The following is a 144,179-nucleotide window of genomic DNA, read 5'->3' on the forward strand; positions in this document are numbered from 1 at the left end:
TGCGATTGGTTGCTCAGCAACACTATGTAGAAGAAATTGATTTCTTGGATGTCGTGCAGGTTACGAACCTTTAGTTACTGAGCTGACGGCATCTAATTGTTCTACAGATGTTTCTTGCTCGTTCACATCTTACAAAGATGGAAACACATAAAATAAACGACTTCATTATCAGCAATTAAGTATAAATGTGCCGGGGTGAAGTGGCGCCCTCCATGGGTTTTATCAAATTATGTCACATCTCTTCAATAATCCGGGGATTTTTTGACATTAGGAATAGAATTATGGTTATTTTGTAACAATCGAGGTCAATGGAATCTATTTATGTAAATATTGTACTTGTATAGCGATACAATGTAACAAATTGTGTAGGGGAGTGCAGTGCTTGGCTATGGTCGTGGTCCCATCCATGCATGTAGAGTAAGCCGATGCATTGCCATGATCAGTGGGGGTCTGTTCTAAGCGGAATACCCCTTTAATAAATCCTATTGAGCTGGACACAGGCAGCTGAGATTTAGGCTGATGTTCCAGAATCGTAATATACCACCTATACCCGTCTGATCACTGGGGGTCTCATTGGCCATCATAAGAACCGGCCCCATAGGCTTCAGCTCCATTTAGAGCAGGGGTGCTCATACTTCTTCAGCATGTGAGCTACTTCATGATCTGACCAAGGGATAAGATCTACTACCCACTTCTTGTGGGCGGGGCCAGGGCGGGCCTGTGGGCGGGGCCAGGGCGGGCCTGTGGGCGGGGTCCGGCGGAGCGTGAGAGCAGGAGACAGTGGCGTTCAGGGATCCCCGGTGTCTGCTTGTTTACAGCGCAGGCTGAGAGTTATCTCTGGACACTGGCAGGCTGGGGCTGCGCCTGCCAATGTCTGTAGACAGGGGTGAACCTGGGCTTTCTGCCGACTGAAGCGGACGTCAGAAAGCCGCCCCCCGGGGTCGCAAGAAAGGGGCGGGGTCGAGCGGAAATGGGGTGGGACCGATCTGAAAGGGGGCAGGGCCGAGCGGAGCGAGCGGCGTTCGCAGGCAAGGAGAGGACCTGCTCTCTGCCTGAGTGTGAGGGGCGGCCACTGGAGCAGCGCTGCGTCCAGCAGGGCCGCCCCAATACACCGCTCGCTTCCCGTGTCGGGCTGCAGACACGGTGACGCTAAGCCAGTCCAGGACAGCTTGTCCTGGACTGGCTTAGGTCAGCAAAAATGCCGCCCTCCCGAGGCCCTGGCATAGCGCCGCCTGAAGCGGTCGCTTCAGGCCACCTCATGGGAGGTGCGGCGCTGTCTGTAGATGTCAGGATTTGAACCTAGGGACTTCAGTGTCCCAGGCGGCAGCTCTGCAAACTGAGCTATTCAGCCTCTTTGACAGCGCCAGTGCTGATCCGAGCCTAGTTCCCGCTGGCTCTAATTCCAGTTCCTGCCTCTCTGGGTTGCTCCACCCTGTTCTCTGATTGTGCTTCCTATTTAAGTCCAGCCTTGGACTTCCTGCTTTGTGAGATTATTGTGCTCTGCATGTGATCAAGCGTCCTTACTGCCCTGCTGCTGACTCAGACGCTCATCTCATCTCATCTCGTGTACTGACTACTGGCCTGTTCCTGACCACGGTATTTGCTCTCTCCTCCAACTCTGACGCTCACCTCGTGTACCGACCTCTGGCTTTCCCTTCTGACGATTCCTTGGACTTTGATTCGGCACCTCACCGCTCGACTGTTACCGAACCCTTGGCTAGCTCCCGACCACGTTTCCAGCCTTACAAGTAAGTCTCCATCCAGGTGGTAGCAACCTTAGACTCCAAACCAGACCCAAAACCGTTACAGAAGATGACTCTCAGCCTGCGCTGTGAACAAGCAGCACCCGGCTCCCTTCATCCCTAAGAGTGGGGAGCGCGTCATCCCCCGGAGCTGCTGCTGCCCGGCCTGCAAGTGTCCGGAGATGACTCTCAGCCTGCGCTGTGAACAAGCACTCTGGACACTTGCAGGCGGGGCCTGCAGACACTGGGGATCCCTGGTTGCATCCCGCGATCGACCCATACGTCTTTCGCGATCGACGTATTGGGCACCCCTGATTTAGAGTCTATGGGACTGACAAAGCTAGTCTGACCATGAGTGATCGGAGTGACTTTGGATAGGTGATACGTTACCATATTGGGAAACCCTTTCAACAAAATAACGGCAATGATTCAGTCAATGAGACCTTTACCATTAGCTTTAGCAATGCAAACAGCAGCCTGGATCTCAGCTTCCAATGGATAGAGGGCAATAATAAACATGTCATAGGAATATCATCGAATAATCGGAGCTCTTTCCCCTTGTACCGATGACCCTGATTGTATTTTATAGTCCATCATGTTTTAATCGCCTTCTATCCACTTGCTTAGAGCGGCCATTCCTGTAATAAATCGTAGAGTCTGAAGGTTGCGGCAATTACGTCTCATCACAGCCGGAGGTCACAAGATCTAATTAAACCGCGAGGTGTATAATACGCCGCGGCCGCCCCATCTCATTGACTGCTGATCTAAAGCGTCACGTGCCAGGTATACTGATCATTCCCTCAACCACATTATACAATCCTGTCGCGTCCCTTGGCACCGTACGCAGATTTACGTGGATCTCTATCACCAATCCACCATAAGAACGTAATATGGAGCCGGATTATTGTATAGAAAATGTTACAAATATCAGATACATTTCAGATTACAGGTTGGTTACATTGTACTGAATATCGACACTTGGATGTTGCAAATTTGTTGCCCAATTTTCAGGATATAAAGTATATAGTCCCCTGTATGGACGAGACAATGGTGCGTCATATAATGGACAGCGACGGTCCCGAGGGGCCCCATTGACTATAATGATGTCCATCATGGCTGATCTTGTAGGACTTTTTGGAACTCTGACGCAGATGTGAACATAGAGGGGCTATCCCTTTATGGACACTTATTACCTATCCACAGGCGATAAATGACCGATCACTGGGGGACTCCTAACCAGTGATCCATTCACTGCTATGGAGCTGCTGGGATTGTATTCTACATAGAAGTGGATGGAGCATCAGTCACACAACTGCAATGGTGCTCCATTCTCAAGGACTTTCAGTACCCCATCCTTCTGATCATTGGGAAACCCAGCAATTGGACCCCCTGTGATCGGATACTTATCCTGTGGGTAGATGTGTCTATAATGGGACCACCCCTTTAAGTAAATTAAAGGGGGTCTTCCGAGACTTAAATAATAATGACCTATCCTTAGAATAGGTCATGAATGTCTGATCAGTGAGGGTCCAATGCTCGGGACTCCCTGCAGATCATCTATATGGGTAAGTGTTACTGCCTCTTCACCAAATACCAATCATAGGTGTCACTTCTGCTTCAGGTGTCAGTAACATAGTGTTCATCCATCATATGGCCAATGTGCAACAATCCCATACAGGTGAACGGGACTGAGCTGCAATACCAAGCACTGCCACTATACAATGTGTGGCGCTGTGCTTGGTATTGCAGCTCATCCCTATTCACTGCAACCAAAAAACCTGCATTTCTGCTACGTGCGGCCTCATTCTTAAAGGGGATTTTCCCCAATTAACATCACCCGTCCACAGGATAGGTGTCTGGGACTCCTCATTAATCAGGGGTTCCCAGTGCATCTTTGTGGTCAGGAGGGGGCGCTGTTTTGTATGGCCCTTACGTGTCCTCCAGATCGAGGTCATGGCATAGACAACATGTGAATGCGTTTATACAATGTGTATACAATAATGGTTTAATATACAGAATAATAAGATCATTATCACAAGCAACGCAGCAAAGTAGCATGACAAAGAAATCAAAGAAAACGGAGTACTAATGGTCCAAGGCGGCGAATACAGAAAGCGCCCTCGTGTCCAGGGTAGACATTCATCTGCTCGGATAACTCTTCCAGGTAATTGTCCTTGTGGCTTCTCATAGACTTGGCCCTGAACAGTTCACTATTCAAGTTATTCATTGGATCAATTCCTTGCAGCCTGACAGATTGCATATATCTGTAATGTATGTACAATATACATATATATAGAGGTATATACAAAGATTACAAAAATACATTTCAGGTATGTACATATATAAGACTTCTATACATGGCAAAATACGTCTTAAAGGGGATGTGTTGCCTCTCCGGACATGTCTGTTTCTGTAAAGGTTTGTATTCCCCATGAAATAAGAATTCTGGAGAAGCCACCGTTCCTCTGTTATTCCTCCGTGAAATGTATAACTAAACTGACAACTGGGTGTTACCAAATTTCCTTGCCAAGGGGGTGTGTCCCTACACAGTCCGCACCCACGACTAGTAACACCCACTTGTCAATACAGAATTGGGATTTCATGGGGATACAGGTCAGGAGAGGGACAAGTCCTGCTTACAATGAACAAACAAGGATATGTCATCGATACTGTTTGCAGCTATTTGGTAATATCGCCAGTCAGGTCAAAATTTGCATTAGTGCATGCAGAAAATAAATGTACCAAAAAAATACAAAAAATTCAGTGATTTTGCAAAACAAAGATAATAAAGTATTGGAGTCAGGTATAAAGGGTCAGGGGTATAGTATTTATACAGGTGGTTGCGGTCAATGTGAATAGGATGCTATGGAGGTTGGATGATCTCATATGGACCCAACTATGGCTCCTGGAGACTGCTATGGGGTCAGTGGAGATCGGGGCCCAACCCTAACAGGTTTCATCAATTGTAATAGATAAGAGAAAACAAGGACAAGGAAAGGTTACTGTCACCAGAACCTGCACATCACCCCAGCCCTGCAGATAGATAGGTTACTGTCACCAGAACCAGCATATCACCCCAGCCCTGCAGATAGATAGGTTACTGTCACCAGAACCAGCATATCACCCCAGTCCTGCAGATAGATAGGTTACTGTCACCAGAACCAGCATATCACCCCAGCCCTGCAGATAGATAGGTTACTGTCACCAGAACCAGCATATCACCCCAGCCCTGCAGATAGATAGGTTACTGTCACCAGAACCAGCATATCACCCCAGCCCTGCAGATAGATAGGTTACTGTCACCAGACCGAGCATATCACCCAGTCCTGCAGATAGATAGGTTACTGTCACCAGAACCAGCATATCACCCCAGTCCTGCAGATAGATAGGTTACTGTCACCAGAACCAGCATATCACCCCAGCCCTGCAGATAGATAGGTTACTGTCACCAGACCCAGTATATCACCCCAGCCCTGCAGATAGATAGGTTACTGTCACCAGAACCAGCATATCACCCCAGCCCTGCAGATAGATAGGTTACTGTCACCAGATCCAGCATATCACCCCAGCCCTGCAGATAGATAGGTTACTGTCACCAGATCCAGCATATCACCCCAGTCCTGCAGATAGATAGGTTACTGTCACCAGACCCAGCATATCACCCCAGCCTTGCAGATAGATAGGTTACTGTCACCAGAACCAGCATATCACCCCAGCCCTGCAGATAGATAGGTTACTGTCACCAGACCCAGTATATCACCCCAGCCCTGCAGATAGATAGGTTACTGTCACCAGAACCAGCATATCACCCCAGCCCTGCAGTGTCACCTGACTTATACAATGTTTTCCCCTTGTGAGTCACTGGCTGGACTATATATTATATATACAATGGCGCATCTTCATTAGGAAGGCCAGGAGGTTAGACAATGAAATGGCCATATACAGAAACCACAGTATCGCTTTTTGTTGTGTGTAATGTATCCAGATTGAATAATCCTTGTTTTGCATGACCAAAGGCGTTCATTCTAAAGTCCTTACTGTATGTACACCTTAAATAAAGAGCGAGCTGTATATATAATAGGGTTCTATCTCCGAGCATTCCTCGCCTGGATAGTAGACCTTCATTAGTTCTAGCGGCTCTTTGGCTCTCTGTTTCATGGCTTAGCATTATTTCTTACTAAATAATAGAAATCTCAGGCAGACAGAGGCTTGTTTGTACGGCCGGCTAGAGATCGGGTTATAAGCCAAATTTACTCAAGGTTCTCAGTTTACCTGCTTCGGCCGAGCGCCAGCCTGAGAAACCTTTCAATGTCGAGAGGAATGGCTGCTCACTCAGTGAAACGTTTCACAGACCGGACCACAAGCTAGGATTGCATTACAATGTATTGATTTTATAGGGGTTGTTTTTTAGGGGTTGGGGGTTGGTTATAATAGCCTTATATGACCTTAGACCTACAAGCATGGGAAGACTGGTAGAGAATGAAGGCGTGAAGAACTACTTTAACCCATTCTATATGGATAGTGGATGTGCTTGGGAATCCCTTTTAGGAGTCAAATTTGAGAGAAGCTAACAAAAGGCGGCTCCTGCTCTGGTATAGATGACATGGCCAGCCATAGAGTCAAAGCCAGAGTTGGATCCATTCACCGGGGAAGTCTGAAATCAGAGCCATAGTGACCTTTCACCACCTCCCCCAACTCCAACTCTCTGCATCCTTCCATAGTCGCCGTTCCACTGATTCCAGAACAGTTGGAATTTTTTCTCTAGCCCCCACCATTCCTGAGCAACCATCACTGTTAATTTCTACTGTCAAGTGGGCGGTCCTGGGGTAGAGCAAACAAACAGGGACCGCCCTCCTAACAGTAGAGAGCCTGATTAGCATATTGTGTGCTGTAACTAAAAGTCCCAAATTCTAAGGAACAGTGGGGGCTACCGAAAAAATTCCAACTGTGCCGGAATCAGGGGAGTAGTGTTTATTAAACAAGGCAAAGAGTTGGAGTTGGTGGTGAAAGGTCCTCTTACTACGTTACAGTATTTTGATGCATTGACAACAGGACACGCCATCTAGAGGGGCTGTGGAGGACTGTAGCAGGATCTTTAGAACGGAGCTGTCAATCACCTTGACTAGAGGACAGTCCCGCCCACGAGGAGCTGCTCAGAGCCATAGACAGCAAAACAACTGCCCTGCCCATCTTGGACAATCCACACTGAAGGTCAGGTCCATCGATTAGGAATAATACTGGTATATTTTGCCAACATAACAAAAAGTAGTTGATCAGTTTGGTGTTGAGGTCGATAGAAAAATGATTTAATAATTTACATTTATAAATAAAAATCAAGGTATTAGTAAGAGATCGTTCATTGTCCTCATCCAATCCAATAAAAATATCATAAAATCCCAGGTAAGTTCTTATTTATTTAGGCACTGTTACCATAACTCAACAACATAGCAATGGCTGGCACTGGCGCGCACCGATCCTCGAAGTCCTCACACCTGGAACTCAAACATGTCTGTCTGTTTTTTCGCCAGTTTAGCGACTTCTTCCCTTATGGCTTTAACCAGTGCAGCTGTGGATAGGTTGGTGATGGAGGCGTCCGGAGTGTCGGTGTCTGCGAGACTTTGTTGTGAAGCTCCAATGGATGGTCCGGTGGCATGGTCGAGGCTTGGATGTAAGTTGACTGGCTGGCCAAACTGCCTGGGAAGTCGGGAAGGAGAGTTCTGTGGGTATCTTGACCTGGGGTACGCCTCAATGTATCCTGGGAGTGGGACCTACAGTAACAAGAGATGTTTAGTAGTCAGGAAAAGCAAAAGTAACATTAAAGAGGACCTTTCACCACTTCCACCAACTCAAATTCTTTCCATCATTCAGGTTCCTATCCACTGATTCTGACATAGTTGGAATTTTTACTTTAGCCCCCACCATTCCTGAGCAATCATTTGTATCAGTTTCAGCACATGAAAGTTCTGAAGGTTGAAGGTCCCTGACTTTCTGTTCCAACCCAGGGACCGCCCACCTGACCGTAGGGAACTGTGCTCAAACTAACAGTAATGATTGCTCTGGAAAGGTGGGGCTACAGAAGAAATTCCAACTGCACCAGAGTCAGAGGAGAATGAAAAGACTTGGAGTTAGTGGAGGTGGTGCAAGGGTCCCTTTAACTACGGCTAGCCCTGTAATACTGTGAATGAGTATCTGCTACCAAAAAAATTGGGGAACTCTGCAGATAGGAATATGCAGTAGGTTTCCCCAATTACAATGATTACTGTACTTTTATTGCAGGAAAATTCCTTCCAAAATTGGTCAATTTGGGGTGTATATTATGTAAGAAGGGGCTTGCCAAAAATGTAGAATAAAATAACCCCTGCTTCTGTATATAAGGGATTAGAGACCCCAAGGCCCCATGTAATAGGATTCTCCATCCGCCATGTATAATAGTGGTGTCTTGTTCTGGGGCAAGCTGATCTTTGGGCCCCCCTCAGGCACCAGGGCCCGGGGGTGTTTGTTATTTTTAAGAACTGCAAACTCTATTTTTTTCCATATACAGGAATGAGGGTGCAAAGTCCACAAAATAGGGTGCATAGACTAAATGAATGGACATGAGGGGCCCCTATAGGTTGTAGCACCGAGAGTAAGAAGAAGAGTCTTACCGAGTCTGCCCACTGTCCCGGCAAATCATTCTCTCCCGAGTACGACATCCAGGCCTGGTTCCGGTACGAAGCGGGTGGTTGTGGAATGTAATAACCGGAGTATCCAGCTCGGTTCCCTGGTATGGCGAACACAGCAGGCATTGAGTTACCTGACAAGGCAATGTATTCATTGAGATAGAACATGACCTAGAACCGCCATGAGCTACAATGACTAATGGAATGGGCGCAAACTTGGCATGGTCTTCATGAGGTCCGGGGACTAGATGATCGTAAAGGGGTTTCCCCTCTATCAGATTGGAGGGGTCCAACAACCAGAACCCCCACCGATCAGCTGCTTGAGATGGCAATGGTGCATGAACAAGACCCCCCTTCTCCCTTCACGTATCGATATAACTTTGTTTATAAACCCGTCTGCTCCCGATTGCTGCCAACCTGGTATGTATATAACATTCTCCTCACCGTATACCTCCTGTTCCATCCAATCCACAGCGGCTTTGTATGTACACACGCTACATTGTGACATATGGGTCACGCCGTCATTGGGCCGTGTAGGTTACTGTTATCATCTGCTACAAATGGAAGCGCGGCAGATGAGCCGTCATGGAGCAGACTGAGTCTAGATCTCTTGGGGGGACTTGGGATTGGAACAAACATAGAATTAAAGTCAGAGGCGAGCCTTAAAGGCCTCTTCCTAATGCACGGTATACATGTATTTAGGGAGGACCTGGCACCTCCTGACCTGTCTGTTTTAGTAAGTACTTGTATTCCTCGGTATTGAGACGGATTCTGAGCTAAAGACGCAGCCCACATTGACCAATGACAGCTCCTATCATTATTAGTGTCAAATTCCTACATTGTATAACCCCCTAGGGGTATGTTCACACAGAGTGTTCTTGTAGAGGATATAATCTGCTGCTGACGTCCATTGAACTGATTGATAGAATTGGGGGGTGGATTCCCCGGCCCCCCAGACGCTGTCAGACCCCCCCATGCTCACCTGGGCCTTGCTCATTTCCGCCGGGCTCTGGCATCCGGCTCTTGTTGGCCATATCCGATGTAGACCTGTATACGATAATACAGAAAAAACGCATCACTAGATTACTGAAATATCACTAATGCAATTCCTAAAATACTCAGAGAGATTTCAAGTATTTATTGTTTATTTCATTTTTTTAAAATTTTTTTTATTCCTTTGGTGTCAAAAATTATGACCGTCTGCCGATCCGAACATCTAACCCAGCGCTCACATCCCATCCGGCACATTTAAAGGGAACGGATCGCCAATTTATTTTTCATTCATTTTTACAAAAAAACACTTTTCTCTGTTTAGATTTTGTAATTGCAAATTTTTTATTCTATTTCCTGTCCAGGATTATAGGGGCGGCCATCTTGTCTCAGCTCCCCCTCTGTTCTGTTAACAGCATTTAGTGATCTGCTTTACAGCACAGTCACGGCCATAGGCAGCAATACATTCCCTTTAAGGGGACAATACTTGAAACAAGTCGTGGCTGCAAAATATTTTTACACTTGCAAACATGCAACATCATTGATGGCCACTGGGTGGCGCTATACAAAAATTTTCCAGCCGATCCCGATTGCTGAACCCTCGTTATTTGGGCTCTCCCGTCCTGACAGATAGAACACAATGGCTCAGACTGGCAGTAAAAGGGGCGATAACCATTGGCTATCATGACAGGTTCCCTTTAAGGGTACGTGCACACAATCAGGATCCCACACGGGAAAAAAATCTGCATCATGTGCATGAGACGTAGAATTTACTAATAATTACATTGCAAATTTTTCACATTGAAATCCGCCCCACAGTTCATATACTAAAATCTAGAAATCACGGACGGTAACCCTATCGACCACTAGGTGGCAGAATTACCCAAGGAAAAGAAGCGTATTGATTCGCGGCTGGTGGAACCGGCAATTAAAATGCAGAAAAACCGCTGTTGCTATTGCTGCAGAGATTGGCGCGCGTCACGTGACTAATGCAGATGTTCCCTGCTTAATGTATGTGGGAATTTCTCCATCGAGTCATTCGGAGGTTGTTAAAAATGAGTATCGCGTCCTGAACCCGGAAGAACCGCCATGAAGACATACAAGCGTCATGGAGATGCTGTGTGGGGATAAATCGTACCCCAGGGATGCCATGAAGCAGTGTTATAGAGGGTCCGGGGGGGTAATTCATCCGGCAGATTCTTCACGATGGACCCCAGGTCATGTGATCAGAACCAGCCCCCCCAGCCTACTGTAATAAGCCAGCCCCCATAGCAGGGGTAAATACGTGTGGGGTCAGGAGAGGAGGGGGAGGGTGGCGTGAAGAGACCTGATCTAGAAAACCCCTTTAATTTTGCAGCACGACATAACAAGGACTTTACCTTCTTAGAGAGGGGACAGCGACAGGACCTGTCCTTGGGGGCACTGGCGGTGGCGGAGAACCGATCACCATTTCCGGGAGTTGGGAAAATCTGTAATTCTGTTAAAAAAAGAAAAAAACCTTTGGAAGCCGCTCAGGTTATCAGGAGAACAAACAGAACATTCCCCGTCCTGACACTTCGCTACAATGTATCAGTGAAGGTAACACGGATCGGCATGGACTAGGTTTAGCTCACAGAGGATTTCCAAGATTTATGGGGTTGTCGGGCCCCACAAATGCAAATGCATGTTTCATAGTGAGGACCGATCCTTAGGCTAGGCCATAAATTTGCGATCACAGGGGGTCCAACGGTCAGGATCCCCACAAGCAACACTTGTGAGTGCCAAATGTTGGACTGATCACATATTGATGAACCCGTCAAAGTGATTTGGCGCACTAAACTGCCCAAATGTCGTAATGGACCAGGGATCCAGTGTCCCAAATTGCCCTGCTTTACCCCAATTCTCCAATGAAGCCAGAGGAATAAACTTCAGCTTCAATGCGCTTGCGCCAAATCTTTGGTGCATGCACAATGAATCCAAGGTGTATATCTCCGACTTCACTGAAGAACAGCGCAGGCGCCGGGAGCACCAGAGAAGAGTCCGATGAGAGTCAAGGCTTATCTCCAGGGTTAATGTGGCCGCGTTGTAAGGTACGATGTGGGACACTAAAGCTTCGGTCCTGTGGCTGGTTTAGTGTCCTAATTCGCCCTGACAGGTTCCCTTTAAGGATAGGTCACCAATATAATGTGTCCCAGAAAACCCCTTTAATGTAAATGTTATCGTACAATACAAAGTACAGGGTAGGAAGGGGTTAATCCAGAAGTGAATCTGCAGATATCGGACCTAGAACACATTACCCTGAAGATTATATGCAGGAATAGAGCAGCCCGGTAACATATCCAGCCGAGCTCGCTGTAATTAGCTGAGGGCTATAGGGCGCCTGTCACCCCAACCTGACAGTCCGGGGCTCTCCGCATCTCTGCAATGATCTTATTCTGTCACCGTTCATTTATTCCCGTCTTATAAGGGATTCTTATCTAATGTCGCTGAATAAACAGATATGAAGAATCCACAGACTGTGCGCGCCACTGTATACAGTATATCACCTATATATCTGCAGCATAGATAATAGCATCTGTACTCTATGGATTTATATATACCTAAGCAGATAAAGACAGATTTTATATATATATCTGATATACTTTCTGTGTATGTTATACTCCAGAGCTGCACTCACTATTCTGCTGGTCACTGTGTACATACATTACATTACTTATCCTGTATTATACTCCAGAGCTGCGCTCACTATTCTGCTGGTGCAGTCACTGTGTACATACATTACATTACTTATCCTGTATTATACTCCAGAGCTGCACTCACTATTCTGCTGGTCACTGTGTACATACATTACATTACTTATCCTGTATTATACTCCAGAGCTGCGCTCACTATTCTGCTGGTACAGTCACTGTGTACATACATTACATTACTTATCCTGTATTATACTCCAGAGCTGCACTCACTATTCTGCTGGTCACTGTGTACATACATTACATTACTTATCCTGTATTATACTCCAGAGCTGCGCTCACTATTCTGCTGGTGCAGTCACTGTGTACATACATTACATTACTTATCCTGTATTATACTCCAGAGCTGCACTCACTATTCTGCTGGTCACTGTGTACATACATTACATTACTTATCCTGTATTATACTCCAGAGCTGCGCTCACTATTCTGCTGGTACAGTCACTGTGTACATACATTACATTACTTATCCTGTATTATACTCCAGAGCTGCACTCACTATTCTGCTGGTCACTGTGTACATACATTACATTACTTATCCTGTATTATACTCCAGAGCTGCGCTCACTATTCTGCTGGTACAGTCACTGTGTACATACATTACATTACTTATCCTGTATTATACTCCAGAGCTGCGCTCACTATTCTGCTGGTACAGTCACTGCGTACATACATTACATTACTTATCCTGTATTATACTCCAGAGCTGCGCTCACTATTCTGCTGGTACAGTCACTGTGTACATACATTACATTACTGATCCTGTATTATACCCCAGAGCTGCGCTCACTATTCTGCTGGTGCAGTCACTGTGTACATACATTACATTACTTATCCTGTATTATACTCCAGAGCTGCGCTCACTATTCTGCTGGTGCAGTCACTGTGTACATACATTACTTATCCTGTATTATACTCCAGAGCTGCGCTCACTATTCTGCTGGTACAGTCACTGTGTACATACATTACATTACTTATCCTGTATTATACTCCAGAGCTGCGCTCACTATTCTGCTGGTGCAATCACTGTGTACATACATTACATTACTTATCCTGTATTATACTCCAGAGCTGCGCTCACTATTCTGCTGGTGCAGTCACTGCGTACATACATTACATTACTTATCCTGTATTATACTCCAGAGCTGCGCTCACTATTCTGCTGGTACAGTCACTGCGTACATACATTACATTACTTATCCTGTATTATACCCCAGAGCTGCACTCACTATTCTGCTGGTACAATCACCGTGTACATACATTACATTACTTATCCTGTATTATACTCCAGAGCTGCGCTCACTATTCTGCTGGTGCAGTCACTGTATACATACATTACATTACTTATCCTGTATTATACTCCAGAGCTGCGCTCACTATTCTGCTGGTACAGTCACTGTGTACATACATTACATTACTTATCCTGTATTATACTCCAGAGCTGCGCTCACTATTCTGCTGGTGCAGTCACTGTGTACATACATTACATTACTTATCCTGTATTATACTCCAGAGCTGCGCTCACTATTCTGCTGGTGCAGTCACTGTGTACATATATTACATTACTTATTCCGTTCTATAGACACGATAGTAACTCACCGGTCTGGGCAGACTGTACTGATACATCTCCGGCCCATAGGTCGGTACCCACTGCATCCGAGGCCGTGCCATTGTGCCAGGGGCACTGGTGACCACCTCTGAATATGGCATATGTTGAGCTGAGGCATAGGGATCCGCTTGCCGTTTGGGTCCTCCACGCCCGGCAGAGGCCAAGCTAAACGCTTCCTCCAACAACATGTGCATCTGCTGGCGGACCTCATCAATGGACGGCTGAGAGCTCAGGGTGGACGTCTCAGAGTGACCTTTAGCTTGGCGAGATTTTATATATGTCCTGGCTTGTTTAACATGATCGATATTTGTTTCCTCGATGATTTCAGGTTCCGTCTAAGAAAAAAAAAAAATCAAAAAAGTTTAAGGTGACAATTTGATAGGGAACACCGAATTTACTAAATCCAACAAGGCAGAAGCAGAGACAGATCTTCTGTACAAGTGAATAGAAGAAACTTTGTAATAGATCTTATTAGAGAAATCTGTTTCCTTCTCCACTTTATCAGGTTGGACTTTTTACATAGAAGTCTATGGAGAGGGGAGGAGGAGGATTTTGTAAAAGATACATAAAAACCTGCAGATGCTACATTGTGAGCGAGGGATAGAGAACTCTTCTGATACTGCTGTATCTTCCCCCACCCCTCTCTGTAGACTTTTGTTTCAGAGCAGAATGGAAGGGATCACCAGGGGCTCCATGGAAGCTGCAGCAGATGAGTGTGCTGACCTTACAGCAGCCAGTGACCTGATCCATAAACTAAGGAGCAGCTAAGTGCGGCAGCATAATGAGGGGTCCGTAGGGGGGAGGGGTGCTTGCAAAGCTCTGACTAGGGTCACCGAGTGTGAATAAGGTGAAAAGATAACACTAAATTAAATGTTTCCACTGCACCTAATGAGTTAATGTTTTCCATTCCAAGTTCTCTGCGGCTTTTCTCAGCCACATATTGATTTTTTGCCCACAGGGAAATTCTTACATGTCCATTTAAACAGCCCCAGCCTTCCAAGGAGGATTTATTGTGTTGCATATTCTTCCCTATTAGTGACCACTGCAATGTACAGAGCGGCATTAACATAAGAGAACCCCGGGGAGCGGCCGACACCTGCACGGTGTATACTACTAAGGGAAGGAGTATCCAGGAGGTAGTCAGAAAGATGGATGGCGATCATCATAGATAGAAAGACAGATGATGACAGATAGATAGATAGATAGATAGATAGATAGATAGGAGATAGATAGATAGATAGATAGATAGATAGATAGATAGATAGATAGATAGGAGATAGATAGGAGATAGATAGATAGATAGATAGAGAGATAGATAGATAGGAGATAAGGAGATAGATAGATAGATAGATAGATAGATAGATAGGAGATAGATAGATAGATAGATAGATAGATAGATAGATAGATAGATAGGAGATAGATAGATAGATAGATAGATAGATAGTGAAGGATACAGACACCATTTTGATGACATAGCTTTTATACTCTCCATGTAGATGTACACCTGTATAGCCGCAGATCTAATGCAAACATTATACAATGTAGAAGTGTGCACAGGTAGATAAATAACCTGGAGAGATATCTGCATGCTACACAGATCGATGCTGTTTACCGCCTGCGTCTTCATCATATAAATTGTCCAATTTCTGCAGTTCCCGGCTGTCTAAGATTAATAAGCATCAGCCTGACCTAGTTCCTCTGGCAGGTAAAGTGTAAATTGCTGGTGCAGAGCGCAGCAGAGAAGGAACGGAAAATACAATGTTATGGACAATTGGGCAACTACTGTATACATATAAAACCCACAATAATGACAGTCACTAAACGAATCGCCAGCTGCTACGCCACTGCACAAAGTCCATCCTCAAAACCACAGGCAGCACTTATATCAAATGGTCACTAATGTTTCATGTCTCATATAACAGATCATGTGTTTCTGCACCAAAATATCATTTCCTTTATTTAGAAATGTTTCTGTTTTCTGCCTGAAAAACCTCTCTAAATTTCCTGCCACTAGGTGTCTCCTGTTTAGCTGGTTTGCTGTTCACTCCCTGTTACTAGATTCCCTTATTGTGCTCAGATTTCTCTTCTTTTCTGGGTCAGGGATCTTTTTAGCTGCACCATAACCTGTATTAGCATTCCAGTGTCCCTGGATCCCCTATATTATGGTCACTTTGATATTTGACAATTACTCCTGGCAGAATTACAGTAGTAGTAATAATGGACGGGTGCTAACTGCTCTGTATTGTACATAGTCGTCATCCTCTGCACCTAAGAGACAAAAGTAAAATGTGCTGCAGCTGTAATGGGGCAATTAGCAACAAAAAACCTGATAGGAATCAATATATGAAGAATTATACAGTCAGAGAACTTGCAGATATTTCCAACCCACCTTAGAAGACTCTATGTAGATATAACAGTCTATTATGTATGTCTTATATATAGAGGACAGTACAATGCTCTCCAGCTCCCACACAGTATAATACTCTCCAGCTCACACACAGTATAATACTCTCCAGCTCCCTCACAGTATAATTCTCTCCAGCTCCCACACAATATAATACTCTCCAGCTCCCACACAGTATAATGCTCTCCAGCTCCCACACAGTATAATGCTCTCCAGCTTCCACACAGTATAATGCTCCCCAGTTCCCACACAGTATAATGCTCTCCAGCTCCCACACAGTATAATGCTCTCCAGCTCCCACACAGTATAATGCTCTCCAGCTCCCACACAATATAATACTCTCCAGCTCCCACACAGTATAATGCTCTCCAGCTCCCACACAGTATAATGCTCTCCAGCTTCCACACAGTATAATGCTCCCCAGTTCCCACACAGTATAATGCTCTCCAGCTCCCAAACAGTTTAATACTCTACAGCTTCCACACAGTATAATATTCTCCAGCTCCCACACAGTATAATGCTCCCTAGCTCCCACACAGTATAATGCTCTCCAGCTACCACACAGTATAATGCTCCCCAGCTCCCACACAGTGTAATACTCTTCAGCTCCCACACAGCATAATGCTCTCCAGCTCCCACACAGTATAATGCTCTCAAGCTCCCACACAGTATAATGCTCCCCAGCTCCCACACAGTATAATACTCTCCAGCTCCCACACAGTATAATACTCTCCAGCTCCCACACAGTATAATACTCTCCAGCTCCCACACAGTATAATGCTCCTCAGCTCCCACACAGTATAATACTCTCCAGCTCCCACACAGTATAATACTCTCCAGCTCCCACACAGTACAATACTCCCCAGCTCCCACACAGTATAATGCTCCTCAGCTCCCACACAGTATAATACTCTCCAGCTCCCACACAGTATAATGCTCCTCAGCTCCCACACAGTATAATACTCTCCAGCTCCCACACAGTATAATACTCTCCAGCTCCCACACAGTACAATACTCCTCAGCTCCCACACAGTATAATACTCTCCAGCTCCCACACAGTATAATGCTCTCAAGCTCCCACACAGTATAATGCTCCCCAGCGCCCACACAGTATAATACTCTCCAGCTCCCACACAGTACAATACTCCCCAGCTCCCACACAGTACAATACTCCCCAGCTCCCACACAGTATAATACTCTCCAGCTCCCACACAGTATAATGCTCCTCAGCTCCCACACAGTATAATACTCCCCAGCTCCCACACAGTATAATGCTCTCAAGCTCCCACACAGTACAATACTCCCCAGCTCCCACACAGTATAATGCTCCTCAGCTCCCACACAGTATAATGCTCTCAAGCTCCCACACAGTATAATGCTCCCCAGCTCCCACACAGTATAATGCTCCCCAGCTCCCACACAGTATAATGCTCCCCAGCTCCCACACAGTACAATACTCCCCAGCTCCCACACAGTATAATACTCTCCAGCTCCCACACAGTATAATGCTCCTCAGCTCCCACACAGTATAATACTCCCCAGCTCCCACACAGTATAATGCTCTCAAGCTCCCACACAGTACAATACTCCCCAGCTCCCACACAGTATAATGCTCCTCAGCTCCCACACAGTATAATGCTCTCAAGCTCCCACACAGTATAATGCTCCCCAGCTCCCACACAGTATAATGCTCTCCAGCTCCCACACAGTATAATGCTCTCCAGCTCCCACACAGTATAATACTCTCCAGCTCCCACACAATATCATGCTCTCCAGCTCCCACACAGTATAATGCTCCTCAGCTCCCACACAGTATAATACTCTCCAGCTCCCACACAGTATAATGCTCTCCAGCACCCACACAGTATAATGCTCTCCAGCTCCCACACAGTATAATGCTCTCCTTGTTTGTTTTCTGCTCCTTTTGCCCACTCACGCTACATCAGCGCACCGCTAATAAAGCAGTTCAGAACCATTTATTCTTGGTCGCACTGTAATACCATTGTGAGTTTACAGCTCTAAGTGAGAACATTATGTCTCTTTAGTGACCGACATCAAACTCTGTGTGGTCTGGTCCAGCAGTCACTGCCTATAATATGTCTCCTGCTCCTTACTCTCCTACCAGATGTATGATACTGAGAGATACCGGGGAAGGATAAAGGTATGGTGGAAGCAGGATCAGACTACACAATGGTGTATGTAGTCTGTTACCATACTGACACAAAGACACTGTACACAATATGGTTAATAACAGTATTGTTGCAGTTCTATAATGTTGTGAACCCTGTTGTGAGGACTGACGTAATGTTCGCTACTGCACAGTATGGCTTTAATGTCTTCATGTCATCTTATAGGACTCAATTATACAATGTGCGTCACTAATCTAAGGCTACTTCCCCCCTCCCCCACATGCAGGGGAATGAGAACGGCAGTCGTGGTCTTCAGATACCAACGTGTAAATCTCACTCTTGTGGTCCTCAGAGGCTTATCCATGGTGGAGATGATCGATCCACCACCGCCATTGATTTCTGCTTATGGCATAAAATACAGATAATGAAGACATATAATGGTCATGGATGGAGCTGATGGCGCAATAGACAGCCGTAATCCTTATGACGCTAAAGGAGTCTTTATGGGTCCATGTCTTGGACTGCAGGACACTAAGACATGATGAATGTGTGGTTTACTTGAAGGGGTTATCCAGGAATTGGCCTGGGGCAGATGTAACATGTCATATGCCGCGCCTCGGTCCCCAGTAACTCTACATCCCACATGACCTCCAAGACCAACGAGCAGCCTCAGGGGTCAATGGAGTCACTTACATCAATGGTCGCTCATTGGTCACATGGGGCGCATTGTTTCCAGGGGACCGAGCCATGGACAACCCTTCTCACCCTCACCTTCAAAGATCGTTGGCTATCTCAGTTTCAGACTACAGAGTCTATTGGTAGTCTGTAACTATAGAAACACATAGTTTTGCAAATAATCTGCAAATATTTTTAATGAAGACTATCTGCCAGGTTTCTTTGTCACTTAGTTTTCATATTTACACTTTAATAAAACAAATAAAACATTGAATATATTTCCTGGGAATTCTAATTTCTGATATTACACTCACATCATATCCGCTGTTCCGAATTCCACGTCTCGGTCTTTCCCGAGTCACAAGAAGATCCATTTCAGTCTCCCCGGGGCTTGGGCTATTAAGAGACTGTCGACTTCTGTACGGATGGTTCTTCATAGAGGATTGCCTACAAAAATTTTGGTAAATGGTGTCACGATGTACAAATCATACAGATACGCTATATATACAGTGTGAAAAACGTCCAATACAGGAAGGTTTGTGCAGAGAACCATAGGAGTCAACCACAAACATACAACGCTCTCATAAGGTAGAGATACTTGAGCTACATGTAGAGATACATAGATGGTCATTGTGACAATAGAGCAACAAGGGCTTTACTATTGCACCAAAGTTGTAAATGACAACAATCTCATTGCTCCAAAGAGCTCATGTGTATATTGACCAATCCACCAATACATCGGCAACGGAGACAGCCATTGACATGGGGAAAACATTTGATTCAGGTGATCCTAACCTATCTATCTGCAGGGCTGGGGTGATATGCTGGGTCTGGTGACCCTATAACCTATCTATCTGCAGGGCTGGGGTGATATGCTGGGTCTGGTGACAGTAACCTATCTATCTGCAGGACTGGGGTGATATGCTGGTTCTGGTGACAGTAACCTATCTATCTGCAGGGCTGGGGTGATATGCTGGTTCTGGTGACAGTAACCTATCTATCTGCAGGACTGGGGTGATATGCTGGTTCTGGTGACAGTAACCTATCTATCTGCAGGGCTGGGGTGATATGCTGGTTCTGGTGACAGTAACCTATCTATCTGCAGGGCTGGGGTGATATGCTGGTTCTGGTGACAGTAACCTATCTATCTGCAGGGCTGGGGTGATATGCTGGGTCTGGTGACAGTAACCTATCTATCTGCAGGGCTGGGGTGATATGCTGGTTCTGGTGACAGTAACCTATCTATCTGCAGGGCTGGGGTGATATGCTGGTTCTGGTGACAGTAACCTATCTATCTGCAGGGCTGGGGTGATATACTGGTTCTGGTGACAGTAACCTATCTATCTGCAGGGCTGGGGTGATATCCTGGTTCTGGTGACAGTAACCTATCTATCTGCAGGGCTGGGGTGATATGCTGGTTCTGGTGACAGTAACCTATCTATCTGCAGGGCTGGAGTGATATACTGGTTCTGGTGACACTAAGCTATCTATCTGCAGGGCTGGGGTGATATGCTGGTTCTGGTGACAGTAACCTATCTATCTGCAGGGCTGGGGTAGTATGCTGGTTCTGGTGACACTAAGCTATCTATCTGCAGGGTTGGGGTGATATGCTGGTTCTGGTGACAGTAACCTATCTATCTGCAGGGCTGGGGTAGTATGCTGGTTCTGGTGACAGTAACCTATCTATCCGAAGGACTGGGGTGATATGCTGGTTCTGGTGACAGTAACCTATCTATCTGCAGGGCTGGAGTGATATGCTGGTTCTGGTGACAGTAACCTATCTATCTGCAGGACTGGAGTAATATGCTGGTTCTGGTGACAGTAACCTATCTATCTGCAGGACTGGGGTGATATGCTGCTTCTGGTGACAGTAACCTATCTATCCGAAGGGCTGGGGGGATATGCTGGTTCTGGTGACAGTAACCTATCTATCTGCAGGGCTGGAGTGATATGCTGGTTCTGGTGACAGTAACCTATCTATCTGCAGGGCTGGGGTGATATGCTGGATCTGGTGACAGTAACCTATCTATCTGCAGGTCTGGGGTGATATGCTGGTTCTGGTGACAGTAACCTATCTATCTGCAGGGCTTGGGTGATATGCTGGTTCTGGTGACAGTAACCTATCTATCTGCAGGGCTGGGGTGATATGCTGGTTCTGGTGACAGTAACCTATCTATCTGCAGGGCTGGGGTGATATGCTGGTTCTGGTGGCAGTAACCTACCTATCTGCAGGGCTGGGGTGATATGCTGGGTCTGGTGACAGTAACCTATCTATCTACAGGACTGGGTGATATGCTCGGTCTGGTGACAGTAACCTATCTATCTGCAGGGCTGGGGTGATATGCTGGGTCTGGTGACAGTAACCTATCTGTCTGCAGGGCTGGGGTGATATGCTGGGTCTGGTGACAGTAACTTATCTATCTGCAGGGCTGGGGTGATATGCTGGGTCTGGTGACAGTAACTTATCTATCTGCAGGGCTGGGGTGATATGCTGGTTCTGGTGACAGTAACCTATCTATCTGCAGGACTGGGGTGATATGCTGGTTCTGGTGACAGTAACCTATCTATCTGCAGGGCTGGGGTGATATGCTGGTTCTGGTGACAGTAACCTATCTATCTGGATCCATAAAATCAAGAAGAAAGATTTACTTTACACTAGTATGTATATTACATTTGCTGCACATAGCTACGTCCATGTATACAGTAGTCTATAATGTATTGATTCTGTAAGTGATCTCTTTTCCGTCTTATATAATCAGGTTCTTCTATGATCCAGCTGTGCATTATGCTTTTAAATAATCTCAATGCAGTGTCTGAACAGCGCCCCATTGTTGCCTCCCTATGTGAGTATGTTAATTCCTATTGACAGGTTACTTAGCTATATTTCACTGTACATTGGCAGCTATGTAGCCCCGGACAGCTGCCTGCCTTTAGTCAAAGAAACTGAAATCTAGACAATGGAAAAAGCTAAAGTAGAAGGAAACAAGAAAGAAGAGAATCCATTAGTGTGAGGCTCATGTGTTCAGCTTACAATAAAGCTATTGTTCCACCTATGGAATTTACTTTACAGTTATAATGTATGTTAAATTTTACATCTTAGGCGGAAAAAAATCATAAAATAACATGTAGACACCTGATGGAGATTTTGCTGATTTGACTCACTTTTTATTTTTCTATTATGAAGTTGTATTTTCCACATATAAGCCAATGGTGGCAGAATTGTTGGTATATAGAAGGTATGTCAATTCTCATGCTCTTTGCATCCTCCAATAGCCACTGCTTCACTATTTTTGGTGCAGTTGGAATTTTTTCTCTAGACCCTTCCATTCCTGAGCAATCGCTAATACTAGTTTCAGCACCCAACATGCTAGATACGCTCCCTACTGCCAGGTGGGCGGTCCCTGTCTGCCCCGCCCTCCTATCAGTAGGGATCCTAATCAGGTGCTGAAACTATCTGCACTGATTGCTCAGGAATGGTAGGGGCTAGAGAAAAAATTCCAACTGTTCCGGAATCAGTGCAGCAGCATCTATTCAATGATCCAAAGAACTGAAGTGGTGAAAGTTCTTCTTTAATCTAAGCAAATAAAATTCATCCATCTTCCATTTTTTTCCTTTCAAACTTTTTTTACTGCCCTAGTGAGCCCAATATCGTCCTATGAATAAGATATTACTTGCATAATAAATCTTTCTCTCATTCCAAAGGCTTTGATGTAAGCTGACTGATAACACGGGTAATACACCGCTATTTAACAGTCCCCTGTGCTCATCGCTGACCTAATTGCAAACGATCGAAAAATTGAAGCCGCGCAATCTCCGACACTGTCTGTAGGAGGCTCCTCATTAGCCCAGATACACCGTGTGCACCACTAACTGGGCTTTATGTAAGATTCTGATCATGTGCTATAAAGGTCTATAGAAACAAGAGTTACAATGCACCATCTCCAACACACATCATCATTCGCCTTTGGCTACGACACCGTGCGAGGCCTCTTCACCATTCCCTTCCCGGTCGCTCCTATTTTTTTACCCATTGTGCTCGTACCGGGTGATTTACACATTTTAATAGCCTCTCATTAGCTTCTATAGTCATCGCAGAGCCGCAGTGGGCGAATAATACAATTCCATCTGGAGTAGAAGTATCCTGCCAATTCATTACACATCCTGTTCTGCCGCTGCCGCTAATTCTTAGTCATCGGTCAACCCAGACTAAATAGCATTTAACTCATTTTATAGGCCGTGAGATATTTAATAGATACTGGTGCGGAGATGATTTGTTTCCATGTAGAAGAGGAATATTGGTACAAACGTGCGTTGCATTGATAGGGTTTTTAGTTGCTAAAAATACATATTCTCCTCAATGCTCTATAGCCATAGTTGTCTGCTGTCCTAAATTTGTTGCGGCCAACCCAAATTTTCAGCAACAGATAAGACCGATGTGTAGACCCTACAGAGATCGCTGGACCCAGACCAGAGCCGTGGCCAAGGTTTGTGCGCCATATCACCATGAGGTCGGAGCAGCAAAACACTACAAGTGCGCAAGAGCAAGGAGGCTACACTGTGAGAAACAAAACGTTGCACTCAAAAACATGCAACTTGTTACATTTGAAATTCTGACAAAAGCTGAGCCCCTCCAGAAATTACCCAGGTAAACCTATGCACCAGCTTTGCAACCTTCGGTTTATACTGCACATTATTATATCAGCCATGTACCGTCAACTATTTACCTATTCTTAGGCTCCGCAAATGGAGACGAGGTATCTGTCCCAGCATCCAGCACGTTGTCGATCTCCATCTGAGTTTTGGCATAGATCTTCCTCTTCCTGTCATTGAGTGACTTGCTTTCCAAGGGAGGGAAGTCATAGTAGCCCTTCCTCTTCGCTTTCAGGCGCAGTTTGTTGCGATAGTGTTCTATGTCCGATTTCTGCTTAAGTGCTTTATTAACCTGGAGGGGGGGAAGTAAATTTAAGAAGATTGTCCATGTATTGGATGAATATTCCTATTTTAAGTACAAGCGGCAAATTGTCACAGCCAATTGCCAAAATGGGAGTGAATTGTCCCCAGTTTCCTTCCACCAAAATCTTTAAGTGGCCACCACTCCATTCAAGAACTATGGCACTGACTACGATAGTAGAGAACTGGACTCAACTCTCTCAAGTCTTATAGATGGCATGGGGCATGCTTGACTGTAACGTCATTCAACTACCCCTGGCCATGTTCCTGTGCCTTGGAAAATGGAAGACCTGGCAACTCCATGGTGGCAATCAGTGGAGGTCCCAATGGGTGAACCCTCAACGATCTTATAATATCATCTATCCAGTGGATAGGTAATGACTTAATGACCAAAATCCTCCACCAACCACTCGCCTTCCTCGACATTAGTCATGCTTTTCATGACCCTACCATTGCAGAAGGGACCACCACATGGTCTGGCCCTGTATTTACAAGTTCAAGCCCTTTCCTGAAGGTTAGAAAGACCTGATAGTGATATAAAATCTGTTATAGTATATTTCTAAGTGGTAAGAATACACATTCACTCTCCTCGCCTTACACGACAGCGTTAGAAGGAAACATCTGCCGCACATTGTGGAAGGAGCTATTTCTGGGATTACGCCACTAATTAGAGAGTCAGGCAATGCGGGCGTGCAGCTTGTTTGTTGGGTAGACAAAGACAATATACAGTATAGGCAGGAAGCAAACAAGGCGGCAAACTGTATGAGCTGTAGTGATGAACAATAACTGTGTGTGATGGATTGCCGGGGTAAGGGCTCGTGCACCTAGATTCTGACTCTGTCCAGTCAGGTGCAAGGAGATCCAACACTCAAAAACTTCTTTAAAACCCTACTTCAACTGTTTCACACGTAATAGAGCTCTATCTCCAAAATATAGTGCTATATTAAGCAACATGGCAAGTTGTAAAGTTGCCGATGGACCATAACTAGCATTGGGTTGATGGCAATATGGCAGAACCCACAAAGGCCAACTTGCCACTGTCCCTGGACTATTCCCTACTGTGAGGTGTCTGATCATCAGGTGGGCCAGCGGTGAGACCCTGACAGTCACATCCCTCGGGCCCTATCTACCACGAGAAGATGGATCCAATGTTCCCCCATTTCAATGGAGTAACATTTTCACATCCATATGGTTCCACCATCCAAAGTCTATGGTGCGGGCAAAGATTGGAGAGCATTGTCCATGACTATGACATTCCCATATAAATCTGCACTGATCTTGTATGGGTCCCAATGGTAAGACCCTCAAAAATCAGACCCTTATAGCCTATCCTGTGGATATCGCAGTTATTACGAGACAACCCCTTTAAGGCCACCTGCTGATTGGGAATATACCATTAGATTATGGTTAGAGTATGCTAACCATGGAGGCAGCCCTTACATTAGACAGTGTCGGACGCTCTAGGGACACCCCCTGACTGGTAACACCCAATTTATTAAGATATTTCCAGGAGGAATGACTGAGTTACGGCACAACACAAAGGAAAGGATTGTTATTTCATGGAGAATATCGTAAGTCCGTCTTACCTCTCCATTAATGATTGACATCTCCTGATTTCGTTCCGATATGGTAAGAGCGGGTGGTATAGGCACAGGTTTGATTGCAATAAGTTGCACTGAGCCCGAAGAAGAGTCAAAGGGGTCGGATATCATCTTGTTTTTGTCAAAGTGAATGTTGCCGTCCTCTTCATCACTTATCGGCACTAGGGAACAAAGACTCTACATTAGTTATTACTAGTTCCCCCATCTCACCCGGATGTACTATCTATAACCAGGAGGGGCGCAAAGACAGAATCTCAGCCCGGACCCTGCAAGACCCATCACCCTCCGATCTCCTACTGCAAAGAAAATGCTTAAAATATCTGAAGAAGAAAGAAGCTAACGTTTAAGAAAGAGGTGTATGGTTAAAGGTAATGTTATATTTAGAGGGTCACTGTAGGTGCCCATGTGAGTATTTTTAATAGGCAGAGAAGAAAGATCAGGACACAATAGAGCACAGCGGTGGAACGATGCGGGCAAGGCCAACTCCATCCTCAGTCCGCAGGTTCTCAGCAAAGGTCATAGCAATTTAAGAACTGGAATTCTATTGGTACGCCCCTCCGTTACTTACAGAGGGGATGTCTAAGTCATCGGTCTATTCACTGTCCTAAAAGTAACAAAACCTGAAGACAGAAATAAAAGCTGCAACATTAAAAGGAGTCTATCAGGTCCAAAATGCATCCCAAACCAATAATAGCGTCGTGGAGGGGCCTTCAATAGGAGCAAAAACATCCCCTTGTGGGCATAAACTGAGTATGCAAGGCTGAGATAATTACATTTTATGGATATGCAAATTAGCCTGCAAGTGCATTTGGGGCGGGGCCTGGTTTGGAAATGTATAGATAGATGAAAGTGCTTTGGCTCCTCTCTGCAATTATAGCCCAAATCTGCCCCGTTACCTGTGAATGGAATGATAGCATATGCACATGGCTGTATGCAGATCTTGTAACTAAGGCCCCGCCCCCAGTGTACTTGCAAGCTGATTTGCAAACCCATACCAACATGATTATTACCACATTGCTATATTGGTTTTTGGCCACAAAGGTACATTTCTGCCCTACATGGCATTATATATTAGGTTAGATGTCAGTTCAATGTATATCAGCTCTTAAGCTCCCTCTTGTGGTGACTTTAGGCAGTCAAAATTTCTATTTCTGCGTCAGGGATTTTTTTAGCTGGATTTCCTATATTATAGTCACTTGGGTTTTTCTTTTTATTTGTTTGGTATTTTACAGTTACTCCTGGCAGTAATACATGGCAATGATAGACATTTCTAATGGGCTTTTCTCACTGAGACTCGAAGCACAAGGAGCTTTATTGAGGAGGGGATTTAGTGGCTGCAATCCAGGCGCCTATCTCCAACATCTACAAGGGGCAGATGCTTGTTGGAGGAGCCAATAGGTAAATAGGGGGAGTCAATTTACCTATCAGTATATTTTTGGTATGTAGGAGGAAACTGAAAAATTCTGACAAAATGTCTTTAATACTAGAAAGTCCACACTGGATGAATAAATGATAGTCTCATGGTCTGCCGGGCACATCAATGATTAAAGATGCAGCAGGCAGCGGGTGTAATATACTTCTTATGTAGGTCAATGGTGGATTGACTGTATAAATATACACATGTGGCAAACCTGGAAGTATATTCATACCCAATGTGTAGAAGGGCTGGTGAGGCCATTACTTCTGTCAGCGAGCCAGTGCAGACTCCCTGCTCTCCTGGATTTGTCAGGTCGTGATTATTTACTGCCATTGTTAAAGGCCAAGTCATTCCTAGAAACTCCGACCGTAATTTCTCACTAACCTTGACAGCCTAAAGCAGGTTATAGCTCATAATCTGCGCCGCTTCACAGCCAATAAACCCGGCACAATTGCTTCCAACAGACTGATAAAATCTTAGCTACGGCAGTCCAGAAGCGAAGATACCTCCCAATCCAATGTAATGTCATCCTTTCCTTCTTTGTTGTCTCCTCATTCAGGGGCCTTGGGTTTCAACATATGGTGGAGCCATTCAGAAGGCAATGGGAGGCCACACCAAGGATTGATGGGGTTTAGGGTTCTCTCTTGTTCATTCATTTGCTCCTCACCTTTGCCCCTACAAAGTCATTGCGATCAATTCTTTTGATGCAACCTTCTTCTATCTACTCTTAAGAGGACCAACCTGGGACGCAGGTCTCGTCGGGGAATATGGTTGGTGGAAATTGGCAGGTCACATGACTCTAAGTGACCCTGTCGGGGGTCTGAATTTATTTAGGGGTCTGATTTCATTTGGTGGTCTGTTGGGATGTCTAGATCAATTTATATTTTAATAAAATCAAATCATCAGAAGTCGTCATATTGGTCTGGGTTAGATGGAGAAGAAAATGTCATTGGATTTAACAGTACCATAAGGACTTCCACCTCTGCTGCTAGTCCCACCTCCATTGTAAGCTCTGCCTATGAGGCTAGTTCTGCCTCAGACCCCATAGCCCTGTAGATTTTTTTGGAGAACACATTCCTCAGTATCTCTCAGTCATAGGGAAGTCCTAATGGGAGAGGTAGTTTGCAATTGCAAGCTGCCGTTGCCTCCAGATGTGTTTAGCACATACACGTATGGGTTGAGATGTTAGACCTTGGACTTCAAAATGACATCAGATAGGATATGAAGGATATGATGTTGAGTTGTGGCTTTGGAACAGTCATCCATTGAGTTACAAGTGTGTATGGACCAGGAAACCTTTCTGTGATCAACAGCAGACGTTCAACCGGGATCAACTTCTCCATGGACTGTAGTAGTTAGACAATAGAGGGGGCGATATGTTCAATGACTTAACGTTGATGCATCACTGCTGTCATGTCAGGCTGTGTGTATAACTTGGCCTACATACAGTATCTGCACTGGCCACCATATGTCAGAGGTTACTGCGTGAGCATAGTGCATATGGAGTAAAATATTAAGCCCCCCATATTAGTGGCCGCAGGCACCCAGAAGTTTATTATCCAATTGTATACCAATGCTGGGAAACTGGAACCACCGGACCGCACAAAGCTGATGGAGATGGCCTTAGCCATGTATTAACCACCTCTCCCACAAAATACACTCATCACTTACCCATGAGATAGGTTATGTATGATTGCTGGGGGTCTACTACTTGGACTGCCACCAATGACTACAACAGGGGTCCCAAGACTCCACTTCAGAAGAGTTTCAATGGTGGTCAATGGTGCTACTCCATTCAAAGACTATGGGACTGACGGAAGACAAGCTCCATAGACACTGAATGAAGAGGCAGGATATGTGACCACTGTATCATTCCCGCCCCACCGGAATGGGTGGCTCAGGTCCTCCATGTTATTGATCATGGGGGCCCCAGCGGTTGGGCTCCGGGATACATTGATTACCTATCTGGTAGGCAGGAGATGAATGTTTTCTGTGGGACAACCCCATAAGAATTAGGAAACTTTTTAATGTTAGTGACAGGAGATCAGTACACGGAAGATCTTACCAATTTTTTTGTTTCTTTTTTGTTTTGGAAAACCTAAATATTAAAAAAAAAAATATAATAAAAAAAAACATACAACTAAAAATTGTCTAGAAAACGCAACATACAGGGGTGCAAAATTGTAACGCTATACTCATCCCCTACCTCATCCATTATATTGATTAGTATTAGTTATCTAGGTTTATGGCTTCCGGTGGCAAGAATGGTTTCATCCAGTGACCGCAGGCAGAGGTCCTGGTAATGAATGGGTACTAGAGTGGTATAGAGGTGGCCGTGCCCGTGTGGCTCTCTCCATTCACCTCTATGAGAGTAAATATACACAGCCACCTCTCTATTCACAGGGCATGGCCACCTGTATTCATAAGAAAAAATGGCTGCCTTCATCACAAAAGGGCGCCACATGTTTCTACAGGTTATATGTGGTATTGCAGCTTAGGGGTATTCACTTCAATACCAGCTGACTAGGGTTGAGAGATCGGGATCGGAAAAGATCGGATCCCGATCTTTTTCCGCGGGATTGAGGTCGGAGGTTATTTCCCACAATGCTTGGCTACTGGCCAATCATTGTTAGCTTTTCCCCAAGCATTGTGGGAAATAACCTCCGACCTCGATCCCGCGGGAAAAGATCAGAATCCGATGTTTTCCTATCCCGATCACTCAACCCTACAGATGAGCTGACTTTAAGAAGCCATAGGGGAACTCTTATCATACATTGTATACCGGTTTCTGACATGAAATTTATAATCCAAGTTGCACATTTTGGCACACGCCCATTTGCAACCCAAATTTTCAATTTGGAGTGCAAATTTGACTTTTGGCAAATTTGCACCCCACAGAGGAAAAGCCAGGGCTTAATGGGAGCGGGTGTAATCTTCTACGGCCCCATAGACTCACTATAATCTATGGCAGGCGCTAGCCTCGATATTTTAAGATTCCGTCAGGCGTAGAAGAAGGGACGCGCCTACTACTTAATCTTGATAAATCTCCGCCCGTGTCTTTCTATTCCCGTACAATCCCTTTAAATCAGTTCAAGAAAGAAAAAAAAAAAATCGCATAAAATTTAATGATCCTATTAGGATTTGCGCTGCGTAAAATTTTATAGACTCTCTAACTCCGCAAAACGCAGCGGAGGGGAATGTGTAACTATTTGTGTGCCAGACTCCTGCGAGACAAAGGAACACGTGGAAAATTCCGCAAGCAGATACAAGATGAAAAAAACTGCTAAAAATGAGAATAAAACACTCCGATATGAGATGGGTGATGTATAATATAGGCAGAGGCGTAATAATGCAGCTATAATGTGAGTAGCGTGTGAGTATGGCGTATGCGCTGTGCAGCAGATGATGTAGCGCCGGCTGCAGAGCTATTAGCAGGGCGCCCTCCTCACCGTTCCGCTTGCAAGCTTCATCCTTTGTCACTCTGTGCTGAGCCATTACTTTCTGCGGAGTGCTCCTGTCTGAACTGGCCTCCTCTGATTCGTTGCTGATGACGGAACCATTTTCGCAAGGCGACCGGCTACGGGTTACCATAGCAACAGAGACAAGTGTTAGGCATCAGTTCTGAAACTCGCACAATGAAAATGTCAAGAGCTTTTGGGAGACGTGGGGGTTTCGCCAATTGTACTGGGTGTTTACTATTGAAGAGTTTTCCTTTTCAGGGATGTAGCAGAGCTGGGTTGGTCCACATTGCAAGGATGAGTTTGTCACTCGGAACGTGACGGGCCTCAAAAATGTCTGACAGTAAGGCTCCATTCACACAGAGTAACGTTGGCGTTTTTTGTGCTTATTTTGGTGGTTATTTTGGCACACAGCGCCGCGTAACACCGCGTTAACGCCGCGTATATGCCGCGTTTGCGCCGTTCAACGCGACCGCAAAATAGCGCGGCGCTATGTGCCAAAATAACCACAAAATAAGCACAAAAAACGCCAGCGTTACTCAGTTTGTCCCTCGTGGCGGAGCTTTACAGTCAAATTGCCAATTCAGCTCTGCTACATATACATATACGTTCACCTGACCTCGATACGGAATCACTACCTATCCATAGTGTCCGATCCAGGGGCAATAGGGGGTGCAGAGGTAGCAGTCACTACCGGGCCCTGGGCCTTGAGGGGCCCTGAAGACCATCTACTAGGGATGAGCCGATCTTGAGATTTCAGAATCGATTTTAAAATCCGATTTACGATCATTTTCCAGCCGTGAAATTTCCTCAATCGCCAATCGGGATCCGATCTTTCCCGATCCCAATCGCTCAACCCTACTCAATGCTTCTCTATGGGAAACGTCATTTTTAGGGTTGAGCCGATCTTGAGATTTCAAAATCCGATTTCCGATCATTTTCCAGCCAATCGCGATCGTGAAATTTGCTCGATCGCCGATCGGGATCCGATCTTTTCCGAACCCGATCGCTCAACCCTAACCACTACCACATAAAATACCCCACTAATCTAAATGAACACAAGGCAGGTAGGGGCCCCATGACAGATCTTGGATTGGGGCCCTGGAGCGTCAGCTAATCACTAGGACCCCAAATGACCATAAAATGGAGTCGTGTGAACAGAGCAGTAAGAGGCCTGCGTGACCACCATCTTATTTACTTTTAGGCTAGGGCTACACGGCGACTTTGGCCGCGACTCCTTCACCAAAGTCGCAATTACCGAACCCTCAAGCGCTCGATGTGACTCCATACACTTACATTGATGAAGGAGTCGCACAACAACATGGTGATCATTGGTCACCACCAAAGTCGCCATGTAACCCTAGTCTTAGGGCTAGTTCACACGGGGACATGGATGCTGATTTTGACAGCAGATTTTGCGGCCAAATCAGCGTCCATACAATGTCCACACTATGTGAATTGCTCCCGCTGCGACCATCGCGGTCGCGGCTTTCACCTCCGCTGTCGGCTCAAATGAATGAGCCGACATGGAGGGCGCTGCGGCTGGGCGGAAGCCGCGGCTCATCGCGAGCGGCTTCCGCCCGAAAGATAGGTCATGTCGCTTCTTTTTCTGCTAGCGAGCTAGCAGAAAAAAAAAGCGAGCAGTTCACATAGGGATACATTGTATGGACGCTGATTTGGCTGCGAAATCCGCTGTCAAAATCAGCGTCCATGTCCCCGTGTGAACTAGCCCTTATGGAGATGACAGACATTACAGAGATATTTTGGTTATTTGGGGCAGATTCATTAAACTCTCGCTCTCCATTGCCTGTAGCAACCAACCACAGCGTGGCTTTCATTTTCCAAAGGCAGAATACAAAGTGAAAGCTGCGCTGTGGTTGGTTGATAAAGGTACACCACACAGAGCTCTGCACAGTAACATACGTGACGTGTTGGACACCCGTGTGCAGCACTACTCTGCTCACATAGGGGACTCCCATCCAATCATTTTGGGGTCCCAGTGACCCCCCCAGGGATAACATATGTGTCGCCTGTCCTGTGAACGTAACAGATGAACTATAAACCCATGTGCGCCAATAGATAGGAGCTAATATGGCGCATCTTTGGCGCAAGGCCCTTTCTTGCACCAAATTTTGCCCCCAATATATTTAATTCTAAGTTATATCTGTTTCTGGGAAAGCTGGGTGACAATGGATACAATTGCGACATTCACAGGGGTCCTCTTAGGCAAGTCAAATACATCTATGGGATTAGCTGTCAATCTGGATGGTCACCCATCTTTGCTAGAAACAGATATAACTCAACAACTGTAATGGCGACCGAGATCCTTAAGAGAAGGCGCGTACACGGTCAGGATAGTACTCTGATATTTGGGGGGGGGGGATCACACCTCTTTCTATTATCTGAAGACTTGAGCATCTTCTCCGTGCTGCCGTCCTTTGTGCTGTCTCTTTCTTGGGACAGGTTGAGAGATGGCACGACGGTCTCTTGGGTAACCGGGAGCATCTCCTCGTCGCCTCCTTGCTGTCCGAGGTGCTGCTTCGCGTAGTCGAAACCCTGAACCGGCTGTAAAAAGGAAACGTGACATTTCTGATCTCTGCAATAGCTAAACGCGATGACATCATTGTGATTTCCCTTGGGATGGGGATGAGAATGGCTGAGAGCCAAAGGGGGCGCTACGTCTAAATGTCAGCCATGAGCAGGCAAGTTTATAATGATAGCGTCAGCTCGGGGGTGGGGAAGGGAGATCCGACATGAGCTAACTAACCCCTCGTGGACCACACAAAGCCGTCCGATAATATGCTTAGACATGTAGTCCTACACAGAGTCTCCGGTTTGGCAGCCTGAACAAATGGGGAACTTTTTGTTACTCCAAAAATTGTCTCTATGGAAGAGCTTTAGGGATGAAAGTGGTCAGGATCAAGGTTGGACAGAGAGACAATCAAGGCAGCTGCAATGGGGCCTATAGAGGAACGGGGCTCCTGTCCATGCCCATGAGCATGGATGGCTATATGAACAGATTTTAGAGCAACAAGTCTGCGCAAATTGGGTAAGTGTAACAAAAGCACGATGTTGCTCCATTACTGCCACTCTGGTGGAGACAGTCCTACCTTGAGGTTGGAATGGTGACGCAGAGGTCTACCAAAAAGTATAAAAGACCTGACTACGTATATCTGGGAGAGTGAATGCGGATAAGCTGCAATACCAGGCACAGCCCATGGACAAGAGGGGGGGACACACATTTCTTAAAAATTCTGGTTATAAAAATAACTATTTCCTTCTCCACTTATTTACATAGAGGTCTATGGAGAGGTGGAGAATGCTAGAAAAAACACACAAATAATTGCAGCGGCTCCACTCTGCTACACTGTGACACTGCTGTATGCCTCCTTCTCCCCACTCCATATACAGTACTTCTGTGCAAGATGAACACTTGTACAAGAAATTCTGTAATATATCTTATTAAAGAAACAACTTTCTTTCTCCATTTACCAAGCTGTGTTACTTTTTACATGGAAGTCTATGGAGAGGGGAAGGAGGGGAGGAAACGACAGAAAAATAACGGCAGCTGCTCAGTTCTGCTACAGTGAGAATCAAGTGCTGAATCAAGATAAGACTCCACCACTGCAAGGAATGAGGCAACAAATCAAAGAACAGCCTCCTCCCCCTCCCCTCTCCATAGACATCATAAATTTCTTTAAGAAGATATATTACAAAGCTTCTTCTATTCATTTCTTAACACTAGGTCCACTTTAAGACCCGGTCTCATGAAATTAACATTTCTTATCAAGATAGATCAAATCCAATTCTATATCTGCACCTCGCCGCGATTTCGGAAGCCGACATTTGGAAACACATCAAGCTATTTTGGCAGTGACAGTCAATAAACCCACAATAACATTCTGTCTGTCAATTTACATGCCATTAATAATCTCTGCCGATCTGTAAACAAGCGACGGTAGAAAAAAAAATGAACTTGAGGAGAAGGAAGCGGCGGCCGTGCCAAATCCGAGATCTGAATGTGTTATGAAAATGAATTGCTGGATGTCGTAATAGAATCTTGAAATCAATATCACAAGCATAATGTAAAAGCAGAAAGCACTGGCTGTACGGAGCGAAGTAACCAAACATGATCAGACAACAGATGGGCGCCCCAAGGAAAGAAGACGCTTCTTTGTTTCAATTACATTCCGCAGAATTGACCGATACTTCATATTAATAACCGTATAGTAAAGGAGTATATAACCCCCAGGGAGTCGTATGCAGAATGTACACCCCAGTGTCAAGATGGGCTCACCAGAAGGAGCGTTCCGTGGGGGTCTAAACAAAAAAGTGGCAGGTCCTGGCTTAAGGATTTACAAAAATTGTTGTTCAAAAGCAGGGACTAGGGTAAAATGAAAAGAAACCCCTCTTTGATCCGATGTTGCTCCATTACTGCCACTCTGGTGCTCCCTGCCAGTCTCTACTAACCTCCGGCTGTGATAATGTGCCATTCACACACACACATGTGACTACGACTAATCACTGGCCTCAATGGCGATGCCGGCAAGCTCGGCCCATGGCTGCTCAGGTCAATATAAGGCTGCAGTGGTCACATAACCTCGATGCATGAACTATACTGAGACCAGTAGGGACCACCGGAGTGGCAGTGCTGGAGCAACGGGGATTACGGTGGTAAGTATAGAGTGCAATTTTTTGTAAATTTTCTTTAATTGCATCAGAATTTTTGTTGCTACTGTTGTTCAATAAGATCCAATAGGTTATCTATAAGACGTAGATCTATGGGACAAGTCACTGGCTCAATGTCAGCTCCAACTGGGGTTGTCTTCTGCTGGACTTTTGAGAGTCCATTAGTCTAACCCTACAACCAAACGTCCATGCAAGCCACAATCATGGATCACTTCCTACATCTGAAATTTACACTTTAACACTGGACTAGACACAAGTCTACCGCTTCTATATTAGTCTTAGAATTACTGGTGACAATCTTTAACACTTGAGATACTTTATGAGACTTCAGTGACCCACATCCAACGCTGGACTGGCCCACCAGAGTAGCAGAGGACCTTTTAGGGAGCCCAGATTCTAACATGATCATAGAGCAGCGTACCTTGGTCCTGGGAGGGAGGTTGCCCATGTTGTCTGTCTTGAAGTCACTTTTGTTCTTTCGGCAGAGGACAGCGGTGATGATGATGATGATGACGGTGACCACGGCTATGGGAGCCAAAACTGCCGCGATTATCCAGAGATTGTTTGGTGGCTTTTGCACGACAGCTAAGTGATGCGAGAGAAGAAGACGCTCAGAATCAGAGGTCAGGGGTCAAGGAAGAAGACTTTAAGGTAACCTCTCCCAAACTAAATATAGAAGGCAGATTTTAGAGGTGTAACCTGAGGGGGTCGGGCCCAGGAGCCTTAGGGGGGGTCTATAAGGTGTCTCGTCTCAGGTACTATAAACAATACACTATGGGTGGATTATACTGACCTCAAAGTCACAGCTATTGAAAAAACTCAAATAGGAATATTAATATTTCTGCGTCCTTAGAGACTATTTAGTATTGGGCGACGTTCACATCTACGTCAACGCCTGTCTGAAACTGCGGAGTACAAAGTCATATTAGCGAGAATAATCGGATCCCAGACAGACCCCCATAGCAGTCAATACGAGCCCACGGGATACGATATTGTCCATTTTTAGTGTTTAGTCCGCTCTTCTGGTTCTAGGATGGACCGTAAGGCTCAGACAACGCAGATGTGAACACAGCCCTAACTAGACACTTGTAGCGTCTAACTGACTCCATTGGACTAACGTGAGAGATGAATAATATATATTATATACATCTAAATCTTCGTTGTCAGACTGGACCTGAATATTAATTTGCTTACAATTTGCTTGCACTTTCACAATATATCCCAGGGTCAGGGCCATGAACTGAGGGTCGATGGTACTCAGTTGTTTAGCAGCAACTGTGCCCAGTATCGGCTGGCCGTCCTTCAAAGCGTAGTACGTCAGTTCGGCCAGGTTGTTTGGACCGTCCAGACGTTGCATCTTCACCATCTGTATAACAAGTGATATAGGTCATGTAAGCAGTGGTACATATGGTGGACAACCAAATACTGAAGATATTAAGGGGATGCAGGAGGCTACAAATAAGGGTCCGTCTCCCCCAGATGCTACTTTTGTCTATGGGTTGTATCTGGTACGGCAGCCCTATACACTTGAATGGGGTTGAGCTGCAATACCAGATAAAGCCTACAGACAAGGGTGGCGCTGTTTCTGGGTAGAGGAAAACAGATCCTTTTTGCAAACCTTTGTATGTGAATGACTCGATGACACTTGTTTGGTTTATGCGCAGACTCGCCTGGACGGTGTAGCTTCCTACAGTGGTCGCCCTTCTGAATCTTCTAGACTGTTGACTAGAGATCTGAAAGAGATTGGCCAGTCTCTCCTCCATCTGCTGCGCAAAGCTTTGGTTGTTGGGTCCCAATAACTGGCTATCGACCCCTTGGATCACTGCGGAATAAGGAAGCGGTTTGTCAGTATCCGGTAGATTCCAGGTCTGTTGTATATTTTTATTATAATTTTGATACATTTTGGTTCCAATTCTAATCAAGTCATCTACAATATATTTGATACATTTGCTCGTCTTCCCTCATCTCTTCTTCGCCTCCACATGGCTCTCTCTTGGTCTCCTGGATGATGTCATACGCGCGGGATCACGCTTATGATGTCATGATGTCAACCGAGAGGCCGATAGAGATCACCAGATGCCGTTTGGAGGACCAACAGGGGTGAGGGAAGGCGAGTACAAATTCTTGCTATTTTTGCCCTCCCTGGGCCATCACCTAATATACTCTGAGGTCTGAAGGGACCCCACAATATAATCATTTCCCTTCCGGATCCAAGATGTAACGAATCCTCCGAGGTTCCCCCGTCTCTAGTGCCCAGGTGTCCTACAACAGTACAATGCCGAAAATACCGCTGGTCACATAAAAAAGCCCTACGAGACCTAAAGGAGTTACACAAAAACAGCAGAGTGTATCCAGAGTCCAAAGGTACAAGTTAACCTCTCGCTAGCCGTTAGTTGTCATCTGGTTTCTGAGGCAACAGATCGCAACTGTAACGCTGACATTGTTCTAGGTGCTTTCGAAATATGTTTCCTCTCGCAACGTGTAGCCAGCTTCTTGAGTACAGTAAGGAATGTTTGTATCGAGCAGCCAAGACCTTGTGATTGCTATCTGTTTACTTGAAGGAGAAATCACTCCCGTGTAGTAGAGCCGCGCAGTGGGGGGGCGACAAACCCACTGAGTGTTCTTTGTCAGGTTTACTTCATGTGAAGCGAGCGGATAATCTATCACGTCATCCGGTATATCGCCGTTACAAAAGCATTCCTGCGTCCTTTCACTATGTGTACAAAGCTTGACACCAGTCGTATTGAGTCGTAAATTCAAGATCAGAAAAAATGTAACTACTCCTTAAAACAGCGCCACACCTGTCCATGGGTGGTGGAAGGTATTGCAGGTTTGTTCCACTGAAATTTTTTGGGTTAAGCTACTACATTGCAATTTACTGGTTGACAGTGATTGGTGCCTGGGCACCCTGATGCATCCGGCGCGCCAGCTCCATCCTCTTCCATTGTCTTCTGATCTCCTGGGTCACGTCACAGGCCCTGGGGACCACTGAGCTCTGTGATTGGGTCTTATGGGGCACGCCGGCCTCTTGATACTTTGACACATGTGTGTGCCATTGGGCCCCAATAACAGATGAGAGAGGAGGCGAGTATCAATATCTAGACCTCCGCTTGTCTAAAGAGACCCCAGAGTATAATAGGGATTTGTGGGTGATAAGCCCCAAAAATCTTGGGTTCGGCTGAACCTCAGATTTTTGGAAAATTGGTAACAAAACGGTTCAGTCATCTCTAGTAATGAACATAATCCCAACGCGGGCGCCGTAAAACCTAAAAAGTTACCTGTGTACACCCAGTAGTTCATAGTGGCCGCGGACGTATCGATATTTGCATAGTACAGAGCTGAAAATGAGTCAAAGACAAAAAAAATTAGAAATTGTAATAAATTCGGCAATACATAGTAAATAATTCCAGTCCCCATGAAACACGACAATAGGTAGATGGGGGACTTACGTTCAGCAATAATGAAGGGGGGGTCTCCCAAATAGTATCCAACCACTTCTCCGGAGAGGACGTTGAGCAGGCTGCTGGCCGTCATCCCATTTAGTGCATTGCTGTTATTCTTCACCAAATAGATCATGGTCAGGATTTGGTTGTCTAAGGAGGTGCTCAAAATCTGGGAAAGGTAAGTGACATCCGATTATAAAGGACTCTATGGTCATCTGCGTTTGCTTCAGCTAAACTGTGCGGAGGGGGATGGTATCATAAGGACACTAAAGTCCACAGACCCCGCACAGATCAGCAGTGTCCGGACCTTGGAAGTGACAGCAGTGTACCGGGATCACATGAAGGCTATCCTATGCAAAAAACAAGAGCAGCAGCGCCACCCACTAATTAGTGGTGGTGACGGGAAAGTACAGCGCCATTCCTATTACTATTGCATGTACTTCCCATGCACCGCTATAGCGGCCAGCACCCGGACAAACCCTGTAAGATCGTAACATCTCACCCTTTAGTCATTCTGGAACAAAACAAGACGTCTTGTGTGCCAGAAGTGAAATCTCCATCTACATTTTCAGGCTGCATAGTCTTAATTTGCCCTGTTAGTATATGGACCATTTTGTACATTTCTACGACCACCTGATCGCCCGGTATGTTAATATGAATGGTTTGTGCAATAAAACATATATATGGTTAAGCAGACCAATAAAGGGTTAAGGCGCTCTGCCGGTACCATGTGTAGATATTACAGAGCAGAACGTCCTGCGGTCCCTGCACCTGTGTGTACTAGAAGCACGGATAGTCGCACACGCTCGAGCAGGTGCAGCGCCGCCATGACTAGCTCCATGCCAAAACCCCCACTGTCATATGGAGAAGACTACGCCAATGTCTAGTCTGATTCTCCAGTCTTTGCGGCCAGGGATGGAAATGTTTATTGAACACGTGTCATATACAGATACACATGTCATGACATAGAGCCCCGGAGGTTTTTGCTTTCTCTTTCAGGACCCCAGGGGTCACACCTATCTTTACAGTATATTAGGACCGGACCTGTTCCAGACTTTGCATTTGGATCCACTTGGACTGTTATGTTACCCCCCTGCAAGTGATCCCAATTCGGTCATTCTGAGGTAATGGAAGGTACCCCTAGCACTAAAGGGTCCAACAAAATCTGTTGAATACAGCCATAGGACATTGGAGAGATGTATAAAGACTGGAGGTTGCAATGGCAGTCTTCATATTTCCTGCACCGGTGGAGGACGTGCCTGGTTTATGAGGATGCGTACACCTCTGACGGGCCGAGCGTCTGCACAGAAATCTCCACCAACTTCACGCCCGTGTTATGATACCAATGGCCGCTCTCTGAGCTCATCACATCCCATTTTAGGAAAGTGACAAGAGTTATAAATAAGGTCGAGCCGGTCTTGAGATTTCAGGATCGTTTTTAAAATCCGATTTTCAATCATTTTCCAGCCGATCCCAATCGTGAAATTTGCTCAATTGCCGATCGGGATCTGGTCTTTCCCGATCCTGATCGCTCAACCCTACTGGCCAATGGCCAGTAGCCAAGCATTGTAGGAACTAACGTGAGACCTGGATCCCACCGAAAAAGATCGGCATTGGAATTCCGATCACGATCATGAAATTTACTGGATCGCCGATTGGAATCCGATCTTTTCCAATCCCGATCGGTTTGACACAAACTACTCTAAACACCACACACATTTTTTTCTGATGCAGTTTTAACTGCACCCAACCTGGCTGTCTGAACACACCCTAAGTAAACCCAGAGAATGAAAGTCGATCAAACCAACGAATTCCAGTCTAATAATTAACCAGTCACTGGGAAACTCTGTAAGGCCGGGGCCCCACAGGATCTAAACGCCATGGCGTTGTAGAGTGCAGGCAAAGTGGATGGGATTCATGCGAATCCCATCCCCACTTTGCAGAAAAGATCGCAACACGATGCGGACACGATGCGATTTGCAAAACCATTGCGGCATTGCAAATCGCAGCATGTCAATTATATCTACGGAAACGCCGGTGGCTTTCCCATAGATATAATGTTAAGAGAAAGTCCGCAGAGGAAAACTCCGTGAACTTTCTCTTCAAAGAACCGCAATGCGTTCACACGCTTTATTGCTGCGAATACGGCCCGTGGGGCATTAGCCTAAGATCAGCAAGTCCGGATACAATCGCCATTTATTGACTGTTCTATAATTTAAAAAAAGACGCTAAAATATTGTCACGATTTTTTACAGTTGAGCTATTATTGTAGAATGTGTGTTACATTGTAAATCCCTGACAGTAATGGTGGCCAAAAACTGCACCAACACGGTCAAAAATATCAAAAGAATTGCGCCAAACAACATGGTGGTTCAATTTCTGATAGCTCTATGGGCGGACAATATGATGACAAACAATTCATAGTGAACCGTCAGTCTTACCTGAACTGAGAGGTTGCCATTGCTCATACTGGGACTGGTCAATTCGGCCCTCTCGTACGCCGTCTGTAGTCTTTGCTCCATGTTTCGGACGTACACACACGTATGGACTTTAGCGCCTGTTCCCATCAACTTCAGCACTGCCAAAAACAGAAGGCGAGAGTAAACTCCATCTCTAAGGCTCTATTCACACAAGAACATAATGGAACCACAACGTCTACATCGGCCACTACAGCCTCTTAACTGCTTACCAAGCACAGTGCCAAACATTGTAGAGTGGCGGAGTTTGGTATTGCAGCTCAGTCCAATTCACTGGAATGGGAATCGACTGCGAATAGCCCATGTGAGTGATAAATGTGGAATTGAGGTCACCAAAGCGCCACTGTCTGTGATTGAACTTTAATTGCTGCTGATTCCTCTAAAGCTCCTCCCTCTAGGTGTCTCCCTTCTAGTTCATTTGCATTTCAGTCCCTGTGACTAGGAAAGTCTCCTCCATAGATACCATTAAAAATGCAAGACGGCTTCACAGTGAATGGAGGGCGGAGGGTCTGGTCTCTTCACACAGTCAGTGCAGAGGGGAGGAGCTGTTTATCCTCACAGCGCTGAAACTGCTTTCTCTGTACAATGGACCGAACATTCTGCACATCTCACATCTTATATTGTAAGAAAAGTTTACTTATACACTGGTTCCTACTTCTGGTTACTTATATGGTTACAAATACAGAAAACAGCTTTCCTCAAGTCCGTGTTCCGGGATCTCCTATATTCTGCTCACTTGGCTTTTTCTCACCTAATTGTTTGCCACTGTACAGTTACTCCTGGCAGAAAGACATGTAAATGAACCAGTAATAGTTATCATGGATAGGGAAGGGTCAGACTGATCCTTATTGTATACCGTATTTGCATGAAAACTCAGGTACCCTTTAATACCAAGACACCAAGGAGCCATATTTACAGCACAACAGGAACCATAATCTCAGGATCCATCATTGTACCTGCCATCATTGGTCCAGATCCAAAACAATGGCAGGTTTACAGCACTCGGGCAGTATTGTGCACCTGCAGACCTGACAATTGTCATCTATGCAATGCGAAATGCTTTGCAAAAAAAAAATGCAATAAAGTATCTGAAAAGCAACAACACGAGCTGAGTCCTGGCCGCCTGCCAAGCGCAAACAGAAAGGAAGGCGAAGCCAGAGCCCAGACATTCTCCGCAAATTGAATTGACACGTCAGATTACATAGCACAAAGAACAGATCATCTAATAACAATACATTACTAATCATTTCATTACCAATGCGGATTATTAATGAGCAATACAATGTACAGGTTATTATACACTATGGGCAGCCATTACATAATGAGATCTGTAGGTAGGAAAGCTGTGTAGCAAACAAGATCTCTAGAACTCATCTGTCTCAGGGCCCTGAAAGGCAGCGTACAGAGATAACTCATACACAGATGTCATATTACAGGGGTCACATACATTGCCGACATCCTACAGACAATACTCCTCGCTTCCTCCCCACTAAGCCTCGCTCACTTGTATATCTCCCAGCACGACTACATATAACACCCTACGATCTATACTGTTGCAGATATGGACTTACCTGTTTTTACTTGATAGCTGATATCAGGGTCAGGTTCCCAGGTTTCAGCTATCACCGGCACAGACTGGAGGACTGGAATCAGAAGTTTAAGTTCAGTAACATTGAAGACGTCATTCCCCGTAAGAACATCTACAACGGCTGACGGGATGTATATTGAGGAGTTGACCGATACAGAATATCCCACTGTCACATTGCGTGGCTGGCTCGCGGACTGTAGAGAGAAAACAGGTATCAGTTATAACCTGACATGTAAATGGTATGTATGAGCTGCAATACCAGACACACCTGTGGACAATGGTGGCGCTATTTCTGGAGAAAGGAAGCCATGTTTTTCTAATCCTGGATAATGTTGTGTCCTTTGGCTACTACATGCATTGAGATGATAGTCTATGAGTCCAGCGTATTCTCCTCACCCTGATGGCTGGTGTGTATATCTGGTGTCAGAGGTGGGACGCTGAGTGTTAACTAATAACTTCATAATATTCTGCACTTACATTTAGTGAAGTTCTGTCCACAAAGACTTGGATGGGCTGGTTGAAAGCTCGGTGCAGAGTGAGATTGAGGAAACCTTCGAAGATCTGCACAATGGCGTCTTTCTGTGTGGTTGATGGCTGATACATCAGGGTAAGAACTAAGCAATGAGATACAATCAGCAGTTAGGTTACACGTTGCTGCATATCTTATGTATAATACTGACTTAAAGCGATTCTTGGGCTTATCAATCCTTTAGGACAGGTAATCAAAGAAAGATCAGAGGGGTCTGACACCCGGAACCCAAACAGATCAGCCGTCTGATGAGCACCACTTACACTTCACAGGCCACGAGACTTAACGTTCCTCAGCCAAATAGCCTGTTCGTAAATCAGTTCCATTCAAGTGAACGGGGCTGAGTTTCAATACGAAGTACAACGTACAATGCTGCGCTTGGTTTTGTATTAAGAGGCTCCTCCAAATATTGTAGTCTCTTCAAACAGCTGATCAGCAGGGGTACCAGTTGTCAACCATCAGTTAAAGATAGGTCATTGATTGGTTAGCCTGGAAAATCCCTTTAAAAGAGATTGTCCTGCGGACAATAAACCAAGAGTTAATCCTTCATTACATCCCCCGCTGTTCCGGCACCGATCCTCGGTAGTCCCTGCTAGTCTTTGCTTACTTTTCCTGCAATGATGACATCATGTACATCCATGTGACCCCTGCAGCCAATCACTGGCCACAGCCAATCACTGACCACAGCCATGTGTCATACATACTAGCACCACTGAAGCCAGTGACTTGTACAGCACGTCATCGCTGCCCGAAACGCAAAGTCCAGGCATTGGCTCTGGAATTATCCGATGAGTAACCTTTGCTTTTTTAATTTTTTTTTAAAAAAATGGACAACCCCTTTATAAAGAGTCTCCACCAAAACCAAAAAATCCTCAATAAATACAAGTCCTTGGCTCGTTCTCCTATGTCACGTTGCTTCCTATGCTGTCAGCTATCTCTGTTTATGGGAATGCAGAATGGCGCCGCCTAATAATAATAACCGCATTGGATACCGTTATCGGGAAGCTGACGGAGACTCCAGAGCCCGGCGGCCACGTTCCTGCAGAATAACCACATTAATACTGCAAGTAGCCTCAGGCTCTTCTACCCGAGAGGCGCGATTACTTGTTGATGTATTTTATATAGGATGGAAACCGCACAATCGGTTCGTTCTTAAAAGTAGACCAAGACTTCTTGCATTTTTATGAAGTTTCAAAGTCCAACATGGCACAAGTCAGAATCCATTCCCCTACTCGTATGATCAAAGCCGTCACTTAGTACATGCAGGGGAGCCATGTCAATCCCAACAGAGAGCAGCAGTTCCAATTTGATCTGCTTGACGACTTAGCTGCTCAGATACGGGACAAAACGCAACCCAATTTGCAAAAAAATTAAGGTTCCAACTTTTTGACGCTACAAAACATTTTCGATACAACTGAACAAGAACAATCAACTTACCGGTCTTTATCATGGTTCTGGATGATAGCTGGCACTCGAATGACGCGGGTGTTGCGGTCGTACTCAATAGGGTTGTGAGAACTGTGCTGTTAGTCACCGTAGCACTTGTTGGTGGAGTCTTCGAAGCCACAGATGTCTTCAGGGTTGTTGCCATAGATGTCATTATTGATGAAGCAATGATGGGAGGAAGAACGGTTGACACTTTGGTGGACTCTGACACTGTGGTGACTGTATCTGTACTAGGTGTATGAGTAGTGGTCGTAGGGGATGATGTGACGGTCGTGGTTTGTAGTGTGGTTGGAAGAACTACTGTGGACGGTGCATGTAGCGTGTGGTTTGTTGGTGTAAAACCTGTAGTAACCACTCCTAATGTCTGCGTCGGAGGGCTCTTGGTGAACTGAGTGGACAACCATGTATAAATAATAGATGGAGACACATGAGTTGTGGGTGTTGTGAGAGTCACAGGAGAAGAAGGAGAAGGCTTTTCCATGGAAGTAAAGTTTTGTGTTGCTTTTCCTGTAGTCGAAACAGTTGATAGCTCAGCGGAAGATACCAGAGAAGAGACTGTAGAAAGAGAATCAGATATGTTTGTTGGAAAGTTTGTAGTGGTAAGAGGAGAAAATGATGAGACATGAGTAGATTGTATGGTTGTGAGTGGCAGATGGGATGTGGGGTGAAGCATGGACATTGTGGTGTCCTCTCTGTGAGTGGATTTTGCCATATCTAAGGTGGTGGTGGTGGTGACTAAAGATTCAGATAGTAAAGATGTGACAGTAGAAGGACTAATGGTGGTTCTCTGAAGAACATCTGAACTTGTCTGATTTTGAGAATTGCTCGATGCTTGTACTGTAGATAGTAATGAAGTCTCAGTAGACTGAATGCTTGATGTCATCATTGTATCATGACTTCTAGTGTTATCTGAGGCTATAGTACCCTGTCTGGCAGAAGTGGTATGGTCCATGGCACTGACACTAAGTTGCGTTACTGAAGAAGGCAATGGAGTCGTTACCGCATTGGATAAAGGCTGAAGACTTGAGATGTCCCAAGTAGTAGACATTGTCATATCTTCTGTTCTTGCAACAGTATTTGTGGACTGGGAAGACAACAATGCATTCGATGTGTTCAATGTATCAGGCAATGTGTTGGCTTGTGATTCTGTAGTTTTATCCATATTGGTAACTGCATTGGAAGAGGCTATTTCTGTAGACCTTGTTGTGGACTCCAGTGGAGATGTTTCTTCTACAACACCTTCTATGGTCGATGTACTTGGTTCCCTATTAGTATTAAAATACGTACTCAAGTTATCAACATTAGATGTAGGGAAAGTGCTTGCAAATGCGAGCTGTGTTGTCCCATAAGATGACGTGTCATTGAGTATACTCGTGGCTGTAGAGCTGGGATACGGAATAGACTCCACACTTTCTGTATTTGTACTGATTTCTGGGGACACCCAGCTGGAATTAAGGGTTTCAGAACCAGTTGTGACAAGTGACCGGGAAGAAACTACTATGGAAGATGTATCGACTTCCGATGCTGATGTGATATCAGATGTAACCAAGCTACTATCAGTCATAATTTGGGTTGTCACTACACTAAAGCCAAGACTGGACGTCGAATCAAGGGTAGTTGCCAGGGTTGACGTTGTGGCTTCTGGTAACGTCGACATTAAACTTGAGTCTTCTTGGCTGCTTGTGGCCACATGGGTGGTTTCTCCATATGTCTGTTGGATCTCAGTGTTTGCACCGGAGTCATTTGTCATTGTGACTGTCGAGATTTCCGGTGGGATTTCAGAAGCTTGAGTGACACCTGAATGTGAATAGAACATCATTGATGTCCTGGTTTCTAATGGGGTGGTAAGATTCATAATTTCATTAGAGGTCCCCAATGCCAAGTCACTCGTTGTGTCAAGTGACACCGCCAATGTTGTGGTCTCCATTGATGATGTCACTTGTGATGACCCAGTGGTGCTTACAGCAAGATCAGAAGTTGAGGGCTCAAAGGTTGACAATACAATGCTAGCAGATGAGAAAATTGTAGTGTCTACTATATGATCTGTCTGAAACATTTCCGTCATTGTATTCGTGCTATATACTGTAGTGGATGGTATATCAGAGAGAGAACTTTTTGAGGTTTCTGAAGGAACCAACGAAGTCCATGAGGTCAGGTCACCAGGTACACGTTGAGTATGCTGTTCTTCTGTCGCACTAGAAGATCTATTGGTACTTGGTACTACACTTACAGTAATTTGAGAGGCCATTGCCTCAGTATATATGTTAGACTGTGTTGGACTGGAAGTGGTGCTTAGTTCGGTCATGGTATGACCATCCAAAGTAGTAGGCAAGAGATCTGTAATATCGGACATTGTGCTCACAGTGCTATATGTTACAGTAGATGGTTTTTCAGAAGATTCTCCTAATGGGGTTTCTGAAGGAGCCATGGAAGTCATGTCACCAGGTACACTGTGAATATGGCGTTCTTCTGTAGTACTAGACGATCCACCGGCACCTGGTACTACACTTATAGGAATCTGAGAGGTCACTTCTTCAGTATATGGGTTAGACTCTATTGGGCTTACTTTATTTATCGTATGACTACGTAAAGTAGTGGTCACGAGACCTGTAATACTGGACGATGTGCTGTCAGTGTTTGTCTCAGTGTTGTATATCATGGTGGATAATCTATTAGACAGTGAAGAGCCCATTGTATTCTCAGGATTGGTGGTGTCACTAGGGTGAACAGAAATGAGTGTTGATGGGATAAGTAGAGTTGATGGGGTGACGGACAAGGTGGACATCATGTTACTAGGAGATAAAGAATGGTTTGCCTCTATGGATATTTCTTCTGAACTTGGTATTGTAGTATGAGTAAAGTAGTAGGAGCCGGATTCTACGACTCGTGTGGACGGCTGACCAGTTGGCAATGGTGATACGGATGCTCTTTCCTCTCGAGTCATAGGAACATTTATAGATGTAATAAAGTTACTACCACTTTCCATTGTTGTATGTGTCTCTACCTGCCTCGATAATAAGCTGCTAGTATCTACTGTGTCGAGAGGTATCATGAAAGTTGTGTTGGATGTGGAAGTGGATGGTGCATACGATGTAGAAAATGAGTCAACATTGGATTCGGTGCCAACATTTTCATTTGGAAGGGCAGAAGTTTCTAACGATACAGATGTTACTGCTGGTGAAGATTTCACTTTATTGTCGGATTGTCCTAAGGCATCTCCACTTGTTGCATCTAGAACCGAGTCTATTGGCCATGGTTCTAGAGTAGCTTCCAGGGATTGGTTTTCCTTTACCAAATCAGTGGCGCCATTTTTAATGGTCCCCCATGAATTGGTGGCGTGAATGGTTACACTAAAGCTGGTTGCAGTAGTACTTGGTAATACGACATCGGTAGTTGTGTCCTGAGTTACGACTTCCTCCTCAGCAACTTTATCAAAGTAAGGCACAGTGGTAGTGGAAGATACTGATAAGGAAGTCTGGTACGCTTGTGATGATGATGATGATGGTAATGAAGATGAAGGTAATGGTAATGATGATGAAATAAAACCATCTACTCCCGTAGACAATGGGTTATCTGGTTGCAAAGCCAATAAAGGCAACATGCTGGTATCATTTAGACCTGGGTCTGTAGGCTGGAACGGAGATGGCATCGGAGATTCGGAAGGACCGAGCTCAAACTGTACGGTCATAATGTCCTGAATAGAGGTGCTTGCACTTGTATCATTGAGATATTTGCTGGTGGATGTGGCATTATAAAATAAAGTAGTATTTTCCATCTCTTCTTGGTCATATAACGCGGGAATCTCACTGGCTGCAGAAGAGGATAATTCTTCAGGAGGCCACGATTCACCGGTAGAGATGGCGGCATCTGGCTGGACTGTTGAGTAACCTGAAACAATAGGCCCATATCTCTAGGTTAGTTGGTGTATATTCTGACCTTTACATTAACGTAACACTTATATATGATATAGTGATGACCATCACTTTGAGAAGACCTCATCATCCAGCCCACTTTCTCTATGATGGATTTTCAGTTTTCCATGCCAGCCATCTTCTCTGAGAAGACCACCTCTGTAGAAGGAAACTTCTTTGTGAAACTTTGGGTGGTCGTCTCAAAGTAGTTTCATGGTATAGGAAGGTGAAAATGAACAGAAATAAAAATTCAATGTTTTTGATAGGATCAGCAAAATAATCGTAGACATCTCTGTCGTCATTTCCAAAAATTATTCCTAGGCACGTCAGGACAAGATTCTGCTCTGGACACTAAGGATATGACACAAATTGGTATAGCAGCCTGAAGACTGGAAACCATAGCAGACGTTCCTTGAGGCTCATTCTGATAGCTCTTGGTTAGTCAATCCTGAACCTAAGTGTTCATGGCTGATAACCTTATACACCAATCCAAAGCACTCACAAGTATAATACAAACCCCCGATTTCACTCTAAGTCTGTCCTCTACACACATGTATGGTGCACAATGCTTGGCCATTCTGCCATCTATCCACAGTGGTGTCCGCTAACTCCACATCCTCAGTCTGTTTCATTCCTCTCCTCTATTAGGTTGCGGATCTGATCTGAGGTCTGTATAAATAAGAATCTGGTCTGGGGTCTGTATAACAGAGTCTGGTCTGGGGTCTGTATAACAGAGTCTGGTCTGGGGTCTGTATAATAGAGTCTGTTCTGGGGTCTGTATAAATACGAATCTGGTCTGGGGTCTGTATAAATACGAATCTGGTCTGGGGTCTGTATAACAGAGTCTGGTCTGGGGTCTGTATAAATAAGAGTCTGGTCTGGGGTCTGTATAACAGAGTCTGGTCTGGGGTCTGTATAATAGAGTCTGTTCTGGGGTCTGTATAAATACGAATCTGGTCTGGGGTCTGTATAACAGAGTCTGGTCTGGGGTCTGTATAAATAAGAGTCTGGTCTGGGGTCTGTATAATAGAGTCTGGTCTGGGGTCTGTATAATAGAGTCTGGTCTGGGGTCTGTATAATAGAGTCTGGTCTGGGGTCTGTATAAATAAGAGTCTGGTCTGGGGTCTGTATAATAGAGTCTGGTCTGGGGTCTGTATAATAGAGTCTGGTCTGGGGTCTGTATAATAGAGTCTGGTCTGGGGTCTGTATAAATAAGAGTCTGGTCTGGGGTCTGTATAATAGAGTCTGGTCTGGGGTCTGTATAATAGAGTCTGGTCTGGGGTCTGTATAAATAAGAGTCTGGTCTGGGGTCTGTATAACAGAGTCTGGTCTGGGGTCTGTATAATAGAGTCTGGTCTGGGGTCTGTATAATAGAGTCTGGTCTGGGGTCTGTATAATAGAGTCTGGTCTGGGGTCTGTATAATAGAGTCTGGTCTGGGGTCTGTATAATAGAGTCTGGTCTGGGGTCTGTATAAATACGAATCTGGTCTGGGGTCTGTATAAATACGAATCTGGTCTGGGGTCTGTATAATAGAGTCTGGTCTGGGGTCTGCATAATAGAGTCTGGTCTGGGGTCTGTATAATAGAGTCTGGTCTGGGGTCTGTATAATAGAGTCTGGTCTGGGGTCTGTATAATAGAGTCTGGTCTGGGGTCTGTATAATAGAGTCTGGTCTGGGGTCTGTATAATAGAGTCTGGTCTGGGGTCTGTATAATAGAGTCTGGTCTGGGGTCTGTATAATAGAGTCTGGTCTGGGGTCTGTATAAATACGAATCTGGTCTGGGGTCTGTATAATAGAGTCTGGTCTGGGGTCTGTATAATAGAGTCTGATCTGGGGTCTGTATAATAGAGTCTGGTCTGGGGTCTGTATAATAGAGTCTGGTCTGGGGTCTGTATAATAGAGTCTGGTCTGGGGTCTGTATAATAGAGTCTGGTCTGGGGTCTGTATAATAGAGTCTGGTCTGGGGTCTGTATAATAGAGTCTGGTCTGGGGTCTGTATAATAGAGTCTGGTCTGGGGTCTGTATAAATAAGAGTCTGGTCTGGGGTCTGTATAACAGAGTCTGGTCTGGGGTCTGTATAATAGAGTCTGGTCTGGGGTCTGTATAAATGAGAGTCTGGTCTGGGGTCTGTATAATAGAGTCTGGTCTGGGGTCTGTATAAATACGAATCTGGTCTGGGGTCTGTATAAATACGAATCTGGTCTGGGGTCTGTATAATAGAGTCTGGTCTGGGGTCTGTATAATAGAGTCTGGTCTGGGGTCTGTATAATAGAGTCTGGTCTGGGGTCTGTATAAATAAGAGTCTGGTCTGGGGTCTGTATAACAGAGTCTGGTCTGGGGTCTGTATAATAGAGTCTGGTCTGGGGTCTGTATAAATGAGAGTCTGGTCTGGGGTCTGTATAATAGAGTCTGGTCTGGGGTCTGTATAAATACGAATCTGGTCTGGGGTCTGTATAAATACGAATCTGGTCTGGGGTCTGTATAATAGAGTCTGGTCTGGGGTCTGTATAATAGAGTCTGGTCTGGGGTCTGTATAATAGAGTCTGGTCTGGGGTCTGTATAATAGAGTCTGGTCTGGGGTCTGTATAACAGAGTCTGGTCTGGGGTCTGTATAACAGAGTCTGGTCTGGGGTCTGTATAATAGAGTCTGGTCTGGGGTCTGTATAAATACGAATCTAGTCTGGGGTCTGTATAATAGAGTCTGGTCTGGGGTCTGTATAATAGAGTCTGGTCTGGGGTCTGTATAATAGAGTCTGGTCTGGGGTCTGTATAACAGAGTCTGGTCTGGGGTCTGTATAATAGAGTCTGGTCTGGGGTCTGTATAATAGAGTCTGGTCTGGGGTCTGTATAAATACGAATCTGGTCTGGGGCCTGTATAACAGAGTCTGGTCTGGGGTCTGTATAAATAAGAGTCTGGTCTGGGGTCTGTATAATAGAGTCTGGTCTGGGGTCTGTATAATAGAGTCTGGTCTGGGGTCTGTATAATAGAGTCTGGTCTGGGGTCTGTATAATAGAGTCTGGTCTGGGGTCTGTATAAATGAGAGTCTGGTCTGGGGTCTGTATAATAGAGTCTGGTCTGGGGTCTGTATAAATACGAATCTGGTCTGGGGTCTGTATAAATACGAATCTGGTCTGGGGTCTGTATAATAGAGTCTGGTCTGGGGTCTGTATAATAGAGTCTGGTCTGGGGTCTGTATAATAGAGTCTGGTCTGGGGTCTGTATAATAGAGTCTGGTCTGGGGTCTGTATAAATAAGAGTCTGGTCTGGGGTCTGTATAATAGAGTCTGGTCTGGGGTCTGTATAAATAAGAGTCTGGTCTGGGGTCTGTATAACAGAGTCTGGTCTGGGGTCTGTATAATAGAGTCTGGTCTGGGGTCTGTATAATAGAGTCTGGTCTGGGGTCTGTATAATAGAGTCTGGTCTGGGGTCTGTATAATAGAGTCTGGTCTGGGGTCTGTATAAATGAGAGTCTGGTCTGGGGTCTGTATAATAGAGTCTGGTCTGGGGTCTGTATAATAGAGTCTGGTCTGGGGTCTGTATAAATAAGAGTCTGGTCTGGGGTCTGTATAACAGAGTCTGGTCTGGGGTCTGTATAATAGAGTCTGGTCTGGGGTCTGTATAAATGAGAGTCTGGTCTGGGGTCTGTATAATAGAGTCTGGTCTGGGGTCTGTATAATAGAGTCTGGTCTGGGGTCTGTATAAATAAGAGTCTGGTCTGGGGTCTGTATAACAGAGTCTGGTCTGGGGTCTGTATAATAGAGTCTGGTCTGGGGTCTGTATAAATGAGAGTCTGGTCTGGGGTCTGTATAATAGAGTCTGGTCTGGGGTCTGTATAAATACGAATCTGGTCTGGGGTCTGTATAAATACGAATCTGGTCTGGGGTCTGTATAATAGAGTCTGGTCTGGGGTCTGTATAATAGAGTCTGGTCTGGGGTCTGTATAATAGAGTCTGGTCTGGGGTCTGTATAATAGAGTCTGGTCTGGGGTCTGTATAATAGAGTCTGGTCTGGGGTCTGTATAACAGAGTCTGGTCTGGGGTCTGTATAACAGAGTCTGGTCTGGGGTCTGTATAATAGAGTCTGGTCTGGGGTCTGTATAAATACGAATCTGGTCTGGGGTCTGTATAATAGAGTCTGGTCTGGGGTCTGTATAATAGAGTCTGGTCTGGGGTCTGTATAATAGAGTCTGGTCTGGGGTCTGTATAACAGAGTCTGGTCTGGGGTCTGTATAACAGAGTCTGGTCTGGGGTCTGTATAATAGAGTCTGGTCTGGGGTCTGTATAAATACGAATCTGGTCTGGGGTCTGTATAATAGAGTCTGGTCTGGGGTCTGTATAAATACGAATCTGGTCTGGGGTCTGTATAACAGAGTCTGGTCTGGGGTCTGTATAATAGAGTCTGGTCTGGGGTCTGTATAATAGAGTCTGGTCTGGGGTCTGTATAATAGAGTCTGGTCTGGGGTCTGTATAATAGAGTCTGGTCTGGGGTCTGTATAATAGAATGATTTTGTCTGTGATAGTTTTAAGGGGATGATTTGCTTTGGGGTCTCTAATATTGGGGGCTGGGGGCTGTATAAAGTGGGTATGACCTGGGGCCTGTATAAAGAGTAACCTGCATTTCTTTAGGGCTCTGGTCTGGGGTCTATATTTATTTTGGGGTCTATATCATCCTTGCCACATCTCCTTGAGGAGACATAGTGCCCCTTCTTGCCCACGTCTTAGACCTCCACCCAGCCTACCAGCCCCCGTCTTCACACTCATTAGAGGCAATAACCCCAAATCGTTCCCTTCTTCCTTATACCAGAGATATTCTGCCTTGGCTTTGTACCCACATTATGCTACGCGGGTTCAGTGATCTACACGGACCTTCCCAAAGGTGGCGCTAGAACAAATCCCCCTTTTCCCACCACTTTTTTGTCTACTCTTTTCCCGGAATTCTTAGTCTTAGCATAGTCTTACAAGTTCCTTAAGGAAACTGAGTAGCCGTCTTGACTCCTGTCTATGTTCTAGCCCAGTTCCTTGTTCTTGCAATGCTTTATAGACTTTGATATATCCGCCATGGCAGCGGTTCAGCCCCATCCCAGGGATGTCCTAACAGCGCATTAGTCAAGCAGCTTGGCTCTGCTCTCATCACAACCCGACACAAATCGCACAATGCCAGAAGCCAGGTCCGCGGATAACAGGGACCTAATATCCGGATGGAGGGCGCCGGAGACTGAGACGCTGCGATATGTTCAGCATTTGACCCGAGAGCGGCAGAAGAATAAAACCTGCGGCTTTCAATGAATAACAATATCTTTATTTCCAGCGCTTCAGTGACTCAGAGACGCGCTCGCTCATTTGTAGTTTGCAAACTTGACGGTTCTTTGAGTCATAGACAGGCAGCTTCAATTGTGTTAATTTATCAAGGACGCGGCCAACAGAGTCATTATTCACCAGTTGTCATGGAAATGAGGAGCGATATCCCTCAAAAGCCGCGATTCAGACAAAAGACGGTTTATATCTTAATTATAAGCGTTAGAAGGCGACGATTCCTCGCAATGTCCTACAGTTATTAGGTGATTTAAAGGGGAAGTATCACTTGTAGAGACTCTGAAGGTCCGGCTAGACCTACGGAGTCCGTGAGCTGGAGGCATCGCAGATTCCGTTGTATGGACTTAATCCAGTGGAAATTCTGGAGGAAAATTTGGGTCTGGGGCATAGGCAACCTGTGGAGGTCATTGCTTCAGTCATTGCTGGTCTCCAACACAGCTTGAATGCTTCAAACACTACAAAGATTAGCTTAAAGGGGTTATCCAAGGCCAAAAATTATTAGATTCATCAGCTGCAGATCGGGCAAGGCCTCAATAAGCATACCCAGGTACATCTGTCTCAGGTCGGGTGGGATCTCAATAAGTATACCCAGGTACATCAGCCTCAGGTTGGGTGAGGTCTCAATAAGTATACCCAGGTTCATCTGTCTCTTGGTCAAGGGAGGGGGGCCCTCAATAAGTATACCCAGGTTCATCTGTCTCTTGGTCAAGGGAGGGGGGCCCTCAATAAGTATACCCAGGTTCATCTGTCTCAGGTTGGGTGGGGTCTCATTAAGTATACCCAGGTTCATCAGTCTCAGATTTGGTGGGGCCTCAATAAGTATATCTAGGTACATCAGCCTTAGATTGGGCTAGACCTGAATAAGTATACCCAGGTACATCAGCTTCAGGTCAGGCGGAGTCTCAATAAGTATACCCAGGTTCATCAGTCTCAGGTCGGGTGGGACCTCAATAAGTATACCCAGGTACATCAGCCTCAGGTCCGGTGGGAGCTCAATAAGTATACCCAGGTACATTATCCTCAGGTCGGGTGGGACCTCAATAAGTATACCCAGATATATCAGTCTCAGGTCGGGTGGGATCTCAATAAGTATACCCAGGTACATCATCCTCAGATCTGGTGGGGTCTCAATAAGTATACCCAGGTACATCAGCCTCAAGTCGGGTGAGACCTCAATAAGTATACCCAGGTACATCAGCTTCAGGTCAGGCGGGGTCTCAATAAGTATACCCAGGTACATCATCCTCAGGTCAGGCGGGGTCTCAATAAGTATACCCAGGTACATCAGCCTCAGGTCGGGTGGGACCTCAATAAGTATACCCAGGTACATCAGCCTCAGGTCGGGTGGGACCTCAATAAGTATACCCAGGTACATGAGCCTCAGGTCGGGTGGAACCTCAATAAGTATACCCAGGTACATCAGTCTCAGGTCGGGCGGGACCTCGAAAAGTATATCCAGGTACATCAGCCTCAGGTCAGGTGAGACCTCAATAAGTATACACAGGTTCATCACTCTCAGGTCGGGCGGGGCCTCAACATAAATCTCCCCAAGTTCACTGTATCAGGTGGGGATCTCTCTATGTGACAAACACTTTTTGCACCATCTACAAGTCCCAGACTGAAGCAGACATGTATGTGCGGCTTCTATTTGTGTACTGTGATGTCGGCAGTATATAATGGCGCCTTGTATAGGTATCTCTTCTCCATCTGTTCTGTATAATTGCACCCGCACATTACAGACGGATCCTCCGCCAATTTATTCCAGACAGCAGTAACGCAGATTCATCAAAGTCTGTCTACTAAGTGATCTGTGCAAGCGATATAGGAAAGCAATCTATCCAGGGGCCGCACATAAGGACAGGGGCATTAAAGAACAGAAATGGTCAGGTGCGGGGGGCAGTTATAGCCCAACACATATGCTTGGTGCACAACTATGGGGGCTAGAAGGGGCGCTGATACACGTTACCGTCATTGGGCCTTGGCTGATAACCGGGAAGAACAGAGAATCCCAATGTAGATAGGACTTAGTGTGATACCGCCATATAGCCATCCTGGTCCTGAAGCGCGGAGAACATCATTCCCCGGTAATCCGAGGCCGGCGTCCCCCACCGCCGCCTCTCGTGTTCTCATTTTCATGCCAGGATTAAATTTTAGTCGGTGGAACGAAAGTAACACATTTCTGCAGATGAATGGTTTCCGGCCCAAACAAGTAAATAAGCGAATACATTGTATAACTCATCCGATTTCTCCACTGCTGATTCTATCATAATTGACTTGGACAGGGCTGCGTTGCGAACAGGTGTCAGATCTGGAATCCTCTCGGGTACCTTGGCATAATTCAGTTATTTAGCGATTAAAATCAGGTTGCGTCCAAGAAGAGTCTAATGAAATGTCAGGTTGATGAAGCCCAAAGACATAAAATGACAGCGACAATGTGTCCTCTTAGTGATTACAAACAAACATGGAGGACCCGACGTTTGTCCTTTTGCCATCTTTTGTAGGAGTCAAGGGCGGCATGACCCTCAAACCAGTTATAGCCGCCATGGAGAAAGGAAGCTGTGTACAAGCTTATACTGCTCAAATGTGGTTGGACCTGAGATGGGACCGATCTGGGACTTTATTTGGGAAGAGGGGATTAGTATAGTTAGGAGGCATCTGCGGCAGGATGGTACTGTACAAGTGGCACCAGGGGAAGAGGTCTGTGAAGATGGGGATGTACTGGAGGAACCAAAGACATCTAGGTGGCCAACTCTTTGAGGACAAGTTGTGGTCAAAATTCATCATCATGGTGGTCTGGGCCAGAAGAAGATGAAAAGGAAATAGAATAATCCAAGGAAGAGAAGATGTCATCTGAGAGTCAAAACCCGTCCCATAAATGTGTCTAAAAATGTGTCCCTCTATAGATAGAATTACGTTGTAGTGCTTGAGTGTAAGACATCAGAAGCAAAGTTCAGGAGGTGGTCACACATGAAACCTTTACATTGGACCCACCAGTATGTTACATAGTAGATGAGGATGGATGAAGACACATGTCCATGAAGTCCAACCTGTAAACCAACAATGTTGAACCAAAGAAGGTAAAAAAAAACAAACCTTGAGGTTGATGCCAAATTTCCCTTGTCAGGGAAAAAAATTCCTTCCCAATTCCAAATCCAGTAATCCACATAAAACTTTGGATCAACTTCTCTTTACCAAACCAAAAACCCACAGACCTTAAATTTTTTTTCAGCACTTTATTAGTGATAGGACAAGTGCCTGCAAAACTATGGAGATTACCATTAAATTAGATGAAGTGTAGGCCCATCTGTTGGTCCCGAAGAACCTCCAAGGAACATCAGTCTGATACTGACCACAGAAGGACACATGAACCCTATTCAGATGCTGCCTCAATGAAGTGTAAACCCAAAGCACATAGATGGAGTGTAGGCCCAGCTGATGGTCCCAAGGAACCTCCAAGGAACATCAGTTTGATACTGAACACAGAAGGACACATGAACCCTATTCAGTTGCTGCCCCAGTCAAGTGTAAAAGCCAAAGCACATAAATGGAGTGTAGGTCCATCTCATGGTCCCAAGGAACCTCCAAAGAAGATCAGTCTGATTCTAACCACTGAAGGACACATGAACCCTATTCAGATGCTGCCTCAATCAAGTGTAAACCCAAAGCTCATAGATGGAGTGAAGACCCATCTGATAGTCCCGAGGAACCTCCAAGGAATATTAGTCTGATACTGACCATAAAAGGGACACATGAACCCTATTCAGATGCTGCCTCAATCAAGTGTAAACCCAAAGCTCATAGATGGAGTGAAGGTCCACCTGATGGTCCCAAGGAACATCAGTTTGATACTGACCACAGTAGGACACATGAACCCTATTCAGTTGCTGCCCCAGTCAAGTGTAAAAGCCAAAGCACATAAATGGAGTGTAGGTCCATCTCATGGTCCCAAGGAACCTCCAAAGAAGATCAGTCTGATTCTAACAACTGAAGGACACATGAACCCTATTCAGATGCTGCCTCAATCAAGTGTAAACCCAAAGCTCATAGATGGAGTGAAGACCCATCTGATGGTCCCGAGGAACCTCCAAGGAATATTAGTCTGATACTGCCCATAAAAGGGACACATGCACCCTATTCAGATGCTACCCCAAAAAGGTGTAAACCCAAACCACCAGTGCTGCAAGCATGGGAGTTACTAGAAGCCATTGGCCCAATCAAAAAGCCCCCTACCAGATGAAAGCTGCCATCTTGTGTTCTTGCTTCAAAAAGAACACAATTCCTGCACTTCAGTGGGTGCCCTCAGAACCTCAAACCTGTTGTAACTTCTAGCGAGCTGAAATATTCGTCACCACCCCGTATCTGTCCATCGCAGACACTTCAGAGGCCAGCGATAATTAACCCTTTGTGATCTTTAACTCGATGGGATTTTTTTTTTTACTATCTTGCTCAGCCAGTTATGTTATTAAGATATGCAAATGATCTTCTTGATGTCTCAACTTCTCCAGAGGCGACTGCGATTTCCCTCCTTGATTGCTGAGGAGATAAATAAAATCATTTTGCAAGCTAGCAGCGAGAAGTCCATGTCTCATCTCTAACGGAACATAATGGATCACAGTGAGAAAAAGGGCATCAAAAAGGAACAGGGGGAAGTTCAGCAAAAGTGTGTGATCCTTGAAGAAGTCGGTATATCAAGACACCAGGTATAGTCTGGAGACACATTAAAGGAGTACTCGGGGCACTTACACCTAGATCCACAGGATATGCCATAAATGCCACATAGAGGCAGGACCCATTGCTGTCTATCCTGAGTCTCGTGGCCCCATTGAAGGGAGAGTTGGCCACCCATCTCTGATAAAAGAGTTCCAAAAACAGATAGGTTAGTATCACCAGACCAAGCATATCACCCCAGCCCTGCAGATAGATAGGTTACTGTCACCAGAACCAGCATATCACCCCAGCCCTGCAGATAGATAGGTTACTGTCACCAGAACCAGCATATCACCCCAGCCCTGCAGATAGATAGGTTACTGTCACCAGAACCAGCATATCACCCCAGCCCTGCAGATAGATAGGTTACTGTCACCAGAACCAGCATATCACCCCAGCCCTGCAGATAGATAGGTTACTGTCACCAGAACCAGCATATCACCCCAGCCCTGCAGATAGATAGGTTACTGTCACCAGAACCAGCATATCACCCCAGCCCTGCAGATAGATAGGTTACTGTCACCACACCCAGCATATCTATGACTATGACTAAGAAAGCTATGCTTTCGAAACACGTCAGTCAGGCTTAGTGCTGGTTTTTAGTTTTTTTGTTCTATACCATCTATGTCTGTGGAATGCCTTTTTAATGTGGCTATGTGCCATTTAATAAAGTAAAAGAGGAATTTTCAAGACACGCTGGACCTCCATTTTTTATTAGCAATATTGTATACAACAGCTTCTTGCCGGAGGAGCGGAAAGTCCGTGCGCCAGGTCTGCAAGCATCGGGACACCTTCAGACGGGTCAGTGATCTGATGTCATATATCACAGTAAGAAACTCATTTTGAAAAATCTGATTCAAGCGATTTTTATTAATACATGTAGTTTCATGATAACGACTGTTGGGAGGCTGTGTATCCACATTTCCCTTTCCCCAGTGTGAACAAGCTGCAGATAGATAGGTTACTGTCACCAGAACCAGCATATCACCCCAGCCCTGTAGATAGATAGGTTACTGTCACCAGACCCTGCATATCACCCCAGCCCTGCAGATAGATAGGTTACTGTCACCAGAACCAGCATATCACCCCAGTCCTGCAGATAGATAGGATAGTGTCACCAGAACCAGCATATCACCCCAGCCCTGCAGATAGATAGGTTACTGTCACCAGAACCAGCATATCACCCCAGCCCTGCAGATAGATAGGTTACTGTCACCAGAACCAGCATATCACCCCAGCCCTGCAGATAGATAGGTTACTGTCACCAGAACCCAGTATATCACCCAGCCCTGCAGATAGATAGGTTACTGTCACCAGACCCAGCATATCACCCCAGGCCCGCAGATAGATAGGTTAGTGTCACCAGATCCAGCATATCACCCCAGCCCTGCAGATAGATAGGTTACTGTCACCAGAACCAGCATATCACCCCAGCCCTGCAGATAGATAGGTTACTGTCACCAGAACCAGCATATCACCCCAGCCCTGTAGATAGATAGGTTACTGTCACCAGAACCAGCATATCACCCCAGTCCTGCAGATAGATTGGGTACTGTCACCAGAACCAGCATATCACCCCAGTCCTGCAGATAGATAGGATAGTGTCACCAGAACCAGCATATCACCCCAGCCCTGCAGATAGATAGGTTACTGTCACCAGAACCAGCATATCACCCCAGCCCTGCAGATAGATAGGTTACTGTCACCAGAACCAGCATATCACCCCAGCCCTGCAGATAGATAGGTTACTGTCACCAGAACCAGCATATCACCCCAGCCCTGCAGATAGATAGGTTACTGTCACCAGACCCCAGTATATCACCCAGCCCTGCAGATAGATAGGTTACTGTCACCAGACCCAGCATATCACCCCAGGCCCGCAGATAGATAGGTTAGTGTCACCAGATCCAGCATATCACCCCAGCCCTGCAGATAGATAGGTTACTGTCACCAGAACCAGCATATCACCCCAGCCCTGCAGATAGATAGGTTACTGTCACCAGAACCAGCATATCACCCCAGCCCTGCAGATAGATAGGTTACTGTCACCAGAACCAGTATATCTCCCCAGCCCTGCAGATAGATAGGTTACTGTCACCAGAACCAGCATATCACCCCAGCCCTGCAGATAGATAGGTTACTGTCACCAGAAGCAGCATATCACCCCAGCCCTGCAGATAGATAGGTTACTGTCACCAGAACCAGCATATCACCCCAGCCCTGCAGATAGATAGGTTACTGTCACCAGAACCAGCATATCACCCCAGCCCTGCAGATAGATAGGTTACTGTCACCAGAACCAACGTATCACCCCAGCCCTGCAGATAGATAGGTTACTGTCACCAGAACCAGCATATCACCCCAGTCCTGCAGATAGATAGGTTACTCTCACCAGAACCAGCACATCACCCCAGCCCTGCAGATAGATAGGTTACTGTCACCAGAACCAACGTATCACCCCAGCCCTGCAGATAGATAGGTTACTGTCACCAGATCCAGCATATCACTCCAGCACTGCAGATAGATAGGTTACTGTCACCAGAACCAGCATATCACCCCAGCCCTGCAGATAGATAGGTTACTGTCACCAGATCCAGCATATCACTCCAGCCCTGCAGATAAATAGGTTATTGTCACCAGAACCAGCATATCACCCCAGTCCTGCAGATAGATAGATTAGTATCACCAGAACCAGCATATCACCCCAGCCCTGCAGATAGATAGGTTACTGTCACCAGAACCAGCATATCACCCCAGCCCTGCAGATAGATAGGTTACTGTCACCAGAAGCAGCATATCACCCCAGCCCTGCAGATAGATAGGTTACTGTCACCAGAACCAGCATATCACCCCAGCCCTGCAGATAGATAGGTTACTGTCACCAGAACCAGCATATCACCCCAGCCCTGCAGATAGATAGGTTACTGTCACCAGAACCAACGTATCACCCCAGCCCTGCAGATAGATAGGTTACTGTCACCAGAACCAGCATATCACCCCAGTCCTGCAGATAGATAGGTTACTGTCACCAGAACCAGCACATCACCCCAGCCCTGCAGATAGATAGGTTACTGTCACCAGAACCAGCATATCACCCCAGCCCTGCAGATAGATAGGTTACTGTCACCAGATCCAGCATATCACTCCAGCCCTGCAGATAGATAGGTTACTGTCACCAGAACCAGCATATCACCCCAGCCCTGCAGATAGATAGGTTACTGTCACCAGACCCAGCATATCACCCCAGCCCTGCAGATAGATAGGTTACTGTCACCAGAACCAGCATATCATCTCAGTCCTGCAGATAGATAGGTTAGGGTCACCAGAACCAGCATATCATGCCAGCCCTGCAGATAGATAGGTTACAGTCACCAGAACCAGCATATCATCCCAGCCCTGCAGATAGATAGGTTACTGTTACCAGAACCAGCATATCACCCCAGCCCTGCAGATAGATAGGTTACTGTCACCAGAACCAGCATATCACCCCAGTCCTGCAGATAGATAGGTTACTCTCACCAGAACCAGCACATCACCTCAGCCCTGCAGATAGATAGGTTACTGTCACCAGAACCAACGTATCATCCCAGCCCTGCAGATAGATAGGTTACTGTCACCAGAACCAGCATATCACCCCAGCCCTGCAGATAGATAGGTTACTGTCACCAGAACCAGCATATCACCCCAGTCCTGCAGATAGATAGGTTACTCTCACCAGAACCAGCACATCACCCCAGCCCTGCAGATAGATAGGTTACTGTCACCAGAACCAACGTATCACCCCAGCCCTGCAGATAGGTTACTGTCACCAGATCCAGCATATCACCCCAGCCCTGCAGATAGATAGGTTACTGTCACCAGAACCAGCATATCACCCCAGTCCTGCAGATAGATAGGTTACTGTCACCAGAACCAGTATATCACCCCAGCCCTGCAGATAGATAGGTTACTGTCACCAGAACCAGCATATCACCCCAGTGCTGCAGATAGATAGGTTAGGATGATATTAGGCTATGTCCTATTATCTGTATCTTACTTATCTATATAGACTGGGACAGTATAAGTAGAGCAATTTCATTATCGATAGAGGGTGAGCAAATTAATGTCTCCTGGATTGTAGTTCTGTCTGTATCCATCTCTAGAAATGGGGTCATCCATGCTCGGCTCTCTCCATTCATTTCCTTGGGATCCCTCCTGCGGCACAGGAGGTCGGGAGACTCAGTTTCTGGAGATGGGTGCAGTCTGTAAGGTGGGAGCCATATCTACCAGACCCTCACAGGATATCCCGGGGATGACAATACCCCTTTACTATTTTACATGAGACAGAGGGTGCATCACCTGAATGTGAACCAGGCTTAAGTTGGTGGTGAGAGCTCCACGCATTTTATTGAAAAAAAAAATTCCTACAGTTTTCTTTTTCAACCTATGTTGTCATGGTAACTTCCGAGGTTTCATAGAAATGTCTGTTTTGTCACTTTTCTGTAGGTTGGAGGTTACCTCGGGTTGGTCGAGGCACAAAATGTAGGCAAAAAGTGTGTTTTTCAGAAACGGGGAACAACTATAGGAGTTGCAGCTACCACCAGGCCCTGGACCCGGGGGGGGGGGGGGGGGGGGGCACAGGTTGACCCTCAGCACACTGGGCCCAGATAGACTTCATTGATCTTACTGACCAGAGTCTGTGTATCATAAAATGATTCCCCCTGCCTTCTCAGGAGGTAGAGAATTTACCATACACAGCCTTCCACTTTCAGAAAGGGGAGAATTAACCTTTTGTTGCCAGATGTAGCAGATGTTCAGCAGCAAATAGTCAAAGAGAGATTGTGTGGGGGAGGCAAAAGGGGGCACCAACAGGAGATAGGAATGATGGGACGCTTGTACGTACAGACATGTTGTGAACAAGTTGTCATGGTGGTCTGGGCCGGATAGAGGAGGAAATGTGAATGTCGGTAAATGTACAGACGGCCATGAAGAGAAGGTGAAAGCTGAATTTTTGCACCAATGCCGTGAGCCCTGACTTACCCCCTCGCTCATCAGGGTGGCTCGGCTGCCTTCATTGCCTATAGTTTCCCATAAACCCCATGTTATAATTCCGCAGGGATAATAAGGATCAGGCTTTCCCACCATAAGACTGTACATGTGAATGTTACCTGACACATAAGCCTTCACTTGTATAATTCTGCAGCTTTAAGGAAACTTTATAATAAAGCCTTAACCAGAACAGAAAGGAAATAATGAGATGGAAATCACAGGCTTAGTCACCGACTAATTCACCTCGGTCAGTATCCCATTATGAAATATTCTAGTTTGGAGTTCCTTCAATTGCCAGACATTGGATTGACAGAAATAAGAACTGACATCAAAATACATATTCCATCATCATCATCATCATCATCATCATCATCGCAATATTCACTAGACAAGGGAGAGCACCTAAGAATAAATCAGAAAACATAAACCCTTAAAGGGAATGTCACCATAACCAGCCCTGCAGATAGATAGGTTAGTGTCACCAGAACCAGCATATCACCCCAGCCTGCAGATAGATAGGTTACTGTCACCAGAACCAGCATATCACCCCAGCCCTGCAGATAGATAGGTTACTGTCACCAGAGCCAGCATATCACCCCAGCCCTGCAGATAGATAGGTTACTGTCACCAGACCCAGCATATCACCCCAGCCCTGCAGATAGATAGGTTACTGTCACCAGAACCAGCATATCACCCCAGCCTGCAGATAGATAGGTTACTGTCACCAGAGCCAGCATATCACCCCAGCCCTGCAGATAGATAGGTTACTGTCACCAGAACCAGCATATCACCCCAGCCCTGCAGATAGATAGGTTACTGTCACCAGAACCAGCATATCACCCCAGCCCTGCAGATAGATAGGTTACTGTCACCAAAACCAGCATATCACCCCAGCCCTGCAGATAGATAGGTTACTGTCACCAGAACCAGCATATCACCCAGCCCTGCAGATAGATAGGTTACTGTCACCAGAACCAGCATATCTCCCCAGTCCTGCAGATAGATAGGTTACTGTCACCAGAACCATCATATCACCACAGCCCTGCAGATAGATAGGTTACTGTCACCAGAACCAGCATATCACCCCAGCCCTGCAGATAGATAGGTTAGTGTCAGCAGAACCAGCATATCACCACAGCCCTGCAGATAGATAGGTTACTGTCACCAGAACCAGCATATCACCCCAGCCCTGCAGATAGATAGGTTACTGTCACCAGACCCAGCGTATCACCCCAGCCCTGCAGATAGATAGGTTACTGTCACCAGAACCAGCATATCACCCCAGCCCTGCAGATAGATAGGTTACTGTCACCAGACCCAGCATATCACCCCAGCCCTGCAGATAGATAGGTTACTGTCACCAGACCCAGCATATCACCCCAGCCCTGCAGATAGATAGGTTACTGTCACCAGAATCAGCATATCACCCCAGCCCTGCAGATAGATAGGTTACTGTCACCAGACCCAGCATATCACCCCAGCCCTGCAGATAGATAGGTTACTGTCACCAGAACCAGCATATCACCCCAGCCTGCAGATAGATAGGTTACTGTCACCAGAACCAGCATATCACCCCAGCCCTGCAGATAGATAGGTTACTGTCACCAGAACCAGCATATCACCCCAGCCCTGCAGATAGATAGGTTACTGTCACCAGAACCAGCATATCACCCCAGTCCTGGGGCTTGCAATAGTGATTGTAATAGGGCTTGTAATAGGAACAGTATACTATATGGGGCCAATAAATGAAGCAATATATTTTATGGAACCAATAGAGGGGCAGATACTAAGTGGGGATCAGTAAAGGGAGCATTATACTGTGTGGGGAGGGGGGGGCATCTTTCCTAGTTACGTCCCTTTTACATAAAGAGTAAAGATCCATAATGTACCCATAAATGCATTATTCAGTAGCCTACTTGTTGACTGTTTCCAGGTAGCAAAAAGAAGTTTCTTTGGAAAACCATAAGGGACATAAAGAAACGCAGTTTCTGTACAAGTGGCCGGTGCGGGCGACTTCTAAACTGCAGTAGGAAAGTTGTGCTTTTTATAGACACATTTTGGGCCACATAATCATAGAGCTGTCGGGTGACGGCTCCGCTGGGTCATTTTCTTCTTACCGTGGAGGAAACAAACAAATTTGGCAGCAAAATGTCACTGAAAACGGAAAGAAATGTTGTGTCTGTGTAAACACACTGCTATACTGCTTTATCATCGTCTCATATGTGGCCTTAGAGGTAGGTAAGGGTTAACACTGATAGAAACAAATGGTATGGTAATAGAAAAGTTTTTGAAAATCTCTGACTCTAGAAAACCGCCATGTGAGTGGTACAAGTGACACCGTGCTTACCTGCCCTACTGTTCCCTATAGCTCCCTATAGCCTGCATGGACATCTCTTTGCAGCCTGTCCTCAAGCGAGCCTGAAATCGCAGATGAACTGAACGTCCGACTGAAGCACAGCACGCACAAGTAAGTCAATTCAATGGCCGCTTCACTTCTAACAGCAGTATATGGCACTATTCACACCAGAGCACTCTATGGCAATGTCCTTATGTGCACTATAAGGCACACTCATGAAACAAAAGCTATACATTTTTGAAGGTTGCCAGTTTTGTGCCTTTTAACCGTTTTCACCTCTGAGCCCTTCCAAAACCAAGTGGGCAGGACGTAAGATGAATGTGGCTGGATGGGTCCTGGAAAACCCCTTTAATGTTTAGTTATTTTATAATAATTCCATAGAGCAAGTGAAGGGAACAAACTTTGTAATGTATTTTATTAAAGAAAAATTGCCTGATTCTTCATTTATTTGTCATCGATCCAATCGGTACAATAGAAGTCTATGGAGAGGGGAAGGGAAGGGAGGACGAGCTCCTCACAACAGAGAGACATCAACACTATGGAGAGACAGTTCTTGTTCACAACACCGCTGGGTTATCGGGAATTACTATTCAGTCTTCTCCCCATGGAAATGGTTTATTTCATGCTCATATCTCTACCTCTCCTTATCCTCCTCCCCTCTCCATAGACTTCATTGTAAACTGACACTGGACTGAAATCACTCAGGTACGAAATAAAGTCAGGAGTAACTGTCTCTAATGTTCCCTTCACCTCCGCCTCACTTGTGTATACCATCCCCGATTTTCTTAATTTGCTCCCTCCCCTGAGTGGCCGCCCCTTTTCTTTGCTACATATGATGACGACTTTGATACAATTTACAATGACTGTTGCTATTGCATGTGCTGGTCTAGGTCTCCCTCGTCCCCCATGGGGCGCTGCCTCACCCTGTTCGATACTTGTCCATATTTTTGTGTTCCATTCTTGTAAGATGTTGCTTTTGCTCCTCCGGTCGGCCCCTTAGTCCTCGGGTTATCTGCTCCGTCTTGTAGACATGACTTATTCCAGTGCTTTCGCCCCGTGTAACACTCCCCGCCCTGTAAATTAACACGTCGAGCTGTGATCTCTCTGTACCGAGGAGCTCGGCCCCGTCAGGGACGTCTTCTGTAAGTTCTTCCTGTTTTATAAGTATCTCCGCTTGTAATATATTCAGCGCGCCAAAGCCTCTAAGCTTCATGGAGGGCTCGCCATGCTTACAAGGGATCCTGAGGTGCGATCGCTCTGCGTTCTGTATTGTCTGACTATGTTTACTGGGGGAACATGGAGAAATAATGTACATGGATGTAGAACAGCAAGGTAAGGGGGATGTCGAGTTTAATGGCCCATTTCCGCATGAATAGGTCATCGGGGTAGGGGTCTGCACCTGGATCCGACACAGATCAGCTTTTCCAGGTAACCTATACAGTGAATGGAGCCAGAAGCAGGAGGCTGTGTCCACTGTATAGCGCAGCTCTGCCATAGGGCTCAGCACAGGTGGAGCTTTTACTCTATGGCTACAGGGGCCTCATGACCCATGACAGGTGACGTGGCGGGGAAAGGAGCAGAAGTTGCGAATTTCAACACCTGACCTTGATTGTTTTTAGGAGAGATAAGTCGCTACCATCAGTTTGCTCCCCCTCCCCAAAAGTGCATGCCCCAATGAGCTGAGCATTCATGCATATAGAGAAGAAAAACATCAACCATAGACAGCTATCCAAGGTGTATGGGCGCCCTCTCCATAGACAGCTATCCAAGGGCGACCTCTCCATAGACAGCTATCCAAGGTGTAAGGGCGACCTCTCCATAGACAGCTATCCAAGGTGTATGAGCGCCCTCTCCATAGACAGCTATTCAAGGTGTAAGGGCGACCTCTCCATAGACATCTATCCAAGATGTATGAGTGCCCTCTCCATAGACAGCTATCCAAGGGCGACCTCTCCATAGACAGCTATCCAAGGTGTAAGGGCGACCTCTCCATAGACAGCTATCCAAGGTGTAAGGGCGACCTCTCCATAGACAGCTATCCAAGGTGTAAGGGCGACCTCTCCATAGACAGCTATCCAAGGTGTAAGGGCGACCTCTCCATAGACAGCTATTCAAGGTGTAAGGGCGACCTCTCCATAGACAGCTATCCAAGGTGTATGGGCGACCTCTCCATAGACAGCTATCCAAGGTGTATGGGCGACCTCTCCATAGACAGCTATCCAAGGTGTATGGGCGACCTCTCCATAGACAGCTATCCATGGTGTATGGGCGACCTCTCCATAGACAGCTATTCAAGGTGTAAGGGCGACCTCTCCATAGACAGCTATCCATGGTGTATGGGCGACCTCTCCATAGACAGCTATTCAAGGTGTAAGAGCGCCCTCTCCATAGACAGCTATCCAAGGTGTATGGGCGACCTCTCCATAGACAGCTATCCAAGGTGTATGGGCGACCTCTCCATAGACAGCTATCCAAGGTGTAAGGGCGACCTCTCCATAGACAGCTATCCAAAGTGTATGAGTGCCCTCTTCATAGACAGCTATCCAAGGTGTAAGGGCGACCTCTCCATAGACAGCTATCCAAGGTGTAAGGACGACGTCTCCATAGACAGCTATCCAAGGTGTAAGGGCGAACTCTCCATAGACAGCTATCCAAGGTGTAAGGGCGACCTCTCCATAGACAGCTATCCATGGTGTATGGGCGACCTCTCCATAGACAGCTATCCAAGGTGTATGGGCGACCTCTCCATAGACAGCTATCCAAGGTGTAAGGGCGACCTCTCCATAGACAGCTATCCAAAGTGTATGAGTGCCCTCTTCATAGACAGCTATCCAAGGTGTAAGGGCGACCTCTCCATAGACAGCTATCCAAGGTGTAAGGACGACGTCTCCATAGACAGCTATCCAAGGTGTAAGGGCGAACTCTCCATAGACAGCTATCCAAGGTGTAAGGGCGACCTCTCCATAGACAGCTATCCATGGTGTATGGGCGACCTCTCCATAGACAGCTATCCAAGGTGTATGGGCGACCTCTCCATAGACAGCTATCCAAGGTGTAAGGGCGCCCTCTCCATAGACAGCTATCCAAGGTGTATGGGCGACCTCTCCATAGACAGCTATCCATGGTGTATGGGCGACCTCTCCATAGACAGCTATCCATGGTGTATTGGCGCCTTTACAACACAACAGGCAGAGAATGCCTACTGAGCAAGCATCGATATGCCAAGCAGGACAGCGAACACTCAAGTCGATGCAACAAAGCTTTACTGAGACCCCTGGACACAACTGGGCAATTGGGACCTGAACTCCCCGGGCGAATTCATGTCCCACTCCAAAGTGCTTGGCCTGATAAGGGGTCTGTATGGAACGAAAATTTGCTGTGTTGTTCTTCTGGAGCTTCTGTAAAATTTTGCACAATGATTGTATCAGCTCTTGTCTGCACCGTCCTCGTTGGCCTATTCTGGATTACTTTGGGGTGCGTGACTTTAGGACCCCTTAGGCCAGGGGTCTCAAACTCGCGGCCCGCGGGCTGCATGCGACCCCCCGAACAATTTTGTGCAGCCCGCACAAGCCTAAGGACGCCGGATCCAAGTTGAATCCGGACGTTTCACCATTTTGCCCACAGGCAGTTCTATATACTGCCGGAAAGCTGACAGTGCGCTGAGTTCAGCACACTGTCGGCTTTCCCGATGTGGGCCAAGTGTGAAGAGCTTACGGTCCCGGTACCGTAGCTCTTCTATGGTCAGAAAGGCGTCTCTGACACTCAGTCAGAGACGTCCTTCTTCACAGCACAGCCAATCGCGCTGTGCTGTGAGAGCCGGGAGGAACGCCCCCCTCCCTCCCTGATAATGCTCGTCTATGGACGAGTACTGCGAGCAGATGGAGGGGGCGTTCCTCCCGGCTCTCTGTACAGCGCGATTGGCTGTGCTGTGAAGAAGGACGTCTCTGACTGAGTGTCAGAGACGCTCTTCTGACCATAGAAGAGCTACTGTACCGGGACCGTAAGCTCTTCACACCGGGCACAGATCGGGAAAGCCGACAGTGTGCTGAACTCAGCGCACTGTCAGCTTTCCGGCAGTATATAGAACTGCCTGTGGGCAAAATGGTGGAAGGTCCTCTTTAAACATTGAGGTGGAATGAAGGGGCTCATGACACTGGGGGCAGACGAAGGGAGGAGGGAGAACGGCATGACACTGGGACAGAAATGGAGGGACATGAATCTGGGGGCAGAGATGGGGGGGACATGAATCTGGGGGCAGAGATGGGGGGGACATGAATCTGGGGGCAGAAATGGAGGGACATGAATCTGGGGGCAGAGATGGGGGGACATGAATCTGGGGGCAGATGAAGGGTGTATATGTAACTGGGGGAAAGATGGACTGGGGACATATAGTTTACGGGTGACTGTAGGAGGATTATACAGTGTGGGGGCACATGAAAAATGAATGGGTGGAGTCAACATAAAAGTGGGTGGAGTTAAATTTGCCGCGGTGCGGCCCGCCGACTGGCTGGGATCTTGTTCTGCGGCCCACATGCTGAGTTGAGTTTGAGACCCCTGCCTTAGGCCCTGCACCACATAAACATTAGTACAAGGCTGGGCGGGTGCTGCCCAGTGTTGGTCTCGACAATCAGAGTAGTCGCCAATCCTCCGGCGGGCCGAGCCCTAACACAAGAAATGTCCAGCAGAAGACACAGAAGTTTGAGGAGAACAATGAACTGCTGTCTAGGGGTTGTTGGGTGGTGAACCCCAAGAATAAGACATATGCTATGATAAGTCAGCAAGCCTAGAGAAGGGAGACGTACATGTATATAGAGACCAGCAGACACATCTATGGAAGCCGAGTTATTTCAGCCCATTCACTTTACAGGAGGGGAAAACAGCCTGATACAGATGTGAACGGAGCCCAAGAAAGAACCAGAAGGTTCCCATTAGATTTCTGTAACATCCGTAATAACCGTACGACACGTTATAAACCCCAGGAGTCAATCTATATAATCAATGGTCCTGGCACATAATAGTATTTGGGGAGGGCTGGACATGGACTGAGCGGATGTGATTCCTTATCACTTCTGCAGCCTCAGTCTCGCAGACACCAGTAATTTGTGTAGCAGATCCCTGCTGTCCCCGGGGGCGAGCGCCGTTACCAATCACAATGGAAGGTGTTACGTGACCTCACTGCAGTGCGGTAAAGAAGGAAGGGGCTCCATAGACACAAGACAGGGGCAGCTCAGCACTACACAGATCAGCCCGGACGCTACAAGACGCCGCACAGTATACCGGGGTGGGCAGGGGCTGGAATAAAATGCAAAGATTCATTATTATTATATCATATTATATTGCTATTATTATTATTATTATTCTATTACTTACATTTCTTATTTCTTGCTATTATTGTTTTATTAATATTATATTATCTTATTATTTATTTTACAATTTTACATTTATTAGGATATTAACGCGATCATTGAGTTGGGACAGGACACATAGGACCCCCGTAGTATTCTGAGACGGCAGCGTCTAGTTGTGGACCCCTCCAGTATAGACATGAGGACACTGGTGCTATTTATGGGGATACTACGTTACTGATAGTGGGGTCCCTTGTACTATGTATGGCTATGCTGGGGCCGTGTGTTACTAGTTATGGGGGCGCTCTGCTATCTTTTACTCTTTTGGGACACTTCATGAGAACCCCCCTGCTCTATTTATGGGGACACTTTGGTGCTGCTTATAGGGATACTAAGGTCCGTGTGATTTTGTTAGAAGGAACACTCTTCTCATATTTATGGGGACACCGCTGTTATTAGAGGGGACGCTCTCGTCATGTCTCGGGGGTAACTTTGGGATCATTTTGGGACCCTCTGGAACAGTTCATGAGGACACACTCGCTCTACTTAAGGGGCCACTTTGGTACACATTATGTGGACATTGTGGTCAGTGTATCCGGCTCTGCTTATGTGGGCGCCCACTAGTCCTGTCTATGGGGTCACTACTTATGTGGACACTTGGACGCTCTAGTACTATTCATGGGGGCACTTGGACACCGTGGGCAGTATTTGGGTACTAGGTCTATATGCAAAAAGCCCTTCAGAGGACTCGGCAAATCCCGGACTGCAGCAACTATAAACACTAGCGCCCGCACCAGGATTTAAAGGGAATGTGTCACCAGACTTGTTATGTTAAACATATTTTTGAGGACGAGGAAGAATTTTTGATGATTATATTTTTTCATGTATTTTCCATTCCACTATCTTTATTATAAAGAAGTACAATACCCTGCAATTTTCACTCTGATCACTAAGCCTAATAATAAACAGCCACTTTTTTTTTTTTTTAAATCTTTGCAACAGTCACTTGATTTACATCACAGACGGAATTTGCAATAGAAGATATCACCTCTATAGATAACACCACTGAGCCACAATCGATGATGTCACACATTAGCTCCTCACCCTCCCTGCACCTCTCCCATAGACCTTGATGAATTGACTCCTGACTATTGCTTTCCATGGCCATGACTGTGCTGTAAAGCAGATCACTAAGTGCTGCTAACAGGGAAGAGGAGAAGCTCAGACAAGATGGCCGCCCCCGTCATCAAGGACAGAAAATAGAATTTAAAAAAAAGGTACAAATGTAGAAAAATGTGATAAATTTGGATTTCCTCAATAAATTTAAAGGGGTTTTCCAGGACATCCATATGGATAGTCTAGTCGTCACTATGTGGTTGGTGGGGTCTGACACATGGGACCCCCCACACATCAGCTATAAGCAATGTGGCTATTGTTATCTGTTAATGAATGGATAATCTGCAGCTCTGGAAATTTGCAAACTGTTCACACTAAGCAGAATGAGACGATACCAAAAGAGCAATGGAGCTGGAACGCCCCGGAGTAACCGATAGGTGAGACCTCCATGTATGTGCCCGCCGGCCGCCCATTCATTACAGACAATGCCATGTGCGGAGAATCCTGCGGCCCGGCCGCTCCGGCCACAATCACACAGATCACATTCTCTAATTATTACTTCCCTATGTAATTCTATATGGCCGCCCGGCCTCTCACATTCACCTGTATTGTATGAGTCTAGTGAATTGCGCAATTCAGTCCTTGCACAATGTTGTCTCTTACCACGATATCCATGGACGGCTCTGACTATTCGCAGACACTATGGTTAGGGGGTCTAAGTGACCGACTTTGGATGTCATTGTGGTATAACCTTTGCCCTTTGGTGCCATCCTGGAAGTGATGATATGCCGCCCCCTGATATCAACATCATCCAGTCTGTCTGGGGTGACATGAAGAGACAGACGGATTGGAGCAAGCAACACCCACCGAAGATCTGGGCTTGGTTCTCCAAGATGGCGGCGGGAACAACCTCCCTGCTCAGTTCTGCCAAATACTGTCTGCAAGTTCCGAGAACTGATGGAAGGCAAAGGGCAAAGGTCACGCCGAATATTGAGGGGATTTGCATTGACAAAAAGTAACTATTAAAGGGGTTGTCCAGGAATGGCCAAACTCCAGAGGTGTACACTTGTGACCACTGCCACTGTCTGACATACATCACCACTGCAGGAAAGGAGCCGGCAATGTATCTGAGTTATGGCCCCGGGTCCTTTCCGTCACAGACAGCGGCCGCCGAGTGCCAGGGAGACGATGATGGGTTAAACCTTCCTCCGTCTTCTCTGGGATTTGATCAGTTCCTGGACAACCCCTTTAACCCTTCTGTTTCTGAAAGCATTCCTACTTTGCAGCATTTCTTCCATACCTGCCTAGAACTTTTGCACCGTACTGTATGCCAGGTTAGCCCAATGTGATGGATTAGTGCCCCGGTGTCCTGGCACGTCTGTACCTCTATATACAGTAAGTTTCCAATAAGTAGATAGAAAGGACTCAGATCGTATATTAGAAGATTAATGATCGGTCTCTGCCGGGTAATTTGCATCACAGAACGAGAAAAAATAGATCGACCTTGGATGTGGAATTAATAAGAGGACGACGCAAAGTCCCAAAACCTCGGGAGTGCAAGAGGCGCGCACTAGTCTCAAGCTGTCCCAAGACAGGAGTGTAGCTAAAGGAGGAGCAACTGTGACGGTCACTACCGGGCCCCTGACCCCAGGGGAGACCATAGGGGCCCCATAACATATACCAAGGTGGCCCCTATGGTCCTTCAGCACCATAATATATACCAAGGGGGCCCCTATGGTCCTTCTGCCTCATATCATATATCAAGGGGGCCCCTATGGTCCTTCTGCCCCATAACATATACCAAGGTGGCCCCTATGGTCCTTCAGCCCCATAATATATACCAAGGTGGCCCCTATGGTCCTTCAGCCCCATAATATATACCAAGGGGGCCCCTATGGTCCTTCTGCCTCATATCATATATCAAGGGGGCCCCTATGGTCCTTCTGCCTCATATCATATACCAAGGGGGCCCCTATGGTCCTTCTGCCTCATAACATATACCAAGGGGGCCCCTATGGTCCTTCAGCCCCATAATATATACCAAGGGGGCCCCTATGGTCCTTCTGCCTCATATCATATATCAAGGGGGCCCCTATGGTCCTTCAGCCCCATAATATATACCAAGGGGGCCCCTATGGTCCTTCTGCCTCATAACATATACCAAGGGGGCCCCTATGGTCCTTCTGCCTCATATCATATATCAAGGGGGCCCCTATGGTCCTTCTGCCCCATAACATATACCAAGGGGGCCCCTATGGTCCTTCTGCCTCATATCATATACCAAGGGGGCCCCTATGGTCCTTCTGCCCCATAACATATACCAAGGGGGCCCCAATGGTCCTCCTGCCCTGAAAATGTGAGCACTTGTGTCTTGAGATGTTATTGCATTTACTACAACTCCCATAGGAGTGAAATTGTGACAATTCGAGCAAATTCTAACAATTCTGGTTCCGGTGTACTATTGTGCGACCATACTCGCTTCTCCACCTGCGTTTCTAAAGTGGGGTCAGGGGTGTAATAATCTAGAATGCTATAACTAAAAGGTTAGAACCAAAATCCGTCAGAGCGCGTTCACTATCAGTAGAAAGAAAACATTCGAAGTGTTGTAAATGTTTGCAGTAAATGGGCTCAGAGTCGCCAGATTCTACTTTGCAACTTTTTTAACATGAGAATTCTGAAGAGTTTGGAGTGATATCTGTCTCCGACACTATAAGGGGGACCGGGAGGACTAATAGTAAAACATTACAAGGAGCCCCTCTCACTACACCCACCTTGGATCCGGGCCCCTCTAGTTGCCAGCCCTATAGCAACAATATACAAAAACATTTACAAAATGTGGGAACAACTTTTACTTGTCTTGGTCATCACAAGCGAGTCCTGTGGCCTCATGGTTGGTTTCATAGAGTCAATGTACACAAAAGTTGGAGGTTTCCCCTATACGGCCGCAGGTAATGTGTAGGTTGCCTTGACATCTGACGACAGCCGTACCCTCGTATCCAGCTGTCACTACACAATCCGTGCCCCGGGCGTCCTTGAGGTCATTGTGTCCCATGGTCGGAGTTATGTCGTAGTACAGGTTTGCTGTGTACTCTCTTATCAAGAAGATACTTAGGTGTCACTTCCATCAGGCTTGTGTCCTCTCCTGGACATGTATGAACTTGTCAAAAAGATCCCTTGGAATCTGCACACCCGGCCTGGCCAAAGAATCTAGGAACCCAACCACTTGGTCTTACAGGATAGCAAATAAGGGTCTGACCAATGGGTCCCCCAAATATCACAAGAGCAGAGTCCCCAATATGAACCTGCATGGACACCCCTTTATAATCCCATACTAAGGGGGATCTCCGGGTATATAGTTGTGTTTATACAATGTTGCCACTGGTAGCACACGATGTTCCCCATCTGTATACACTCCTATTGTCACCAGGACACATGACTGAGGCGTAGCCATCAATTCACATAGCTTAAATATCAGAGACGTTTCGCTGACTGTTGTGTAACAACTAACGGATACTCATGTGACCCATCGTAAAAATAATGTTACATAGCGGCAACCAAGAGACTATCGGAAGAATTCACAACACTAAGACAAGTAGTCGTTACCCCACGAGTCTGAGGTCTATAAGTGCTCACTTGTACAACAGTCTTTAGATTTTATCAGTCTTTCGGAATTTCCTTGTGTGAACTGACCGGCAGAGCACTAGAGAAGAAGCTGGACAGCAGATATAACGGCAGCGCCTGCTGGAGATTCATCAGAGGTGCAGAATAGAACACAGGGATACTGTAAGGAAGTGAGATACAGATAGGATAAAGAGACAGGTTCTCATTAAAGGGGTTTTCTGGGTCTCTGATACTAATCACCTGTACTCAGGGGTGTAACTGGGAAAGACGGGGCCCCATGGCACACTTTTGACTGGGGCTCCCCACTTGGTGTAACGTCCCCTTTACTGATCCCACGACACAGTACATTGCCCCTTTATTAGCCACGATACAGTATACTGTTCCTATTACAGTCCCCCATACAGTATACTGTCCCTATTACAGTCCTCCATACAGTATACTGTCCCTATTACAGTCCTCCATACAGTATACTGTCCCTATTACAGTCCTCCATACAGTATACGGTCCCTATTACAGTCCCCCATACAGTATACTGTCCCTATTACAGTCCCCCATACAGTATACTGTCCCCATTACAGTCCCCCATACAGTATACTGTCCCTATTACAGTCCTCCATACAGTATACTGTCCCTATTACAGTCCCCCATACAGTATACTGTCCCTATTACAGTCCCCCATACAGTATACTGTTCCTATTACAGTCCCCCATACAGTATACTGTCCCTATTACAGTCCCCCATACAGTATACTGTCCCTATTACAGTCCCCCATACAGTATACTGTTCCTATTACAGTCCCCCATACAGTATACTGTTCCTATTACAGTCCCCCATACAGTATACTGTCCCCATTACAGTCCCCCATACAGTATACTGTCCCTATTACAGTCCCCCCCCTACAATGTACTGTCCCTATTACAGTCCCCCATACAGTATACTGTCCCTATTACAGTCCCCCATACAGTATACTGTCCCTATTACAGTAAGGGTCCATATTTTAGGCCCCCATACAATAAGGGACCCTGTTACACCACAAAGCTACTTAGGCCACTATTACTGGATTATTGCAGCAGGTAAGGGTTGTTTTCCCCTTCCCTATCCCGCTCCTGTCCATGGCGCCTCCATTTACGTCCTAACACTCAGCACTACAGCGTGACATTCAGGACATAATATGAGGTGCAGTGGACAGGAACGGGGATAGTGAAGTAAAAATCGCCCATTACTTGCTGGAGTTACCAGGCTGCTATGGCGGTATCATGTCCCCGGCTATGCTTAGGATGGGTCATCAGTATGATATTGGTTAAGGTTTGACATCAGACACCCCCATAGATCAGATCTTTGAAGAGACTGTAGCATTTGGCCAAGGGTCGGGGCCTCTTCACTGTTTACTAAGCACAGCGCCATCCATTGTATCGTGGCCATGCTTAGTACTGCAGCTCAGCCCCATTTACTCTACATGCGACGTAGCTGCAAACGGGCCATGTGACCAATGAACAAGATATAACAGACCTACGACAACCCTCACCCAAGCACCACAACTGCTCACTACAGCTTGGTTGTCAGACCACCGCTCTAATATTGTCCTAAGGAAAGCTCATCGATATCTCAGTCTCGGAGTAACCCTTTAAGGCCAAGGTTCCAGATTTCGTATTTCTCCAATTTCACTTTCACTCGGCCTGATCTGTAATCTGAGTAATCTCAGAGCCGTGACAATAAGATCCCCCCTCGTCTGGTCCGGGAAGGCGCTATGTACTGTCACTGACAAGGAGAAGATGGTTACAGGCCTTAAACAAACTGATTTACTTCCCTTGGCAATCTCGGCTGCGGAGCACATGGCGGATGGACTGAGCCGAGATATTACCCTCTCGCCTGATGAATTCGGGTGCCTGACCCCTCCAGCGAGCCGCTATGTCAATGTCAGGGCGGCCACGTAATGCTCCGAGCTCTGCTGCACCCAAACAAGGAAAGATCCGGGGAAGATCCGGGCACATATACATGAAGATCTGGGATTCCAAACTTAGAGGGGTTGCCCCGTTATGGACACTTATTCCCTGTCCTTGGCCAAATCTCCAGGTCGACGGGGGACTGAAAGTCCCACTAAGGCCTCTGTCCCCTCTATAGTAACACACCTGACTCCACCATCCATACTGAGGACAACTAACCACAGCTCACCGGGTAACAATGTTTGTACAGTGATCACAGTACGGCCTATAACATGGCTAGTCACGGACTATATTGAGGATGTTCCACCAATGGTTTGGCCAAAAAAACAGTTGTTACCCATTGAGGAGAGAACTGCACGAGACCTTTAAGGGGTCCTGAGCTAAGGTGTCAGCAGCAGATCCTTTCAGTTGTGAGGTGCGGCCTCCGCGGATCCACCTCCCGCAGATGGTCGACCAGGAATGTTTGGAGGCCAAGTCAATACCTTGAACTTTTTGTCATGTTCCTCAGACCATTCCTGCCACAATATCCTGCTACAAGGTCCCTGCCATTAGGGGGCACCGCTGTACAATATTTAGGTATGGGGGCACAGCAACATCCCCATCCCAGGACCCAAGACTCACTAAGACACTGCCTCAATGACTTATCTTCTTCCCATAAAGCACCATGGTGCCCCTACCAGGATATCCCACATAATGTAATAAAACACATCAGTTATCAGCCCAGGCCGCCTTCCTCCGTCGCTCCATGATCCAGTTCTGATGCTCACATTCCCATTAGTCGGGCACCGCCATGGGCACTCTAACTGCCCTGAGCTACCCCGAGTGTCCTGACATCTTTCTATCAAAACCAGCAATTTGCACTACAGTCGCTCTGCTATGGGACCGGACCAGACGGGCTAGCCTACACTCCCCACACACAACTATCCCTATGGCCCTGTCTGACCCTCCTTGGAGCACTTTCGGTAGGTGTTAACCACTACATTCTGGGAACACCCCACAAGACGTGATATTTTGGAGATGCCCTGACCCCGTCATTGATTTGGCCCAACACCCCAGATCCCTAAATCTGTCCATTTTTCTTGAACTGAACGCTCACTTACTCCCTGATATATCCCACCCCTAACATGTACCGCTGTCTCCAGATATGGCTGATCACTTTATGGTATATAGGACAGGTCATCGATGACCCCCCCCAAAATCCCCTTTGACTACTATTACTTGTTTGCGCCTCTTCTTTACGGATGTGATTGGCCGAGCCTTGCCCAATATGGCGCTGGTACGTAACGCCCGCAGACACCATGACTGGTGGGGAGAGATAGCACGGCGTAGGTGTAGGGACAACACAGCTATTAAACACTATATAGCGCCCATTATCCAGCCATGGTGGTGAGGATGGAAGATGGATACAGTGAGGAGGGAGCCCTATAGCTTAGTGATCTGGAACCTCTGGATTTTTGGAGGACGGCAGCCATGTTTATGACCAGGTGCCTCAAACTAAATATAGGGGCAGAAAACTATCTTAAAGGGTTTGTCTCACAAAGTGAAGACTGCAGGACCTCTCTCCGGCTCCACAACTTGAACGTAGTCAGACTGATTGGGACTATTGGCGGTCGGCGCTCCAATTCACTTTAAGGGGAGACCTGGAGGTGGCCGAGCGTTGTATATTGGGTATCTCCGCCGTAGGTGAATGTGGGGTGGAATAAGAGTCCTGTGCTCTTCACTGCATGGGACAAACCTTTATAGATAACTTGTCTTACCCATAACAACCAATCACAGCTCTGTACCACGCCAGAGGGAAACTACAGCAGAGAAACTGCACATGTGAACACACCCTTAAAGGAATTCTCTATATACAAGTCAGAGAAAGCTTCTGCAACAGGAACAAATCTCTCAGAATTTACACAGGAATGATCTTTGCTATGATCAGAACATTTGTGATTCATTGACTATATACAGTATATACAGACACGAGCCGATAGCTGACCTGCAGACTATATACAGTATATACCGATATGTCCAAATATCTGATCATGGCCCAAACTTTATCTATGACCAGTCACATACAAATCCGGGTTCTGTCCTCACCAGTCCCAGAGACTTCATGGCATCCTGAGTAATGTGATAGTATCAGCAGCGGCTACAAAGAATCCACATTGTATAGAGGAGATGAAGACAGAGAGCGATGACACAGATCACTGAGCAGATACATTGTGTGTGTATATATATATAATAAGATACATAGTATATAGAAATAACAGGCAGGGAAGATGTGCAGCCTGCTATATACAAACAGTATCTATCACATATCTATCTATCTATCTATCTATCTTCTATCTCCTATCTATCTATCTATCTCCTATCTATCTATCTATCTATCTATCTATCTATCTATCTATCTATCTCCTATCTATCTATCTATCTATCTCCTATCTATCTATCTATCTATCTATCTATCTATCTATCTATCTATCTCCTATCTATCTATCTCCTATCTATCTATCTATCTATCTATCTATCTATCTCCTATCTATCTACCTATCATCTATCTATCTATCTATCTATCTATCTCCTATCTATCTATCTCCTATCTATCTATCTATCTATCTATCTATCTATCTATCTATCTCCTATCTATCTACCTATCATCTATCTATCTATCTATCTATCTATCTATCTACCTATCTATCTATCTATCTATCTATCTATCTATCTATCTCCTATCTATCTATCTCCTATCTATCTATCTATCTATCTATCTATCTATCTATCTATCTATCTATCTCCTATCTATCTATCTATCTATCTATCTATCTATCTCCTATCTATCTATCTATCTATCTATCTCTTATCTATCTATCTATCTATCTCCTATCTATCTATCTATCTATCTATCTATCTCCTATCTATCTATCTATCTATCTATCTATCTATCTATCTATATCATATTTAGGCCAATATTACATCCACTATAACAGTATCTGCCCCACATGGAAACACTATACAGTAGACTGAATGCTGACCATCGGAGATGCTTTCTATAGGTGGCTGCTGCTATACCGCCATACACCTGCATGCAATCTCAGCGACACCGCCGGTTAACCCCTACCATGATGGAATCTCCATTGCACATGCATATCTACATGATCCTATCCCCTGGGTCTTGCTCCTTCCTATGTTCTGGATGCTGCAGTATGGCATCCCTATCAGATTTTGTGCCCTGGCAGCAGGCTGCACCCCTGTGTCCTCTCCCCTTACCTTGCACTGGGTGCTGCAGAGCTGAAATCAGGGCCAGGAGCAGTAGCAGCAATCCTGAACATCTGCTCCATGCTGGTCCTTGAGGTGGGCATCTGCATACAGTCCATTCCTGGGCCACCATGGGAAGGAAGCCTTGAGCTGCCCCACCAGGCCACTTCTCAGCAGGAGACATTAGTACCCAGGAGGCAGGAGAAGCAGTCACCCCTTGGATCATGAGATGTCATTGGTGCATGGGGCTCCCCTGGGTGCTTGCAGTGCTAGGTGCTCCTCATGGCAGCCCTGGTGACAGATGACCCAGGTGGACCTGCTCTGGCCAGATGGAGGTGTGCTCACAGTGTTTCTGTTGCTCTGGGGATGCAACTGTTACTGCAGCTTGGAAACGTCTTTTCATTGAGAAAGAGATCACGTAGCAACAACCAGCTAAAAAAACGCATTCACAGCAGCAGGAACCGGCAGAACCCTGGCGCCCTCTGCTGGTCAGGCTGGGGAAGGGCAGGTGCAGGACCCTGGAGATCAGACAGAGCAGCCCAGATACTGGAGGAGATGACATGTAGTGAGTGAGGGGGACAGAGCCTGAGCTGGGGAGGGGGAGGAGACCCTGGACAAACCTGCAGAGAGCCATGAACAGGGCTCAGGTGGAGACTCAGGCTGCTGCCATCTAGTGGTGGTGCTGGACCATGGCAGCCTGTCATATTGTGCACTGGCCTTAGTATAACCAGGAGTTCTAGCAATATCCTATGTGACTAATGGTCTGTGCAAAACATGTAACTAATGGTAGTGAATCCAAAAAGAACGAAAAAAAAAAACATAAAAATATTTTTAATTTTTTTTTCAAATTTTTGCAAAAAAATGTACTCATTACATAGATCTATAGGAAAAAGAAAACAGGCAGCCTCCAAAGACCAGCGAAAAACAAAAGAAATGTGGTTTATCCACCCAAAACGCTTTTCTGCTCAGTGTTAGCGCCTTGATCCTTCCTCATCCCTGAAAAATCCTCCAATGCGGAGCTAAAACGTTGCATTTTGGGCAAATAAACCACCTTTTTGTGATTTGTGCTGGTCTTTGGAGGCTGCCCATGTTCTTTCTATATTTCAGGGACTCCAGTCCGTATCCTCGGGATGTATTGTCAGGTGGGAGGTTTCTGTCGGTCTTGTACAGTCATTTGACAGAAAAGAACATAATCGTGGTGGAACGACCAGCACTGAATGCTCAGGAATGGCGGGGAAAGGAGAGAACGTTCCAACTGTGCCGGAATCAGCGGAGATTACTGAAGGATGTAAAGAGTGGGAGTTGGTGAGAAGTCGCCTCAATAGCAACGGTCCTGAATGTTGGAAGTATTGTGTGGACTGTATGATCGGAGCGGGGAGTGCCGAACTGTACAGGGTTTGTAGATTTGTAGTTGGGCCGAGCATCATGACAAGATCATCCTCTCACAGCAAGACTGATATAATCTGAGCTTTCCCCACCCCTTCCTGAGCTACAGGAAGACCTTGCTGCAATGCTCAGCCTCCCCCAGAACCCGCCTCCATTGCACTCTTAGCTTTACATAGGAATAAAAAACAGCTTTTCATTAAAATTAGGCCTTGTTCACATCTGCGTTCCGTATTCCGTACGGAGAGTCCGCATGGGGACCAAACGCAACTGCAAGCAGTTTGCAGTGAAAGCACATGGACCCCATTGTGAACTGCTTTCCTGTCTGCATGATCCCTGCGGAGATCTAGCAGCAAGCACACGGACCCCATTATAGTCTATGGGGATCCATGTGCTTTCACTGCACCAGCGCTTGCAGTTGCGTTCGGTACTCCGTTCGGAGGGGTCCTCATGCAGACTCCCCCAGGCGGATACCAACACAGATGTGAATGAGGTCTTAGACCCCTCCAGCTTTGTCCTGCAGACGTGAGCACCTTGCTGAGACCCGGTCACTGTCACGGTGCATTCTAATGATATCTGACATGATATTGACCAATGGTTGTAGCCTTCGGCCGATGGTTGTTATTTGCTTCCCGCTACGTCCTCGTGTCCTCTTCTATTGCTCCAATACATCGTAAATGAGAGACGACGCAGCGCAGGAAACCGTCTTCACGTAACGTCTCCTAACAGTTGTTCTACAGTTGTTGCAGACCTATGTGTCTCCATGATAACAGACCACAGCCTGACCCCATATAACAGCTCATTTCCAGCTACACTAGCCACCATAGACATGCCCACTCTACTTTTTATGAGCCAGACCGGCATTGTGTAGCTTTAGTAGACTTCCATGATTTGGGAGTTCTTGGCGGTCCCGGGATCTTGGGTTCTCTCTCGCTGTTCTGGATTTGTGTCTGTCGCTTTTATCCTTCGCCGCCATCGGTTTTGGTTTTCTGATTCTTTCGGACATGTTGGATCTTTGGATTGTTTTGTATAAAGGAAAAAAAAAAAAAGTTGTCCGGCCTCCTGTACAAAGCGAGAACTTTCCCTTTTATGTCAATGCCGTAACCCAGGAAGGGGAGGCGTCAGTCCTATTGTTTAGTTTGTAGAGTCAGAAGATGAAGGGGCCACGGAATATGTTGGTGCCATATGAAGATTATTATATGATTACATTATATAGGATATTCTGGTGCTTGGTGACAGATTGGATTCCATAGTCCTTTATACATGAAGGTCGTAACGTGTCTGACCTGCAACGTAGTCATAGTGTATGGGGACTAGTCCTTTATACATGAAGGTCGTAACGTGTCTGACCTGTGACCACGTCATAGTGTATGGGGACTAGTCCTTTATACATCAAGGTCGCAACTATAGATGAGCGAACACTGTTCGGATCAGCCGTTCTGAACAGCACGCTACCATAGAAATGAATGGAAGCACCTGGCACGGCGACCGGCAAAGTGTACGTGCCAGGTGCTTCCATTAATTTCTATGGGAGCGTGCGGTTCGTAACGGCTGATCCAAACAGTGTTCGCTCATCGCTAGTCGCAACGTGTCTGACCTGCAACGTAGTCATAGTGTACGGGGACTAGTCCTTTATACAACAAGGTCGCAATGTGTCTGACCTGCGCCCAAATGATAGTGTATGGAAACTAGTCCTTTATACACCAAGGTCGCAACGTGTCTGACCTGCACCCTAGTCATAGTGTACGGGGACTAGTCCTTTATACACCAAGGTCGCAACGTGTCTGACCTGTGACCAAGTCATAGTGTACGGGGACTAGTCCTTTATACACCAAGGTCGCAACGTGTCTGACCTGCACCCTAGTCATAGTGTACGGGGACTAGTCCTTTATACACCAAGGTCGCAACGTGTCTGACCTGTGACCAAGTCATAGTGTACGGGGACTAGTCCTTTATACACCAAGGTTGCAACGTGTCTGACCTGCACCCTAGTCATAGTGTACGGGGACTAGTCCTTTATACACCAAGGTCGTAACGTGTCTGACCTGCACCCTAGTCATAGTGTACGGGGACTAGTCCTTTATACACCAAGGTCGTAACGTGTCTACCTGCACCCTAGTCATAGTGTACGGGGACTAGTCCTTTATACACCAAGGTCGCAACGTGTCTGACCTGTGTCCAAGTCATAGTGTACGGGGACTAGTCCTTTATACACCAAGGTCGCAACGTGTCTGACCTGCACCCTAGTCATAGTGTACGGGGACTAGTCCTTTATACACCAAGGTTGCAACGTGTCTGACCTGCACCCCAGTCATAGTGTACGGGGACTAGTCCTTTATACACCAAGGTCGTAACGTGTCTACCTGCACCCTAGTCATAGTGTACGGGGACTAGTCCTTTATACACCAAGGTCGTAACGTGTCTACCTGCACCCTAGTCATAGTGTACGGGGACTAGTCCTTTATACACCAAGGTTGCAACGTGTCTGACCTGCACCCTAGTCATAGTGTACGGGGACTAGTCCTTTATACACCAAGGTCGCAACGTGTCTGACCTGCACCTTAGTCATAGTGTACGGGGACTAGTCCTTTATACACCAAGGTTGCAACGTGTCTGACCTGCACCCTAGTCATAGTGTACGGGGACTAGTCCTTTATACACCAAGGTCGTAACGTGTCTACCTGCACCCTAGTCATAGTGTACGGGGACTAGTCCTTTATACACCAAGGTTGCAACGTGTCTGACCTGCACCTTAGTCATAGTGTACGGGGACTAGTCCTTTATACACCAAGGTTGCAACGTGTCTGACCTGCACCCTAGTCATAGTGTACGGGGACTAGTCCTTTATACACCAAGGTTGCAACGTGTCTGACCTGCACCTTAGTCATAGTGTACGGGGACTAGTCCTTTATACACCAAGGTTGCAACGTGTCTGACCTGCGCCCTAGTCATAGTGTACGGGGACTAGTCCTTTATACACCAAGGTTGCAACGTGTCTGACCTGCACCCTAGTCATAGTGTACGGGGACTAGTCCTTTATACACCAAGGTTGCAACGTGTCTGACCTGCACCTTAGTCATAGTGTACGGGGACTAGTCCTTTATACACCAAGGTTGCAACGTGTCTGACCTGCACCCTAGTCATAGTGTACGGGGACTAGTCCTTTATACACCAAGGTCGCAACGTGTCTGACCTGCACCTTAGTCATAGTGTACGGGGACTAGTCCTTTATACACCAAGGTTGCAACGTGTCTGACCTGCACCCTAGTCATAGTGTACGGGGACTAGTCCTTTATACACCAAGGTTGCAACGTGTCTGACCTGCACCTTAGTCATAGTGTACGGGGACTAGTCCTTTATACACCAAGGTTGCAACGTGTCTGACCTGCACCCTAGTCATAGTGTACGGGGACTAGTCCTTTATACACCAAGGTCGCAACGTGTCTGACCTGCACCCTAGTCATAGTGTACGGGGCTGCAGAGATCGGACATGTCACCCACTATGCAGTGCAATCTCTGCTGTTGTTGCGTTTTCAGTTCCCGAGTCACAAGGCGGAGTCTTCAGTCCCCGATCTGACACGTACGTCATCTATAGAGAATAAAGGACACTGAAACGCCATTGGAATTGCTGCAATATATATTTTAATTCAAAGTGAATTTAGACAATAATACACCATAAATTCATATTTTTTTTGACACTCACCAAAATAGTTACCTGGAAAACCCGCTTTTTGTGACAAAGTACAGAAGCCTTGGTCACATTGAAAATCACTGAGAACTAGAGAGAAATACTATCGCAAACTGTAACAAGACATACATCCATAAAAATGTTTCCCAGTCCTCATATTAGAATATTGCACAGTGCAACTGCTACATGGCAAACTAGTGTAGCATCAAAAAGAAACGAAAAAAAGCCCAAAAAATAAAAGGAAAATTAAACCAAATAATAATAGAAAAAAAAAAAAAAAAAAATTAAAGCCACAAAAAAAAAAAAACTACCATTAGTAAAAACTCAAAACTATAGGCAAATCAGTTGGTAAACAAAAAGGAGAAAAAACACAAAAGTTGGATTTCTAAAAACAGTCCTACCACTTGCAGTAAGGGGTTAACTTTTACTTGTCGCAAGCCAAAGTAAAATCACAAGTAGAGCAGTAAATACGGAGTTAATCCAAAAAAACAAACAAACCCCAAATCTGTTAGTACAGTAGCATACATAGTAACACCCTGAATGAGATATCCTCGAAATACAGGTAATAAATAGGAAAAACCGGTTGCGGAGAAGAAGCACCTCTGCGGCCACGCAGTGTTTTATTTAAAAAGGGGGGGGGGAGAGAGGAGAGGAGACCACCGTAATACACACATAAGATAGGACTGGATGTCTGCACCATCAGGGCAACCAAAAAAAACGTGTGATCTCCGGCGATCAGCTGAGTGATGGATTACGAAACAGTGACACCGCAGGACACGTGAGGTATTACACAGATCTAACTCCGATCCAATGTAATGTACAGTCCTCCAGGGTAGTCCTGAATCAATTTGGAGAGGACACATTCGACTAGGCTGTGGAGTCGGACTCCGACCACTCTATTTATCCCCGTCTCCTCTAATTCATCAATTCCTATGACAGTAAATTCTGCAGAAAATCTGTATAGTAACAATAATTATATCATATCATTTTGTTTAAAGACGGAATCGGTAACTTTTTGGTTTTACCCAAATCTGGGCCCGACTCTGACTCCACAGCCCTGTAATAAATAGTATATAAAGGCAATCCATCCACTCCAAGACATGTATATATGTTCTTATAAGGCATGAGGTGCCTCCATATTGCTTTGACAGAGTTTTTGAGGCATTTAACAATACAGAATACGATACTGATCATTTAAAGGGAAGGATGGAATATAGGTAAGAGTTGGATCGAGGAGCAGGAATAGGAGATCCGATTCCCCGTAGGACCGCCTCGGAGCCACGTTACGTACCAGAGCGTGGTCAGGGCTATGTCCAGTTCCTGTATTACATAGTGGAGGAGGAGCAACACTGGGAAAGATACAGCAGGTGCTTGAGCTCCCTCTAGTGGGGAGATCACTGGCACTGCGGACCCAAGTGTAAGTGATTGGATACAGTTACATAGTAACATAGTAGATGAGGTTGGATACAAACACAAGTCCATCGATCCAGTAGAAGACCCCCGGCCCTGTGGCCACATTTAACCTTTTGATTGCCAAAATGGGCAGCACACAATGAAGAATGATAGAAAGAATCCGACAAAGAAAACGCCAGTGGACCCCCAAGATGCCCGATACCCGTCTAGGACAAGACGCTCAGTGACGTAACCTTCTTTTACACGGCCTGGCACATGTGGAGTGTTACAATGACATCACAATAATCGGTTTACAGCAACATCGGACACAACTTCCCTCTCTGCGACCTTCACACAAGACCACAACCAGAGCAGCCCCAAAACACAGTCAAGTACCCGCGCGGAGCCATAGAAGAGGTGCACGCCCAGCAAACTGCGCGAGACCAATGGAGAACCAATAGAAGAGATTTCCAGGAACGGTCATCGATATTAGAGCGGTGGGCGCCTCCACCGACCAGCTGATTGACGGGGACCTTGAACTCTGTACATTGTGTAATGGCAGTGCCTGGTTACCGATGTCCAGTCCAAGTGAACGGGACTAAGCTGCAGTACCACGCACGGCCACAACAAAAAGTATGGAGCTGTGCCGGGTTCCTGATCAACTGATCGGTCAGGGCTCAGGAGCCGATCCTGTACTGGTCTTCCATTTCCGCCCTTATACAGATTCGTAACTTTAAAGCCAAGGACGGAACCGTAGACGACTATCCCGCCCTTACAGGACTTGATGTTTAGCAAAGGTCTTAAGGCTACAGCGCGGACAATTTGCTGGATCCCTACACACAAATCTCAGGCCGGACGTGCTGCCCCACGAACAATGCTAGAGCGCCACCTGTGGATCCCAACAACACTACAAGCACCTGTGCATTCATTCTCATGGATTGTCAGGCTGAAAGGACAGGTACGTGACCTCTGGATAACACATGACCTTCGTATGTACAAAGAGGAGGTCGCCAGGAGGAGTTACAGAGTACCGGCTGCGTCTTGACTCAGCTTTTGTTAATAGAAGCTGTCGCTGCGTTGCGTGTAAAGTGCTGTGCACACGGTCAGAGCTATACAATTTATACACATAATACATATATACAGCTTAGTCGGGGGTAAGAGAACTCAGGGGCGAGGCCTGCTATATAAATAGGAGCACAGCAGTTCGTACAGTTCTGTTAATAAAGCACATGGCTACAGCTAGGGGGCGCAATACACCTATAGAAGATTTAAAGGGACGCTACACCTAAAGATACAAAGCTTGCAATACGTTCTGCATTGAGGCTGATACCGGCGAATAATAGATAGCCTTTAATGGTGATGGGTCCCTTTAAGTAAATTATTTTTACGGCCGCTCCTCTTTGACATACGTAAGGTCGGGTCAGAGCTCTTCAGATTTTCACACAATCCCTAAATGTGCCACAAGTAGAACCAGCACCGACAATCCTAACAACGGACGTCACAAAGTAAGATGCTGCAAAATCCCCGACAATGGTGAACTGCGGACAAGGCCCTTCCACAAGCCAGAGAGACTTCTCCAAAACCTACGTGAAAACACTTTGCGGAGTCGAGATAAACCTGTCGTGACCAAACTTGGGTGTCAACCACCAGAAGACCGACCAATACCAGTGCAAGCTGACATGTCACTACTACCACACCCGGGCAAGTGGGGGTCCACCGTCCATAGCCCGCACCGCACCCCAAACCTCCGGGGTTTAGAATAACGCAGATGTTGCAAATATTGTATCCGATGACAAGCGACAAAACCTGCACCCCTGACCCAGAACTAAACCCATCTTAGTCTGACCCGGGGCAAAGCTACAAGATGGAGGTAACAGAGTTGAGTCCACAGATCCGGAGCCTGCACCGTGTAGGCGTGCGGGTGCCCATCGCGTGGATTTCAATGGATGCCATGTAATGACTGACCATATACTATCAATAACTGTCAGCCGACAGCTATTCCTCCGGACCACCCCCATAGACATGCATGCTTGGCTCAGCCGAGCATGCATGTGTCCAGAGAGTTTCACTTCACTAACTACGTCTGGAAATTTTTTTTGCAGCTGGACCTGGGTCATGTGATCAGAACCAGCCCCTGGATCCCCCTTTTTACAGACTATAGTAAAGCCGGCCCCCATGAAAATGGGAGAGGAGAAGGAGCGACCTGGGTGCCGGAAACCTCAAGTCCAGCCTGCAAACATCCCCAGAGGAAGCAAATAAGACGAATCTCCCTGGACATCCCCTTTAACTCCAACCCCACCCTAAACATAACACGGTCCGCCGGTTCCTCCCGAGCCCTTCTGAGCAGTCCGCCCAATGAGAACACAAAACCAGCCGAGAGCGGGAAATCTGCTCCAAGAGAAGGATTAGCCAAAGCCAAAAAATTTCCGGAGGTCATTGAAAAACAGAAGCGGTGAAGGGGGATAATACGGTATATAGCGTAGAATACAAGACAGGAGAGATCCACAAGATCCGTAGGATCGAGTCTAAGGCGAAGAGTACGTGAGCCCTTTAAATTAAATGATGTACGAACCCCGAGGATATTGTAAGAAAACTGCACCAAAGAGGATGGGTCACCTCTCCCCACATTCTGGGGCCCCTTCCTCCTGTTATTACTCCTGGAAATGTATGGAGGACGGGGATACGCCAAAGATCGCCAATGTCACCCTGCAAACTCCTTCGCTATAGTAAGTCAATGCCGATTTGCCGTGACTATGAAAAAAAAAAAAAAAAAGTTGCAGTTGTGTTACATTGAGAATCCATCGCACGACATGGCGATCTTTGGTTGCGGGCCAAGTGGGGTAACCCTTATCAGAATACAAAAAGTTGAGTCCCGCTCGGGGTAAACAGCCGATCAAGCTGCGGCCAAGCCTGGCATCTTCCCCTAGCGAGGGCGACGTAGGGTATTACATGGCGGCCATGTCAATAGAGCAATACACAGTGTCATCCCTATGCATTAATAGGGGGTCGTCTTCCTGAGATCAACCCTCTAACATTCCCCTTGTCAATCGGGTGTATTCCTACATAGTCTGAGGGTCCAATCACACGGAGGGATTCGGAATCTGCACGCAAAAATAAGCCTCCCAGGGTTCCGTTTTCCGTGCGGAACCCACTGAACTCAATGGGGGAAAAAAAAAGTCTCCCATTGAATTCAATGGGTTCCGCACGGAAAATGGACCCCGAGTCTTTTTTTCTAGCGCTGATCCTGATGTGGATTCCGCGGCAGAATCAGCGCCAAATTCCTCCGTGTGACCGGACCCTGACAACCGCTGTAACTACAAACCCCATCAACAAAGAGAATGGTAACACCCGGTTTTTAATTTAGATCCACCCCGTAGGTGTGTAGGGTTACACTGATGGACTGACGTCTTCCTCCCACCTCATCTACTATGTAACATTTCCAGGAAGAGTAACAGAGGAGCCACCCCATAGGCCAAAAACAAAAAGGGCGTCAGGAGAGTCTTCGATGCATGCGCAATATTTGCAACATCTGCCATAACAATAAAACCACAGGATGCAATCACTGTCCCGAAACACCCGGATCCGATCGTAACGTCCATTATGCATAGTGAATTTTTTTTTTTTTTTTTGCAGGGAAAAAAAAAAAATAAAAATATCCAGTCTAGCAAAAGTAAAAATCTGGATCTCCTCCCTCCTCCTCCTCCCCCGTTTTTCTGAATTTTCTCCTTAACACTGCTGTATTTTATGAATTTTTTATTTTTTTTTCTTATAGGCACATTTTTTATTATTTTTTGTTTGTTTGTTTGATGAAACATTCATTAAATAAAACACTGCTTTGCGTTCACACCACCCAGTGCTCGAGGAGTTCGGTACAATCCTCTTCCAACCCCCACCCTTTCCCAGGTCGCGCCTGCAAAGGGTTAACGGAGCCGAAAGCAAAAATAAACGATTAAGCTTACGGACAAGTCGGGCAAGTGCTGTGTATATATATATATATATATATCTCTATATAGTGGTGTGAATGGGTTACACGACATACTAGAAACGCCCCTCCGGCCTACAACATCATCTCATGATTCCAGTCAATCTTTCTATAGATCCGATTTGGAAAAAAAAAAAAAAAAAAAATTACAAAAAGTTAATTCGAGCCTGCAAGATACATATGGAAAAAACCAAAAAAAAACTTACATGAATACACCCACTTCTATGCAGTAATGAGCTTAAAATTTATGGAGATAAAATACTGATGCATAAAACACCCCCCCCACCCCCACCCCCCAAAAAAACAAAAAACCCCAATAATAATAATAATATAACATATGCCATTAGGATTCCATAATTTACAATACAGTAGTTACAAAGGACACGCCAAACATGAAAGAAAAAAAAAATATAAAATAATAATAATAATCAAAAAAAAAAACACCCCCCCCCACTACATTTCATATAGAAGTAGACCCAAAAAAAAAAAAATACAGAAGTAAGGCGACTATGTATAAACGGGATACGAAGCCAAAAAGTTCACAGCTATCCGAAAAAAGTGGCGTCTGTTATATATAGCAGCTTATCTAGGATACATTCAAGATAAATGAGAGAAGTATTACTCGCTCCAAGCTAAAAAAAAAAAAAAAAAAACATTAGTCTGAATATTTTTTTATTTTAATTTTTTTTTTTTTTTTTTTCTTAAAGCCCACCACTATACTACGGTATAATTTAGGTCTATGCAAAAAAAAAAAAATTAAAAAATAAAAAATCGTAGCTACCATTTATTTCATAGATAGATATTTTTTTCTGTTTCTTTTTTTCTTTTCATAACATTTCGTATTAAGAAAAAAAAAAAAAATCTGGATGATTTTTTGTTTAATTTTTTCAGAACATTTCATATTATAGAGGCTCTATCAGGAAAGTGGTGCAGTATGAGCCCCACATAGGCCCGCCCTGTTTAATCTAAGACCGTAAAAAACATATATGCAAATTATACTTACCGTGCACAGTGGGTGGTTTGTGCACTGGTGGTCGTCATCTTTGGTCCCGCCTTCCTCTGGTCTTCCAAGCTTCCTTCTTCTTTTCACCAGCGGATTGTGTTTAAATCCCACGCATGCGCAGTAGCGATCCCTCCGGAGCACTATTGTGCACGCTCCGGCGCCATTTTTGTCGTAGTTCTAAGCCTTAGAACTATGACAAAAATGCTTACTTCACCTTAGAACTACGCGAGCGACTGCCATTGACAAAAATGGCGCCGATGCATGCACAGTAGTAGGATTTAAACATGCCTTCCACCACGCCTCCTCCTTCTTTTCACCGGCGGGTTGTGTTTAAATCTTGAGCATGCGCAGTAGCGCTCCCTCCAGAGCACTACTTTGCACGCACCAGCGCCATTTTTGTCAATGGCAGTTCGCGACCGCAGTACGATCACGGAGTTCAAGGGGAACTGAGCATTTTTATCGTAGTTGTAAGGCTTAGAACTACGACAAAAATAGCGCCGGAGCGTGCGCAGTAGAAGGATTTAAACACGCCTTCTTCTTTTCCCGCGCATGCGCAGTAGCGATCCCTCCGGAGCGCTATTGCGCACGCTCCGGCACCATTTTTGTTATAGTTCTAAGGGGAACTGAGCATACTGAGCATGCTCCGTTCCCCTTAGAACTACGCAAAACATACTGCGCATGCGCAGTATGGTCGCAAACTACCATTGACAAACATGGCGCCAGTGCGTGCACAGTAGTGCTCTGGAGGGTGCACTATTGCGCACGCGCGGGATTTAAACACAACCCACCGATGAAAAGAAGCAGAAGAAGAAGGCGTGGAAGGAGGACGTCGCTGGAAGAAGAGACCAGAGGAAGGCGGGACCGAAGATGTCAACCACCAGTGCATGAACCGCCCACCGTGCACGGTAAGTATAATTTGTATATATGTTTTTACACTCTTAGATTAAACAGGGGGGCTTTTAAAATACCATTAGCGGTGCCTGAATAGCCAGACCTATGTGGGGCTCATACGGCATCACTTTGCTGATAGAGCCCCTGTAAGAAAAAAAAAATGGATGATTTTTTATTTTTTTATTTTTTTTTTTCCAAAGTCTTTGGTGCTGGATAAATTAAAACTTTATATTTTTTTTTGTATTTTTTTTTTTTTTTGATATGGACGATGCACAAAAAATTTTTTTTTTAAGAAATCGGTAAAAATTAAAAACATAAAATTTCATGTCCCTGACGGAATGTATTAAATAAGCAGTCACCACTCAGGAAAAAAAAATAAAATTATATATAATGTAAATGAGGATTGAAAAAACTTAAACACATGCATAAAAGCGAAAAAAAAAATTGCACACGCGGAAAAAAAAAAAAATTCTTTGAAAAATTCTCACATCTTATCAAACTTCTAGAGTAAATAGTTTCTCGATACAATAGATAATCGAATACTGTGCGCTTTTTGTCCACCGCCGCAGTCACGTGCCGTAGTGTTAACCCCTTCAGTGCTGGAAGCGCCTGCAAGACATTGCCCAGCAAAATGCTGCAGCCTCAGCCAAGACCGAAAAAGGTCATCGAAAATTTTAATATATATTTTTTTATTTATTTTTACACCCCCGTAAAAACCTGACCACGACTCATGCCTTACTACACCGGGTATATAGATATACTAGGATTTAAAAAAAAAAAAATCCAGCCGATTGGACGAACGCGGTGACGATAAACAAAAATTGAAAAAAAAAAATCCACTTATCAGACGATATTGCAGTTTCCGTCGACTGTGTGATTACCGATAAAACGTGCAGCCAGCGAAAAATCTAAAAAAAAATTAAGAATCATCGAAAGCGCCACGCTCGCTAAATATCTAAAAATTAAAGAATAAGAAAAAAAAACTACAGCAACAGATTAAAAAAAAAAAAAAAAAAAAGGATAAAAAAAAAAAAAACCTCCATGCTGTTCAGTTGGTAAGTAAAACACCAAAAAACCTAAAAATCGTAGCACACGACCAAACGAAGAACAAACCCCTAAAGATTGAGCAAAGACTCAAGTTATTCCAAAAAATAGATATTTATATATCAGCAGATCTGAAGAAGTTTTTTTTTCTTTTTTTTTTTCTTTTTTTTTTAAGTGCTGAAATCGACACGAATATATTAAGTAAATAACGTTAACAACCTCGATAGTTAAGGCACTATGTGTGGGAACAGTTTACAATGCAGCGGATTATTAGGACGACGACACTGAAGAGCAAAGGTCTAGGCAACTTTTTTTTTTTACTCATTTTTTTTTTTTTTTTTCTTCTTCTGCCCATGCAAAAGACACATGCAGCGTGAACATCAAAACTCAGTAGCCATGTGACCCCCGGACACTGAAAAAAAAAAAAAAAAACCCACCAAAGACGTACGAGAACGGAAACAATAACGTACGCGACGTACACCGGACTGCTGACAGTATGTGCATTTAAGTTGCGCTAAACCTGTACGCTGAATGGCTTCCCAAAAAAGACGTGTCTTGCACTAAGTTAGAAGGCAATTGTATAAAAAAATAGCAGGAGAGAAGGCGACAACCTTCTGCTCCCGTAAGTCACCTGTCTAAAGAGTCACTAGAGAAGAGAACAGGACCAGAGACGATTTATACCAAATGTGCAAAACACATTAAAAGTGAATTTTAACTTTTTTCGGTTTTTGTGGTTTTTTTTTTCTTAAAGCTCAAGATTGTTTGAAATTGCACCCAAGTCTACGCGATTCAAAAAATATTCTTGTGCCATGGCCAAATTATTTTTGATATTTTTTTTTTTCTTCTTTCATTATCAAAAGCCATGTTTGTTGGTTTGTGTGGTTTTTTGTTTGTTTTTTTCGTTCCGCTTCATACCAAAAAGTGTGACGACTCTTTGAGCTTCCTCTCTTTTTGCAGATTTCTCACATGTACGGATACTGGTTGAGTTTCGTGGGGCTCATCGGAAATCCGGTGTAGGCCGGGGAGGCGGCGATGTAGGAGTGGGATGGGAATATGGGTTTGTATTGAGTCTGGTGGATGGTGGGGGAGGGTAAAAGCCTGGGGTTGATGCCCACCGCCACCTGATGAACGATACCGCTGGGGTGAGAGAGATTGTAAGCCGGATGCTGTAAGATCGGTCTTGAGGTACACGGTGACGCGAGGAGGTGGGCCACGGGCGCTGCGCTGGTGAGCGGAGCGGAGGGTGGATAGGAAAGGATCGCCGGCTGCCCGCCGAGATGAGCGTGCACAGCACTGTGATTTGGGCTTCCATGCTGAAGGGTGAAGGGATGGCTGGCAACAGTGGGTGCGATAAACGCCTGCTGCCTCCTGTGCCCATAGTTTCCGTTCCATTCTTGATGTCCCGTTCCAAAATGTTGCATCTGGGAGACAGGAGTTACAGTTTAGTGATGCAATTTGTGCAAGAGTCTATCTTGCCACTACTGTGTTAGTATGGGTAAGAAGGAACAAGACGTTATGGGGCTAGGGCTACCAAAGATCACCGGGCCGCCCCTGCAACTTATTTACCAATGGTGTGATCATGAGGGTCCCCAAAATCTTTTCATGGCACCCCCAGGATTGCAATGTCTGCATTTACTACCATTAGTGAACAAGTCGCAGGGTGACCCGGTAATCCCAGAGTCATGGCCGTGTAGACCTAAGCCATATCACCTACCCAAAGAATTGCAACGATAGGAGTCCCACATGGCCTCACTATTCTATTTCTATGGGACTAACAAGGACAGCATTCCTCTAGCTCAGGGATAGGGAACCTTCGGCCCTCCAGCTGCTGTAAAACTACAACTCCCATCATGCTCCATTCACTTCCATGGCAGTTCCAAGAACAGCAGAGCCAGTATGCATGCTGGGAGTTGTAGCTTTGCAACAGCTGGAGAGCCGTACGTTCCCTACCCCTGCTCTAGCTGTATCAGTCCTACAGGCTTACAAATCCCTGATGTGTCATGGCCGCTCGCTGTGGCGCAGGCACTTACCTGGCTGAAGCTCAGAGGCTGCTGCTGGAATGCTGATGTAAGTTTCTGCTGGCGATTCCCGAGGCCTGCCGGATGGTTCTTTCTCCCGGGGCCTGAACGTCCTTTTATTAAGGGATGGCAGGCCGCATCTGGGAAAACACAAGAGTCATGTTCACACCTTGTTGCATTGACCTAAGGCGCTGTGCACGCACTCTGACCATTCCGAAACGAACGTCCTTCTAAATGAAGGAATCTCTCTGTAATACAATACTATATGGACGCCCCACAGAAGGGACAGGGTGCTCATACAGGCTCTGCACACCTAATATTAAGGGGCCGTGTCTAATTTTCGGTGAGCTCGTGACGCCATTTACCTTTGTTGTTAGCCCGATGGGAATTGAACTTGCGGTTTTCGATCCTGATAGGTGGGACCACTAATGTGCACACTGCTGGTTTACTTTCCGTTTTCTCCGACGCCCGTTTTTCTGCGTTCTGGTTGGTATCCGTTACAAAGCTGCTCTTGACAAACGGACTGTCATGGCCGGAAGAGTCCGAGCTTGGGGATCCGTCTACGGTGTCACAGCCGCTCTCAGGCTCATCATCGGACATGCTGCAAAACCAAGGAATGTGTTCAATGTATAATCACTATAGGGCATGCGTCTAGTGACTGTACATGATTACTAGGGCGGCCATCTTGTCTGACCTTCGCCTATGCGCTGTTTAACATTTAGTGATCTGCTTTACAGCACAGCAATGGCCGTAGGCGCCAATCGTCTGGAGATGACTGCTTGTGGTCTATGGGAGAGTTTTCTAGATGTGCAGGAGATAAGCGGTGACGTCCTCTGTCAGCAGTGGGTGTAATGATAGATATTTGGTGGTCTTATCTATAGCGGTGTTATCATCTATTGTAATCCTGTCTGTGTTGTGAATGAGGTGTCCTTTTTGGTTAGTTTGCAGCAGCACCATTTACAGGGCGACATGTGACTGGATACAGCGTGAATACATTACCTGTTGGGTCTCTTGCAGGGAGAGGGGCTGGACTGCCCTGAGGAGCTGGTGCTCAGGGTGCTGTCTGGACTACTCAAGGAGCAGACGCGATCAATATTCAGAGTACTCTGACAGGCTTCGCAGTCCAGGCTGCCTTTACATCTAGGTAAGAAATAACAGGGAGATTTTAGTCCACCGGATCAGGAAACTAATGACAAGTTTGCCACAATCGGCACATGACAGACACTGACAGTGCCCGATGGATCCAGATGTCTATAATGGAGTCCACTGGGTTCTGCGGTCCAGCATTTTGGTATACAAAACAGAACAGTATATCGTGCTATGAGGTCACAGCCACATGATCATGTGCACCCTATGGGATAACCTTGGGCTGTCCGTGCCCTGCATGGACCCATTTATATCCTACAGTGAGCCCGGGCCGCAAAATAGACAGGAATAGGACTGGTTCAGTTTTGCCCCAGGCTCACAGCCCCCTGCACCGACCCATAATAATATAAGGGCATATAAATTAAAGGGTCCGTGTTCTAGCCGTGTTTATAATCTACAACAAGGGATCCTGACAGAGCCTCCACTGCAGATGGGACCAGAGCCGAATTATTTCTCTTACTCTCTCAGCGAGTGGGTCTGTGCAGAATCCTCTTCATCCGTGTCGCTGCTAATTGTAATGACACTGGCGGTGGGGCTCGGGGAGTCGGCGATGACAATCTCTTGCCTCTGCTGAATGGACACATCCGGGGCCGGCTCCTCGGACGCCTTACAAGATCCTTCCTCCTGCTCCTCCAGGTTCTGATTGTCCTGTGGTAACGCACAACTTTCAGACTCGGCGGTCTTTGCGCTGTTTGATATCTTTGGAGAGGTAAGTGCTTTACTGTGGACAGCGGCGTCCTGTATTGTGTTACTCCTGCAGAGAAAAAACCGGGATAGAAGATCGGGTTATCAGAAGTCGGCGGGGTCAGCGGGGGCCAAATCCTGGAATGGGTGGAGAGCGTACCTGTTTTGACATTTATTCCGTTTATTAGCAGCAGGCTGAGGCCACACCACATGTGCGATGCCTAAACTGATAGGCTGAGGGGCTGACAGCGCCATTTGGTTGGTGAGGAGAGGCTGCAGGATCATGGAGCTGTAATGGTTTCCATGCTGAATGACTTTCCTGTGACAAGGAGCAGACAGAGACAGAGACCTGACATTAATAAGGCCGACCTATCATACATACATGTCTGCCCTGTCCCCTGCGCTGCAATGGCGGCCTAGGCCGTGCACATCTATTTCTCTTACCCCCAGTCTCCCAGTCTCTGTGGTCCAGCCATGGAATCGGAAGCGAGGGTTGTTGTCGTTGGCGCCACCGTTGTCACCTGTTGCCAGGCGGGAACCAATATCGGCTGCGTTCCGTTCGACCACGTGTGCTGAAGGGGTGACAGCCATTTTAGTGTAGAAGTAACAACTATATTTCTGCTCATTGATAATGCGATATAAAGCCCAACTCACCTGGGAGAGGACGCCTGGTCGGATCTGTAAGGGCTGCATGGCCGGAGCCTGGGTGACGAGGGGTAACGCGTTATCGACTCTCACGGAATAACTTGTGGGCTTGCCGTGATTTGGTGGGATTCCTAAAAGAAAGAAGAGAATTATTTGCGATTAGAAGCAATAAACAATGTAACTGAGTGATCGGAGCGGGGAATAATGGCTGGTCGTGTACCTTGTAGGGTGGGGGGGCAAAGGATCAGGGTCTGCTGAAACGCATCATTACAACCAAACGGAGCAGTTCCTGCCTGCACTGGAATCCCATGGTGTATGACCGAATGCCCCGACGTGGTTAAAGCCTGAAAAGTAAAAAAAAAAAAAAAACTCAAATTTTAGAAATACAAACGCACAAGACAACGTCTGCAGTCACCAAGTGCAAGGATCCTGGGCCCTGGCCCAGAGGCGGTGTGCCAATTCGGTCACAGCCGAAGGAGTTGTCTCATCTAAAGGGTTGTCCCATAGTCACATCCTATCTGATCACTGGGGGTTACACTACTAGCATGAGAGCAGTGGGTGTTCTGCACTGACTCCCCCTTAAAGGGGATGTAAAGGATTAGTAAGTCTACTTTCTTCCATAAACAGTGGCACGCCTTTCCACTAGCTGTGTAAGATATTGCTCCAATAAAAATGAACGATGCTGAGCTGTAATACCACACACAACCTGTAGATGGGAGTGGCGCTGTTTTTGGAAGAAAGCAGCTATGATTTTAACCGTGCACTGGACGATGTCTTAGCGCAAGTGAATGTGTGTGTAAACAAACATGCCATGTGCTATTCAGCCACTAGATGGCGCACTCCTCATACCTCCCGCACCCAGCGCTGCTGTTTACACCATAGTAAATGACGTCTCGAGCCCAATAAGGAAAAAAACAAGCCACGGCTTCATTTTACAAGCTGCAGGAAAGCCGTCACTAGGATACCACCCTCCATAATGACATTGTCCTATGCACCGCGCCATACCATACACTCCCCCGGCAGCGTAGTCTGGATGTAGGCAGAATAAACCCACGTACCTGTAAACCTGCCCATGTAGAGTTAATAAATGTACAGTGTGAATAATACTCTACCTGACTCCTGACATTGCCAATTTTGGTGAACCCAGCGGTAAGGTTAGCTGCATTGGCGGAGGCGAGCGGTCTCATGACTGATGTTTTATTGCGGTTAGCTGCGTCGCATAGGTTGGGACGAGACTTGCAAACATCCATGATATGGAAACACGATTTTACACTGAAAGACAAAGAATATTACATAGGTTTCAGTTCACAAAGATCCGTATAGACAACCATTATACAGGTTATATCTGGGCTACGTATACGGAGCCAATCTCCAAGTATATTGTGTTACTTGTCTAGTATAAAGCTGCTCATACACAATAGACTAATGGGGGCTGCACCGACTAATGGGGGCTGAACCGACTAATGGGGGCTGAACCGGCTAATGGGGGCTGAACCGACTAATGGGGGCTGAACCGACTAATGGGGGCTGAACCGACTAATGGGGGCTGAACCGACTAATGGGGGCTGAAGCGGCCCAATCTAACAGGACAGGCCGACCATCTCATGTATACAGGGACATGGACAAACCTCTCCATTCTGTGCTATTATTATACTCTGGGGTCTCAGAGACACGGGGCGCCCCTATACAGAATATTGATGAGTGATGAATTGCTAAAAGTTCTGGGTTTGGTTGACCCAAAAGTTTTGGAAAATTCGTAACAAATGCGTTCGCTCATCTCCACTCCCTACGGTAGATGTGATGGGACATAGGACCAGGCTGTAGGATGTCAGTATGCCCGATCCTTTTGTTGTGAAGGGCAATACAACACTAGTCTGGCAGCGAGTTTGTAACACATGCATGCTCGGATGACCTGAGCATGCATGTGTAAGGATTCCTGTCACCGTCCCACCATCTTATATCTTATAGGTCTGCATTGTTTAGTCTCTTCTTCTGGTCCTTCCTAGCAACAGAAGGGATCAGATCTGTGTAATGACGGACAGAGACAGATCCCGGGGGAACCCTATTCATTATAATGGGCTTTGTCAGGGATCTGTTTCCTGGATAAAAAACGTTGCAGGACTTTCTTGTCTGTGATATCAGACGGACTCCGCAGATATGAACATATCCTTATATTGAGCTCTTTCCTCTGTTGCTTGGAGTATTTTTAGATGCGGTCACGTGACATACCATGCACTATACATCCGCTGTATACCGGTAAACAGGATGTTAGGGGGGGTCACTGCCATGTAATGTTATAGTATTCCAGCACAAGGAATAAATCTCAGGACTGCCATCTGTCTTGCCGGTCTAATCTATAGTTCAGCTTTGACCTATTTAAGAATGTTACCGAGCGCCAACACTTTCCTAAATATTTCATTGCAGTCATATTTTCCATGTCCTATCTGGGCGCAATATGGAAATGCAGAGGGGATCGCGGTCCGTGATGGACTAAAGACAAGACATCTGGCAGAAGAAGCAATGACTGCGAGATTCCAGGCCTCAAAGGACCAAGTATATAGGCGGCTCGCAGGGGTGTTGGGAGTCCGTCACCAAGTCTGAGAAGTGTCTGTCATACAGAGATCTATGGGTATGGATGATACATGGAAGCTCTGGACATTGGCAGGGCTTTGCATACACCTATGCACAAGGTCGGTAGTAAGTGTATGGTCAGTGCGGGTCCCACCGATCACGAGAACAGGGGTCTTAGGTCTCCTGTTTGGATGCAGCAAGTTGCAAATGCAAAGCCTACGGGACTGACTAAGAAGGCCGAGCACTGTCGTCAGACAAGTCCACCAGTCTCATAGAGAATGAATGAATCAGCAGCGTCCATGTATGACCGTCCGGAGAGTGTATACATGGCCTGGGTCCCAGGGGGTCCAATGATCACACTCTTATTACCCTAAGTTGGTCTCTGCTGCCAAAAATACTAGGAAGAGCTTATTCACATGAACGTGGCGTGCACACGGCCGTGACACGCTGACATGTGACTAAGCTCTTGCACAAAACAGATCTGATATTCAAGACTGTAGGACTGTCACCCAGCTTTCCCTGAAACAGATAACACTATGCAAAAGAAAAATCAAGTTATCATAAACAGCGCCCTTTATATCTACAGGCTGCATCTGGTATTGCAGCTTAGCTCCATTCACATGAATGGGGTTGAGGTGCAATACTGGAAACAGCCTACAGACAAGGGTGGCGCTGTTTCTGGAAAAATAATTAGAACCTTCTTACTGTAAAGAAGGAAAGGTATTCACTTTTGCTTTCTAGGTGGTTTCTAACTAAGGTATTGCCATAAAAGTGAACTATAAGGTGGTATCGCGTTACCACAGGATAAGCCATTCACTGGGACGACAAGTACGAAGAACCAGTTTGGCGGCGGCAGACAAGTCCACAATGGCCGAGTCAAGAGCTCGGGGTCGTCTGAGTCCCCACTAGACATGGGATGAATGGCTAAATCTCTGACCCCGTGGCCCTTTAATTCTCGGACACACGCTGCACGCCAGGGACAAATCCCCATTGTGTGCGCAGACTGCGAGCGGTCGGTTTAATTCTATAAGGCAGAAGATTAGACATTTACAGAGAAATCTTATTACGGCCATACAAAGCGCGCTGTTCACCAGCTGTGGCGCTTCAGCGTCTTGTATGGCAGTAAAGGGTTTGTTGGACGGGGCCCGGTGGGGGAGCCATGAGTGACAATGCCGCTCTGTCTGCCACTTACTGGTTGCTGTGGGGGAAATCGAGGAGGTGCTTCATGGTAACAAAGGAGTGGCTCAGGGTGTCCGCCGGACTGATCCTCGCATCGGCATCGATCATCAACATTTTCTTCAACAGGCCCACAAACTCTCTGCGATCCGCCTTCTCCGCCACTAAGTCACTGCCGTCCAGATCCATCACCATGTTCACCTAGGAGCAAAGAACACACAGGCTCAGGCGACGCGGGACATCAAAATATACTTAGAGGGGTTATAGGGGAATGTTTAACCATTTATCTCCCACAGGTTCTATCTGGACCCTCCATCGGGATTCCAGGCTGGGTCACGTGACCAGGGGCGGCACCCAAATCCCTTCTTTCCGAATGTCGGGTTCTGGTCCTGAACCCAAGTCCAGACACCTGAGGTTTGGTCCAAAGAGAACCTGGGAGAAGTATGGATGACGACACAAATTTTAATATTGACCATCAGCTGACTGAAGAGGCAGGAGTCAGGTAAACATTGAGGCCAGCGCCATATAGTCAGTCGTGGCTGGACCTGGTATTACACATAGCTCCGACTCCTTCACTTGAATGGGATGGAGATGCCGTAAACGGCAGTACCGTGCACAGCCACACGGGGAATGGAGCAGGAAGCAGACAGCTCTGTTCTCTGTGTAGTGGTTAGAACAGGTACTGCAGATCAGGTGCCATTCACTTGACTTTGGTTCTCTGCTGATCAATGGGGGTGCGGTGTGTCGGACCCCCACCAATCTGATGTGGACCACCTTAGATCAGTAAATATATAATATATATATGACACACGTCAGCTCATTACTACAGGTTATCATATCCAATGTACTGCCACAAGATACAAATCTGGTCTCTTCTGGTACAAAGAACACAGCAGTGCAATGGAAACAGAAAAAACCCCGCTTATAAATGCAGGTGGCTATAACGTTTGATATCGGGGCCGCTGACTTGGCAAGTACCTTGGAAAGAGAAGCCTTGGCTGACACCTAAGTCACCGGCTAATACACACTGAAAGACGCTCCGCTCCAAATGTCACATAGACTCTACAAATAGTAACACGGTGCGGGATTTTGTGGGTTTCCTCCTGGCAGGGCTTTGTGCAGATGACATAGGAATGGGACTGTAACCGCCAGGGTCAATGTCAATGAATGCAGCGCCGCTGTATAGGATGGCGCTATAGGAATAATGAAACGACGGCGGTTAACACCAATTACTGGTAATGATGACAGAGGCGACCCAGTGTGTTATTATGTGTCCGGGCCAGATGTAGGTCACATGTACAAAGTGTACAAAGCCGTGGCCTTTAATTAGGCGATAATTGACGGCTCCGACTGACACAGATTCCGACCGTCTTCAGTAAGTGGCAGATATTGAGACAAGTAATGGTCGCCGTCACTTTGATCAGGGCTAAGGATTCAGAAAGAGTCACAAGTATGGCCGCCGACAAAAAAAGGCGATGGCCGAGCACCCTGTTATTTATCGTCCGGCTACTTACATGCACTATATCATCCAAACTGTTGAAAATATACTTCCGGGCTTCCTTAGACTTCATTCCTGTTTCGGCTTCGTGTTCCTCCAAGGTCTGCGATTGAAAAAAGGAGAAAGACATTAAACACGGCTCACAAGGCACGTCACGTCAGGCCACGGCTCGTATGGACGTCAACTGGGATCTTTCATTAGTCTCGTATCTCCTGCGGTCTGTAGGGTAAGTGACCGTGTGTATGGGGGATGGGATAATAGTAATCGGGTGTGTACGGGGTTATTTGTAGGAGGAGTAACTGAGGGGATCCGGAAGTGATTCAGTAACCGCTCCTCTGTAACATGAAGCTGGATGGAAGCCGGGTCAGGACACCATTAATAATGGGGGGCAAATATTCTAAAAGCCTTACTTACTTTTAACCTCCAACTGGGGTACTGGGTTTCTGGCTCACGGCAGAAGAATCGGGATGTTTTTGTACCCACGTTTAACAGATGTTCTCCCGGCAACCCTTGAGTTTGGGAAATGTATCGGATCTGGATAAAAATAAACAAAAAAACGGAACAGTCAGTCACATAAGACGTGGACCTAGGAGTCCTGACACAGCAGGCGTCACATGTAAGACGTGGACCTAGGAGTCCTGACACGGCAGGCGTCACGTGTAAGACGTGGACCTAGGAGTCCTGACACAGCAGGCGTCACATGTAAGACGTGGACCTAGGAGTCCTGACACGGCAGGCGTCACGTGTAAGACGTGGACCTAGGAGTCCTGACATGGCAGGTGTCACGTGTAAGACATGGACCTAGGAGTCCTGACATGGCAGGCGTCACGTGTAAGATGTGGACCTAGGAGTCCTGACACGGCAGGCGTCACATGTAAGACGTGGACCTAGGAGTCCTGACACGGCAGGCGTCACGTGTAAGACGTGGACCTAGGAGTCCTGACACGGCAGGCGTCACGTGTAAGACGTGGACCTAGGAGTCCTGACATGGCAGGTGTCACGTGTAAGACGTGGACCTAGGAGTCCTGACATGGCAGGTGCCCAAGTCCAGAGGCATTTAAAGGGGTCTTCCCGAACTAAGAATAACAATATCAGATCCGTGGGGGTCTGACAGACACATCCTCATTGATGAGCTGTTCTCTGCAACGGAAAGACAGAGAATGGAGCAGGAAGCAGACAGCGCTGTTCTCTGTGTAGTGGCCAGAGCAGGTACTGCAGATCAGCCCACATTCACATGAATGGGACGTAAGCTGCAGTAACTCATTTCGTCCACTACATAGAGAACGGCGCTGTCTGCTTCCTATTCCATTCTGCTGAGAACAGTTGATCGGTGAGGGTGCCAGGTGTCACACCCCACCAATAAGCCACCTCTCTTTTAGATATATCAATGCTTTTAGCCCAAACCTCTGTAATACAACCTTAGACGCCAGGAGTAGCTGTTTATCGAGCTCTGTTTATATTGTGCACGCTGCCCCCCCATTGTGCCCCCCGGTCAAGTGACCGGAAGACTCCCTTATCTTACAACCATGTGATCTCCCCTCTCGCTTGCCCCATCCATGACACAAGAACATCTTTAGTAATGCTGCAGTCTGGAGTCCCACGACTATGGGGCACAGTGGGGGGTTATAGCTATAAGTAAACATGGCGTCTTACTAGTGAGTACATTGTATTATCCAGACATATACTATCTCACAATGCCTCTGGCTACCTGTTCGTTCAGACCGAGCCTCCATTTTGCATACGTGGGTCGGTTCGGAGCCTTGTTACACAATTTCCAGGATTTATTTGCAAGGCTTTGTATAATGGTTTCAGCAATACGGGAAGTGTGAGGTTCCCCGCGCTATAGGTGATGAGGAAACGTATCCGCAGCTTCTGCTTTTCACATAGGGCACAATTATTAGGCCGTTCTTATGTTACGTCGGTCACACTCGCTCTTCTTCCCCCAGTTTTCCTATCTCCCACAAAGAGCCTCAGTCATTGGTTTCTGTCACAATTAAAGGGGTTTTTCCGTCAGAAATTCTGCATCACATAAGGAAACAGAAAATCAATAATACCTGATCGATCCCAAACTGGGGTCACCCTTTCTGGTCCTGCAGGACTGGCCACTAAGCTAGTCAGTGGCCAAAGTGTGTCAGTTCTGAGTCAAGTAGGACCAGGAAGATGGCGGCTCCATACACACTAAGGCGCGCCTTGTCGTTGCCCTAGCCGGGCCGGAGTCTCCGTTGGGGACCCCGTTACAGAAACCAGTGCACACAGGACTTCTCTCTCCGCTGCTTTCAGTATGAAAATGGTGGACCCCATTATAGTCTATGGGGTTGGGCCAGTAACAGTAGTGTTAGCGCTCGGCTCTCCGTCATTCTGGTCCCCAACGGCGCAGAGCCCGAAGAAGATGTGGCCCTTTATTTTCTATGGACCCACCGTACAGAATACACCTGTATATCACGTCCATTAAAGTCCTGCAGGTCTATGTCTATAGGAGATGTTCCCCTGGCCATACTACCTGTCCTCTCTGCACTTTACATCCATGTTGTAAGCGATGCAGAGACAAACCTCGCGTACGGCTTTATTTAGCACATAAGCATTGCCAGCGCTCTCCGGAGGGGGCCGACTCTTCTCTTGAGAATCCTATTTCCAGGTTGTTTATGACAGAGTCATGCAAAGTAGTGCACAAACAGGGCTGTGGAGGCCGTGTACCTAGAAGTCTACGCACGAGGCGCTCTGCCTAATTATTCTGGGATTAATGCAGAAGCCATCGCCTGACGCGCTTCACCGAGGACACAAAGCAGCTGCGACTTTCTAAAGTAAACACGTCCATTGGAATGGGAAGGCAGAACAAAATGACAGGCGGTGTGTGAGACGCTTCTGCAGCCGGGCGACCTTAAAGGGGAGTCCCAGGGTCAGGCCTCACGCCCACGACCGTCTGTATTGTTGGCTAGTAGACTGACCCATTCAGTTCTATGGCCCCAGACACATGACCGTATATGATCAGGGGCCCAGGACAAACCTCAGGACAGGTCCTATTCCTACCTGTGGTGTGGCCCGGGCTCCCTGAGAATCGCCCAGGTGCATAGATAAGAAAACCCCATTAATGTGTACAGCGCGTTCCCCTTACCTGGTCATACTCCAGCGCTCCCGGGTATAGCGGCCATCCCAGGAATAGCTCAGCAATCACGCAGCCCAGCGACCACATGTCTATGGCTTCACAAAACGGTAACCCCAAAATAATCTCAGGAGCTCTGAAATAGAAAAAAAGAAAAATGGTCAAAAAAAAACGACGACACCCATAGGAGTACAATAATAATATACTGCTCTATCACTGCCTACATATCGGTTCATGACGTGGGACAGACTTGATATCAATAGACAACTTGTTACCAATACAGAGACAAGCTGCGCCGCGCAGTGCGATGGTCGCGCTCCTCCTATTGGAAACGTCCCCGACATAGCTCAAGACTTACTGAACTTCATTCAATGGAGGACTAAGCAAATGTTACGACGGCGCCACGACAAGGGAGACAAAGAGAATACACCTACAGTATATATAGAGGGATGTGAAATTCTTCCACTTTAACCCATTCCCCCCCATCAGAGCTGCACGCAGCCGGCACGTTCCCGTCCTACAAGTGGAAGTGATTATTTACATTGTACCGCAGGAATTCTGGGAAGTCTGTTCAGGCAAAACTGGAGGACCAGGAATGTACAGTCAGCCAAGCAGGGCTCGGGGTACAAGCAGCGACATGGTGAAATGTTAATGTACGAGATGGAAGAAGCTGCGGGCAGGCAGGTAGGCCGGGGTGTGGACGGCCTGACACTGTAACCATAGCACACCGCCCTGTTTGTGTAATGTAACCAGATCATGAATAAAACACAACCGTGGCTCCGAATTCGTCACCGGACCTGGTAACAAGCAAGTCATCTGCTCGGGGGATCGGCTTACAGGAGAGAACCGCGGCGAGAAGTCCTGCGATATACAACGTATGTGCCGGGATATCGGATTAGAAAGGTTTTCTGGTGTCATGTAAAACGAGATTATTTATAGGAATAAAACTAAAGAAACAAAAAGTGAGAGAAAATAAATGTCACTAATACACAAGAACCTGCGCAAGACTGAGCCGTGTACTGCAGGATATAGGACGGACTACTCAGCGTATGACATCACCACACAGTGACATCATAGTGTACATTATACCTGTACTGTGACATCACTGTGTGTATTATCCTGTACTGTGACATCACTGTGTGTATTATCTCTGTACTGTGACATCACTGTGTGTATTATCTCTGTACTGTGACATCACTGCGTGTATTATCCTGTACTGTGACATCACTGTGTGTATTATCTCTGTACTGTGACATCACTGTGTGTATTATCCTGTACTGTGACATCACTGTGTGTATTATCCCTGTAGTGTGACATCACTGTGTGTATTATCCTGTACTGTGACATCACTGTGTGTATTATCTCTGTACTGTGACATCACTGCGTGTATTATCCTGTACTGTGACATCACTGCGTGTATTATCCCTGTACTGTGACATCACTGTGTGTATTATCTCTGTACTGTGACATCACTGTGTGTATTATCTCTGTACTGTGACATCACTGTGTGTATTATCTCTGTACTGTGACATCACTGTGTGTATTATCTCTGTACTGTGACATCACTGTGTGTATTATCCTGTACTGTGACATCACTGTGTGTATTATCCTGTACTGTGACATCACTGTGTGTATTATCTCTGTACTGTGACATCACTGTGTGTATTATCTCTGTACTGTGACATCACTGTGTGTATTATCTCTGTACTGTGACATCACTGTGTGTATTATCTCTGTACTGTGACATCACTGTGTGTATTATCCTGTACTGTGACATCACTGTGTGTATTATCTCTGTACTGTGACATCACTGTGTGTATTATCTCTGTACTGTGACATCACTGTGTGTATTATCTCTGTACTGTGACATCACTGTGTGTATTATCCTGTACTGTGACATCACTGTGTGTATTATCTCTGTACTGTGACATCATTGTGTGTATTATCTCTGTACTGTGACATCACTGATATTAGCCATGAATTTAGGGCTAGTGTCACTTTAAGGCAGAACCCCCCCCCCCCCCCCCCATGTTGTAGACTGTCCACTGGGGAACAGTCGTGTAAGAGACAGCTGGGTGTGGGTGACTGATCAGAGACAGCTGTATTGTGACAGTTGTGATCAGGGCTCGGCCACCTGACTGTATTGTGGTCGGGGGCTGCCTTGTAACCCGTGGAACAGAGAAAAGCCCCACATGGGCGAGTGTGAAAACAAGAGGCCTAACACAAGTAACTGGAGTCAACAATGGTGGCCGGGGCGACTTATGTAAGTGCTTAGGCAGTAGACACACCCGGCAGGTTCTTTACAGGATGTTACATAAGTTATACGTCCTATGATATATATATCAGGAGACTGAATGATCAGCAGACGTATAGCAAGCAGGGACAATTCCTATTAGGCATCGTTCACACGGTCAGGCAGGGTGGAAAAAAAACAAAAACGGATCAGAACGGAAACCCCATTGAAATCAATGCAGCATGGAAGTAGTTGGAAGTCATCTCAGCGCCTTCTGATAACAAGATTGGAGCCCCCTTGGTCTCGATGCAGTTTTTGATTTTACCCACTTGCAAAATTAAAAAATGCACCAAATCCTGCACCAAAATAGCATGCAGTATATTACCTGTACCCTACAGCACTGTGTGAACAGGATTGGATTTTGCAAATCGTGTAGGTGCAGGGGCTCTCGTAATCCCATTGCACACCCTAAATACACGTCTCCTGTGAGACTACAGGACACCAGCACCAAAAATGTGTTTTGTTTTGTGTTTTTTTGCAGCTGAGAAGACAGAGCGCCGTGACCACGGGGCCGTCCTATACGTTGGTGTTTGCTGTACTATCACTACATGTTCCTACACAACACGTCGCACACTTCCGTGTGGGCTCCCTTCTACATACAGCCAGTGTTTACGTGTTCTGCGACGCGCTGCGAGCCTAGAGGTTGTGTTTTCTGTATATACACATCTAACCCTCGCTCAGGATGTGGTGTGTCATCTTACATGTGCAAAGTCCACGGCTTGCAACGGTAGGCCAGAGCAATCGAGCGCCGCACGCAGACATTTCCAAGGGTTTAGTCGCAGCTTTCAAAAAAAAAAAAAGTGAGCGTGCCAATTTCCTTGTGCTCTGAAATTCCCCTGACCTCACCTACACAACAGCGGGAGGATCAGGACGGCAGCTCAACTTTCCTGGAGATTTCGGGACCAAAATTTGACCTCAAATACCCTTATTTTTAAGCCAAAAACAGGATTGAACAGGATAAGAGGAGAATATGCCGACGTGACGGCGCGTGCAGTCTGCTAAGAATCAATGATCACTAGGCTGACTCCCTTTAATCTGCCCCAATCTTCATACAAAAAGTCCAATAGGTGGCGCTATCATAAGAGAATTGCACTGTATGACTGTAGTTGAAGTTCATTGGCTTTGCACAGTGTGAAGTAGATGCTTATAGTCAGCGACTACATGGTGTCAGCCCCAACCGATGAGAGGATTCAACCCAACATAGTAAGATATAAGAATCGAAACAAGCGCCTTCTGATTCCTGAGTGTTTACGTGCTGCGGAGCACATGACACGGGACGATGCTCCTTGTGGATCCATCATCTCATCTCCGAACCTGATCGCTGTTTACCCGGCGGCCGCTCCATATTCTTACTGCGGAGATCAGGGTTTAATTTTAGACTGTTTACATGTTTCCCCTGCAAAGTGGGTCCCCATGAAGGGAGTCTCTGATCTCTCCCCTGCTAAAAATACGACGGCTCGGGCGTTAAAAAATGAAAGTCACGTAAGGAGTTAAAGCGTTTCTCAGCCATGGTTATTTGTTAACAGGCTGCGATAACATTGGGAGGGGTCTGTGCGGTAGCAAGGTCACCAGGAGAGACAAGTGGAAAAGTGTCCCCGGCATATGGCGGGAATGGGGAACGGCCATTTGTTACATTGTAGGCGAGGAGAGATAGAGCGAGGAGGATACATTGTATACAATGAGAAGCAGTAAAAGATACAATACAGAAGTGCAGGAATGTGCTGTATATAGTGATGGGCAGACACCCCTGCTACTATTACTACTAAAGGTGTGCAAGGGCCCGGGAGGTTCCTTGTCCAAAATCCTCCCACCCCTCTGAAGTAGTAACTCATCCATCCTGCAGGTCACTATGTAACCCTAAGATGCAACCACAAAGCTATAAGACTAGACCTACTTCCCAACCTTCTGATTCGGCTGGCGGCCATTTCTCCAGGCTGCACCATAAACATGTTTAGCAAAGGAGAACAAGGTGCAGTTTAAAGGGATTGTCCAAGACTGTGATATATTGAGCGCCGCTTCCTCTTTTCAGTGACATGTTCATCGGTCACATGGCCAGGCTATATCTCAGTCCCATTCGAATCAACAGGACTGAACTGCAATACCAGACAAACAGATAATTCTGCCGCACACACCATGGATGTCAGACGTCCCACATGTGTAGATGGAACATGAAGAAGGTCCATGACCGAAACGTCGCTACCATTGAACTACTGTTCACTTTTGTGCATTACAACCTTCTTTTCCAAGGCCTATCAATCATTGTCATCACTTCTTAACAATCCTACATGCTGAAATCCAACATGTCCAATCCACCTTTCTCCGGTCATGAAGTAACCAACATCCAAAATAGATACAATATATTTACAGCAGAGGCCGCAACAAAGTGTCACCGTAAACGGTTATATACAGGTAGAGTACAGTGACGTATATACGGTAGGAAAGCTGCAGGTAGAGGGGTTGTCGGAGACTATAGACTACACCGCCCTTTCACCAAATCTCGCTTTTTTTTTACCACCTTTTAGCGAGTCTTGCTTTTCTAGCCTCGCTAAACATGGAGACGCCTCGCTCTAATACTCTAATATAGGCGTTGAATTCTTCTGGCCGCTCCGCTGCTCGGACTTATCACATTTCCCATCGTATCAGTGGAAAAAAGAGCTGCTAATGTAGTTTTTGGAAGCAACTAATGGCAAGCGTCCCGGAGCAGACATGCAGATTGGAAGAGAAAGGCTTTCATGAGCTTGTTCTAGAATTTGGGAGATAAACAATGGCCGGTGTTAATGGAATTTAGTTATCAATGGCCGGGCTAATCTAACGTGTATAGAGATGGGCGAGCGCCGCACCGCCTGTCCCCGCCACAAGGCTTATCCAGGCCGACGCTGCGACCGAAGGGTAAACGGCAGCCAAAGGAAAAAAATTGCTTATGTGGAAATTCGGGTCCTGAATCTTAAAAAAATCCATAGGTGATGGAAAAGGGAACTTACACAAAGCAGGTGGGTTTATAGGATACAGGGAAATGGGCGGGGTGGTCACAGACCAAACTCCCTCCTGGCCCCTCCCACCAAATTTAAAGGGATTGTCTTGTCTAGAAAAAATTAGGAACGCTGAGTTAAAGACTAAAAAATATTAATGGCCTGTCCTAAAGATAGGACTAATATCAGGTCTGTGAGAGGCTGACACCCGGCACCCTCACCGATCAGCTGGTGGAGCAGGAAGCAGACAGCACTATACAGTGGCTGAAGGTCCCATTGAAATGACTAGGTGTCGCTTCTGCAGTACCTGATATGGCCACTATACAGAGAGGAGTGCTGTCTGCGTCCTGCTCCATTCTGAGAACAGTGGATCAGTGGGGGTTGCGGGTATCAGACCCCTCCTAATCTGATATTAGTGGCCTATCATTAGGACCGTTCATCCATCATTTTAGTGCACAACACCCCTTTAATGTGCAAGAGTGAAAAACAGCCATAAAGCAAGTCTCCCATGGACGACCCTCTGATTCCCGCCCCCTTGTAATGCCTCATTGGCCCTAGGGTGGCGCTGAAGGTGAATATTTACTGCCAGACTCCCCCACAGACTACAGGTTATGGGGTCTTGATTGTTCATCTCCTTAAAGGGATTTTCTGGAATTATAATATTGATCGCTGCGACCTCTAACGACAAATGCAGGGTCTTCCATCGTATCGGTGGTGGTCCGGCTTCAATCGATTTAACAGCCACGGCACAACGGCGAGCTCTGCAGCCTCTTATTTACCAAGCAGAGCGCCGTACATTTTATACAGGTCCTGCACGGAACTGCAGCTCCATCCTACTCCAGTGGTGGAAAAGAGGAACGTATAGTCACAACACAGGGGCCCCTTTAAACTGCTGCCGAGCGTTCCCCACCAATCCAAGCCTTCGATATTGAAGTCCAGAAAATCCCTTTAAATTATTCATTGCCCGTGTGGCTTTCCAGCTGTTGCAAAACTGCAACTCCCGGCGTGCTCTGAATGCTAAAGGCTATGGGAGGATGCTGGGGGTTGTTGTTAGGCGGCAGCTGCAGAAGCTCTTGCACGGCTTTAGGCCATCCGCCTCTCTGCTCCCGGGAGCCGCAGGTGATCTGTGTATATTCTCTGTATACCCAGTATATAGTATGGTAATGTATACAGCTACAGGTCTATGCTAATCCATGTAATGTATACAGCTGCAGGTCTATCCCAAACCAAACACCAGGCCGCCGCTACTGGTAATGGCTGAGGATGAGGAGTACATAAAAGGCCTGTGATGGCCTGGGGGGGTGCGATGGGATCGGATGGGGGGGGTCTGCTGACAGAATAACACATGCTGGGAATACGGCGCTGCGAGGTTTGGCTGCATCTCCATGAAAGGCTCTATCCACGGAAAGCGAGCACAATTCTCAACTTGCGCAGTTACGTCGGGAGGAATTGGAACAGAATGTGAAGTAGCTGCGGCGAAATCCAAGGTCGGCCCCGCGTTAACCCCTCGCTGGCCGCACCTGACGTAAAGCTGTTTTTTTGTACCGTGTCAAGGCCTCGGCTCTGTACAAACAGGGGAGTGTTATTTTTCCACCCGGAGCCAGAACACCAACGCAATAACAAATGTCAGCCAGTTAACTCGTGGCCGGCCCGGTGATGGCTCCAGGCCGACCTTAAAGGGAGTTGGTCAGTTCCTTTATGCCCGATAACAACTTGTAGTGCGGGGTTGTAGCCGGGAGAGAGGTTGAAACATGTGCGTGGACCATAAAGAGAATGACATCAGACAGCGGCGGACCACCCACCGGACACTTGTTTGCCTACCTGATAATACTGACCCTCCCCTTTAAAGGGATTATGATATTAACGGCTGTGGACTCTTCACTACTTACCACAGCACCATACACTGTATAGTGGCTATCCTTGGTATTGCAGCTCAGCCTGTGTTGTTTTGATTGGGACTGAGCTGCGGCATCCCCTTTAAATGCTGATGACCTTCTATGCGTTAGTATAGGCCATCCATATCTGATCGTCACTTTACGACATGACGTTGAGTTCATTCGTCACTTGGTCCGTGTGTAGCTCAGTCCCATCCAAGTCACTACGGCTGTGCTGCAACACCAAACACGGTCAGGGTCAATTTTGAGGGACTTGGGAAAAAAAAAGTTACCGACTCCAACTTCAAAATAGAACAATTATTTTTAATTCTATTATACAATTCTAAGTATTATAATTAGGTGCATATTAATTAGCGGCATCGTCAGTCACTAGTTCTTTAATGGATTAGAGGATCTTTATTGCGTCTCTGGAATAATAGAGGAGTTGGAGTTGGTGGTCCGGCCTATTGGCCTTGAGTCGGACCCCACCATCTGAAAACCTAAGATTAGTCCATATCTTAGTCTGAGCCGCCCCTTTAAGTTCCATGTCATCGATCTACAAGCGTCCTATAATGTCAGCATTATACAAGTTTCTTCCAGCACACACACAGTTACTGTATTGCACCGGAGCCGGTTCTTCTGGACCAAACATGTCGCCGCCGCCGCCGCTGCAGAGGGTTCGAGAACAGCAAATGTCTGGGCGTCTCTATTGAGTTAGCGGTATAGTGTTACTGGGAGCGCCAGGTAGGGGCTGCTCCGCAGCTGTTCAGTCTGGATTTAATCTGATTTCCTAAAGCTCCTCGGGACGTGTTCAGAAATAAAACACATTCTTTGTTTTTAAAAGGACGAGTCCGTCTCCCCGTACGGCGAGTATCCCGGCGCGGAGCAGCGCTCCCTTTAATCGGCAGTCACTCACCGCCAAACAGTGACTGTAAAGTGAGCAGGAATGACATAACCTGGACAGCGCCTACAAGAACAGATCCCTGCCCCGACAGGTTCAGGCTCCGTTTGCCCTATTTAGGCGACACACAATCTCTATTGTGTAAGGAGTCCGCGCCTCTAAACGGTTAATACAACTCCGGGTGAACTCGCCAGACTGGAACAGTGATCGGCCCTTACCCACAATGCAAAGCCATCACTGAAAAGATGGAGACCCCGAGACCATGAATAGGAGCTCCTAGTAAAGCTGAAACATGGCAGCGAAGGAGGCGGACATACTGGATCTGCACGCCCCCCACCCATACTGGATCTGCACGCCCCCCACCCATACTGGATCTGCACGCCCCCACCCATACTGGATCTGTTCGCCCCCCACCCATACTGGATCTGTACGCCCCCCACCCATACTGGATCTGTACGCCCCCCACCCATACAAGATCTGTACGCCCCCCACCCATACTGGATCTGTTCGCCCCCCACCCATACTGGATCTGTACACCCCCTACCCATACAAGATCTGTATGCCCCTCACCAATACAGAAACTGTACGCCCCCTGCCCATACTGGATCTGTACGCCCCCCGCCAATACAAAAACTGTACGTCCCCGCTCATACTGGATCTGTACACCCCCTACCCATACAAGATCTGTACGCCCCCCCACCAATACAGAATCTGTATGCCCCCCACCCATACTGGATCTGTACGCCCCCCGCCCATACTGGATCTGTACGCCCCCCGCCCATACTGGATCTGTACGCCCCCCGCCCATACTAGATCTGTACACCCCCCACCCATACAGGATCTGTACGCCCCTCACCAATACAGAAACTGTACGCCCCCCCCGCCCATACTGGATCTGTACACCCCCTACCCATACTGGATCTGTACACCCCCTACCCATACTGGATCTGTACACCCCCCCACCAATACAAAAACTGTACGTCCCCCACTCATACTGGATCTGTACACCCCCTACCCATACAAGATCTGTACACCCCCTACCCATACTGGATCTGTACACCCCCTACCCATACTGGATCTGTACACCCCCCCACCAATACAAAAACTGTACGTCCCCCACTCATACTGGATCTGTACACCCCCTACCCATACAAGATCTGTACGCCCCCTGCTCATACTGGATCTGTACGCCCCCCACCCATACTAGATCTGTACACCCCCCACCCATACAGGATCTGTACGCCCCCCACCCATACTGGATCTGTACACCCCCTACCCATACAGGATCTGTACGCTCCATGCCCCCCCCCCGCCCCCAACTGGATCTGTACACCACCTACCCATACAGGATCTGTACACCCCCTACCCATACAGGATCTGTACGCTCCATGCCCCCCCCCCCCCCAACTGGATCTGTACACCACCTACCCATACAGGATCTGTACACACACCCCCCATACTGGATCTGTGAACTTACCCTTAACCTTACAGCCACCACAGCAAACAGCTGATCACCACGGGCGCAACTCCCGGGAATCCAGATTTTGCAGCCATTGGCTTCAAGACACTTAACCCTTGTGGACCAGTGTCCAAATATCCTACTCCCATTTCTCACGGCTAGCCCACTGACCCATTCATCTCTGTGGCCCCCATATACAAGTCAGTGAGCCCAGGGTAAACTCCTATACCTGTGTGTTTTGCAGCCCGGGCTCTCTAGTTGGAGTCAATGGGTCTGAGGATGTCACCGGGTTCTCTCTGCCATTTGTCATGTGCATGCATTCCCCAGATAAAATGCCTAATATCCCTGTGAGTACACCATTGCACCCAGTCTTAATTTGCAGCGAGTAGCAGGAGCCATAAGTCTCTTTTCTTTCGCTGCCATCTCTGCTCTACTCCTTCTGCTTGTATACAGGGTAGAGAGGAGCGTCAGCAAGGAGAGACTGGGGAACAAGACGTCCAGCTTTCCAATACGTTCTGCAAAGCTAAGAATGTGGAAGGGACCACCTGCATACGGTATATACTAAGGCCATCCATTATAGCGGATGCTCAGGTAAGCTTCTCCCACTCCTCTGCAGTACCAGTCCCAGTGAGACGTCATGGCTTCTTATATATTCTATTGCATTGGCTTCTTATATGGTCCGACCTAAACAAGTCAGTGCGGCCTATAGAGGAAGTCCCTTGTATAGTAGACAGAACTTCTAGTGACCGCAATAAACCCCACTAAAGAGAAGCTGAAAGAATAACAATGACGGTCGTATCAGCCACACCAGCTAATAACCCCGCGCAGCCTAGCCAGCGTTATGAGAACGGCAGCTGCTTTAATTCTCCGTACCAGCGGGTTACCAACCACACTTAAACACGCTCACATTTTTAATTTTAACACGTATTGTTGTGAACCGTCGCTTTGCCAAAACTCCCCTCATGGCGTGCACCGCAAAAATAATGACTAGCACAGCGAGGAACAGGGCTAAAAAAGAACATGCCAAGGGACGAAGATGATCTGTAACGTGTTCTGTGCTCAGGAACACTGTGTGAAGCCAACACGGATCACAAGACCTTGCAATTTCCTCCCAAAAAATGGAACATTTGATCAGATAGGACGGCTTTGTCCAAACTCAATTCTATAAAAATTAGGAGAACTCGAGATCTGCGGCGAGCGTGACGTCCATGTGAGAGGGTAAAGAGAAGACCCCGGCGTGTCTGGTGGTCTTCTCATCCCATGGCTGCGCCTTGAGGCTAGGAACCCCCCACATTGTGTTAATACTCCACTTTTATAATAGGAAGGTGCAATGGGACGTCCAAGCCACTAGACCTTAGGATAGATCGCTGGGGGTCCATCTCTTGGTAATCTGATCTGCAGTACCTGTTCTGGCCACTACGTAGAGAACGGAGCACCGATCTGATATTGATGTCTGAGCCTCAGGATAGGTTATCAATCTGTTTAGCCCCCAAAAAACCCCACTAACACTTAGACCCATAGGAATGGAAGTGACCAATGAGATCGGATACGTGCGGGACTGTCTAATATTTCGGATTATCCAGCAGTAACGCACAAGTGCCTTGGAAGAGAACAAATCCTCCGTAAGAAGGCAGAAGTTGTCACGCTATAACCTGATTTTCCGACCTCATGGAGGCATTTCCTTATTGGTTCTCTTTGCTTATTTTCCGCTTCTGGTCTTGTGAGATTCCACGTGATACGAGAGTCTTGCGCTGGAGCCTCAAGTGTCAGATTAAAGGTAATGTAATATAGAATAAGTATCAGGGCTGGAATCGGAATAATAAAGTCATAAAATATCGTAGCGGTAAAAAAACAAATGAGCTTTAATTCCCGAAACGCTCAACGTATAGAAGAAGGCAAAACGCAAACCCTATAGTGTGAATACAAGGGCAGGAATGACACGACATCAAATAAACAATTCCATTTCAGCTTCTTTAAGGATTGCAACTGATCTTCTCTGCCGAATCCGACGTAATCCCGGGATTTAGCTCCAGGCTGCCCATCAAGCTCGCCATCGCTGGAGCTGCCCTATATTGCTATTAAATACAATGGAGGATGACGAGGGAGGCGTGAGGAGGGCGGGGGCAGGGCACGCCTGGTCATTCAGGATTCTCTACCAGACAAATGCAAAAAATCTGGACCGAGAAAGTTTAAAGGGATGTCTTATACGGAGGGGCATCCTCTGGATCATTCAGTTCGCAGGGGAGCTCCAGCAGCAAGGACCTAAATCCCTTGCAAGGAAGAAAAAGTCCCGCACGGAGTCGTCTTTCCTCCGCCAGTTTCGGATTACAAACGATGGACCCCATTATAGTCGATAAGGTCCGCTGGGCTCCGTAGGTAGGGGTCCACCTCTCTGTTGTTTGGGTATCCCCAGCATCAGTCCCACTCTCTGATCCAACGTGGGACCCTGGGACCCCTGTTCTTAAGATTGATGGGGGTTTCTAGCGATCGGACGTTCATCTCTTCCTGTGTCATTAGTGGAAAAATCCATTGGTCATTAATGAGTTAAGAAGGTTTTCTGGGACTTGCCTATTCATGACCTATTTTAGGGTAGGACATAAATAGGTGTTTGATGGGGGGGGATCAGTTATTTTAAGAGTTTGGTGCTCTCTCTCTCTCTGTCCTGATGATGTCACGTTGATCAGTCACATGGTATAGCAGCAGCTCCGTCCCATTCAAGTGAATGAGACTGAGCCCTAAGCCCCAGGTCCTGTGATGTCCTTGATAGTCAGTTAAAGGGTCGCTACACCCACCCGAACGCTGCAGCCTCTTCAGGGAGCTGATCTGCAAGGTCCTGGATGTCAGACCCCTATGGATGACCTACAAAGAAGTTGGTCTATACATATGGGGTTTTTTTTCCTATCAGTATGTCTTTGTAGAATGGGAGGAAATCCACGCAAACACGGGGAAAACATACAAACTCCTTGCAGATGTTGTTCCTGGCGGGATTTGAAAGCAGGACTCCAGCGCAGCGAGGCTGCAGTGCTAACCACTGATCCACCGTGTTGCCCCCTGGTCTATACATATGTTCACAGATATATCAAATCTTCCCTAAACACTCCAATATAAAAAACAGCCTATATATATATATATATATATATATATATATATATATATATATATATGTAATGTTAGACGACGCCACAAATAACCGACACTCCGAGCGCTTCGCTTTAGGCCTTTGTAAATATCCGAGGAATCCAGGAAGGGATATAAATGTATGCGGTGAACGGCAGCAAATGTTTGGATGAAGGAATCCAGCCTTTATATTTCGGGGATAATATGGGACCAAAAAAAGGGGGGAGACGCCCGCCCTGCTCGGACACATTCCTGATGGTGCCGTATCTCCGCAGCCTCGGATATTCCTGGTGCCATCGGAGGAGACGGCAGGAAAGAATAGAGCGATGTAAATAAAGCGCCGCGACCAAGGAGCGGCGGCACATGTCGTCTATTTGGGTAGAAAGGATTATTGACACAACAAGCACGGAAAGATGGAGAGGGCAGATTACTCCCAACCCCGCCGCGTCCGAGGCTCCCGCACCCTCGTATAGTTTGTGATTGTGACAAATGTGATTCACGTAAAGAAAAATAAAAAAAAAAAACACTGACGCCGATTTGGCATTATGTCCGAAACAGTGGCGGGACCTCTCCAGAAATATCCTTTCAGTAAGTGATACGAGAAAACGACTACTGCCGGGAACAACAAGCTATTTCTGTCAGAGACTGAAAAGTGGAAGAAAAAAAAAACAATTTAGAATTCATCAAAAGTTTTATTTGTCATTGAAAGGAACGTTCCAGAAGTCCGAGCGGGAAACAAGACATTCTATATATAGACTTGGGCTGTGGGGGGCGCTGCTCTGTAGAAGGGTGGCCCTAGATAAAGAGGTGGCCGAGATCTCACATAGGATGGAGGAATGTTCTGGCTTAAGCCGTGTACACAGCAGAATAGTTTGTGACAGTCGCAGGCTTTTTCCCATGAGAATAATGTTGTGCTCAAAGAAAAAGTCATTTGGGTTTTAAAGGGGTTGTCCATCAAGGAGAGAGATCTTAAAATGGGCTCTGAAAGGGATAAAAATATAAAAGTTGCAAAACGGATCGCACCTGACACCCCAAACATATCTCACACCGGTCTCTGCTTCCTGGGCCCTGACACATAGGAAATATCTGGAAGTTTCCACTAGCGAAGCAGTGACAAACATCAGTCAGTGACTACCAGAGCAGCCATTCACACCAGGAAGTAGAGACCAGCAGGGGCGCAGCAAAATGATATAACAGGAACAACATGGAAAGGGGAAGGGATCCAGACAGGCCAGAACAATGACGCCCCGACCATCAGTTTTACCAAAAAAACAGCTGTCAGCCACTGGATGGCGTGCATCAATTCTGGTGGATGAGACCTCCTGAGATCCACAGAATTAAGCCAGTATGGCTTAAAAGGGGGTCTGTCCCCACAACCCAGCATATCAACTCGGCCCCGCAGATAGATAGGCTAGGATTACCTAAATCATACAATGTTTTCCCCTTCTAAATCGTTGCATCCGTTGAGATGATATCGCTGTCAACCCAAAAATGAGCTCTTTGGAGCAATGGCAACATCTTCTGTGGCCCAAAGCGTTCATTAGCATATTTTTTTTATTTTTTTTTAAATGGCAAAAAAGGGAAAACACGGTTTGACTCAGTTGTCACTAACCTATCTATCTGCAGGGCTGGGGTGATATGCTGGTTCTGGTGACAGTAACCTATCTATCTGCAGGGCTGGGGTGATATGCTGGTTCTGGTGACAGTAACCTATCTATCTGCAGGACTGGGGTGATATGCTGGTTCTGGTGACAGTAACCCATCTATCTGCAGGGCTGGGGTGATATGCTGGGTCTGGTGACAGTAACCTATCTATCTGCAGGGCTGGGGTGATATGCTGGTTCTGGTGACAGTAACCTATCTATCTGCAGGGCTGGGGTGATATGCTGGGTCTGGTGACAGTAACCTATCTATCTGCAGGGCTGGGGTGATATGCTGGGTCTGGTGACAGTAACCTATCTATCTGCAGGGCTGGGGTGATATGCTGGTTCTGGTGATACTAACCTATCTATCTGCAGGACTGGGGTGATATGCTGGTTCTGGTGACAGTAACCTATCTATCTGCAGGGCTGGGGTGATATGCTGGTTCTGGTGACAGTAACCTATCTATCTGCAGGGCTGGGGTGATATGCTGGTTCTGGTGACAGTAACCTATCTATCTGCAGGACTGGGGTGATATGCTGGTTCTGGTGACAGTAACCTATCTATCTGCAGGGCTGGGGTGATATGCTGGTTCTGGTGATACTAACCTATCTATCTGCAGGACTGGGGTGATATGCTGGTTCTGGTGACAGTAACCTATCTATCTGCAGGGCTGGAGTGATATGCTGGTTCTGGTGACAGTAACCTATCTATCTGCAGGGCTGGGGTGATATGCTGGGTCTGGTGACAGTAACCTATCTATCTGCAGGGCTGGGGTGATATGCTGGGTCTGGTGACAGTAACCTATCTATCTGCAGGGCTGGGGTGATATGCTGGTTCTGGTGATACTAACCTATCTATCTGCAGGGCTGGGGTGATATGCTGGTTCTGGTGACAGTAACCTATCTATCTGCAGGGCTGGGGTGATATGCTGGGTCTGGTGACAGTAACCTATCTATCTGCAGGGCTGGGGTGATATGCTGGTTCTGGTGACAGTAACCTATCTATCTGCAGGGCTGGGGTGATATGCTGGGTCTGGTGACAGTAACCTATCTATCTGCAGGGCTGGAGTGATATGCTGGTTCTGGTGACAGTAACCTATCTATCTGCAGGGCTGGGGTGATATGCTGGTTCTGGTGACAGTAACCCATCTATCTGCAGGACTGGGGTGATATGCTGGTTCTGGTGACAGTAACCTATCTATCTGCAGGGCTGGAGTGATATGCTGGTTCTGGTGACAGTAACCTATCTATCTGCAGGGCTGGGGTGATATGCTGGGTCTGGTGACAGTAACCTATCTATCTGAAAGGGCTGGGGTGAATATTTCATACAAACTGTTAAAACAACGGTCATGTGACCAGCTCCGATATAGTCTATGGCGCTGTGCGCTGGCCGTTGTACTAATCCTGCAATGTGAATGAGCCCTATGACTGTAGCAATTCCTGCTGATATAATAGTATCCAGGTTAGGAAATCTCCTGTATACAGACTGATACTTTGTAGCTAAGATTTATGCTGTTGCCAATTGTATCTACTCGTAAATTAGCAGCCGCACGAGGTCTATGGAGGGTTATCGGCCCTCGGAGGAGCCGGAGACACATCCTTCTTACAAAACCACCGTAAAACAAAACCTTTTACAACCGAACACAAGTGCAAGTCGTGTCCCCCAGGAACGGCACTACGTCTGCCACACGACGGCGACCATTTATCATCACACTCCATTGAGAAGAGGCGAGAGGACGATCAATTCCCTCCATGAAAGTGACTAAGACGTCGTCGCCAAACACGGAGACGGAATCTACAAACAGATCTAAATGCAAAGATAGTGGTAAAAGGAAAGCGCGGAATAATATTTCCATAAGTGGGATTATCCCGTTTATATAAACCTGACATGAACCCCTGACGGAGCCTGACGGGCGCTGGATAACAGGTCTGAATCTGTCCTAAAATCTCCTTATCTGTTCCCGAAATTCTCCAAATAATCCTCTCAAACATGGCTGGTTTCTGACAAGTACAGCGTCCCCTCAGGTTGTGTGCGGTATCGCAGCTCTGTGCTATTAACATCAATGGAACGGACCCCCAATACCAAACCCCTACAACGGACAGGAGTGTCGCGGTTTCTGGGATCCGCCATGTTTTTCTACCAGGGCCGCTTTCTTCCTGTACACGTCCGTGTTTGGCTTACAAAGATGGACATCAATTTGCAATTTTAGCCCAACCAGAGTTGTCCAAAACTCGAAATTTTCCAGGAAGCTCGGTGAGCGGGGCCGTTATTTCCCCGCTGTAATCTATATCTAAAGCCAGACCTTTCTATGTAAAATAAAAGAAATTTATGTCATGGAAAATTCCTCTGCATCAGAGTCAGGAAATGTTCCTGGCAATGGACTTTCTCTGGGACATAACACAATTTAGAAGCTGACAAATGGAGGGCGAGAGGGAACGGAACTGCTGGATTTACACACGGGGAGGGAAGCGTTGTGGAAGGCCGTGTCCTCTGCGAGCGCCATGGTGTGCATTAGGACCTGGCAGGAGCTAATAGTACGGGGTGTGCCGGAGGCCGATCGTACGGGGTATAGCGGAGGCCGATAGGACGGGGTATACCGGAGGCCGATAGGACGGGGTATACTGGGGGCCGATCGGACGGGGTGTACCGGAGGCCGATCGGACGGGGTGTACCGGAGGCCGATCGGACGGGGTGTACCGGAGGCCGATCGTACGGGGTGTACCGGAGGCCGATCGTACGGGGTGTACCGGAGGCCGATCGTACGGGGTGTACCGGAGGCCGATCGTACGGGGTGTACTGTAGCACAGTCTGAACAACCCAAGGATGGGAGCAAAGCTAGCGTTCCTCCCATCACATGACCAAAGAGCACGTTTTTGCGATTGTTGGTCACGCGTCAGGAGTCCTAGCCAAAGTGGTCATACAGTCCTAACCTATATACACAGCACTGTGTGCAGATGGATGGGGAGGGGGCAGCAGGGACAAAGTACCTCTTTCTGACCCCTCACCCAGTCAGGTAAGAAGCAGTTTCCATGGTGAGAGATTGTTTTTTTTCTAAATTTCGTAATACTAGCACACTGTGACAACACAATATCGCATTGTATAAGACAAACCTGGTCACTGCCGAAATACCGTACATACCGAAACCAGAAAATGTACCAAAAGTAAAGCAAACTGCTCCAAAACAAGGGACGTCTATACTCCGTACAAAAACACCCAACACCCGTCTTCCCTCCATTCTGGTACACAAAGTATTTTAGGATCCGACAAGCAGGTCGTTCCGGCTTCTGCGTTCTCCAGAGAAGTGGTCGGCCTGTCCCATAGAGGAGATCCATAAAGATGGAAATAACTGAGACTAAACCAGGCAAATCCTACAAGACCTCACATATCACAGACACCAAATGTCAGAACTAAACCTGCCAAACGTTGTATAAACCTCCGCAACCGTATCTGACTACACAGAGGCCGAATGCAGCCAAAATATACACTTATGGTCTGGCAAACCGCAAGGGCGGCTCCTATAAACGGAGGCCGAAATAAACAACGACCCCGAAGGGAAGGTGCCGGAAAATGGGGCCATAACGGAGATGTGGAAACTGGGCATTCATATGGTGTATACGGAGGTGCAACAAAACGCATCTACTCCAACTGCACCCCAGCGGCCAATGGGGGGGGTCGTCTAATTAGGAAATCTATAAGACAGAAGTACCGTATATACTCGAGTATAAGCCGAACTTTTCAGCACAGTGTTTGTACTGAAAAAGCCCCCCTCGGCTTATACTCGAGTCAAGCAAAAAAAATAAAAATAATTGGGGTGATATGCTGGTTCTGGTGACAGTAACCTATCTATCTGCAGGGCTGGGTGATATGCTGGTTCTGGTGACAGTAACCTATCTATCTGCAGGGCTGGGTGATATGCTGGTTCTGGTGACAGTAACCTATGTATCTGCAGGGCTGGGTGATATGCTGGTTCTGGTGACAGTAACCTATCTATCTGCAGGGCTGGGGTGATATGCTGGTTCTGGTGACAGTAACCTATCTATCTGCAGGGCTGGGTGATATGCTGGTTCTGGTGACAGTAACCTATGTATCTGCAGGGCTGGGATGATATGCTGGGTCTGGTGACAGTAACCTATCTGTCTGCAGGGCTGGGGTGATAGGTTACTGTCACCAGAACCAGCATGTCACCCCAGCCCTGCAGATAGATAGGTTACTGTCACCAGAGCCAGCATATCACCCCAGCCCTGCCGTAGATAGGTTACTGTCACCAGAACCAGCATATCTATCTGCAGGGCTGGGGTGATATGCTGGCTCTGGTGACAGTAACCTATCTATCTGCAGGGCTGGGGTGATATGCTGGTTCTGGTGACAGTAACCTATCTATCTGCAGGACTGGGGTGATATCCTGGTTCTGGTGACAGTAACCTATCTATCTGCAGGGCTGGGGTGATATGCTGGGTCTGGTGACAGTAACCTATCTATCTGCAGGGCTGGGGTGATATGCTGGGTCTGGTGACAGTAACCTATCTATCTGCAGGGCTGGGGGTGATATGCTGATTCTGGTGACAGTAACCTATCTATCTGCAGGTCTGGGGTGATATGCTGGGTCTGGTGACAGTAACCTATCTATCTGCAGGGCTGGGGTGATATGCTGGCTCTGGTGACAGTAACCTATCTATCTGCAGGGCTGGGGTGATATGCTGATACTGGTGACAGTAACCTATCTATCTGCAGGGCTGGGGTGATATGCTGATTCTGGTGACAGTAACCTATCTATCTGCAGGGCTGGGGTGACATGCTGGTTCCGGAGACCGATTCCCATGAACTACACCAAAAGTGATAAATATTTCAAAAGACCCCCTCCCCCAAATCTGAAAAACTCCTAGTATCAAGACAAGGACCTCAGGGCAGGGGGAACGTGATCAGGAGACAGCAGTCAATGGTTCCCTTCAGGGCTGTGACATAGAAATGATGCAACGAAGTGTGAAGAGATAATGAGCGGGTTCTCTTTAAGGAGATCACTCGTGTACGTCAGACGGGTCGCCCATCACCCAATCCTTTGATCGGGTGCAAGGACGGACCATATGGGGTTGGTCTAAAGTTTTAGTCCTAGATGTAAACAATGGTCTTATTCAGCAGACTGTGAATTCCCAGTAAGGACTATGAAGCCGGGGTTGGATTACTCGGGTCGCCCCGGACTGGGATGGGACCACAGGTTGTTCCGTCACACACTTCCGTCTTGCTCACATGAAGGGGCAGTTCTATAACAAATGATGTTTCCCATGTAGGATCCAGTAGGGATCATGCCAATCCCACCGCCCTTTGAAGCCACCAGTTTGTGGCAGACTGCCTCAATTTCCATTGACTTCTATGGTAACGTTACACATACCAGAATCTCTACCCATATACATCAAGGCCTATGGCACGCACCAGGCCTGGCCGGGAACCAATGTGCAGCAGTAGGGGGGACCGTATCGAATCGAATACATGCTGCAAGTGGACAGGTCAGTGCAGAGCGTCATGAAATAATCCGACATCCCAATAATCTAATTTACTCCAGGCCGTCCTGTCTTATCCGATGCTAAACCGGTTACTTACGCACATGAAAGAAACCAGGAGAACAGCGGCTGCGACCGAAACACATAAAGGTGATAATAAATGTGTTACCCTTGTGCCGCAGCATTTAGTGATCTGCTTTACAGCAAAGTCATGGCCATAGGCTGCCACAGTCTGGAGCGGACTCACTGACGTCTAAAGGAGAGCATGCTATGCGTTATCTTCCATTGTAATCCAGTCTGTGGTGTAAAGGTTGAGACTTCTGCAAAGAACCCCCAACCCTACGCAAATGGCAACTATTAGCCTATGATTAGGCTTAGTGGGAAGAGATAAACTTGCAGGATTTATATACAGATGCGACATGGAAAATTCTTTAAACCTATCATCTAACATGATCATACAGAGGAGGAGAACATGTATTTAACGCTAAAACAATAAGTCATTTTGTGGTGCGTGTCTGAGCGCCCGGAATAGCAGAATGAAGGGGCTGCGACGTTCCGACAGACACCGTGTTCTTTTCCTTATTGACACAGGCACAGTGCCATACATGCCGGTGTGTTCGTGCCTGGTACTGCAGGGCAGTTCTATGTATGATGTTGATCAAGCAGGTAGAATTGGGGGGTCATTTTCAGTTTAGGATTTTCGAGGAAGGAGCCATAGGGAAAAGAACGCGGTGTGTGAACGTGACTAAGAGTCAGGGCAATTGAAGGGATCGTACCACAAACAACACTATCCAAGTCAGGCCTCGAGTACAGGACCCAGTGGGCAGACCAAGGGGTCCCACGTGCTACACAAATTTCAGTGGGAGGATCCATCTCCACCCCCCGATGGGACATGCTCCATAATCCTTGGAACTAGCATGGGAACCCCTCGGACTGCACTTGGTCATGGCATGAGGCCTAAGTATCTGACGTGGTCCGACCAACGCCACTCCACTGACACAACTAATGGAGATTGCTGCGCTCTGAACCAGTCCCATCGACAGTGACCGCCGCTCCATTCACAAAGGGGGAACACGTAACCCCCAATTTCAAGTCCGGGACAGTGGTTGGACCTCAAGCGATCAGACACTCATGCCTATAGACAGTGTTGTTCATGAGACAACAAGTAAAAATGGTCTCTGTTCTTGTCACTTTAAGGGTTAAGGTAACCGGGCACCCCCTGGCACCAGACATGTAATGTACTGCTCTGCAGAATATTATCCAAAGTACAAGGCTTCTATGAAAGCCTTGTCGAAATAATACATGTTATCGGCCTCGGCCCCTGTAATAGAAGCTAGACACCCCAGCTGCCATGTGAATTATTTACTGACCAGTGCCTTGGCGGGCGGCCATGCATGCCTGAAAGGCTCGTTCAGCTAATGGAATCATGGGAGCCCGAATCTCTGCCAATATCTAAATGAAAATGCTGAAGTGCAGGGAATAATATGGCCAACAATACCGGTCTGCGCAGGGCCGTGAACTTCAGGCAATCCCTGTTGCAAAAGCGTTTTAATCTGCCCTGTAAAGTGCTGGATGGTGCGCACGCGACACCGAGATAGTTTTGTTTTTTTTCTAGAGGAATCGGTCTGGATTGTGAACGGGCCGCGCATCAAAACAAACTAGTTTGGTCTCGGAGGAGGACTTGACTTTCGCATCTGAATCATACATATTTAATCCGCGCGGCGCAGAAAATAGAGGGAGACATTAGATCACATCCAGGGGTTCACCATTACCAGCTGGTCACCAAAACGGAAGTGTCAGCCGGCAAACGTAGACCTATTTAAGGAGGACATCACTGCTGACTCCTCCGGGCTCGGCCCACGTTGGGTTATTACTAGGTGTGACCGGCTGTTCCGAAAACTTGCTTCTCCTTTTATGAGTTATTTTTATTATTTGTGATAGTGCAGTCTTATGTAACAGGCTGTATAGAGATACTATTGTATTATACTTCACAGCTGCATTCACAGTTCTGCTACTGAAACCGGTCAGCAGCTCGTGGATAGACACAACCCCAACGATTTAAAAGGAATGTGTCAGGGTGATTTGGGACACTAAACCAGTGACAGGTCCTTCTGGATCAGGGGTTGTGCCCCAAAAAGCTTTTTTTAAATGCTGTGACCCTGAGAAAAATAGACTTACCCGAGTCCTGGACTCCTGGTGCAGTTCTTTGGTGAAGCCTGAGGAGTACACCATGGCTGGAGCGCATGCGCAGTGAAGTGAATGCACGTGATGTGCTGGTTCTGGTGACCATAACCTATCTATCTGCAGGGCTGGGGTGATATGCTGGTTCTGGTAATAGTAACCTATCTATCTGCAGGGCTGGGGTGATGTGCTGGTTCTGGTGACCATAACCTATCTATCTGCAGGGCTGGGGTGATATGCTGGTTCTGGTAATAGTAACCTATCTATCTGCAGGGCTGGGGTGATATGCTGGCTCTGGTGACAGTAACCTATCTATCTGCAGGGCTGGGGTGATATGCTGGGCCTGGTGACAGTAACCTATCTATCTGCAGGACTGGGGTGATATACTGGATCTGGTGACAGTAACCTATCTATCTGCAGGACTGGGGTGATATGCTGGTTCTGGTGACAGTAACCTATCTATCTGCAGGGCTGGGGTGATATGCTGGATCTTGTGACAGTAACCTATCTATCTGCAGGGCTGGGGTGATATGCTGGATCTGGTGACAGTAACCTATCTATCTGCAGGACTGGGGTGATATGCTGGTTCTGGTGACAGTAACCTATCTATCTGCAGGACTGGGGTGATATGCTGGTTCTGGTGACAGTAACCTATCTATCTGCAGGGCTGGGGTGATATGCTGGTTCTGGTGACAGTAACCTATCTATCTGCAGGGCTGGGGTGATATGCTGGTTCTGGTGACAGTAACCTATCTATCTGCAGGGCTGGGGTGATATGCTGGTTCTGGTGAGTCCCTTTAAAATCCTCACAAAAACAAACTTCCCATATCACAGATTTAATTGTATCTCGGACAGATACACGGCGATTTCTCTTCTATGTAGACATGGCGCCTGTACCACAACCACTCCGTAGTCTGCAGATTTGTCTTATGATAATTTTAATCTTGGTGTGAACAATGACGTCAAAGCCAAGTGGATGAAATCTCACACTTCCCTGAAGTTGCCTTGGTGCCCGAGATAACAAAAGGGGTTACGTTAGCATGAATAAAGGAAACAGGTCTTGGTTTTAAAATGCATAAGGTATCGGATGGGCAATAGGATGACGGCCGAGAACAGACCAAGGGCTTCGCACAGGGTAGGAACAGAAGAAGAGGATGTCTGACCATGATGGAGGAAGTTAAAAAAGTTATAAAAAGGCGAGTGCAACATCAGAGAATAGACACCTGGTCGTCCTGATATTATGTACAAGATCCAGCGGCATTCAGCGCCTGCGCAGTGAAGTGTAATGGCTTCTTGCTTCAGCTGAGCACTGTGCAAGCACAAAATACTTGTAATACCGGCTCTGCCCAAAAATCTCCAGAGACCGAGCTATTCTTGCCATCAAAAATACCTGAACCCTAAACGAGAAAAGTTTACAAATCCCTAAACAGGATCAGAATGGGTTAAAACCTAAGGAGCAATTCTCACAACCTCACCGATCCCATGCTGCTCCGCTTACCAGGTCCCTGCCGCTCTCAGCTCTCTGGTCCCTGCCGCTCTCAGCTCTCTGGTCCCTGCCGCTCTCAGCTCTCTGGTCCCTGCCGGTCTCAGCTCTCTGGTCCCTGCCGGTCTCAGCTCTCTGGTCCCTGCCGCTCTCAGCTCTCTGGTCCCTGCCGGTGTCCGCTCTCTGGTCCCTGCCGGTCTCAGCTCCCTGGTCCCTGCCGGTCTCAGCTCCCTGGTCCCTGCCGGTCTCAGCTCCCTGGTCCCTGCCGGTCTCCGCTCCCTGGTCCCTGCCGGTCTCAGCTCTCTGGTCCCTGCCAATCTCCGCTCTCTGCTGCTCTCAGCTCTCTGGTCCCTGCCGGTCTCAGCTCTCTGGTCCCTGCCGGTCTCAGCTCCCTGGTCCCTGCCGGTCTCCGTCCCCTGGTCCCTGCCGGTCTCCGTCCCCTGGTCCCTGCCGGTCTCAGCTCTCTGGTCCCTGCCGGGCTCCGCTCCCTGGTCCCTGCCGGTCTCCGCTCCCTGGTCCCTGCCGGTCTCCGCTCCCTGGTCCCTGCCGGTCTCCGCTCCCTGGTCCCTGCCGGTCTCCGCTCCCTGGTCCCTGCCGGTCTCCGCTCCCTGGTCCCTGCCGGTCTCCATCCCCTGGTCCCTGCCGGTCTCAGCTCTCTGGTCCCTGCCGGTCTCAGCTCTCTGATCCCATCTTAAAAGTATGATGGTGCTCAGTATAATGTCCACTGTAACGCAATGTGGTTGGTTTAAAGGGGTCTTCCGGGACTTTTAATTTGATGACCAAACTTATGGGGATCTGACACTCAGGACCCCCACACACCAAATTGAAATTGGAGCATCAGATGTGACGTCACGTTCTTAGGTCACATGGCCTGGTTGCAGTTCAGTCCCAATCAAGTGAGTGGACTGAGCTGTGATACCCTAGACTCAGGCTGATATCTCTAATTTTCTGGCAGGGCTCCTAAACCCTTCCAGAAGCTTAGGGGTTAATAGGGCGCTCTTGTCTGCGGCAGGAATCTTAGGTACAGACCATTTACAGGCAACAACACATTCCGAACATTCCTCAAGACACCAATAGAAAGAAATGCTTCAAGTTCATCTATTACAACACAGGCAGCTCACATTGCAGGATACATTAGGCAACCGGCTAGGTTTTGGGTTTTTTTTTTTTTTTCCTGTAACGGCCATGTTCGGAAGTTCTGCCAAAGGAAACAGGAAAATAAATGTTCGGCAGAAAATAAAGTGCTGGAATGACGGTAGGGCTGGAGAATGTGAAGCGTACGGCAGACAGAGGTCATCAATCACAAGCGCTTTACTTACTGTATGTGATGCAAGAAACCGTCCAAGTACGGTAAATGGTCCCTAACATTTCAGGCAACGCAGTCTCATTCCATAGAGGGTTCGATTCTGCACCAAAATGTAATGCACTAAATAAAAAGGAGCCTGAAAAAAGCTTCTTAAAGTCCCTTCCACTAGGTGTCTCCCTTCTGGGTAATTTGCAGTTCACTCCTTGTTACCAGGGAACGTTCGTCCATAGACACAAGACGGCTTCACGGTGAATGGATGGGTGAGGGGCTCTTCACACAGTAAATGGAGAGGGGAGGGGTTGATTCTCCACTGCCTATACAGACATCTGCAAACCGATTTCTCTGTGCACTGGACGGAACATTCTGCACATCTCACAGCATAAGAAAAGTCTTCTGTCTGCTTGTGTTATTGCAAATGAAATATTATTCACAGAAAGGAAGCGGCTTTCTTGTCCGTGTTCGAAGATTTCTCTTTTCATGTCTCAGGGATCTTTTTACCTGCCTCATTCCTGCCTGCATTGGCCCTATATTTGCAGTTCAGTGTCCCTGGATCTCCTATATTATGGTCACTTGGGCTTTTCTTAGCCATGGATTTGCTATTTTACAGTTACTCCTGGCAGAATTACATGGAGATGAACAAATAACGGCTCAACTTTTCATGAACACTGAGGTATCCTTTAAGAGGGGCTCGCCACACAAAAATGCCACTTGGTCAACCAAAAAAGTACCGCAGATTCACTAACTATAGATTTTTTTCTAAAGTCTCTTCCTTTCACTTTTTACGTCCTAGGCCGACTAAATCCACCTGTCACTGAAACATACGCTAACACAACATTCATGGGGTGTCCCTGACCAAAATGAAACCTGTGTTGGTGGCCATTGCATGTGTATGTGGGTGTCCTGACCAAAATGAAACCTGTGTTGGAGGCCTTTTTATGTGTATGGGGGTGTCCTGACCAAAATGAAACCTGCGTTGGAGGCCTTTTTATGTGTATGGGGGTGTCCTAACTTTCCCTAAGCAAAATGAAAGCTGTATTGGTGGCTATGTTATGGGTATACGGAAGTGCCCCGACTTTCCCCAAGAGACCCTGATCAAAATGAAACCTGCACGTGTGCCTATCTGATGTGTATGTGGGGGTGTCCCTGCGGTCACCGAGATGCTCAGACAAAACTGAGACCTGCGTTGCTGGTGGGTATTCCCAACTAGGGGCCCCGATGAGGAGGTGGCTACACATATGGGGGTTATCGAAGGAGGAGGAGGAGGAGCAAAGTCCACACCAAATATCAAGGCAGAATACACAAAAAGCAAGCAACAGTTTTGGAGGACGGGTAGCTGGTGGGAATATCGGCTTATTGGAGGGCCCCCCGTGCAGGATGATTCTACGCACAATATACACCAGTTCTAGGAGAGTATACAGCACACGAAGGTGGCCCCCTAGTACTAGAGCAGCTCACTTTAGATCATGCTGACCTTGAGCAAACGCACCCACTTAGCAGCGCACTTCTGTCTTTTTTCAATTCCAGAGTCAGACAGCCTCACCATCTATAGTAGTCGACAGGCTTTGGCCCGGGCTCGGGGGGCCTATTTTAAGCAGAGCTGCTACATGACAGCGATCTGAGCTTCAGAGTGATAGAATAACATTTGCCCGTGTGATGCTTGAGCAAGACCCAAAGCTTGCAGATCGGCTTCAGAGAGTTGCAAGAAAAACCTATCGAGCCATATTATGCAGATTATTGCCGCTTCAATCCTGTAAACATGGCGGGGCCCTCAATGGTTAATATAGAACGCCTCTAACCCTGGAAAACATCAGTATATTAAAACCGCAATGAGCTGGCACACATCTAGTTCCCACCGACGTCTGACGTCAGAATGCACCAGACGCCCTTCAATGATACAAAACCCCTCACCAAGATGGTCACTTTCTTGGATTCTGTCGGGACGCTTTGATATATGTACCAGGAGGATCGCCCACTCCCCCGGCTTTCCCACAGACCTCAGACCCGACCTCTTCCTGTCTGTCATGCACTTGGCTTCAGCAGGAGAACTCCCCCCCCCCCCCCACCCCCTCCAATTTCTCGGTCTTCAACAGAAGACCTGGAACACTAAGGGTAAATTTACATGGCGTAAATCCGCCTTGGCCAGCTTGTTCAATATGTATTCCTATTGAAGTTGTGTGGCTGTATTCCTCCATGACCCCACCAGGGTTCACTTTCACCAGAACCTAGGATTTTGGGGCCGATTCTGACCAGCGTCTGGCACCCGAGTCGTTCAGCCTTGATCAAGTCTGCCAGCCGCCATAGTACAGGTAATACACACTGAACCCGGAGAGGAAGATGATCGACTCAGTGAGTCAGAACCAACCCAGAAACCTGATGTTTAGATGCGATAGAAATCCAAGAGGAAGTTGCAAAAAAAAAGTAAATTCCTGGCTATCCACTTCTAGGCCTCGCGCATGCCCGGGCCACAAGAAAATGGCCACTTACACCCGCTTACTGCTTACACCAGCTTACCGTGTAAGCTGCCATTTTCTTGTAGTCTGGGCATGCGCAGTCGGCTCTGCCCAAGGCCTAGAAGATTGAAACCCAGGATGGAAGAAGACACAGGGAGAGGGCGTTCCAGAAGAAGGAGGTGTCGCTGGAGAGTTCTCTCGCAGCATTGGGGACGCCCCCAGTGCTGTTTGAGCGCTGAGGACCGCCCCCAGTGCTGCAAGAGAACCAATTTGCATACCGAAGAAAACCTAGATTTCTACCGAACGGCGGCGTGGAGAAGACATCTAAAGGTAGGAGAAGAATAGACTTTCTTAAGGCTATTCCTACGTGTTAGTGAAGGAAAAAAAGGGTATCCAATGATCCCTTTAAGCCAATGCCCCAACTCCCAACCGAAGTGCCCGATCCTGCTCTTCCTCAATATCTGCTATCAGGGAGGAGTCGGGGGGCCTCCATATACATTAGATTTTTGGCCGCTAAAGCTGAAATCAGCAAGTTCCTCCGACATAATGTACATACCCCTGAACAGCTGATCTTAACTATCTCTCTCTCTCGAGCCAACTATCTTGAGACGATGGCGTTCCTCATATCGGTGACTTGTTTATGACTGACAAAGAGCATCCAGTGACAGTGACTAAGCCCCGGATCGCACGCCGAGGTCCTGACGTGGAGAGGCAGAACCTGTTATTTTCAGCAATGGGATACAGAAGTAGTTATTTGTGGAAATCTGACTCTGGCTTCTCGGTCGCTTACAGGGATGATTCACCTAGTGTAAAGAAACTAACCATTTTATATTCCGACCTGTAACATGAGTAACATGGGAACACCTCTGCATTAAAACAGACCTAAGACGAGCCATAGGAGGAGATCTCGCGTCTACACCACAGAGGCGGAAAGAAAAAGGGCCAAAATAGAAAGATTACGTCATAGTCCTACTTGTAAAACTGCAAAGTTCTGGGATTCTTTTATATAATATAAAGCCGACAATTAAGGGAAAAAATCCAGGCATTTGTAGGATAAAATGAGACGTTCAAGGGCGATGAGAACACCCATCATTCACAGCTCCTTGTATGTGCCACCATTAGAACGCCACGGCTGGATGGACAATGGACATGACTGTAAACCTCAACGTTGTCTGTAGCCTTAAAGGGGTTTACTGGGACTTAGATGTTGGCAAGTGATCCACTCTATGGTCAGTAAGGGTCCGAAACCTGGGAGTTTGGGTAAGGGTACTGAATACCAAGCACAGCACCATCAATAGTGTAGGGGCTGTGCTTGGTATTGCAGCTCAGTTGACTGGGACTGAGCTGCTGCTGTACGAACATGACGTAATCAGCTCACAAGAAGAAGATGCAGCCTGTTCAACCAGGCCACAAGACAATGGCTGCTTACTTACTGTGTAAGCGGCCATTTTTGTTATGGCAGCGGGCATGCGCAATCGGCTCTGTCCTAGGCCTAGAAGTTTGACCGCCCACGCGTGAAGAGGCCGTTCCTGAAGAAGTTGGAGGCGGCGCTGAAGAGTTCTCTCGCAGCACTGTGGACGCCTCCAGTGCTGTTTGAGTGCTGGGGCCCGCCCCCAGTGCTGCGAGAGAATTCATTTGCATACCAACGAAAACCGGGATTTCTACAGAACGGCGGAGCGGAGAAGACATCTAAAGGTAGGAGAAAAATAGCCTTTCTTAAGGGTATTCCTACGTGTCAATGAGAAAAAAAATTGATTTTAATGCTAGAATCCCTTTAATAGGACACACTGCAGCCCTACTGAGCCTCCCCATGTGCCAAATTATCACCCACACCCATAATGGGGTTGAATTATTTTTTATTCTCCTTCCTGAGCCTGTAAAGTAACCTATAAGACACGGCTGAATGAAACATTGATGGTGAAGGAAGATGCAGAAGCTGACAGGAAATGACTGAAGGAACCGGTAAAATGCTGACTCTGCAATATTGCACAAGGCATAGAATCTTCTATCCTGCCTACTCGGAGAAATAATAAAGTCTGTAGCAAACGGCAAAATCTACACAAGCAAACAGGAGTGGAGATCATGCTGCAAAACAGAAATGCAATCGAGATACCGGACAATGAGACTTAGGAGTCAAAACACCGGGGAAATGAAGGTGCATTATAACAAGATCCTTAAAGGTGGAATAAAGTGACCCCTCATTGGGACTAAGCTGCAGCGACGTTACACGACAACCACTCATACGTTACAATATGCCATCAATATCAATGCAGACACAACCATCTTAAGTCTATGAGACATCCGGGACTCAGAGGAAGGACCACATCTATCTCAGGAACGGAGGCCCTGATCTGCTGGTCTGAACAAACATGCAGGGCGCACTTCATTTCTTTCTATGGGTGTTCCAAAAACAGTCAGCTTGGACTATTGTCACAGACCCTATAGATATGAAAGGAGAGACAGCCGTGCATATATAGTGAATTACACATTCTTAGCCTAATGGGATAAGGAACCCCATCCTCAAGATAGGCGGGGCCTGGATCTAGATCTTGTGGATATTGAGACCTCTTTACACTCAAAACACCTTATACACAAGAAAAGTCCAGACACAATAAGCCTTATAGGTGGTTACTTATGCAAAATACGTCTCCTCTACCCATAGGATGGAGGATAAATTGCTGACTGGTAGGGGTCCAAGCACTGAGACTCGCACCGATCCTAACAGGCGCACACCTAGTCCCATTCACTTCAATAGGAGCGACGGAAAGAGCCCAAAGTACAGCATCAGCATCTCCCATTGAAGTGTGTTCACCACAGCCCCTGTTCTCAGGACTGTCGAGACCCCCACAGATCAGCAATTTACCCTACGGATAAAGGATAACTATTTTTTTGTGACATAACCCCATTAAAACCAACAAGTGTCACAAAATTCCAACTTTACACAACTCCAGGAAGAAGGTGCGCAACGCACAGGGTCTAGAAACCCAACCCATCAATACAATTGCAGAATTTTCGGCAGGTTGCAATGCACGCAAAGCTCCAACACCCCCCCAAATCCAAGTTTTACCTGTAGTAACGCGACTGCAAATAAGTAGAGCAAACAGTCTTGGAGATATGGCTAGCAGAGCCGAAGTCTATGACTTTCACCCTGTAGGGTTGCCGTACGGGATCCACCAGCATGATGTTCTCCGGTTTGAGGTCAGCGTGAATTAAACCCAGACTTTTCAGCTTTTTCAGTGCAGTAGCCACCTGCTGCAGGATGGCCCGGATAACTTTCAGGGGTAAAGGGCTAAATTTGTTTTGCTTTAAAAAGTCATATAAATTCTGTTCCAACATTTCAAAAACCAAGCAGGTGTGGTTCCGGTGCTGAAAGCATTCGTACGCGCGCACGAAATTAAACTCGTCGGCGTTCTCGTTGCTCAGCCTGGCCAGGATGCCCACCTCGATCTGCCCTTGGCGTGCATATGAAGGATGGTTTTTAAGGATTTTCACCGCCACCACATCATTTGTACCCCTTTTCCAACACTTCACCACTTGTCCAAAGGTTCCCCGACCCAAAAAATCCAAAACTTCGTAAGTATTTTTAACCGAGCACAACACTTCATGCTGTACCAACTGGTAGTCGCCGTCCACGCTAGCCCCGGCCTGCTTCGAAGCACCAGTGGTTACCGGGTTGGCCGCATTGCCTGGCAGCATGGCCGGCAGTACAGACAATTCATCGACGATCTGCATGGTGCCACCGAGGTTTTCCAACTCTTCGCTCTTACGCTTCAATCCACATCGCTGATGCGTTTCCAGTAAATCTGATGCACAATCCGGTGTCCCAACGGTGGGTGCCTCTTTCGGATCTGGCTGCGCCTGCGCGGCTGGGTCCCCCGGAGCACCGGTGTTGGTTTTTAATGCGACTGCGCCGGTCTGGGAGGCGGTAGTCTGCTGGCGAGGTCTGTCGATTGGATTCTTTGTCTGGAGAGGAGCCCTACTCTTGTTGGATGGATAGGTCAATCCAAGGTGTCTAGCATTCAGGTCGGTGCGTGGATAGCTCCTCTTGCTGTACACACAACTACTTGGTTCTATTTTCAGTTTCTTCACACTACAAAAGGCACTTGACTGAGTATGATAAACATATGGTGGGTACACTAAAACTTGTGAGGCCATACCTGCAAAGAAAAAAAAAAAAGGACAACGTTAGGAGTTCGAGTGGTGATAGAATCGCGATGCAAGATGACGGCATAGACTATGACAATCACATTGTGCAAGAATTGTGCAGGATTTGGCTATTCCACAGGTCCGAAACTACAACTCCCAACAAGGAGCTCCCATAGAAGTGAAAGGGGCGTGCTCGGAGTTGTGGAGTACCGTGTAACCCCTGGATTGTTGCAGTAAAGAAGTGTATTACCTATCAATTGAGAATCGTGACGGACCCATACATTGTATCATTCCTCTGTTATTCCTCCTAGCAATGTATATAAATGTAGCAATGTATATAGACTATTGGGTGTTAGCAGTTGAGGGTGTCCCTGCACAGTCCATTATGGTCCACTCAGTCCTGACCTGCCCCATTGACCAGTGGCTGTTGCTAGTTAATTACCACAATTCCAGGAGGTGTAACTGAGGGACATACAGCAAAAGCACCAGAATAGTTATTCCATGGGTCATATCAGTACTAAAGCAGATCCCATTGAAGGCTCTCTTCTTGGGATAGGTTACCTATATACGTTGGGAAAGCTCCCAGTACATATATACCAGGCGTCTGTTCATTAGGGGTCCCACAAGTACCTTCTTGCCCTCCGCCTGGCAGGTATACTCCACCGTTTACCTCGATTTTGCCATAAACATAAATGGCTGCCCTTATAGCACCCTCAGGTAGCCAGCTTGCCTTTGACGTGGCCAGGCTGGGGTTAATTTCCAACAGGGGGCCATAAAGGGCAGGTAAATAACCTGCGGGGGCCGAGGAGGTTAGCCATTAACTAAAGCTGGACATGATGCCAAGCACGTGTCTTAATAAGGGGGGGGTCTGAATGGACAGACGTCAGGCATGGGGATAGGACAAGTGTAAAGGCGGGGGTGACGGCATTAACCTCTTCCGTTCCATGCAGTGATAATGAAGCGTCAATACTGAATGAGAACATCTTTGGAGACCTTTTTGCTAACCTGTAAGATGACTGCGCTTCTTCCCACTTGTGCCGACATCTATTACCTATGTGAGTAATCGCACGAGATCTATATTTAGCAGCAAATAGTAAGGCGGTGCGGGGATTTTTAGCACCGTTTGCTGCTATGGTTGTATATATCAATCTCTCAGAAGACAAGAAAATATTGAGATTCTCCAACAACTTAAGATCACTATCTTACGTTGATGGAGAACTTGTTGGATTTCCTCCAGTGCACATGCATGCTCGGCGTGTTTCGCTGACCACTGCCGAGCATGCATGCATGTGCGCTGAAGGAAATCCAACAAGTCTAAGCCCTGACACCAGAGGATAGTTGGGAGACCCCCATAAAGAGGAGACAGTCGGTGGTCTGGTGTATAGAGCCTCCATGAAGCCGTATCCCCCTCCCCATTGTCTAGGTGACACCTAATAACACCCTGTACACACAAGCCAGGCTCCTATTATGTAACGGTGTGTTTCCCTGGACTGCCAAGGTTTCCCCCACCCCTCCCCCACATGTAACATCCCAAAATCTTATTTCAGTAACCTTAGCTAAATATGGACTTGATCGACTGATGTAGAAACAAACTCAGCTGTAAGGAGCCGGTGACAGGTAGACGCACGCGAACACAGCGAAAATAAGAGTGAAAAACGAAAACCAGTAGTGAAGAAGTTCTGCAGTAGTGAAACATCCCCCGCACTGGGGAAGGCCCCGCTGCTGGAGTTTCCAGTCAGATGTTTAGGTCATTGTAAAATCCCCATCAAATGAGATAAGCGGCGTCTCTGGGGCAGGTCATATACAGGATACAGCCCAACGTGCACACTCGGCCAAACATACGTGTGGGCTCAACGGGGAGAGGGGAATAAGCTACTGAGCCTCTATCACACCTCCCATAAGAGCAGATCCTAAGTCTGCACCCCAACAAATGCCATTACCAATTTAGGGGCCGGCCTATTTTGCCAAAATCGGATAGACAATAAGGATAAGCCCTGACATAGTGGACCACAAGTACATCGCTTTTTTCTCCTGCAGCGTGGGACCCCGTGTGGACCTAGCATTAAAGATCAGTACGGGTCTGACATCCCCGACCCCCGCAGATGGGGTTGAGCCGATATTGAGATTTCAGGATCATTTTTAAAATCCAATTTTCGAGCATTTTCCAGTCGATCCCGATCGTGAAATTTGCTCGATCGCCGATCGGAATCCGATATTTTCTGATCCCTCAACCCTAATGTTAGCTTTTCCCACAATGATTGGCCAGTAGCCAAGGATTGTGGGAACTAACGTGAGACTTCGATCCCACCTAAAAAGACTGGGATCGGAATTCCGATTGCGATCGTGAAATTTGCTCGATCGCCGATCGGAATCTGATTTTTTTCCAATCCCGATCGCTTAACCCTAATCTTCAATTGACCTATCCTAGCAAGTTGTAGTTTCGTATAAGCTGAAGAGCCACAAGTTAGAGGTCGGCTCACTTCATTAAAGGGATCCTATCACTCAGACCCAATTTTTTGTAGGTACCACGTGGTAATAGCCTTAAGAAAGGCTATTCGTCTCCTACCTTTCGTCGTCTTCTCCGCGCCGCCGTTCGTCTACAATCCCGGTTCTTGCCGGTATGTAAATTAGCTCTCTCGCAGCACTGGGGGCGGGCCTCAGTGGTCAGACAGCACTGGGGGCTTCCCCAAGGCTGCGAGAGAACAGCGCCGCCTCCATCTTCTTCAGCAGCGTCCTCTTCAGCCTCTTCTTCCAGCGGTGGTTTGTAAATTCTAAGGCCTTGGGCAGAGCAGACTGCACATGCCCACAGGCCACGAGAAAATGGCCGCTTGCACAGTATTATAAGCAGCCATTTTCTCGTGGCCTGTGGGCATGCGCAGTCTTCTCTGCCCGAGGCCTTAGAAGTTACAAGCCACCGCCGGAAGAAGAGGCTGAAGATGACGCTGCTGAAGAAGATGGAGGCAGTGCTGGAGAGAGTTCTCTCGCAGCATTGGGGACACCCCCAGTGCTGTTTGAGCACTGGGGACACCCCCAGTGCTGTTTGAGCACTGGGGCCCGCCCCCAGTGCTGTGAGAGAGCTAATTTATATACCATCAAGAACCGGGATTGTAGGCGAACGGCGGCGCGGAGAAGACGACGAAAGGTAGGAGACGAATAGCCTTTCTTAAAGCTATTCCGACGTGGTACCTAAAAAAATTGGGTCTGAGTGATAGGATCCCTTTAAAACCTACACACAACGCCCCGCACGTGCTCCATTGGCCAGGACAACCCTTAGGCTTGTAACCATAACATTGCAGAATACGCGACCAAGGTCACAGCCATAAAGGGTAAAAGTGAACTAAGCCCCGGCGCGCTACAAAAACATCTAAGGAAACGTTTCACAATACCAAAGGTTAAACGGTTGTAAGCAAACAGCGCACTTATCGGCCGTAGAGTCAACAGTGCACGGCCTGCGCCCATTGCTTGTAGTATAAGGCGTTTCATGGGAGCAGATGACTATTTGTGCAAGTCAGGACAATGTGCGAGCGCACAGAAAGTTATACTATAACCAAGAGTTTCCTCTAGCGAGCAGAATATTTTCCACCGCGCTTCAAGGAACTGACGAGGAGTGAAATTAACTCTGACTTTCCTGGAAACCTCGGCTGTTGTTGGCACACAAGCACATGACTTGTACGAGCGCACATGGGGCCTCCCGACCGGCTAATCGCAGGAGATTACAGGGCACCTCGCATCACCCTATTCCCAGTAGCTGGGTGTGCGGTGTTTATTAGTTTACGGTTTTATTTTAGCATACAATTTTACTGTGCCTTTTCCCCGCCCCTGGCATACTTGCCTGGCTTTGTGGCCTAGCAGAATAATACAGGCTTTCATTGACGTGCGTAACAGCGAGTTCACCGCGTTCTCATGATAACAGAGATTAGCAGCGGCCGAAAGATTATATAGAACGGAGACGGACTGTGACATGCTCTATCGTATGTAGAAATGCAGACCCCCGTACACATACTCCATACCATCCTGTGGAGCCCTGCCAGACCCCTGTACACACACTCCATGTACCACCCCGCGGAGCCCTGCCAGACCACCGTACACATACTCCATACCACCCCGCGGAGCCCTGCCAGACCCCCGTACACTCCATGTACCACCCCGCGGAGCCCTGCCAGACCCCCGTACACATACTCCATACCACCCTGTGGAGCCTTGCGAAACCCTCGTACACTCCATGTACCACCCTGTGGAGCCCTGCCAGACCCCCGTACACACTCCATGTACCACCCTGCGGAGCTCTGCCAGACCCCCGTACACACACTCCATGTACCACCCTGCAGAGCCCTGCCAGACCCCCGTACACTCCATGTACCACCCCGCGGAGCCCTGCCAGACCCCCGTACACATACTCCATACCACCCTGTGGAGCCCTGCCAGACCCCCGTACACATACTCCATACCACCCTGTGGAGCCTTGCGAAACCCTCGTACACTCCATGTACCACCCTGTGGAGCCCTGCCAGACCCCCGTACACACTCCATGTACCACCCTGCGGAGCTCTGCCAGACCCCCGTACACACACTCCATGTACCACCCTGCAGAGCCCTGCCAGACCCCCATACACACACTCCATGTACCACCCTGCAGAGCCCTGCCAGACCCCCGTACACACACTCCATGTACCACCCTGCAGAGCCCTGCCAGACCCCCGTACACTCCATGTACCACCCTGTGGAGCCCTGCCAGACCCCCGTACTCTCCATGTACCACCCCGCGGAGCCCTGCCAGACCCCCGTACACATACTCCATACCACCCTGCGGAGCCCTGCCAGACCCCCGTACACTCCATGTACCACCCTGCGGAGCCCTGCCAGACCCCCATACACTCCATGCACCACCCTGCGGAGCCCTGCCAGACCCCCGTACACTCCATGTACCGCCCTGCGGAGCCCTGCCAGACCCCCGTACACATACTCCATACCACCCTGCGGAGCCCTGCCAGACCCCCGTACACACTTCCTGTACCATCCCGCGGAGCCCTGCAAGCAGCTCCCGACTTCTAGGGACACGGTCAGACTAGTCTATGACGCACGCTCTGTAATTCAGCTTGGAACAACAAATAAGCGCCCCACATATAGCGGGCAGGCAGAGGGAAGCAATCTAACACCCTTGTGCTTGCGTGAGCAGAAACTCATTTATCCCAGCTGGTGGGAGGAACTATCAGGAAATATCGACAACGGATCTCATGCCAGTCCCTAGGTCTAAAGAGGGGCGCACAATAGCAAAAAACCAGGCGGTATTACTGTAGTAATTCTTAAAGGGGTCCTCCCACCATAAGAAGATATGCCCTATGCATAGGATAGGCGATAACTTGCAGACTGGCGGGGATCCCAGAGATCAGACATTTACCAGATATCCTTTGGACGGAACAGAAATTTTTTTTTATTTTTTTAATTTTTTTTTTTTTTTTTGGGGGGGGGGGATAACCCTTTAGGCGACCTGCTGCGCGGAACTACAACTCTAAGCATGCCCT

General features: G+C 46.9%; 2 protein-coding genes across 2 annotated transcripts in view; both read right to left on the minus strand.

Moving 5' to 3' along the window:
• Nucleotides 1-6,928: 6,928 nt before the first annotated feature.
• Nucleotides 6,929-81,302, minus strand: KIAA1549L (KIAA1549 like). The gene is made up of 21 exons (XM_075280897.1): nt 81,131-81,302; nt 48,154-48,423; nt 44,527-45,090; nt 43,038-43,174; nt 42,544-42,754; nt 40,937-41,073; nt 38,502-38,664; nt 38,331-38,390; nt 36,723-36,874; nt 36,247-36,418; nt 35,474-35,637; nt 32,753-32,928; nt 30,355-30,482; nt 25,474-25,649; nt 23,662-23,879; nt 19,252-19,384; nt 13,720-14,064; nt 10,771-10,868; nt 9,384-9,448; nt 8,387-8,535; nt 6,929-7,510 (listed from the first exon to the last, which is right to left on the minus strand). Exons 1-21 carry the CDS (start codon nt 81,300-81,302, stop codon nt 7,229-7,231), a joined length of 3,972 nt encoding a protein of 1,323 aa, XP_075136998.1. The 3' UTR covers nt 6,929-7,228.
• A 13,197-nt stretch (nt 81,303-94,499) lies between these two features.
• HIPK3 (homeodomain interacting protein kinase 3) overlaps nt 94,500-144,179 on the minus strand; it is a 63,473-nt gene continuing 13,793 nt past the window's right edge. Inside the window, exons 2-16 of the mRNA XM_075280898.1 lie at nt 137,579-138,668; nt 107,352-107,475; nt 104,654-104,773; nt 104,256-104,342; nt 102,758-102,942; nt 100,107-100,266; nt 99,215-99,338; nt 99,004-99,125; nt 98,794-98,921; nt 98,510-98,668; nt 98,126-98,419; nt 97,519-97,659; nt 96,885-97,120; nt 96,532-96,659; nt 94,500-95,922 (exon numbers count right to left, since the gene is read on the minus strand). Coding sequence (XP_075136999.1) covers nt 95,464-95,922; nt 96,532-96,659; nt 96,885-97,120; nt 97,519-97,659; nt 98,126-98,419; nt 98,510-98,668; nt 98,794-98,921; nt 99,004-99,125; nt 99,215-99,338; nt 100,107-100,266; nt 102,758-102,942; nt 104,256-104,342; nt 104,654-104,773; nt 107,352-107,475; nt 137,579-138,668 — 3,557 coding nt within the window. The 3' untranslated portion in view covers nt 94,500-95,463. The remainder of the gene's footprint in view (nt 95,923-96,531; nt 96,660-96,884; nt 97,121-97,518; nt 97,660-98,125; nt 98,420-98,509; nt 98,669-98,793; nt 98,922-99,003; nt 99,126-99,214; nt 99,339-100,106; nt 100,267-102,757; nt 102,943-104,255; nt 104,343-104,653; nt 104,774-107,351; nt 107,476-137,578; nt 138,669-144,179) is intronic.

The sequence above is a fragment of the Leptodactylus fuscus genome, chromosome 7, assembly GCF_031893055.1.
Source record: "Leptodactylus fuscus isolate aLepFus1 chromosome 7, aLepFus1.hap2, whole genome shotgun sequence".
Lineage (NCBI taxonomy): Eukaryota > Metazoa > Chordata > Amphibia > Anura > Leptodactylidae > Leptodactylus > Leptodactylus fuscus.

Coding starts and splice junctions, on each gene's coding strand:
- KIAA1549L (XM_075280897.1), bottom strand. CDS start 81,302: ATGTCTCCTGCTGAGAAGTGGCCTGGTGGGGCAGCTCAAGGCTTCCTT. Junction 41,074..42,543: donor CAGCTATCAAGTAAAAACAG/GTAAGTCCATAT, acceptor TGTTTTTGGCAG/TGCTGAAGTTGATGGGAACA. Junction 36,419..36,722: donor TAGGAAGCTACACCGTCCAG/GCGAGTCTGCGC, acceptor CTTGTTATACAG/ATGGTGAAGATGCAACGTCT.